Raw genomic sequence first — 131,172 nt, forward strand, 5'->3', positions numbered from 1 at the left:
GAGATTCCCACTTAGGAAAGCACCAGTGCTTCTTTTTGCTCCTCACCAGGATCCAGTCTCCTGGTTCTACCAATGTGATATCCTGCTGATGTCGATAAGTCGGGATGCTCTGTTGGAAAGAGTTCTACCCATTTTAAGAATTATGACCAAGCAATACTTTTTTTTTTCATATTGTGACAGGTAAATTCAATTTGAAGTAATAAGGAGAGAATACCTGTTTTCTATTACTTGAGCTCAAAGAGAATGAAGAAGAGTCAGGTACAATTCTTGAATGTTCTAAAGCAGTCTTCCTTGAAACCTCTCTTTTTATTAGATTTAGGATGTCCCGACCAACGGTGACAAATCTAAAGGGAGGGGGCGAGCAAAAACGTGTTTGTGTGATTATGTGTCTCCATGATGTTGTAAAGTTATGATATGTAAACTAACAAATATGTACAATAATGGCATATGTGCTGAGCAAAGCGTTCTTTGTAAGCAGAAGCATTCTCTTCATTGCAACATTGTGTGATAAACATACGTTTTGATTAATAAATCTCACTTTGGTTTAATTCAATAAAGTTCATGTGGACGATTTGGAGAATTTTTATTTTAATTTTTGTTTTTTTGTGAGTATAATATTAATGTTACCTGTCCTCCCATTTTTGTGAGTATAATATTAATGTTACCTGTCCTCCCATTATCCCTCCTGTTGAGACATGCGTTAGCTCATGACTCAATTTAGACAAGTTCATTTGGTGCAACTTGTTTATTGTTTGGTCATACAAAGATGTTGTTTTAGTTTTTTTTTCCATACATCCTGTTCCATTTTTGACTCTTTTGCTGAGTTTCTCATAATGTATTCAATTCTAGATTTGTAGTTGTATGAACGTCCTAACTTGAGGGTGTCATGATCCTGCCACTTCATCACGAGCTGTGCGGGTGTCCGCGCAGGTGCTCTGATTGGAAGGTGCACACCTGCGCCTCATGCAGCCTGATGATGCTGTGGATTTATATGACCGCGATGACAACTGGCCGGTGCCAGTTCGTATGATCTTCATGTCCCATTCGTGTGCTCCGGTATCCCTGATTGAACCTGTGTGTACCGACCTTCATCCGTTCTCCGACCAACCTTGTAAGCCTGACTCCTTTGATACTTCTGCCTGCGTTGATTGTTCTCCCGTGTACCGACTCCTGCCTGTCCGCTGCTGCACCGGACTGCCTGCTCGATCCCCGACCTCGGCATGTAATAAACGTGTCTCTTCTTGAACTACCTTGCGTCTTCCGAGTTCCTGCATTTGGGTCCTACTCTCATTTCCGATGGGACGTGACAGAACGAACTGGACAATACAGGACCCAGCAGGAAAGACCCGGCGTCCCCGGGACCGACGCAAGGTAGACCGTCTGCCGGAGGACCAAGCCTGTCCGATCCGGGTAGGCTCTCTGATGTCCTCCGCTCCCGTGTCTTACGCTCCGCCAGCGAGGTATGAATATGTCCCGAACACGACCCGTCCGGCTCCTCATATTTTTCTGGACTCTGACTTTTCGGAATATGAGGAGGACCGCGATTTGTATGACCGGCTGCCTGAGTACGACTCCGACGACTTTGATTTTGAATCACTTTGCCCGGCTTTTCATCCCAGTCAGTTTGCTCTGCCTCCCCGCGTTTCCAGCACCCAAGCGACTTCGCCCGGTAGATCCAAGTACACCAATCGATACGAGGGAACCCGCTTGGCCATCTACCCGGGACCTCCGCGTGGCGGCCAGAGGAGACGCCCCGGCCGGGCGCTCCCTGGTGTCTCTCGCTGCGCGGCAACGAAGACACCGTCCTCCCACTCCTCGCCGGCAACGGTGAGACCGGCAGACCCGCAGCTGGTGGCGAAGCTTCCAGCCCAGAGGGAGGAGGAGCCGCCAAACCACGAGGCGTTCTGTCACGAAATGCGGGCGCAGATAGAGAGGCAGAGCGCGGAATTGGCGGCTCTCACGGCCCAGGTCCGGCAAGGATTGGCGAACGAGCCGAGCTACTCTGACGTCGCAACGGCGACGGACTCGCTGCTGATGCAGGCTCACGTGGCAGTTGGAACTGACTCGCTTCCGAGACACGCCCACGTGTCAGTTTCGACTGACTCTCCGCCTGCTCAGGTTCATGTTGCCGTGGAAACCGACCCGCCACCTTGCCAAGTGCACGCCGCAGTGGGAACGGACTCGCCATCTCAAGTGAACGCTGCAGTGGGAACAGACTCACCACCTCAAGTGCACGTCGCAGTGTTGGCTGTTCCGAGCAGAGTTCACGCGGCAGTCGGAACTGACCCGCTCCCGAGACACGCCCACGTGTCAGTTTCGACTGACTCTCTGCCGACTCTCGTTCACGTTGCCCTGGAAACGGATTCGCCACCGCGCCACGCCCACGTTGCTGTTTCAACGGCTGCACTGCAAGCTCACGTGGCAGTGGGGACCAACCCGATGCCACCTCACGTTGCTGTGCAGGAGGTGGCGACGTCTCCACGGCCGCTTCTCGTCCGTGCTCTGGAGTACCAGTGGCGACCGGCCCGCGGACGCTCCACACTCCTGCTCTGTCGGCGACGAGCACGTCCATACGTTCCCGTCCAGGAGGTGGCGACGGTGACACTGACGCTGCCTTCTCACGTTCCTGTCCAGGAGGTGGCGACGGGGTCGCTGCCTTCTCACGTTCCTGTACAGGAGGCGACGACGGGGTCGCTGCCTTCTCATGTTGCTGTCCAGGAGGCAGCGGTACTGGTGCCGCTTTCTCACGTTGCTGTCCAGGAGGGGGCGGTACTGGCGCCGCCTTCTCACGTTGCTGTCCAGGAGGGGGCAGTCCTGGCGCCGCCTTCTCACGTTGCTGTCCGACAAGAGCTGGGGAGTTCTGATGAGCCACCCCGGAGCTGGAGAGACTTCGGGATGGTAATGGTGGCGGTCATGGCTCTGGTCCTTCTCTCCATCATCCTATTCACTCCAGATGGCTCCCAGCCGCTTCATGACTTGGCCTCATTGGTGACCAATCCACAGCTGCCTACTGACCAAGCCTCGGTGGCGACCAATCCCTGGTTGTTTGGCAACTACGGTGTGGGAGGTTCTCGTCCGGAGCAGTGGCCTGCCTCATTCTGGTGCCTGCTTCTTCGTTTGGTTCCTCACAGAGGTCGTCCGCCCGAATCGCCCCTTGTGGACCCTGGTGCTTGGCGTCCGGGTTGTCCTCCTGACCTGTCCACCCGGACGCCTTGTGTTTGGTGGCCTGGATGGCCACCAGACTGGGGTTCGGGGGGGAGGGGGGGCGTGCCCTCCTCCGGACACCCTTTCCGCCCACCCCTGCCTGTGTTAATCATTGTCTGGTTTTTTTCGTTTAGGCACGTCTGGGAGCCGTGCCTTTGGGGGGGGGGGTACTGTCATGATCCTGCCGCTTCATCACGAGCTGTGCGGGTGTCCGCGCAGGTGCTCTGATTGGAAGGTGCACACCTGCGCCTCATGCAGCCTGATGATGCTGTGGATTTATATGACCGCGATGACAACTGGCCGGCGCCAGTTCGTATGATCTTCATGTCCCATTCGTGTGCTCCGGTATCCCTGATTGAACCTGTGTGTACCGACCTTCATCCGTTCTCTGACCAACCTTGTAAGCCTGACTCCTTTGATACTTCTGCCTGCGTTGATTGTTCTCCCGTGTACCGACTCCTGCCTGTCCGCTGCTGCACCGGACTGCCTGCTCGATCCCCGACCTCGGCATATAATAAACGTGTCTCTTCTTGAACTACCTTGCGTCTTCCGAGTTCCTGCATTTGGGTCCTACTCTCGTTTCCGATGGGACGTGACAGAGGGTTTTTTTTCCCCATCCAGCTTCTTTGATTATTTTATCAGCAAAGCAACAGTATTTTGGAGTTTTTTCATTTAGTAATTGAACTAAATATTTTGCATACATTGCCTGTGAATGAAATTATCTGTGTTTTCTTTTTTTTTTTCAGTATTGCGCAAAAATATGAACCATTGCAAATGCATATTGGTTGTCTGTATAAATCGTTACTTTTTTCTTTCATTAGTTTACATGCCTCAGTTAGTGTTAGTTGTACTGTTTTTGCAGAAAAAACTACTGCATATTCTGATTTGGTTTTCCCAAATACAAACACAACATTCCCTTTTGGTAATGGCTGGTCTTTCATGTCACATCTGCTTTATTTTTTTTTTTTAATTCTTTCGTTCCCAATTTTTGCCAACCATGTTTTGTTCCATCTCCTGGAAATGGCAACATTTGCTGGATTAAGAGTTGTACATCTTTCTATTTTGATAGAAATGTCATGCATCGCAGAAACTGAAACAAAACAGTTAATGCACTTATTTCTATGAAGTCATAAAGTGACCTTTGAAAGTCATAATCTTATCACAATTTGGCAAAATGAAGACCGCGCTTGTCACCAATGCTTACTTTATGTTGCAAAATGCTTTTTTCGCTTCCGCCCTCCATTTCAACAATGATGTCATTTTTAAGTCTTCCTTATTGCATCATTTTGTCTAATGGAGTTGTTAATTTGGCTAATTTGGTACCCAAATTCAGCATTAATTTGTCAGTCCCAAAAAAGACAAATTGCTGAATTGTTTGTGGCTTTTGAGTTTGTAAAATGTTTAACCTGTTATTGGCAAATTTGGAGTTTCCTTTTGCTTTCTGCCCGTCCTCAGTCAGATGCTTTTAATGAGCCACTGTCTTTCACGTTTCCTTTTCACGGGACGTTAGCGCTACATATTTAAATAAACCATGGAGTTGAAATTTTGACTCCAAATGTGAATGCAAACCAAATTTGGCATTCTTTACCTACTGGGGTTGATAGAAATGCATTACTTATATCTATTACGATGAATATTATTGCATCTGGTCTGAGGGAATTAAAGTGTCAAAGTCAGCCACGCAAGGTAGTCTTATTTTGTACGTCCTGAGGTGCAGTTGGCACACTCCCCTTAAAAAGTTTTGTCCAAGTCCAGTCTGTCTCAGTTGGTCATTATTTTATGATGTCATGTCATATTGTGAAAAAGGCAGTTGGGGTTAGAGAGGCCCGTGCACTCACCTCTCTGTTCTTAACTTTCAACAATAAAGGATTATTGTCCTGATGTCAGTCCTTTTTCGTCATCATCTCTTCTATGAAACATCATTTAATTTTCTTTCTCTCAACATTCTCATCTCTCTCATGCTATTTTCTTCCGATATTCTATATATCGCTTTATTTCTACTTATTATTACTTATTTTATTATATACTCTTGCAAGGTCGGTATTTTCTGGCTATTTAACTGACCAGTTAAATTGTGTTGATATCGATTTGTATAAATATTAGTTTTGTGGTTAATTAATTTTTTGGGACATATTTCCAATCTTTACACTGCAGTGTGTCTCTAAGTTTTTCCTTACTATTATTTTTTTTTCCATTTTAGTCACTTTAAAAAGAATTATTGCCTTTATTTTCCACAGTGGTGTGTTAAGTTTACAACTGAGAGTATACCACTACTTTCACTCAATTTTCTCTTGCACACAGGAATAGGGGATTTTATGGAATTTATTGAGAAGCTATTTACACTCAGAATTTAAGTGTGCGACAGGGCTACATCACCCTCAGGATGTTTTGGGAATTTTAGGAGCAAAAGCTATTTACATATGGAATTTAAGTGCGCGACAGGGCTCCGTCACCCTCAAACTGCTTGACATTGACTAGTATAGGACAAGGCTTGATCATGTCTCCTTACACGCTTTAATGACTCCCCGTCATTAACTCTTTGAACCGGTTTCACTCTTTTTAAACCAAAATTGGACTCACCCTGTTGTCTTCCGTCCGTCTCTGGATCCCGTCAACCGTCAGATACCAGCCGGCGGCCTGCACACCAGTCCCGGAAAGGGTCTTTAGACTCAGAAAGAGTCTGCTGCGGCCACGGTCTTTCTGGTATTCAACACACCTGCTGGAATCCTCAGGCATCTTGGGATCTGGCTCGAAGGACCAATTTAATGTCAGGTTTAAACAGCCTAGTGCATTTAAATTGAAATTATCAAGGAAGGAAGACAAGAACAACTTCTGGCTCGCGAGGAGAACATGGGATGTGTCTCTTTTACAATCTCGAACCCGTTCTAATCACATCTCCACGTCTTCACTTTTTTATTCCTTAGCGTGGTCCGCATCACACAAAGAAAATTGTGACAAACAAAGCAACCGTAAAAAAAATAGTCCATGTGAATCTTTGCGATGTCTTCACCATCCTCTGGATATCGTCAGTCTTTGTTGTCTTCTGCATCACTGTCTGGTGTTTCCACGGCACCCAATGTAAATTGATTGCATCACATTTTTAAAGTACATCATAGCAAAGTTTCCATGGCACTTAATGTGCCTCTCGATTGCATTGCATCACATAAGCATTAATAACCCAAGAAAGCAAATATGAGATAACTTTATATCCAATTAATCCAACATTTCCCTCCTTTTTTATCGAAAATTTGCTTAAATTCTCACATCACCCCAAATAGACACTTTATATCCAATTAATCCAACACATTGCAGTTGGGAGCGGCGAGGCCCACCCTTCCTCAGTGTGAGTGGTACAGCAGCTTCTTTTACCAGTTGCTCAACATGCATGTGATATGGTGTTTCTCCACTAATAAGTTCCATAGACACGCTTTAGTCTTGAATCACCACGAACAACAACATGGGTTGTATTAAGATATAAACTCAAAATTGTTTGGAATTACGCATCGCAAAAAAACGCTTACTTTCATAATTGGTTTTAACCGAACACCTTTAGCAAACAAACGATTAACCGGTTTTAAAATCGGTACCATTGTGGTGTTTACATAATTCACCCGCGGGACCTCGAGTTGGGGTGCGGGGTTCCGGATGGACTGTTTTTGTTGTTGCTCTTCCGGAGTGACGAGTTCACAGAGTTCCCGCCATTATGCGAGTAGTGTTTTGATGTCTGCCAATAAAACAAGTTTTGTTCCTGTGTCCTACACTCCGCCTCCGACTCCTTTTCTCCGTCGCTACACCATCGATCGTTAATTTATTCCGCGGTAATGGGGTAGTTTGTATACAATATTGACAAACAAGCTTGTTGAATGTGGCTTTCAACAACGCACTCGTGCAAGTTAAATTTTTGTTTTTTATTTTGTAAAAATGTTTTGATTTTAACATTCTTGGAAAAAAGTGGAAATGATATTGAAAAAATAGCGCAATGTGGAATACCGGAACCGGAATAAATTACTGAAAATTTTAACCGATTTCGAAAGTCCGATTACGGTTTCGGTTTTAAACACTCAAAAACCGTTTATAACCGATTAATTGTAACCGTTTGCGATCCCTAGTTTGGAATATGAGAGTGGATGGTTTAAACAATATAATAACATTCCACTACACCACTCATCAGCAGCACTCTCTTGATCGTTCCGACATCCAGACCTACTATTACTAATCTGTCTTCTCCCCTTGCCCCCATCACATACTAGAAGCAATTTCACTTTGGAGAGTTGCTTTTAGTCAAATATCAAGTCTGTCTTTTGTTCTGCTCTGGTTCCCACCCCTATGCCACTTGTCCATTCTGTCCCTCTGTCCCTAAAACACTTTTCTCTCTGACTTCATTTTCAGCAACCATCAAAATAATGATCAAAAATAATAAATAAGTTAAAAAGAGGCGGCACGGTGGGTCATCTGGTAAAGCGGTGGACTCACAATTCTGAGGATCCTGGTTAAATCCCTGACCCGCCAACGTGGAGTTTGCATGTTCTCCCCGTGCCTGCATGGGTTTTCTCCAGGCACTGCGGTTTCCTCCCACTTCCAAAATAAATGCAACATTAATTGAACACTCTAAATTGCCCCGAGGTGTGATTGTGAGTGCGGATGTTTGTCTCGATGTGCCCTGCGTTTGGCTTTGTAACCCAGACTGAAATGATTGATTCCCCAGTTGAGGAAGAAACTGGTCGTGTCCAATGGATGGGACCAGGTCCTTTGCTCTTACCAGCAGAGGGTGCCACATGGGGAGTGTGCAAAGTAGATTGAAAACATCCAGTTGAGCAAGAAATTTTGATGATGGAGTCCTCAACAGCAGTCACCTTACCGACTGATGTGTTTGTTCCTCCAATGGTTGTGCCCAGTGGGGCATTGGAAATCAACAGTTTCCGAGTACTGGTCAAAATGAATGCATCTACTAGGGAGGTTTCCCTGCTGGTGGGAACAGTGATTGGAAGCATCTTTCATGTTGATTCAGTTGCAACCATTCCACCCAAAGAGACGACTTCCCCTGCCTTTGATGCCAATATGATCAACTTTGGCAATTCCTCAATATCTGCACAGTGGAAGAACCGATTACGGCAGAAACTAGCCGAAAAATATCATGTCTTTTCCTTGAATGAGTGGGATGTGAGATTGGCAAAGGGGATGGAGCACAGGATTCGTCTGTCAGATGTTAGGCCTTTCAGGCAACGGTCACGTCGGTTGCCTCCTGCAGACATTGAAGATGTAAGAAAGCACCTACAAGAACTGCTTCAAGCAGGCATAATCAAAGAGTCACGTAGCCCATATGCTTCCCCCATAGTCATTGTCAGAAAGAAGAATGGGGCTGTGAGGATGTGCATAGACTATCGATTATTGAACACCCGAACAATACCTGATCAGTATACAACCCCGTGCATTGACGATGCTCTGAATGCTTTGAGAGGGAGTCGGTGGTTCTCTGTGCTTGATCTGCGTTCAGGTGACTATCAGATTGCCATGTACAAAGTGGACAAGGAGAAAACAGCATTTATTTGCCCCTTGGGATTCTTCCGATTTGAGAGGATATCACAAGGCATTACAGGTGCTCCAGCCACCTTTCAGAGATTAATGGAAAAGGCTGTTGGAGACAAAATAGAAGGTGTCAACACCGTGCCAATGCCCACAAATTTGAAAACACTGCAGTCATTTTTCGGTTATTGTGTTTATTACAGAAGGTTCATCCAGAACTATTCAGCAATAGTAAGGCCATCGATAGACCTTACCAAGGGCTATGATCCCACTTCGAAGAAGAAAAAGCAAAGCTGAGATGCCAACAAAGTCTTCTGAAAGAGTCGGAGCCATACGGAGAAAGATGGGACAAGTCCTGCACCGATGAGTTCCACTAAATAAAATATTGCCTGACTCATGTGCCTGTATTGGTTTTTGCCAATCCACAAAAGCCATACATTCTGAATGTTGATGCAAGCTTGAAGAGGCTAGGGGCAGTACTGTACCAAGAACACCCTGAAGGTATGCGCCCAGTTGATTTTGCAAGCAGAAAGTTAAGTGCAGCTGAAAGAAACTATTCTATACATTAGTTGGAGTTTTTGTCCCTCACGTGGGCTGTGGTAGACAAATTCCATGAATATTTGTATGGAGCCACATACACAGTGCATACAGATAACAACCCTCTTAACTATGCGTTATCGACGGCCAAACTCAAAGCGGTGGGGCATCGCTGGCTCTCTGCCCTGTCCACGTACGAATTTGACATACAGTACAGACCAGGTCGACACAACATCGACGCTGACCTGTTGTCTAGACAGTTGACTGTTGAGGATGAAGGCTGGGTGACCATACCACAGTCTGGGGTCAAGACGACCTGCCAGCGGCTCTGCATTCCAAAATCTGCCGATACCACACCGATATATGTCACTCAATTAGGTGCTTCCTCACAGTGCATTCCAGACCTGTATGTGCACCCCACAAATGTTGAGTTCAAGTCACTCGAACGGATGTCCAAGCAGAGAATTGGAAGAGGTCAAGCGAACGACGAAGCAATCGGACCAGCTGTCAGGGCCTTAACGCATGGACACTGGCCCGAAGCACCAAATAATTCAGAATTAGTCAGATTAAAAAGAGATGTTGAAAAGTTAACCCTGAAAGATGGAATGTTATACCGTGTCAGTAAAAAGCCCTCCGGGGAGATCGTTCGTCAGCCTATCCTTCCCAAAGAGTTTCGTCAGATGGTCATCCAAGCTATGCATGATGATCTTGGACACCTTGGACAGGAAAGAACGGTTGACATGGATACTCCCCATACCATCTAATGTTCGGTAGGGAGGCAAGACTTCTTATTGATCTGTGTTTTGGAACATCACCTGGTGGGATAGAAGAGGCATGTCACTCCCGCTATGTGTCCAAGCTTAAAGAAGATTTGAAACAAGCATACAAATTGGCCTCTGATGCTGCTGACAGAAGGCACCAGAGAAACAAATTTTTGAGTCCCTAGAGGTGGGGACAGAGTTATTCTTCTGAACTTAGGCCTGAGAGGAAAACACAAGTTAGAAAGCAAGTGGGATCCTGAACCCTATGTTGTCATTGGGAGACTGCCAAACCTACCTGTGTTTAAACTCAAATGGGAAGATGGTAGACCAGGGACAAAGACAATCCACAGGGATCACCTGATGCCGATTGGACAGTTTGTCAGAATGCCACCAATTAAGCAGGGCCAAGATCCACCTGTCAAACCTAAGACCAGAGCAGACATCTGTAAGAAGCAGAAAAACTTAAATTCAGAGACTCCCGATCTCCAGGATTTCTCTGATTCATTCTCAGATGAGTATTTTATCGCTCAAAGAGCCACTCCGTCACCGTCTGCTCAAAGAGTGTTGAATGCTGCTAGGCCAATGGAAAACCTTGGGAATGGCCCTGAATTAGCCAGTGATCAGGTACCTCACCCAGAGAGTGTGCAAGTACTTGAGTCAGAGGATGTTAGCAACAATGAAGGAGATACTGACGCAGATCTACAAGATGATGAACACCCTGTCCTTAGATCAGTAGACGAGACTGAAGTGGAATGTGAAGAGGATACTGAAGTTTCCGATGAGGTAGAAGAATCTGGTTCTGAAGGCTGGGAAGACAGTATGAACACCAGACATACTTTGGTTTGTCATTTTATTGTTGTAACCATTGTTTAAGAAGGACAGGAAGTGATGTGTTGTGGAGACACGGGAGAGAGAGAGAGAGAAAAAAGGCTTGACGGTGTGCAAGGTATGAGTGGTTGTTGGAGGACAACGAACGGACAAAGAAAGTGAAAGGTGGATTTATCAAAGTTGATCAATGCGTTCGACAATGACTGTTGAAAGTTCAACTGGCATAGTGTGTCGTTTGAGTGGACTACTCAAATCACGCCGTAACATGTTGGAGTTAGCCGGTACCACAGGGGCTAAGTGCATGCATGGGACTTGGGTTGGGCGCTAGCAACCAGCTAATGCTAGCTAGCAAGGCCTGTGTGTTGGACCACGAAGAAGCGGACAAGGGCGCTAGCGTCGACCTAACGCGGCTAGCGAGGCTGTCTTTGGATTTCATTGAAGAAAAAAGGACGAGGACCGTGAGGACACTGGACAGAGGAAAAACCACCTTCACCTCTCTTCACTCCTACCTTGGGAAGCACCGCAGTGACATTGGGGTTTGAATTTCGTTTGCTTTCCAGCTATATTCATATTTGTTTGGGCCCTTAGCTTAGCATGTGTGCATTGTGTACCTGTTATTTTGACTTTGTTTATTTGACTGTTGTGTATACATGTTTGATTTTACATAACCTGGTTATTATTTGACTATCTGCAAGACAGTTAAAATAGTGGTGAGTTTATTTGGTAGCTTGATTATTTAAATTGGGATAATATTAACTCATAAGGGGAAAATATTATTTCAGAGACTTTTTGATAGAGAATTAAATGCACAAGTAAAGAGTAAAATTGTATTAGACATTTAGAGTAATTAACATTGAGTTAATTTATTAGTTTCGTAGTTTGGAGTAAGGAAAGAACTCAGGCAGCTACCTTGTCGAAGTATTTTATACTCGAGAGGCGCTTCAGCTGGCAACCAGTTCAGGGTGTACCCTGCCTCCTGCCTGTTGACAGCTGGGATAGGCTCCAGCACTCCCCGCGACCCTCGTGAGGATAAAATAAAAATAAATGGAGGGATGGAAGTTAAAAAGAGGAAGTATTTCAAACTCCCTGTTAAAACAGGAACCAGATCCACCATTCTGCCTCACCATGCAGCTGAACAGGTTTAAAAAACAAATATAAAAGAAAAGATATCAAGAGAGCCCTATTACATAATTTCTCATATTCTGTTATGTACATAAAAGGTAAGTTCAGATTTGTCCCTTCTTGTCATTTGTGTTTAATTTGTTTTGCTTCGTCCCTCTCAAGCATCTTTTTTGCATTTTATTATTATTTTTAGCGGCATGGTGCTCAGAAAATTTCTCTAACAGTTAGCGTCATATAACGAGATGCCGTATTTAGAAATGAAAAATATTATCTGAGATTAATTGACAATGATCTGATGATGGAAAAGCTGAATGGATGAGTGAAATAGAAATAATGAGTAATTTCACACAACTTTATATTTACTTAAAATTGTTGACATAAAAAAAACTCAGTATTAATGTGTATTTTTACATATTTCTGTTGAAAAATACATCTTGCTTTTAATCTATAAAGACGAGCAGGACACTTGTGATTCCATGTCAAAAAAAAGGGCACGTGGTGCACAGATATACCACTAGGTGGAGGACTCGCATTTGCAACGAAGCAAAATAAAGAAGCAAGTACCTTCACAACATACCTGAAACATGATCTCTATGGATAAAATGACATTTTGTTTTTAAGTATTTTAATATTTGACTTTACATTATAATTTTTAATACCTTTTATTAGCTGATAAAGGTATCTTAATATTAATTCATACCTCTTTCAGGAGCACAGTTATGTTTTTGTCATTTCTCTGATTAACCTTAGAAAAACCCAAGACATCCAAATCCTCTTTTCAAATTTTAGGTACTAACTAACTCCATGGGTTCTTTAGGGTAAAGCAGCATTTCACGCTGGGGACAATGGTAATAGAAAAATGAAAGTTAAATGCCATTCAGTGCATTTCTGAAAGCTGAAACATTCTGTATGCCATGATCAATTACACAGCCAAGCCATTAGGAAGGTTACTCACTTTTACTGAGAGGCTTTTCACGCTTTCCAGTTAGTCTCCTTGTCACGATTTGGCGTTCCGGGAGATGTGACGACTGAATGACTTCAATTTAACAAGGTGATCCTCAAGGGAATGTACAACCTCTAGTTCATGCCACGTGAACTACAATTGTGTTTGTGCATGTTTCATTGTCCATGTCCATTGTCCAAGCCGCTTATCCTCACACGGGTCACGGGAGTACTGGAGCCCATGCTAGCTCGCATGGGGCAAAAGGCGGACTACAGCCTGAAATATTCAGAGGGAACATAATGATACCATCATTGAATTGGAATTGAGTCAGACGGGTACACCACTACACCATCAGCAACCTCTGTTTCAATGTCCATGTTATTTTCGAGGTCAAAAGTTTAGATAGGTTTCCTTAGTATCGAGTAGTATATCCTTTAAACGGCATGACTTAGGTAACCTTCCACAAGCTTTTGTCAGTACTCTACTGGAATCCTGGCCAAATCCTCCTGGCAAAACCCGTGTAACTGAGTCAGGTTGGTCAGTGGCCTTGGTTGCACACGCCTTTTGAGATCTGCCCACAAATTTTTGATGGGATTCATAGGGGGGGGGGGTTGTGATGGCCCCTCCAACACACCTGAAATTGGAGAGCTAAGCTGAGCTAAACTTAGGTGGAACTTGGTGTAAAAAGTTTGACAACCGCTGCCTTGGACGAAAAATGTTTTTAAAAAATGTGCTCCAATTTTTCATGACCTGAACTTAATAATCAAAGACTTTATGTGCACAAAAGGATCATTTATTATTAGTACTATTCCTTTGCCAAGATACAGTAATTCAACCATCTCATAGATGGGGCATATTGAAATGCATGTTAGATGATTATTGGACAAGTGATTTTTTAGTGCAAATTTTCAGGATAATGGCAGGACACGCAGTCATAAGTGAATCCAAACTACCCGAGCAAGCTGATTGGGTGATACATCTTGACAGATCCTTGCAGCATGGGGTCTTGCATCAGCATATTGGAACATTATGTGAAGGTTGCCGATGACGAATGGCACAACTGATCAAATCCGTGTGGAGGAGATCTGTTGCGCTGTGTGAGGCAAATGGTGGTCACGCTATCTATTTCTCTCTTTCTCTTGCCGCGCATGGTTTCCCACCGTTGGTGAGCAGCACAATAACTGAGACATTTGAGGAAGAAAAGGCGGACACTCAGGCAGTGAGGAAATAATCTCTTTCTTTGGTATAAACATAAAACATTTGGACAATATACTTTGAGATAGAAACTTTTAAAATCTGAAAGAAGTTCAAGGCCACTGATGAACTCCAGTCACATTCGAAAGTATGTAGTTGGCCACTTTGTCCAAGTGATTTTAGCTATTTTAGTTAACAATGCTTTGACCTAAAAATAAAGTGAACTTACAAAATACAAGAGCAGTTTTTGCATATTTTGTGATCAAATCGGCTGGTATTATTAAAACTTTGAACACAGGTCAAAGCAACAGAGCTAATGACATTTTGCCATCAACTAGGGAAATCTTTTGTAATTCATTCATTATACTTCAGTAAGGTATGGATTAACGTCCGACATAGCTACCAGAAAAAAAAATTACAACATTTGTATCCTTTGCTAACATTTAACATGAATTATGTGCAGCGCTTTACAAATGACACCGAACAATATATAATTGCTAATTTTGTTTAAATGAAAGCGAAACATTACATTACGAGAAGAGGCTCAGTGGCAGTTAGGTGTTAAAAACTTAAACACTTAAGATAAGAGTGCTGGCTGTTGACATCAGAAGGGAAACATCTTCACACAGCTTTTTGAAGTACTTTTCCAAAAAATAAGAAATAAAAAAAGACTCAGCAGAACACTGTTGTACAACTTCAAGCAGTATACAAAACATCTCGGCAATAAGGTATTACTGCGATGTTGACAAACAATACAAAGTACACGTCACATTAAATTACAAAGGTTTTAAAATGATATTACATGTCAACAATAGCTGAGCGAATCCTTACAAAGCTTGCTGCCACTGGGCCCTGTTTAAGTATCCTTTGACTGAAAATGCAACCCTTTTCCAATCTATTAGAAACTCGCCTGGATTCAAATGTTATTTGAGTTTCATCAGGGATACCATTTGGTGTATTGCTCATGAATTTAATACACATCATATTTGTTCCTATGAAGCAAATTCTTAAACAAACAAAACAACAACAACAAAACACCAGTAACTTCATGTGGAGTACTTCCATCACCTGTTTGTATACAGTGGCTGCCACAGGAATTATACAGCTAACGACAAAAAGAAGCCTTTTTAAGTTTGGCTTTGGAGTTAAACCACAGCGATGATACAAGGAGTAACAGTGCAGACAGCAGTTCTGTACAATTGAAGCCTTTTGAATATTGCTTCTTACAAAGTGCATTTGTGAACCTTTACAGAAAAGATAATATAATAATAATAATAATGAGACTGGTTGTTCACAAAAGCATTAAAGTATATAGATTAAAATAAAGAGAATCTCATTTGAGAGAAATCTGATATTTTGGGAGATATGTTTATACATTTTCTTGATAGAACTAGGACAGGACATTTGATGAATAGGAGCGAACTGGAAAGTAAAGTGAACACATAGCAAAACGGACCATAACGGACCATAAAGTAGTAGTTAAAAGATGTTAAAGTGGGTAGTGTACTCAAAATGACCGCCCCAGCGCACTATGCACTTAATCATTCCCCAAAACAGACCGACAGGGTCATTAATCAAAGAGGCTTAACGTAAAACTATCCACAGGTCTATCATAGTATCGAAACCTGCAAAAAAAGCCAAGATTGCCCAGATAATGGGAAAAAAAAATTGCATGATATATACTCCGTGAGGTTGTTTCCATATCTGGTAACGAAATTGACGTTGAAAAAGCTCGTCCTTGCCATTTTTTATTTTGGTGAATGAGTCGTGAGACATATTATGCAAATATTTACCAAAACTACTTCTAAGACAGAATAAAGTGTTCTGGTGAGTGTTTCTGTACTGAATGGACACTAAGGGCAAAGGCAAGTGCGACAAGAAGTGACAGCAAACAGCAGCAGCGGCTATTGTATTTCATCCATCGGAATGTGCTTTATTTCTGAGCTAGATAAACTTTATTTGAAAAAAAAACCTGACCACCTACCTTTTTCTCTCTTTCTATCTCTCCTTTCTCTTCTGGCAGCTCTGTATGTACTGTGTACCCAGAACACTGTGTACATAGCTATGAATGTTCGGCAGAAATGAACCATTTTACAGCTATGCAAGACTACCCCCCAGTTCAGATCGTTTCCTAATTGACTATTATTTAAATACTGAACACATTTAACTATAGGAAGTGTGGGCACCCGGGTTTTATGAAAAGATTGGATGGTACCCCACAGGATAATCATTCTGTATAATCTTAGTAAGACATGCGATTATCTCACTTATGCTGACTCATCTGAAAAGGAACTGCAGTTCAAAATGAGCTGAAAAATCTAAATATTGTTTTCCATGTAAATGTACATAAATGTGAGAATGTGGAACTGGTAACCGTGAAAATACCACTTTGGACAATATGGACAATGTTCTATCTTCCAGACATTCCCATCATCCACCAAAAGTAATACACATAAATATATGTTTATTTTCAGTGATTGTCAATGCCTTAAATGCCACAAAGTACAGAATAGAAAATCTTTGTTGTAAAGGAGTGCACAAAAGTCACTTGCTCTTAAATTGGTCGGGAATCATAAAAAAGAACTATCCCATTTTTTTCCCCACATATATTTGTGTCTACTTTTCCTGACGGTTCCATAACTTCAAAATGTGCAGTTAAATCTTCATAAGGCTACATAATAAATAATAACAACATGAAAAATATAGTACTCTTTGCTTTGTATCCTTACAATGTTGAGCCGAATCCAAAATTTTTAGGGATTCCTATTAGTGCCTGAGTCATTATTCCCAGATTAATTCCAGTTGATGGTTTAAACTCTGTTCCCATTATTTAATATTTCTATCGTCAACACAAGAACGCGAACAAGCATGTGGAAATATTCCAAAAGCAATCCCAAATATTATGAAAGGGGAATTTCTATTTTTTGAAAGAAGCTGTTCTTTCTGTTCAAGGGACTATTTGTATCTCTGAATTGATGAAAATTGTCCCTGTTCCCGTAAATATAACTGAAATAGGGAAGCCATACTGAAAAACTGGAGGTTTTTTTCATACAACAATAACAGTGGAACCATTTACAACAATGTACAGTATATGGATGAAAATAAATGCTTCTAATATACATTAAGTGATTTTGCAAATAAAGTGCACTCATATGGTTGTAAAGATTTTTTTTCTTTTTTCTTCTCACGTGTGCTGCATTATGAGAATGCAATGTTCACTCAGTCATGAAGTTCTCGTTCCTCCCCATCGATTGCTATTCATGTCAAATGCTAAGACAACAGCCTGATGCGTTGTGCAATTTCAAATGTTATTTTCCACACCAGCCAAATGTTTCGAAGTGCAAAAGATGAGCTTGAGTAAACTTTTCATGGGTACACACAAACTTTGATTTAGGTATAATAAATCGCATGTGGGTAACATCAGACACCATGTACTGTACTTGTTATCTTAATGTGCATTTTTTTTACATGTTGTCACTAGTGTATAATTTGATTTGTCCTCAGTTTAAATGTAGCTTCCAATTAAATGTTATGTCTACTATACAATATGTACTACACAAAAAAAAATTCCTTCCAGAGCCAAGATTTGCTAAGGAGACAGTAATTTGGTGTTTCAATAAAACTGAACTGTATGCCTACTATACTGCGAAGCTAAGTCAACACATTATGTAAAACATCACTTGTACATTGGAACAACTCGAACTTCTCTGGAAAGAACTTTTCAGGATGGTAGAAAAGGAGGTGGGGACCTACAGGAAGGACATGCGCTTCAGTGAAGTGTAAACCAGCCTGGTGTAATCAAGACTCAGGAATAATGGTAAAAGCTCGGTGAAGTCAATGTAGATGATAGGCAGCATGTGAAAGGCAAAGTGATGGGCACAGAGGACAGGAAAGCGGACAAACTTTCCCAAATATAAATTATAAGCAGGTCACTCAGGCTGTCTGCCTCACATTTCATCCGGAGCTTCTTCTGGTGCTCGTGTGTCCTTCAGTGAGCCAGTAATTGTGTAAAGCCTGCAAGTACCAGAAACAGGTAACCATAAAAAAGTCAGAAAACCAAATTGTATCCAGTGGTACCTCTACTTCCAAACGTCTCTAGTAACAAAAATTTCAGGTTACGAAACGTCTCCTTGGAAAAAAAAATTGAAAAAATTTGAAAAAAAAAATGGGCGCTGTATTTGCAGCCCCCAAATTCCACCGAATGAACATCCTGTTTCTTGGTGTGTGTGGTGCAATAAAGCTGCTCTCCCATTGGCTATCACTGTACCATCTTCCTGGCATCGCATTGGCTAGGAGTGATGTCAATCTTTATCCATGATGCTTTGCGTTTCCCTTTGACACTCGACTGTCACCAAATCACGCTAGCACACATTGGAAAAGTCGAACTTTTTTGTAAGTTTTTTGTTTGCTTTTTTTTTGCAAGTTTATTCATCTTTCTTCACCATGGACCCCAAGAAACTTTAATGGAATTAAGTGGTGTGTGTGCGTACATTCGTATGTATGTTTTCTCTAGAGTGTCAAAGTTTGCCTCATCCTTCGTCCCCCTTGATGCCTTTTTCTTGTCCCTCACTGTTCTCTTTGCATAGTTACCCAATGACAAAGGTCAATGAACATATTTTTATTATTCTTCACACTATGTACTTTGGATCCTTTTTTTTTGGCAATATGTCTGTTGGTGTGCGTGCATGTGTGTGTGTGGTAAGGGGGGGGGTGTCTTGGAAAGGATGAGGCTATTTTCAGGTAAAATGCGGTTCTACTTGGGAAAAATTCACGTTACAATACAACTTCTGGAACGGATTAATTTCCTAAGTAAAGGTACCACTGTATTTAAATAAACCATCCAACACAATGTTTGAAGTACATCACATTCTCTTTCAGTATGCACCGTATATTAAAGGAAAATATTGCCAGAAGAGTGAAATCTATTTTTTATGCAACTGGCTGAACTAAAATGTAGATAGAACAAGTAATGGCGAACTTGAATGTGAAAATGGCATATTTTTCTCTTGTATTACAACTTGCTCATTTCATGCACTTCTGTCAAACAGGCATTGATTTAAGACTCTTCCTGCCAGCCATATGCTTAAAAGCTGGAGTTGTTTCAATTGTTGTGACAATAAATCCTTGTTTGTCAGAAAAGAGGCACTTTTTCATCAAAACAGACGTTTATTTGACCAGACACAGGGAAGATTAAATAAGGTTTTAATGAGGCTGCAAACATCCAAGGTCACATGTTTCTTTCCTGGAAAACAGCAAACAGTAGCAGTAGGAACAGGAAATGTAACATTTTATCCAATAATATTAATCTTATCTATTTTGCACAGCATTGTCTTTACAGAATCACGGGTGAGTTGGAAGAAGGGAGGGTCATTAGTGGACGGGACCCATGCAGTCAATTACAGGCCTGCCATGCTCCTGGCTTCCTCCCCAGGCTGGGCGTGGCTCGCCAATTAGTCAGTGTACACCTGCACCTTGTCCCAGCTGATGCCTCGCAGTATATATAGGACCCGGGGGACGACTTGTCCTCCGCCAGATCGTCGTCCTTGATGCCTCTTTCCCGCACTCCTCTTTGCCTGACTTCTGCTCTCCGTGTACCGACTCACGCCTGTCCACTGACCACCCTCGTAAGCCTGCTGTACTATTACTTCTGATTGTTTGGACTGTCTGCCTGATCCCAGACCTTTGACCGAATAAAGGTTTCCTCTGCACTGTCTGGTTGTCTCTTGAGTCGTGCATTTGGGTCCATCCTCGAGCCCCGTTTGTGACAAGGCCACATACAAGTATAGAAAAAATTTTTTCCATGAATGCACACCTAGGGACTGTTTAGAATTGGCAATTAATTGAAGGTGTCAGGAATGGGGGAAGCAAGATTACCTGTAAAAAAAAAAAAAAAAAAAAAAAAAAAACTTGGGCAAGCTTCCCACCCCCCTCCTCCCCTTTGCTCTGTAGCAGCCTGGCTCATTATCGAGCCTTGAAAAATGTCCTTTGGAGGGCCAGACATAATTTTAATAACAGTTATAATCCGCAGGACACTTATTGGAAACCTCTGGTCTAAAATGACATGTACAGTATGTGAGATAAAGTTGACGTGACATGACAGGCCAGATTTACTAAATGATAAGTCATGTTAAATGTTTGTATTGTGGAAATCAAGCTGGAATATGAACACCTTAGTGTCACACATCTCTTTTATGGTGTAATTTGAATTCAGGAGGAGATAATGTGGTTTTCGTCCATGCTGTGGACCAGCTCTCCACGCACAGAAGTAATCTGGAGCGTTGATGGGAGTCACTCAACCATATGCTTTGCTTATGCATGCTTTGTGGACTTAGAGAATATATTGGACCGTTTCCTTCAGGGAGTCTTGAGGTGGGTGCTCCAGGAGTTTGTGGTACTAGCCCCCTTGATACAAGGCTGTCCAACTGGTGGCCGGAGTTTGGTCTTCTTTGGAAGCAGTAAGTAAGATTTGTTCCAAGTGAAGGTTTGACTTCACCAAGCCTGGCATTTGTTATCAATTCCGTTCATAATTTTGTGGGACAGAATTTCAAGGTGTAGCCGAGGCATTTCAGGGGTCCGGTATGGTGGCCTCAGTATGGCGTCTTTGCCGTTTGTAGATGACATTCTGTTGGCTTCTTCAAGACCTGATCTTCAACTTTGACTGGAGCAGTTCACAACCGAATGTAAAACGGTTGGGATGAAAATCATCAAATTCAAATAGGAGGCATGGTACTCATTCAGAAAAGGGTGGAATCCTTTCTCCAGGTGAAGGATGAGACCCTGCCAGAAGTGGAAGAGTTCATATATCTTGAGGTCTTGTTCCAGAGCCCAGGAGCCATGGAGCACGACATCTACAGTTGGATTCATGCACCATCTGCAGTGATGCAGACTCTATATCGAGCCATCATGGTGGAGAGTGAGCTGAGCTGAAAGGCTAATGTCTCGATTTGCTGGTGGATCTACTTTCCTAACCTGCCTATGATCACAAGCTGTACATCACGACCCAATGAACAAAATCGCAGATGCAAGCAGACAAAATGAGTTTCCTCTGGAGGATGTTCTGGCTCTACCTTACAGATAGGCTGATAAGCTCTGTCATCCAGAAAGAGCGCACAGTAGAGCTGTTGGTCCTTTGCATTGAGAGGAACCAGATGAGGTGACTTGGGCATCTATTTAGGATGCCCCTAGATGTTTCCCTTGTAAGGTATTCCAAGGTCTTTCCATGGGAAGGAAGCCCCATGGATGACCCAGGACATGCTGGAGGGATATGGGATGAAGTGGCTGGGGACAGGAAAGTCTGTGCTCCTCTGTTTAGGCAACTGCCCTTGCAACCTGGTCACGGATAAGTGGAATAAAATGGATAGAAGGATGGATCATTTGAAACCTAAAAAGGCCAAAAGTCTATAAAATATTATTTTCTTCCCAAATGCTTTCTTCCTGGTGCAAACAATGCTTTCATTGCTTGCAAAAAAGAGGAAAAAAAACAATCCTGTCTTGATTTTTGTGTATGAAATGACAAGATAATTAACCATTCTCTCTTATGTTCGTAATATGTAATGTGCAAAAGTGCATTAGATGGGAAAAAATTGTGAAAGAATTTTGACATTAGTTGATCTTTTTCTACTTAGTCTGTACCATTTCAACAATTTTAATTTTTTGTGTACATTTTACCATGACATAAGCTTGACTCCTGGAATGGATCAATTCATGTGTCTTGTCATGGGCAAAATTAATTTGAAATCCAAATCCACTCCACCGCAATGCACGACTGTTCAAATAGCCTCCTGGAATGGTATCTATTCAACTAATGGACCAAATAGTCAGATATCCATGAGGAAAAAGGTAAAATTATACAGAAACTAATTACATTGTATTTGTTGTCAGAAATAAATATGTGACCGAAGGCACTCCCTTACCTAGACTTTCGAAAATGCCTGCGTTTACCCAGGACCTTCAAGCAGGAGGGTGAACAGGAGTTTTTCAGGTCCACTAACTGGTAGATGATTGGGTTGTACATTGCTGAGGACTTGGCAAGCAGAGTAGGAATAACAGACACGGGTATGGGCACTGAGTCTGGCTCTCCAAATGCCGAAATCACTGACACAACTGCGTATGGGATCCAGGCTATCAAAAATCCTGCGCAGATCAGCATGGCGACCTTGGTTTGAAAACATAACAAGTAAGTTAGACTGTAACTCATTCTTATACTGATGTGAAAAATGTGTTTCTTTCACATACCTTTGTGAGTTTTAGCTCAAGGTTTTGGCTGTTATTGACTCGGGCATCAAAATGTGAGATTTCTTTTGCAGAAGACTTGACTTTAAAGATAATCATCACATAGGAGAATACCATGATGCCAGTAGGTAAGACAAGACAGAAGAAGAGGATAGACATTACAAAGCTTTGGCCAGACACAGAAGATTGTGCCAGCCACCAATTCAGGGTGCACGATGTCCCAAATGGCTCTGGGGCATAGCTTCCCCAGCCTACAAGGGGCATGATGGCCCAAAATGCTGCATAAATCCACACAAAGACCAAGCAGAGAAAGGCGTGACGCCGTTTCAACCATGTCCCTTTAAAATGGAGAGAGTACATTGAGGTACAATTATGTTATTAGCGATAATGGTAAATGAATGGGATGGACAAAAAGTAAATACCATTTACCATAGCTGAGATGGCAGATCTTGAGGTATCTGTCCAGGCTGACCATCGTCATGGTGGTGAGGCTCCCACATCCGAAGAAAAAGCCTGCCCAGCCATAGAACTGACAGCCCTCCCAACCGAACAACCAACGGTGGGAGAAACTAGAAACAACAAAAAAGGGCTTTCCTGTCACTAAAGGACAGGGGTAGCGGAGTAAGGGATGTAACAGAAAAACAGAGGGTGACACAGAAATAATAAAAGGAGAAATGAGGAAAAGAATGGATAGATGTGTGATGGTGTTTGGAGAAGGATGGTGTGATGGTAATGTGCATAAGAGAAAAGGAGGAAGAAGGGCAAAGAGTAAAAGTAAGGAAAATAAGATTAGTATTTTTATTAGTTGTAATTACTCATATCCTCATTTATCTTTGGAGGTACATTGATGATACAGATGTGTTCTTGGCAATAATGACAAGGTATAATGGTTGAACATTTTCAATTAGGAGTACATTTTTGTTGTGCTCTTCCTGCAGTTGCAAAGTATAACTCACTTGTATTTTAACCTGGTGCCATTTAAAGACAATCATAAACATGAAATTGTTGACATATGGAAAATTGTTGAAGATAATAAAAATTGGAGAGACATTTGAATTGAACAGCTGCAGAAAAATGTGTCTTGTTAGTCCTGTAAAAACACTTTTATTAGCACGTCATAATTAGAATAAATTAAAATTGAAATATCTTCCTTTACATGTTACTCAGTCCACCAGAGTTCCAGTTGTTTTTTTTTTTTTTGGTTTGTTTGATGTTTCTTTCTTTCTTTCTTTCTTTCTTTCTTTCTTTCTTTGTTTCTTTCTTTCTTTCTTTCTTTCTTTCTTTCTTTCTTTTAATATAGCCTGTCCTGTTCTGTTCTTTTGGATGGCCTCGTAGATGGGTGTATCTGTATGCCTTTGCCTTTGCCTATCTTCCGTGTCCTCCTGCATTTGGGCCCTACCTCCGTTCCGATGGGTCGTGACAGTGTCGGCAAAGACAAACAAAACCGCTCCTAAGCCCAGCAAAAATTAATGACTACTCGCCCCAGCAGATCACCCTGAGCAAAACTATATCGAGCAAAGGAGGCGCCCACAATGTGCAGCGCCCAATAAGCCCCGAGCCCCACCCCACACCACATAGAGATCAGGCAAAGCCAACTCTTAACCAAACAGGCTAGTGAAACCACAGTAAACATCCATGCTCACACTCAGACAGCCTGGACCAGCCTCACATGCCCACTGATAGTCCTAGTCACTCACTCCAATCTACAAACCAATGCAAGTGCTGATAACAGGAAAAGAAAAACTCAACATGGATCCAAAAGCCGACCACTAGAACCCCACGCCAATGAACTGGGACAAAGTCCACACAAACAGCATTCCACAGCACCCCAAATTCTAACCCTGCACTCCAACGATTAAAATAAGGAAAGGAAGGCACTCCTCACACCACCTGGCTCCATCCAGCCAAAGAAAAATCTAACAAATTAAGACAAAATAAATAGTTTGGGCGGCACGGTGGATCGGATGGTAAAGCATTGGCCTCACAGTTCTGAGGTCCCGCATTCAATCCCAGACCTGCTTGTGTGGAGTTTGCATGTTCTCCCCGTGCCTGCGTGGGTTTCCTCCAGGCACTTCTGTTTCCTCCCACATCCCTAAAACATGCAACATTAATTGGACATTCTAAATTGCTCCTAGGTGTGATTGTGAGTGCAACTGTTTGTCTCTTTGTGCCCTGCGATTGGCTGGTAACCAGTTCAGGCTGTACACCACCTCCTGCCCTTTGACAGCTGGGATAGGCTCCAGCACTCCCCGCGACCCTTGTGAGGATAAGTGGTGAAGAAAATGGATGGATGGATAGATGGATGGATAAATAGAGTTTCCGTTCTCGACTACATGATATTTTGGCTTTTGGTAAATAGAATAGAGCATATGCTATCTATATTCGTTGACAATTTCACACAGATGGTTTGTATGCTCAGCTTTTTAGGTTGCTCCTTAGAACACTAAAGCGTGTGTGGCATTAAGTCAATTTTAACAAAAAGGAAAGAAATGACCTTCAGACCTTATTCGTTTTCCCACCCAATGCAGTTGGATCTACCCCTCACCCTTCGATTTCTTTTTGATGGCCACAATCATAACTGACCTAGTTCGAAACAAATTCCAAGATTCGCAATTTTACATCACGACAATGGACTACACAACACCATTGCAATCAATGAAAGTGGGGTGATTGGAGTTTAGTTGCAATCATTGCATTGAAAAACTGAATCTCAATACATTGGAACCTCTATGAATTTAATTCGTTTCGTGACCCCCTTCTAAAACAGAATATTTGTAAACTTAGGTAGTATTTCCTATTGAAATGAATATGCCCTCTGTAGCTTGTTGTAACATGTTAACTTTTTATGATGATGATGATGGAACCAGAAATGAATCTCATTTTCTCGTCAGATGACCTATCTACTGTAGTTTTTAAATCACTAGTCAAAGCACACGAGGGAGAAGGCACCTCCCGCCTATCTTAAAGGTACTGTTTTGCAATTATTAACAATATAATTCAAGAGAGGTTGAATTAAAAAGTGGAAGAACTTAATTCCGAATATATATAGTTGAAAAGATATGCATCACTACATTTGAATTAATCATGAAGGACTGTTTTGTACTTTTCCTATTCCAATTGCATAATCCACACAATTCAATTCTCCAAGCACAATTGCAATAGTATAATTTTCGTTCGTATAAAGTTTGGTACTAAAATCCAGTAAAAGGTATTCATCATTTTAAAAAAAAATGAGTGAAGGATGAAGACAGCCTACAATTTAACTCGTCGATAATTCAATCAAGTGAAGCCTTGAATATTATTACTGAGAAACTGAAGCGCAGTCATCTTTTAGTTTGTTTAGATGTGTGCCATCTGTTGTTTTGACTCTTAGATGTCACTATTGCCCAAGGCGTGGAGTTCAATGAGTGAGTGAAAAAAACGACAACCTGGAAATAAGTCTTACTTATGACTTTGGCGTGAAATGCGGCAAACAAAAAATATCCTATGTCCGAAAGGAAGCACTATTCATGCCTCCCTGACCCAATAACACATTCCACAAATATTGGAAAATTTCGTATAAAGGTTAAAAGAGCTGCTGAGAAGATGAGACTTTCCAAATGGCATGCGCTTCAAACCAAAAGGGCTGATTGGCTGAAGAGACTCGCGTATCTGCAGTTGATCGATATTTCGTAAAGTACCCAGATTTAAGTCAGAGCTAGTTTGAAATTGAAATGGTCAAACTGAACCTGAATTGATAAAAGTAAATGTGAAAATGTATATTATGTATATATATTTATTTGACATGTCATCGAGGGTCAAATAATCTTAAAGACACTTTTAAATTTACTGGACTTCAGTTCTAAACTATCCATCCATCCATTTTCTGAGGTGCTTATCCTCACAGGAGTCGAGGGAGTGCTGGAGCCTATCCCAGCTGCCATCAGCAGCTGGCAGCATACACCCTGAACTGGTTGCCAGCCAATCGCAGGGCACATGGAGACAGAAACTCACTCACAATCACACCTAGGGGCAATTTAGAGTGTCCAATGAATGCATGATTTTGGGATGTGGGAGGAAACCAGAATGTGCAGAGAAAACCCACACAGCCACGGGGAGAACATGCAAACTCCACACAGATGGGGCCGGGATTGAAAACGGGTCCTCAGAACTGTGAGGCCAACACTTTATAGCTCCCCCACCGTCCCACCTCATTCTAAACTAATACATCCATCCATCCATCCATCCATTCTCCATCTATTCATCCATCCAGCCATCCATCCATCCATCCATCCATCCATCCATCCATCCATCCATCCATCCATCCATCCATCCATTTTTTTTAGCTGTTTCTCCTGACAAGGGTCGTGGGGAGTGATGGAGCCTATCCCAGCTGTCACCGGGCAGGAGGCAGGGTACACCCTGAACTGGTTGGCAGCCAATCACAGGGCACATAGAGACAAACAGACACACTCACAATCACACCTAGGGGCAATTTAGTGTCCAATTAATACATGTTATTGGGATGTGGGAGGAAACCGCAGTGCCTAGAGAAAACCCATGCAGGGAGGTCCAGGATTTAACCCAGGACCTCAGAACTGTAAGGCCAATGCTTTCCAGCTGCTCCATCGTGCCACCCTAACACATTCAATTAAAAAAAAAAAAAATGATTTCTTTAAGTGCAAGCTTTTAATCATTCAAGTTTAACAATTGTAATATAATTGATTCAAATTCATTTCTGGTGGCACATACTTCAGTCATCTTGTCAGTCCCAATTCAGGCCCCGTAGCTCAGTGGTTAGAGCACTGCTTTGTTAAACCAGGGGTTGTAGGTTCATATCCCACTGGGGACTCCACTCCCTGAGAAGGGTTGCGTCAGGAAGGGCATCCAGCGTAAAAATTGTGCCAAACATATATATGAGTTCATCTGAGATGACATGCTGTGGTGATGCTGAAAGAAACTTAGTTTTTTGTCCTCCAGTTCAGGCTGTTACCTGCCTCCCGCGACCCTTGTGAGGATAAGCAGTTCAGAAACTGGTTGGATAGATGGGGAGATGATTTTAACAAATGGCTGCAATATGTCAAAGGGTGAAAAATTTAAGGCGGTCTGAAATTGGACTACCAACACCAACACCCCTGAGCAGGAAAGGACAGGCCTGCCTCAACTTCCTAATGCAACTGCCTTCTTTAAACATGCTCAAAAAGTTGCCACATACTGTACATTTTACCAGTCTGTGGTTGCGATCACCCTGAAGAAAAGGAACGCTTCTCGCCCGGAATTTTTATTGTGATGGCGCAGAATTGAATGGTTTGAAACCTGTGGTAGAGACCAGATCGTGAAAAGCAATTTTCAAAAGACTGACTCACTTCTTTATTATTCTTAAGCTCGTTTTCAAACATTTATCGAAGTATGTGTGACAAACAGCATTATCACATTCAGTTTTATAATGTATTACCTCTTAATCCTTAGGGTGAGTGTTCTGCATAATACAATGCAGATACACACCATGTTCAAATGAAACACGCTAAGAAATGCACCAGTCACTCCATAATTGATTAGTATGGATGGTACGGCCATGTAAAAGAATCCAGAAGAAGCAGACATTTGTAAACTCACCAAAAGGGAAACGTTCAAAAAAGCAGATAAACAACAGGCAGGTCCGTAGAGGGAAAATGCAAACTTGACAGTGGCAGATAAAATAATAATAAATAAAATTTGTTTTGACACTCTCTTGTAACAAGTTTAGAATGGTACAATATTACAGAAAGGCAAACAACATCATTGAGCAAGGTTTAGAATAGATATGATTTTTGCTTTTCCATTAAGCATGATTTTAATTGTTATGGATGTGTCTGTTCCTGATGCGGTGCGCACCTGTTCCGCTGAGCAGATACGCTCACCTGCGTCTTGTTTTAGTGATTACGGTCCTTATATATATTGCCACGCGTGCGGTCTGGTCCTTGCCAGATCGTTGTATTACTATGTCATGTTCCCGTAACCCTTTGCTGATGACCTTGCTACTCTGTGTACTGAACTCTGCCTCGTAACAACCCTGCCTTCACACCTGCTAGTTTTGGTGCTGCTCCTTCTTTGGACTGCCTGCCTGTGTTTCCACCTTGGACTGACTAAAGACGCTTCCCAAAGAGTACCTGGTCTTGTGAGTCATGCATTTTGGGTTCAGCCTCGCGTTCTGGCCATGACAGAACAATCTGGGGAACACATGGACAGAGCCGACCCTGATCCAGTGCACAACGCCCTCCAGTTTCAAAGTTGGCGTCAAGCTGAACACGAATAAGTCCTACAGATGATTGCTCACCTGCTGCAGGAGGTAATGGCCCAGCTTGAATCTTTGCCCGCATCCTCTTACAGCGGAGCTGACGCAGGTCCGGATCCAGCAGCTGCCGCAGCAGTCTCCTGTACTCCCGAGCCAGCGCCCTTGCCGGTTCCTGACACTCACAGGGTCGTCTGCTCACCGCTGTCCCATCCGGAGCAGTTTTCAGGGGACAATATCAAACCTTTCATCACTCAACGTGAGCTGCATTTCAAATTACAGGCTACCCCCTTCCCCACTGACTGGGCCAAGATTGCATGTGATCTCCCACCTGACGGGAAGGGCGGAAGCATGGGCAACCACGGAATGGAGCCGCAACACAGACTTGTGCCGGACGTGGGTGTCATTCCTTATGGCAATGATGCAGGTTTTCCAATATGCGACCCCTAAACACGAGGTAGCAAATTTGTTAATCACGCTACAGCAGGGCCGGCGCAGAGCCTCTGACTACCAGATCGAGTTCCGCATTCTGACAGCTAAGAGGCAGTGGAACAACAGGGCGCTCCTTTTTCCAGGGGCTGTCACCCACCATCAATGATCAGTTAATTCCAATAGACTTGCCAACAGACCTGGACTTCCTCATGGCACTTGCTCTGAAAACTAAGAGGAACACCTTGTCATGCCTGTCGATGCGGAGGAGCCCATGCAACTGGACCATCTCCACCTGTCACCCGAAGAAAGTCAACGATGCCTGCGGGAGGGACGTTGTTTCTACTGTGGGCGGTCGGGTCACACCGTGGCTTGCTGCCCGGTCAAGCCAGCGGGACCCGCACTCACATTGTCCACGACGGTGAGTCTTAACCACATCTCAGACTGTCCTGCCCAAATGCTCCTTTGTGTAAACCTTAAGTTTAGGCGGACACCCTCGAACAGCGACTGCTTTCATCAATTCAGGTTCATATGTGGAAAATGCCGCATTCCTCTGCAAAATAACCCACTGCTTTCAGACGCTCACCTTGACGTTTATGGATTCGCATTCATAACGTATAAGCTTTCATGTTTTCAATACTTTGTTCGATATCTTGGGGGTCCATGGCTGTGGCTGCATGAACCCCACATGACAAGTCTTGGAGTGCAAAATGCACCTTCACTTCCCTCTCACCCCGGAGGAAGGAGGGCATGGATTCTGCTCCGGGCAATTTGCGAACCCTGCAGAAGGAGACTGTCATGCTCCTGGCTTCCAGCCTGGGCTGGGTGTGGCTAGCCAATCAGTAGACACACACCTGCGCCTCAACAATGTTAATGACACTCAGTACATATAAGACCAGGGGAATGACTAGTCCTCTGCCAGATCGTTGCCTTTGATGCCTCGTTCCCGCACTCCCGTTTACCTGACGTCTACCTTCCATGTACCGACCCACGCCTGTCCGCTGACCACCCTCGTAATCCTGCCGTTACTATTACCTCTGCTTGTTTGGACTATCTGCCTGATCCCGACCTTGGACCGAATAAAGGTTTCCTCTGTACTGCCTGCTTGTCTCTGGAGTCATGCATTTGGGTCCGCCCTCGAGCCCCGTTCGTGACAGAGACAGACCTATTCCTCTATAAGGAAGTTTAATATATGAAGAGTTTGTTTTCAAAACGAGACATGGGCATTTTTTTCAGATTTACGAAACTTGCGCCAAAATTATCAATTCGGAGCTGGATAATTTTGGCGCGAGTTTCGTAAATCTGAAAAAAATGCCTATGTCTCGTTTTGAAAACAAACTCTTCATATGTAATATAAGGAAGTGTTTTCCAAGTGTAAGGTCAACTCACTTCTTCCTCACAGGCCATATGACTGCACCATTGACCTGCTGCCCGGCTCCTCACCCCCTCGCGGGAGACTATATTCTCTTTCAGGTTCAGAGTATCAAGCCATGAAAGCATACATGGAGGAGTCGCTGGCTGCAGGACTCATCTGGTCCTTGTCGTCATGGGCTGGTGCAGGCTTCTAGTTTGTAGAAAAGAAGGAAAGGACCACGCGGCCCTGCATTGATTACCAAGGACTAAACGACAACACGATAAAGAACAGGTACCCTCCCCCCCTCATTGCTACAGCCTTCCATCCTCTGAAGGGGGGACATGGTTTTCACCGAGCTCGATTTGAGAAGTGCATAGCACTTAGTGCGGATAAGAGATGGGGATGAGTGGAAAACGGCTTCAAACACCCCCATGGGGCATGATGAACATTTGGTGATGCCGTTTGGACTTACAAACGCACCAGCTGTATCATGTTTTACGCGAAATGCTTAACATATATGTTTTTGTGTACCTGGATGACATCCTGATTTTTTCCCCGGATAAAAAAAACATGTCAGACATGTTCGCACAGTGCCACAACAGTTATTGCACCATGACCTGTATGTCAAGCTGAAAAGTGGGAATTCCACCAACCCTACGTATCATTCTAGGGCTTTGTCTTGGTGGAGGGAGAGATACGCATGAATCTCAGCAAGGTCGAGGCCGTTCTTCATTGGCCCTCTCCGACTATCTGTAAAGTGGTGCAGAGGTTTATTGGGTTCGCCAACTCTACCACAAATTCATCCGAAACTAGTACAGTTGCGACCCCAGTGCATGCACTCACCTCACTCCACAGTTCCTTTGTTTGAAACCCGGCCTGCCGGGTGGGCTTCCGTAAGCTCAAGGCCAGCTTGATCTCAGATCCGGTCCTCATCTTGCCCGATGCAGATAGGCAGTTTGTCATCGAGGGTGATGCGCTAGATTCAGGGATAGGAGCAGTTCTCTCACAGAGAAGTCCCAAGGACGGAAAGTTACCCCCCTGCGTGTTCTAAAACAACTAGATCCAGCAGAACGAAATTACGACATCAGAGACTGCAAACTTCTAGTAGTCAAGACAGCAATGTCGGAATGGAGACAATGGTTAGAGGGGGCGCAGATCCCATTCTTGGTATTAACAGACCACAAAAATTTAGAACATAGCCAAAAGGCTTAACACCAGGCAAGCTAGATGGCCACTCTTCTTTATGCGGTTTCACTTTGTGATGACCCTTCGGCTGGGGACAAAGAATGGGAAACCCGATGCACTGTTGCATGTGCATGATGGGGAATAAAATGAGTCCGACCCCATGCCTATCCTCCCCAAAGCATGTTTCATCTCATTCTTCACCTGGAAAATTTAACCTCTAAGACGCACTAAAGGACTCTAGCAGCCCTGAAGGCTGCCCCGAGGACAGGCTGTCATTCCCCGGCTAAGAGAAAGAGTAATTGACTGGGCCCACAGCCAAGAGGGGCGTGACCACTGCCCTGGACGGTGACATCTGTCACCCTTTTAAGTTGTTTAACATTGGACTGTAATTAGATGATGTATTTAAGTTTGAGTTTGTGTCACTGGCATTTGTCAGATAACTGCTTAATGCCTCGTTCCCGCAGTCTCGCAATCCTGTTCCTGATGTCCCATATAGTGATCCCTGCCTGCCCGCTGACCTGCCTTCTACACCTGACGTCCTGGTTACCACTACTGTTGACTGCCTGCCTGATCCCGACCTTCGACCGAATAAACACTTTTCCCGAACTGCCTCTGCGCCTCCGGAGTCCTGTATTTGGGTCCTTCCCCACACTGATGGGTCGTGACACCCACAACAATCGCACAGTGTGTCACCCGGGCATTGCCAAAACACAGTCTGTAATGGAGCAACGTTTCTGGTGGCCAAACATGAAAAAAGTACGTCAACACATGTCCTGTTTGCGCAGCAAATAAACCCTCCCGGGAAGACCGCTCAGGGGAGTTACGCCCCCTGTCCATTCCACGATGACTGTGGTCACACCTTTCTCTAGACTTTGTGACCAGGCTGCCTGGCTTCGTAGAATAACACCACTTTTCTCTCAGGGGTGGATGGCTTCTCCAAAATGTTTCATTTAATTCCACTACTTAAACTCCCCTCTGCAAAACAAATGGCAGAGGTTATGATCAATAACGTATTCAGGTTGCACGACCTTCCCACTGACGTGGTTTCCGACAGGGTCCCCCAGTTCATTTCCCGGTTCTGGAAGGAGATTTGTTCTCTTACAGGGGCCACTGTTAGTCTTTCCTCATGCCATCACCCGGAAACCAATGGCCAGACCGAGCGCGTTAATCAGGACTGGGAAGTGGGCCTCCGGTGTCTCGCCTCTCACAAATTGCTCTTGTGGAGCCAACAGTTGATCAGGGTCGAATACATGCATAACTCCCTTCCCTCACCGTCCACTGGCATAGTGCACGGTTACCACTCTCTCTCTTCCCGTCTGTAGATTCAAACTCATCAGTGCCATCTGCATTGGCCATTGTAAGGCATTGCAAGGGAACCTGGGAGCGAGTCCGACAGATGCTACAGCGCAAGGGGCTCTCCTATAAGGCAGCAGTAAGAGGGTGCCAACTGCAGTCTATAGGATGGGTCAGCGAGTCTGGCTGTCTGCTAAGGGCCTCCCACTCAAAGTGGAATCGCGGAAGCTCGCTCCCAGGTTCCTCGGTCCTTCCAAATTACAAAGGTAATCAATCCAGTCACGATGGAATTAAAACTCCCGAAGTCGATGCGGGTCCACCCAGCTTTTCACATTACCCAGCTTAAGCCTGCCCAAGTGTCCTTGTTGATCCCGCCTGCCAGGCAGTTTTGTCCATTAAAACAAAACAAGAAATGGTCAAAAAATACGAAAAAGGAATGCAGCTGAGTGACACCGTCAGCGAATATGGACGAAACATTTCTAGTATCGGCACGATACTGAAGCAGAATGAGGTCCTAAAAGCTACGACTCCTGCCAAAGCACTCTCCGTCATTTCGAAGTGGTCGGTTACTGATTTAGATAAAAAAAGAAAGTAGATACCCAGAGACACAGTGACAGAGGTCATGATTTGTGGGAAAACAACCACCATATTTAATGACCTTCTTAAGAAGGATGACGGGGAGGGAACTCCGGGACAGGAGCCACACCCGGAGTTTAGGGCATCACATTGGTGGGTTGAAAATTTTAAGAGCAGGATTGGAATTCACTCCATTGTTCGGCATGGCGAGGCATCGAGTGCAGACTGTCATGATCCTGCCGCTCCAGCCCGGGCTGTGCGGGTGTCCACGCGGTTGCGCTGATTGGGAGGTGCACACCTGCGCCTCATGCAGCCTGATTATGCTGTGTATTTATATGACCCCGATGACGACTGGCCGGGCCAGTTCGTTGAGCTTCATGTCCCGTTCGAGTGCTCCGGTATCCCTGATCGACAACCCGTGTGTACCGACCTTCGCCTGTTCTCCGACCAACCTTGTAAGCCTGACTCCTTTGATACTTCTGCCTGCTTTGATCGTTCTCCTGTGTCCCGACTCCTGCCTGCCCGCTCACCTGCTCTCTTCGCCCGACGTCCCAACTACCGCTGCTGCACCTGACTGCCTGCCCGATCCCCGATCACGATATAATAAACGTTTCTCCCTGAACTACATTGCATTGTCCGAGTCCTGGATTTGGGTCCTACTCCCGTTCCGATGGGGAGTGAGAGAATGAACTGGCCAAAACAGGACCCAGCAGGAAAGACCCGGCGTCGCCGGGACCGACGCAAGGAAGACCGTCTGCCGGAGGACCAAGCACGTCCGATCCGGGTAGGCTCCATGACGTCCTCCGCTTCCGTGTCTTACGCTCCGCCAGCGAGGTATGACTACGTCCCGAACACGACCCGTCCGGCTCCTCATATTCTTCTAGACTCTGACTTTTCGGAATATGAGGAGGACCTTGATTTGTATGACCGGCTGCCTGAGTACGACTCCGATGACTTTGAATATGAATCTCTTTGCCCGGCCTTTCATCCCAGTCAGTTTGTTTCACTTCCCCGCGTTTCCAGCACCCGAGCGTCTTCGCCCGATAGGTCCAAGTACACCAATCCGCATGAGGGAACCCACTTGGCCATCTACCCGGGGCCTCCGCGTGGCGGCCAGAGGAGACGCCCCGGCCGGGCGCTCCCTTGTGCCTCCCACTGCGCGGCAACTAAAACACCGTCCTCCCACTCCTCGCCGGCAACGGCGAAACCAGCAGACCTGCTGCTGGTGGCGAAGCTTCCAGCCCAGAGGGTGGAGGAGCCGTCAAATCATGAGGCGTTCTGCCACGAAATGCGGGCGTAGATAGAGCGGCAGAGCGGCGAATTGGCGGCTCTCACGGCCCAGGTCCGGCAAGGATTGGCGAACCATCCGAGCTACGCTGACGTCTCAACCGGGACGGACTCGCTGCTGACGCAGGTTCACGTGGCAGTTGGAACTGGCCCGCTCCCGAGACACACCCACGTATCAGTTTCGACTGACTCTCTGCCTACTCTCGTTCACGTCGCCGTGGAAACAGACCCGCCACCCCTCGCCAAGCGCACGCTGCAGTGGGAACGGACTCGCCACCTCGCCAAGCGCACGAAGCTGTGGAAACTGACCCGCCTCCTCGCCATTCCCACGTCGAGGTTTTGGCTGTTCCGAGCAGAGCTCACGCGGCAGTTGGAACTGACCCGCTCCCGAGACATGCCCATGTGTCAGTTTCGACTGACTCTCTGCCGACTCTCATTCACGTCGCCCTGGAAACGGATTCGCCACTGCGCCACGCTCACGTTGCTGTTTCAACGAATGCACTGCAAGCTCAGCAGTGGGGACCGACCCGATGACGCCTCACGTTGCTGTCCAGGAGGTGGCGACGTCCCCACAGCCGCTTCCCGTCCGTGCCCTGGAGTACCAGTGGCGACCGGTCGACGGTCGCTCCGCGTTTCTGCTTCGTCGGCGACCGGCCCGCGGTTGTCCCCTGTTCATGTTCCGACGGCAACGGGCACATCCATATGTTCCCGTCCAGGAGGTGGCACTGGCGCCGCCTTCTCACGTTGCTGTCCAGGAGGTGGTGATGGCGATGGTGTCGCCGCCTTCTCACGTTGCTGTCCAGGAGGTGGTGATGGCAATGGTGTCGCCGCCTTCTCACGTTGCTGTCCAGGAGGAGGTGGCGATGGTGTCACCGCCTTCCCACATTGGTGTCCAGGAGGAGGTGGCGATGGTGTCGCTGCCTTCCCACGTTCCTGTCCAGGAGGTGGTGGCGATGGTGTCGCCGCCTTCTCACGTTCCTGTCCAGGAGGTGGTGGCGATGGTGTTGCCGCCTTCTCACGTTCCTGTCCAGGAGGAGGTGGAGAGGCTGGTGTCACAACCTTCTCACGTTACTGTCCAGGAGGAGGTGGTGAGGCTGCTGCTGCTGGGGAGTTCTGTGGAGCCACCCCGGAGCTGGAGAGACTTCAGGATGGCTGTGATGGTGGCGGTCATGGCTCTGATCCTTCTCTCAATCATCCTCTTCTCTCCTGAGGGCTCCCAGCCGCTTCAGGACCTGGCCTCGTTGGTGACCAATCCACGGCTGCCTCCTGACCAAGCCTCGGTGGCGACAACCCGTGTGTACCGACCTTCGCCTGTTCTCCGACCAAACTTGGAAGCCTGACTCCTTTGATACTTCTGCCTGCTTTGATCGTTCTCCTGTGTACCGACTCCTGCCTGCCCGCTCACCTGCTCTCTTCGCCCGATGTCCCAACTACCGCTGCTGTACCTGACTGCCTGCCCGATCCCCGACCACGATATAATAAACGTTTCTCCCTGAACTATCTTGCATCGTCCGAGTCCTGTATTTTGGTCCTTCTCACGTTCCGATGGGGCGTGACATAGACCAGAAGGTGGTGAAAGAATTTGTTTACAAATTCAAACAAATGGCAGTGGAAGAAGGCTATGTCCCACAGCATGTTTTCAAAAGTGACGAGACTGGCCTATTTTTGAAAACTATGCCTCATCGTACATTCATAACAGCAGAAGAGTAGAAATTACCAGGCCACAAGCCAATGAAGGACAACCTTATGCTTGCTCTTGTTGCCAATGTCAGTGGGGATTGTAAAATTAAGCCCTTGCTGATGTACTACTCCAAAAATCCCAGAGCATTCAAAGGTCATAAAATCCTGAAAGACAAACTTCTGGTGATGTGGAGGGCCAATGCCAAGGCCTGGATCACCCAGCATTTTTTTTTTTTTTTTTTTTTGTGTATGAACCTGGTGTTTGGCCCTGCTATGAAGACGTTTCTGGAAGAGAACAATGTCCCCCTCAAGTGCGTCCTCAATCTCGACAATGCATCTGCCCATCCGCCCAGCCTCGAAGATGATATCCTGGAGGAGTTCTTTATCATTAGGGTGCTGTACCTCCGACCCAACACAATTCCTCACCTCCAGCCCACGGTCCAACAAGTAATTTCAAATTTAAAGAAGCTGTATATGACAAGGCTGTTCAAGTGGTATTTCAACATCACCAATAAAACACACCTTACCATTCGTGAGATTTTGTAAGCAGCACTTTGACATTGTAGTTTTCGTCAATTTAATTGACATGACTTAGCGGGAGGTGACCAGATGAACCGCTAATGCATCTTGGAGCAAGCTGTGGCCTCATGCTGTTACTCCATGGGATTTTGAGAGGATTGACGTGGAGCCGATCCTGAAGTTGAGGAAATTCTTTTGCTGGGAAAGGCCATGGTGCTTAAGGTCGATGAGGAGGACGTCGACGAGTAGGTTCAGCAGCACCATGAGGATCTTTGGACAGAGGAGCTGAAGGAGCGGGAGGTGATATAGCACTTGGCAATGCAGGAGCAGTTTTGTGAGGATGATGTGGAGGAGGAGGCAGCCACTATTCCGTCAGCCAGAATCAAAGAAATGTTGACAAAGTTCCATGACATTTCAGACTTCATTCAAAAGAATCATCCGTAGAATGTGCATACCAGTTGGGCTATCGCACACTTCGATGACGTTTGCCTTGCACATTTTCGCAAGATTATTAAAAGCCGTCAAAGGCAAACATCCTTGGATTGGTACTTCACGAAACATTGAAACTTGAAAAAAGTTAATGCTGTTATTATGGTTTGTTTCAAATTCATAGTTTGCGGAATTTATTAATTTTGGTTGAATTAAGTTGTGTGTCTGCCTCCTCCTCTTGTCCCCCACAATGCCTTTTTGCTCGCCACACACCTTTCTCTTTGCATTGCTGTCAATGCCAAAGGTAAATGAACATAATTTTGTATTATTCTTTACATTATGTACACTGAATGCTTGTTTTTAAGGTAAATTCACATCATTTTGTATTATTCTTTACATTATGTACACTTTGAATGCTCATTGTTGGTGGGGGGTCAAAGACTTGGAAGGGATTAGGCTATTTATATCTAAAATGCATTTCTAATCACGAAAGTTTCACATGATGAAATGACTTCTGAAGCGGATTAATTTCGTAAGTAGAGGTGCTACTGTATTTGAGTAAATATAATGGAGTAAGTGTGTGTTACAACCAACCTCTGCTTGAGAGTAACGTTGTGTTTCTATTCAGTTTTGATAGTAAAGTTACAACAGCTATGTTTGTGTGGATGGTCATTTTATCATAGTCTATGTTTTGGTTTGGTTGCTTTTGTTTCATATTTTCCTTTGTGCCATATGTTTTATGTCATGTGCTCATTTTATCAATTGTGTTCACCTGTTCCTGATAACCTTCACCCTTGTGTTGACCAATCATCTGCCTCCAGTCATTCGCGTCTTGTCCATGTTTTCCTCATTGTCGCGTAAATCTATGTATTAACTCCTCGGTTCAGTTCTAGTCAGTCCTTTGGTTGTTGATGTCATGTTTGTCTGTTACTATGCCCTTGTCGCTCTGTTGTGTTTCCAGTTTGGGTTTTCTTTATTACTTTGATTATTGGTTGTCGGACTCTTTAGCTTGCTGTTTTTTCAACTACATTTTTTTAGATTCCTGTACTTCTCCCTTCTCTCCCCGCTTCCATGCACTTGGGTCATCCACGTCTTTGCCTTGCTTTCCTCATCTTCAAAACCTAAACCATGACAGAATGGACTGAACAAAACAGTACCAATCAGGAAGAGCGCGGCAGCACCTGTCAAGACCCCAATCTGCCTCCCAATGCCATCAGCATGTCAACAATACCGATCTTCCTCGAGTCAGCCCTGTTGTTTGTTCTCTCCGTCTTTTTCACCTGTGCCCCCACTTTGCCCGACTATTTTACCTCCATGTTTTTTTTAATCAGATTTTTCCAATTATGAACTTGACCCCGACTTGGTTAACCAATTCTGACTTCGACACGGTTTTTCTGGCTCCTTCCCTAATTTTTCAAGTCCAAGTCAGTTTTTGTCACACCTCCCCTTCTCTAGCCCCTGAGAATCCAAGGCTGAGTCCTTTCCCTATGACCTTTACTTGGGCACCCGTTTGGCCATCTGTCCGGGACCACTGCACAGTGGGCAAAAGAGGCACCCAAGTAAAAGTCAAATTTTGTTCTCATGTTTTATTCCCCCTGTTCTTCTTTTCCTTTTGGCTAGTCCCATTAGGGGTCGCCTCAGCGTGTCATCTCAGATGAATGCATAATTGTTTGGCACTGTTTTTTTGGGGGGGGTTTATTAGCCAGGGAGAGAAACTTATAGCCCATCCAAGCACTAACCAGGGCCAAACCCATGTAGCTTCTGAGATCTGATGAGATCGACCATTCTTAGGGTAGCATGGCCATAAACTATTCCCCCTTTTTTTAAGTTCCTTATTTTTTATCCAGTTTCACCACCTTGTCCACGCCCAAGTCACATCAATCCAAACCGTCCCTGAGTCACCTGATTCTGTGCCATTTTCGTCACCTCATTCGGTACCTTTGGTGTTTCCTAGTGCACCTTCCCGAGTACCTGCGCAGTCTGCCCTTCTTGTATCCGCTTCTCCCAAACCTCATCACCGGCAGGCTGAGAAAGCGACTGCAGCCTCCCGTTCCAGCTCGCCGCCAGCTGCGGTAGGCTTTTGTTTCAGCTTCAGCAGTACACAATGGTGCTCAACCAGCATCCACCACGACTCCTGGCTCTGGTTGCGCTTTTCCTGCACCCGACACCTCTCACAGCTCCGGTGAACCTTGTCCTGCAGCTGACATCTACCACTATTGCCTAGCTCCTGCTGTGCCATTGAGTTAGTCCTCATGGACATCTGCCAGAATGGCCCTTAAAAACCCTGGAGCTTGGTGTCCTGGCCTACTTCCTGAACTACCCAGCCAAGCACCACACTTTGGATGGCCACCAGACTGACCCTGATGGGTGACTCTGAGCTATTCATATAGTCCCTCGGGGTAACCTGGTGAACACAGCCACCATGTTGTGCACTTGTGGTTTCAGAGGGGCCGCAACAGGATCACCAATGCAGGCAATTGCTTTGGAACCTGACAGATGGCTGACATTTACCCATATCAATAAAAAAAGCACTCCTTTAATAATGCACTGACGACATGTGGCTGTCAGCAACACAGGCAAAGGGACCTGGCCTGGCCGGTCAGCCCTACCTCTGATATATTGATATATTCTATATCAACAACATACGTAACTCTAAACAGCCATTGGAATAAGACGTTTGGCGACAGAGAGTAGTAGGCTTGTTGGAAATGCACGTACAGCACAGCACAATGAATGTTACATTAAAGTGCGGGTGTCATCCCTATAAACATTCTAAAATAGATATTGTAATGAAAAATGCATATAACAGTATTCACTTCAATGTCTATACGGAAAAAAAAGTGAGGGGAGAGCACGTCATCCATACACAAAGTTGCGCAATTGAGTGTCCCTCGACATCAAAGTGGTCGCCATATTAGTCGCGTCATCTCTCCTTGACATCATCGTCACTTCCGCCGTTGAAAATGCGCAGTGCCTGCTACTACAGAAGCAGAACAACAGAGATATTCGCTTTTTACAACGTCCCTTCTGACACTGGAGTTCTTTTCGAAAAGGACAACACCACACAACCGAGTGAAGTTACCGGGGCAATATTACACTATTTTTTCGAGCCCTCAGGGCAATATTACACTATTGTTTCGAGCCATATTCAGATGATATGCGATCACGGCCAAACCGCATTCCCGTCCGATTCAGTTCCGCGTCGGAGATGAGCCACCGCAGCTCATCGCAGCTGGCAGGTGTGGTTTATGACAGAGCCAAGGGGGGTGCTCACAGACGCCACAGTACTGAGCAACACAGTCGAGCCGGGGCGCTTTATGCACGCACGCGACTGAGTAACGCATTCTCGGCTGGGTTCTTCAGAGCCACCCCCATCACAAAGCCCGACGCAGAGCCGTGCAGAAGCTGTGACTGCTGAACGCGGCGCCTCAGCCGGTGTGGCTGATTTTCGGTGGCGTGGTATATAAGGAGGAGGTGGAGCCGAGCCATGCTGCTTTTAGGGGTGTGTTCAAAGCCACCGCAGTACGCGATGAACACTATCGAGACGAAGCTGAGTGAGACGTTGTTGGCTGGGCGCCGCGCACATCGACACAACACGTTAACGTTATGAGAGAGACCGATCACGTGGTCGCCCCAATCTATTATTTTTTTGAGTAGCTGTATACGCACATCAACACATTTCAAACGCGGATCTTTTGCTATGTTATGAGACAGACCGATTACGTGGTCCCCCCCAAACTAATTTTTTTTTTTTGTAGCTGTATACACACCAACCTGTTGTTTGGAACCCACAAAGCTCTCGTCCTCTGCACACGTGCAATCCATTTTTCACAACGAACAGAGTCTCTTTCAGACTTATGAAGGGTAATTCCATTCTCCCGAGTGTTCAAGCAATGTCCAGCAATGCAATGAGCCAGCATTTTGTCATGCACCTGGCTTCCTGCCCAGGCTGGGCATGGCCAGTCAATTAGTCAGCGCACACCTGCACCTTGTTCCGGCTGATGCCTCCCAGTATATATAGGACCCGGGGGACGACTTGTCCTCCGCCAGATCGTCGTCCTTGATGCCTCGTTCCCGCACTCCCGTTTGCCTGTCTTCTGCTCTCTGTGTACCGACCCACGCCTGTCCACTGACCACCCTCGTATGCCTGCCGCACTGTTACTTCTGCTTGTTTGGACTGTCTGCCTGATTCCCTACCTTGGACCAAATAAAGGTTTCCTCTGTACTGTCTGCTTGTCTCTGGAGTCGTGCATTTGGGTCCACCCTCGAGCCCCGTTCATGACACATTTTGGTTAACACGAAGGAACAACGAGCTACCTTCCCGGAGGTAAAACACATGGAAACACGAGGTCCACAAGGGGGCGCCGCTGTCCTTTACGTCACTTCCTTCTACTTCTCAAAAACAAATCCCTGACAGGATTTTCATTGCGGGAGTTACAAAAAGCTGTATACGTCAAAATCATGTTTTGTGGTGAAAAAACACATGGGACCATATTGGCTGTGGGTTTTTCATTAATAATATACCAAAAATTATCAGTTTGATGACACTTGAGCTTTAAAATAAATGTTAACATGAAGCATTACAGTGATTACTGCAAGGGCTTTTCATGAATTATTCTATACAGATCTCAGTGTTATAATTGGTACACACAATTGTTCATGAGAATGAACCTAATAACCAACCTTTATTCTTTTAAGATGGTTTGTGGTGAGAGTTATTTTAAATTCATTTTATGAGTCAATTAGCTTGGGGGCTCACGGGTCTAGAAACGTCCCTGTCTAGACTTTTACTATCAGGGAAATCATTTCTGATTGACTGGGTTAATGGATTTGGGGTCTGGTTATTATAAAACGCATGAAAGTGTGATTTATGGACTGTGACTTGGATGTGATTAAAAATGTGGAATCAAGTATTGATTTTTGTGTTGCACAAAGTCGTATTTACTTGCTTTCTAAATTGTTTTGTGCAAATTTGGGGGGCGGGGGGGGTGGACAATTGGTATTTGCATGCTTAATATGAAAATAGAAAAAAATGGTATGTCAAAGCATATTGGTAAATTGTTTGCATCTTACATTGTTTATTAAGCCTGCGGTGACTATTACCATTTTATCTCACTTTTATATGATCTGAACAAAAGTAGGGATATTCAAAGTTAAACATGAAAAACTGCCAACTGGCTTAATACTGTCAAGAACATCATTACCCCCAATGACGAACCCTTGTTACTAATATGGTCTAGACTGGCAAACTGCTTTGATGTCTTTCCATCTTTAACCTTGTGGTTAGTTCGCAATGAGCAGAGCCCTTGAGCTGAATTTCAAGATGCAATAAAGCTCCCAGGCGAGGCTCTGTGAGTTGTTCAGTAAGAATCTCTAGGGCTAATTTCATTTTGATTTATAAGACACATCCACAGGAAGGGATCTTCACTTTTCCCATAAGTAATTGAGAACCAAGACAAATGTAGTAGCAGAAAGATTTTCCCGTATGAGGGAGCCTTTGGCAATGCTGGCTGCTCGTAGTCATACGATAAATGCGCACATTTGAAATGGCTGCAGTCATTAAAGAGTCAAGATTCAAAGGGTATGCATCATATATTAAAAGTTTTGATGGGTCTCGATGAAAATATATATATTCCTTACAGAGTTTGCAAATAAATGATCTGGATTGATCACAATTTTAAATGCATAACCATATTTTTCCTAAAAAGCAACGTGTTTTCATTTAAAAGAATTTTAGTGGACGATTGAATCTAATAATTATATAAGAAAAACAGCATTGCCTTTAAATGGTAGCTATTAAAAAGTTGGATTACATGTCATTTGAAATGCTTCGGTAGTACGAAAAGGTTTTGTACAAGTTGCACAAAGTCACAGTTGGCAAGCCCTACATCAGGTAGTTGTTTTGTTCAAAAATGAAATTTGTCTCCCATTTCCTCCATATCACAACCTGAGCTCTGATTGGTGTGCCAGGAAATCATGCACAAGCAAAGCTTTCACATTGTTTGGAATACAAAGATTCAAATTCCTTCATTTTTTTATGAAAATAAAAAATAATATTTATTTCTAATTCATTAATCATGATTCATGTATTCAATTTCAACCCTAATGGTCTTTTCCCCTGTTTTATTATATTATTTGAAAAAAATCCACGATACTTACATTTTCGTGGATTTGTAACGAGCATGGCCTATATTTGAATACAACTGAGATATTGTACATAAAATACAATTGACAATATAAATTATACAGTTTCTGCCATCAAACAGAAGAGCATTTATTTGTTCTGTCGGTCTTTACTTGCCACTGCCAAAGAGAGATGAACAAAGATACATTATTTATTGTAGATGAATAATATTTTTACCAATTAAGTGAAATTGGATCATTTCTCATGGCACACTGGTTGGGAACTACTGGTCTAAACATCTTTAGCAACGGCAGGAGCTCTGTTATTTCTTAGCATGCTTTGCAGCACACGTTGTAAATAGCTGCAGTTATTTCAGCTAAAATTTGCCTTTGTGATTTCCCACATTGTTGTGTGTTTCAGAGCTAATTGTCGGGCTGTGGGCTTTTTTTTTTTTTTTTTTTTTGCTTTTAGGAAACCCTGGCTGTGTGTTGTATGACGAGAATAACCTTCCAGTCATATTAAAGGTAATGTCAAGATATCGAGCGATTTATCATTTGAGTGAGATGCAAACATATTCTCCCATCAGACTGCTTGAAAAGGCTTCGTCTGCAAGCCAAAAGAGCCTTCATTTGTGGCTCACTAGGTAGAGTGGGTTATCCATTGACCAAAGGGTCACTGGTAAAATCTCTACTTCGACGGTCTGCATGTCGACGTGTCCTTGGACAACAGACAAAGCCTAAATTGCCCCCTGTGGCCCTGGCAGGGGCTTGCATGGCAGCAATCCCCCATTAGTGTATGAATGTGTGTGTTAATGGTTCAATGTGAGGCTTTGTAAATCATTTTGGGCACTGTGACGGTTTTGATAAGTGCAATCCGTTCCGTAAAATCTTACTAAATGTGAGAAAGGACATATTTCACTTTTCTATTGTTTTTGCTTTTACCAAACCCACAAGATATACTAAAAAAATCTCTGTGCCTTTCAGCCTATTATTACCAGTCGTTGTGCGAATGGCCTTTACAAAAATAGCTAATGATCTCAATGGTCAGATTTTTATTTTTTAACCAAAAAATACCACTCACAAATATAGAGTACGAAAACCCCACTTTCACCTCACTTTTTAAAACGTGTGTATGTCTGGAAACATGTGATTTATCTGCTAAAATAATAATAATAAAGAATGAGGGAATTAATTAATTGATAATAATGATATCATACTTGGCAAAGCACTTTCCTAGATATTCTCAAATACATTTTACAATTTAACACAATATTGATTCACAACCTAGTGGTGTCAAGCTGCTTGTGGAACCACAGCTGTCCCTGGGGCAGTTTGGCAGTCTGCAAAGACCACCAAACACGTTCATTTGGAGGTAATGTGGGTTAACTTTGTTGCTGAAGAACGCAAGGATGACATTTGGTCAGGTGGGGATATGAACTAGTAATCCTCCGGGATCAGGGTGTACAATTCATCCAGGCGCCACACCACCTGCGGGTTGAAACTGAAAACCTTAAATAGGACTTAAAATCTTTCTTCAATATTGTTTTCTGGGCCAAGGACAACCTCTGTTTTGTTTTGAATCATGTTTCCTGAAAATAATACTTCAATCATGTTGCGCTTTTCAAAATTGATTAAACTGAAAAAACAAAAGCATACATACATACACTTGAATAGACATTCAATGTTTAACTTTTGCTTTTCAATCCAGTCAAAACTGTATGTACATAGCAAACATTAAAACCAACATATATGTATTTTATACAGCAGGCATTGAGTGTTGAGACATTGTGATGTCTATCAGGGTTCGTGTTGTGGTCAAAAAGGAATGAATTCAATTAGATTGTTAAAATGCTGTCATCAGTCACAAGGCAAAGTCTCTGACAAACATTTACTGTGAGCAGGATCGACTGAGAAAGTTGCTGTGAGGCAAACACATGGGCAAATTCGTTTGAGGCACTTTAGCCCCCAACACACACTGTCTTTGTTTCAATGATTATACGCTAGCCTTTTGCATAAAATGGTCAGCATCCCGCCAACCAACAGCTGATGCAAATACGGGGAAGGGACCTCCTCACCATATCAGACAGGCTTCATTTTTCACCTGTTTCTTAATCACTGTTAAAACTATTGTCTTCTCTGTGGCCTCTGATGCCCATTGAGATGTTGACTTATGATTATTCATATTGATCTTTTTTTTTTTTTTTTTTTTTTCGCTGTTGGTTTGATCGGGGCGGCACGCTGCTCGAGTGGTTAACAGGTTTGCTTCCCAGTTGTGAACACCACGGTTCAAATCGCCTTTGTCGAGTTTGCATGTTTATTCCGTGCCTGCGAGAATTTTTTCCACATACTCTGATTTCCTCCCACATCCCAAAAAGCATGCAAGATAGATTAATTAAAAATATGAATGTGAGTGTACTGGATCTTTGTTTCAACATATACCACGCCGCTAGCCCCAAAGATAGCTGGGGTAAGCGCCAGTAACTCCTCGACCCAAGTGAGGAATCATTATGGAAATTAAATGAATGAAGCAATTGGACAAACAAAATCCAATAAAAAGACAACAAATATTAAGTACTTACATTGACAAACTTGCCCTATACTTTCAGCAGACAGAAATAAAAATGTTTTCCAAGTCCAGTATGCACTTTACCAATCACAGCACATAATTCAGTCAATTTAAAGAATACGAGCCAGGGAAAACAATTGTGCCATAAGTTTTAATTTCAAACAGCTGAACCTGCATGCTCAGGTTTGGAAATCTGCAAATATATATCGTCAAGCTATAAACTGAATGAATGTGGCCTGAATCGGGCAAGTCATTTTTGTATATGTCCTTAGTACCACATATTAATATGGGGGGGAAAGGGTTTAGTTAAAAACAACAACTCCTAAGAGGCATTGCAATTGACAAACCAGGAATGCAATTTTTTTTATAGTTAAAACTAAAAAATAAACAAATATAATGTATTTGCCAGGTACTAGAGTATTCTTTGTTACTGTGTTCCACATGACATCACAACCAAGCCTTCTCACTGCCACTGAGATGGAAATGAGCCCATGCTGTGTGCACCAAAGTAAGGCGAGAGAAACACAACATCGTCGCTGAATCAATGTAGAAAATGACCAGGATGTGCAGATTAAATGTAATAGCTTCAACTGATGACTAGCTTCGGCACCGTGACTCTTGTTGAAAGTCAACAGGAATTGGCTCTTGTTAAGAATTGCCCCGATTATATCTGCACATGAAAAAAAACTTTCCTTGAGTTGTTGTGCAGTTCACGCATATAGCGGAGTGTTTTGTCGGCGCGCCACAGCAGAACATGTTCCATAAGTGGATTGGTTGAGAGTGCACAAGTGTAGTGGGAAAGACCTGAAGAAAAATAAATCAATGTTGTGGTTGGTCTGGTGAAGATTACTTTGGAAATGTGCAATACTGAACGCCCTCCTCGAGCCGTCACCTTATCGTGGTGGAGGCGTTTGTGCGTCCCGATGATCCTAGGAGCTAACTTGATAATCCTAGTAGCTAACTTAATGCTACTGGTAGGGTCACCCCTGGCAAAAAAAGGTCCTAAATGAAGGACCGGACAAAGTACGACTCCAAAACCCCTATGATGAGTACAAATATTGGATCTCGGTTTCCCTTGCCCGGACGGAGGTCACCAAGGCCCCCCTCTGGACCCAGGCAAGGAGGCAGGGCTCAAAGGTGGGCGCCTGGTGGCTGGGCCTGCACCCATGGGGCTTGGCCGGGCTCAGCCCAAAAGGGTAACATGAGTCCCCCTTCCCATGGGCTTACCACCTGTGAGAGGGGCCATAGGGGTCGGGTGCGATGTTCTGTTCCTTTATTGCTGAGGCGGCGGACCAGAGCTGTGGCCGTAACGTGGTCGGTGCCTGTTGTGGTGGCAACCCCCAGAAATGTTGGTGGACACCAACAGTGACAAGCGGAATCCAGCTTCAGTGGTCACTGAGGCAAAAACCAGGGCGTGGGAGGAGTTCAGTTAGGTCACTGAGGCAAAAACCCGGGCGTGGGAGGAGTTCAGTGAGGTCATGGAGAACGACTTCAAGAAGGCTTTGAGGAAATTCTGATCCCGCATTTGGTGACTCAGGAGGGGGAAGTAGTGCTCCGTCAACACTGTGAATAGTGGGGATGGGGCACTGCTGACTCAAATGTCAGGGATGTTGGGAGATGGTGGGGAGAATACTTCGACGACCTCCTCAATTCCACCAACACCCTTTCCCATGAGGAAGATGAGTCTGGGTTCTCTGATGCGGGCTCTTCTATCTCTGGGGTTGCGGTCACCGAGGTGGTTAAAAAGCTCCTTGGTGGCAGGTCCCCCGAGGTGGATGAGATTTGCTCGGATTTCCTAAAGGCTATGGATGTTGTGGGGCTGTCCTGGTTGGCACACCTCTGCAACATTGCAGGGACATTAGGGACAGTGCCTCTGGATTGGCAGACTGGGGTGGTGGTCCCCCTTTTTAACAAGTGGGACCGGAGAGTGTGTTCCAACAATAGGGGGATCACACTCCTCAACCTGGTAAGGTCTATTCAAGGGTCCTGGAGAGGAAGGTCCATCGGGAAGTCGAATCTCAGATTCAGCAGGAGCAATGTGGTTTTTGTCCTGGCTGTGGAAACCAAAATAGTTCCCATTTTCAGAGTGTGATTGATCAGCATCAGAATTAAAAAAAAACGTGATTTTAAGAAATAGTAACTTTCAATGTGTCAATGTGTAATGTCAACCATTGTTTCTTAGATATGGACCCTGATATCTACCTCTGAGTGGTTGGCCAGGAATGGAAAGTAAGACTAACACTTTTTCACCAGAAATGAAAGTTCTTTCTTTTGACTTTTTGTCATAATTTTGTTTTATTTTGGCTTAAGAAGTTTTTAGGTTTTGTCAGGCCAACTCACAAGCGTTCGAAAGCCTTTTCCAAAAGGTGGAAACATAGTCCAAAACGTTTATCTTGGGAATGCGACTGACCATTGCTCTTTCAGATGCTTTAGTGGTCCCCGTACATTGTGACCAAACACAAGCTCAAAGGGACGGAACTCTAAACTTTCCTGAACTGATTCCCTGACATTAAACAACAACAAATGCACACCCTCATCCCAATTTTCCGGTCTCAAAACAATAAGTTTTGATCATATTCTTAAACATTTTGATGAAATCTCTCTCATGCTCCCTGCGACTCTGGATGAATAAGCACTGAACTTAACCTGTTCTTTGCACAAATGGTACATTGCTTGTTGAAACAGCTTGGACATAAAATTTGAGCCTTGATCAAACTGGACAACTTTTGGCAACCCAACTAAGGTGAAAATTTTGATCAGAGCCTTGATGATCACAGGAACAACAATCTGACGGATAGGAATAGCCTCCGGAAATCTGGTAGAAGTGAGAAGATACTGATTACCGGATCTGGTTTTTGGCAGTGGATCAACACAATCAGTAATAACGCGACTGAGAGGTTCCTCAAAAGGTCTTAAAGGAACAGGAGGAATTTTCTGATTATGTTTACCAAAAACCTGGCATGCATGACTGGCCTTACAAAATTCAGCAACATCTTTCCTTACGCTGTGCCAAAAGAAAGGTGCTAAAATTTTCTCATAAGTTTTGTTTACCCCCAGATGAGCTGCCAAGGGACTTTCATGTTCTCATGCTCTTGAAAAACTTTTGGGACCACAATTTGATGATGTAATTTCCTTTCATCCTCCGCAAGAATTTCCGGTGACCTGTACTTCCTCATCAAAACACCATTCTGGAAGTAAAAACAAACTGGAAGAGTGGACCAGCTCTACACACTCAGCAGGATCTGCGAATGTGCATGTGCGTTCGTCCAACCAACATGTGTTTTGTGGACTTGCAGAAGGCGTTCGACCATGTCCCTCGGGGAGTTTTGTGGGGGGTTCGGTCCCCTACGACCGGTGTCAAGAGTTTGGTCCGCATTACTGGCAATAAGTCGGACGTGTTTCCAGTGAGAGTTGGACTCCACCAAGGCTGCCCTTTGTCATCGATTGTGTGCTGTCAGATAGGTTGCCATACCACATATAGCAATGGAGCGAATTGATAACAATTGGGGTGTATGGCTTAAGGTTCATGTTTTGAGCTGAGCCACCAACTCTCAAATTGGACACCAGATGTCGCCAAACAAATTTATACCCGATTGGGTCACCAGCACGGCAAAGATCCCTCTGATAATTGTAGCCTACCCGCCTAGCTTCTCATTGTATTGCATACGTATACCAACGTCAGTAACCTTATATAAACCTGATTATTTTTCATATCTTTGTATTACATACATATATCGAGGTTAACAACCTTGAGAACCCAATTATTGTTATATCTTTGTATTCACATCTTATTTCTGATATAAAGACAGTGACAGGATGCAGCTGTCAAGCCACACCTAACATTTTTCAAGATGGTTGCAGCATCAAGTTACTGAACAGGAAGCCTGTCACACTCGAATGACCACGCGGGAAGTTGGCAAGCAGAAATAGATTTCAACTATTTTTCCGCTGGACTTTTAGCAAAAAATAAGATGCTTTGAAACAGCTTTGTGAAAAGAATATAACCTGTGTATGGCTGTCTCTCTCAGACAAGGCAACACATGATGAGCAACCAACTAAAACAAGCCTGAGAATGCATGAGAGAATTGTATTCACAAGAATGTTGATACATTTATGCTATTGTTCAAAACTAGGGTGAAACCGAACGCGAACTGTGGTTATATTTTTAAAAGATGCATTTATTAATTAAAGGGAGAATGACAAAATTGAGTGAAGCCAAAGAAGGGCGAGACAAGTCAAGCCAGGAATGGCAAATGGAGCCCAATAGGATGAACCAAAGGAGGCCCTTCCCACGAGATGTAGATTCAGCCGACATTTTCCAGAATGTTCCACCAAAAAGCTATAAAAACCTTGGATACGGAAGTTCGGGGCTCTTTGTTCAGTTTTCGCTGACAAAGAGACAAGGTCTTTCTGTAGGTGTAATAGTCGTGTGGCAAGCTAGCGGGGAGAAGGAATTGGCAACTTGGAGTGCCTAAATTGACGACTCTTTTTGAGATTGGGTGCAAGTAAAACTACTATAATAAGGTAATGATAGGATAACACCAGCGATATTACGTGGTTACCTATGAAGGGCAAGTTGGCTTGACAATTTATCCGTAATCCCGAAAACCCTTATTATTAAATTAGGCTTCGAGCTATATGGGACTTGATCAACCCTAACAGGCTCACTCAAAAATGTCTATTATCCCTAATTTCTGATGCTTTTAGACGCTTTAAATCTCACTTCACTTATATTGCTTTTTGCTATTTTTATCATTTATCTTATCCTTCTTACCATCAATTTTTATCATTTTAACTATTTTTACTTTTATTGATTTATGTTCTATTAACATTGTATTTTGCCTTAACATCGCAACCTTACCTCGTGTCTGGCGGTGATAACTGTAGGATGAATGTTATGTGAACAATTTTTATCATTTTAACCGTTTTTACTTGTATTGATTTATGTTCTATTAACATTGAATTTTGCCTTAACATCGCAACCTTACATCGCGTCTGGCGGGGATAACTGTAGGATGAATGTTATCTGAACAATTTTTATCATTGTATTAAATTTGTCGTTTGTCATTCTTATATTGAGTTATCTCATTACCATTCTACCTCATTTAAGATCGAATGTCATCGACATTAACATCATTTAGTCGTAAAAATTTTATTTTAATCAGTCACTCATTGATACTCTCCGTCTTAAGATAGAACAAATCCGTACGATCCTAATAAGGATTGTTACATTTGCTAGGTCAATAACAAGGGCAATCGATTCATAAGAGATGGAGTTGCTGTAAAAGTAGAGCGAACACTTTGTCACCTTGGTACTCAGAAAGGTTACTCGACAAGGCGGACGAGTGGAGGCAGACTGGATTGGCTCTGCAAAACTAAAGGGAGTTAGTACACCTCGGCGAATTCATCTCGACGCCGACTTAAGAAGCTCCCGTCCTCCTACACGCACGGCGTTAAAGTCATCTGGAGTAAAGGGGTAGCTTAACCCTTGAACTGGAGATTAGTCCTGGGGATAAGCGGAATCTGACAGTGCATAACCTTTATGGACAGAATCACAAGGCACAGCGGCGGCATGGTGTGTGTCCGGTTTGGCGGCCTCAGCATCGCATCTTTTCTCTTTGCAGATGATGTGGTTCAGTTGGCTTCATCAAGCCATGATCTCCAATTCTCACTGGAGCGGTTCACAGCTGGGGGTGAAGCGGCTGGGATGAGAATCAGCATCACCAAATCTGAGACCTGGTCCTCAGTTGGAAAAGGGGGTGTGCCCTCTCTGGGTCAGGGATGAGTGGAGAAGTTCAAGTATCTTGGGGTCTTGTTCACAAGTGAGGAAAGAATGGAACAGGAGATCGACAGACAGATTGGTGTAGCCTCTGCAGTTATGCAGACTTTGTATCAGTCCATTGTGGTAAAGAGGGAGCTAAGGCGAAAGGCGAAAATCACATTTACTTATTCACCAGAGGTAGGGATGGATGACTAATTATTTGTGTATTCCACTGTGGTATACAGCTATTTGTATGTTAATTGTGACACCACTACTTCCCCAGACGTTATTTGCTCTTTTCTAATTTCAGAGGAACACGAAAATATAAAGCTTGACTAAGAAAGGAAAGAATTCAAGAAAGTGTTAACAGGTTGGGCCTTGCTTTAAGTGAAGAATTCTTCCTTTACAAATATTGTTTTGATCAATATTAATCTAATAGTCTCTAATGGATTTGCATGATATTCGTCAATAATTTCACAGCACTGCATCATATTGACAGGTGTTTATTGTATTTTGTTCAGCTTGTTACATTAGAGAGGACTCTTATTGGTGTTGTTCTCTGTCTTTTGTTGCTGTTTTCAATTTCATTATTTTATATTTTGGACCGAAAATTCTTTTTAATAAAAAAAAGTCTAGTGAGGATGCCTGGTACCCTGTGGTAGATTCGAAGGAAGTGTATACTGATGTGATTTTGTTGCTACCAACATGTTTTTTTATTCATCCATCTTCACTGATCCGTTGCTGCAGAGTATGCATGAGGTTATTATACAATATATGACAATAATGAGGCAATTCAACTCAAAGTCTCAATAGAACGTGAGAATAGCAGTAAACGTCAACTTCACTCAGGGGGATGTAACCCGAAATACTGATTTTTGTTTGTTTTGTTTTGTTTTGTTTTTTTGAAGACAGCAAATACATTTTTTACCCCTCTCAAGATCAATACAGTATTTGCTGTTCTTACACGACCCAACCGGAAACAAGATGGTGTTGATCACAATCATACACCATCTGGGTCAAAACCACAGACTTTCCTGTGCTGGTGATGAAAGCGTATACAAAACAGCCATACTAACGGACAAGGTGTTAAGGATACACTACATTTATAGTGTGTATGAAAAAATATGGCCGACGTGATATTTTATACTGTCTATGAAGAAAACACAGAAACCACTTTGAAACCATATTGCACATGAATCTGGTTTAGCTAATCTTATCAGAAATATACCATGTACGATACAGGGTGCCGTGAGAAAGATTGGTCCCCCTCATATTCTTTGTATGTCCCCACTTTAATGTTTGAGATAATTAAAACTAACGATTAAAAACATCAATCCATCCGTCCATCGATTTTCTTATGTTTACTGGAGTCAAGTTGCGAGGACAGCAGCCTTAGCAAGGCAGCTCCGACTTCCCTCTCCCCTTCAGGCTCATCCAACTCTTCAGGGGGACCCTAAGACATTCAGAGGCCCCTGGGACACATGGTCGCTCTCATTACAGAGCTCTTTGTCGACTTAGAGAGGGCATGCGCTCATTAATGATTGAGATCTCAGATATGGTGCTGATTCTCATCTCATTCCCAGTATCTTTACACACAGCTGAAAACCTGTTCTGTGAGAGTCAATTATCTTACTGTGATGAATCCAACAGAACCACAATGTTTTGTTGAATCACTGCGCTTCTTAATTGGCTACAGATGCAGAGTCTTCTCGCATTCAGAGCAGTTTCGAGTCTGTAATCACCCCACTTAATGTTAAGCTTATACAGAATACCCTTACCCATTTGCGGTTCACTGTTATAGAGCCACACACGTGAAAACCTTTGCTCCTAATTGTTGAGCACGCTTATTACTTAAAACTGTCGTCTCCGACCTGTTTCGGACTCTAAAATCAGGACATAGCCACTCTTAACACATTTCAAACCTAACAACAGTTGTATAGGATAATCTTATAAAACGTAATATTTTTTCTTGGTGCATGCTCGGTGAGGAAGAACTAGAAATGGACCAGAAAAAGTGGTAATTTTAAGTGTGTATTGGGTCAAAGGGTGAGCAGGCCTTTATAGCTCAAGCCTTTCAATAATGAAACTCCATGCCTGGAGATCTTGGGGAAGCAAACTTAATATCCTCTTTTAATTCTCAAGTAGTGACATTTTCAACTCTTTTCTTTCTTGTATTATTGCCTTTGTATTTTATCTTGCTAAGAAAAAAAAAAACTGAGAAAAATTGAAAAGTGCAACTTAAATAAAGTTTATCATTACATGTTATGAAGTATCTGATATTTATATTTCTTTGATGATTTTAAACATTAAAGTGGTGAAACTATGCAAAAAAGAATTTGAGGAGAGCGTATATACATTGTCGTAGCACTCTACAACAACATCTGCATTTGTAGACATATTACTGGGCATCCTCCAATTGTTTAAAACTGATGTTTAATAAAGGAAGGAAATATTTTCGAGGGCCTGAATTAAAGCACGCACACACACAAACACATACACACACTTACACAATTGCAGGCACATCCCTGTGCACTTCAAGCCCAATAACTAGGTCAAACAAAAGCATATACTACTAAGACCATAATTTAGTGTATGCATTAGATTATAAAAATAACAAATGCATGAACACATTTTGCATTCTGGTATCAATCGTCTTACTTCAGAAAAAAGATAAAGAATAACATCACATGTCTTGGAATTTAGGCCATTGGGAGTGGAGAAGACAGAGATATGGAAAGTGGGATCTTGGGCAGGAAGGAAAGAGGAAAGCATAGAGTCTAGAACTGAATGTAGGGACATTGAATGTTGGGATTATGACAGAAAACTCTTCAGGGTTGGTTGACATGATGATGAGGAGAAAGATTGATATATTGTGTGTCCAAGACAGCAGATGGAAAGGCAGTTAAGGTTAGAATTTTAAGGGCAGGGTTTTATTTTACCATGGAGTAGATAGGAAGAGAAATGGAGTCGGGGTTATTTTGAAGGAAGTGCTAGCTAAGAATGTCTTGGAGGTGAAAAGAGTATCAGGTCGACTGATGAGGCTGAAACTTGAAATTGAGGGTCTTATGTATAATGTGATTAGTGGCTATGCACCACATGTTGAAGGTGTCCTAGAGGTGAAAGAGAATTTGCAATGACATTGTGATCTGCAGTGAAAGCAGGGAGTTGGTGGATGAACCATTAGAAAGGTGTAGGCATGCACTGGAAAGGAGAGGAACCAAAATTAGCAGAATTAAGACGCAGTATCTGTGCATGAATGAGCGTAGCGGAGGAAAGAGAGGCGTGGAGGGGATGGTGTAGCTGACTATTGGACACCTCATGTGGGATCAATTTACACACAATTGAATGAATATAATTTGAGAAAAAAAATAACAAAATATCCTATTAGCTTGTCACTAGTACAGATGATAGCCCACCTGAAATATGAAAGGCTCTATCTTCCCTGTAACACTCCACAGGACAAGTGGTATTGAAAAAGGATTTTCGTGCAGTATGTATTGATGGATGACTTTATCAGACATTACTAAAATCACAAACATACTCATGCGTTTGCAAATTACTTACAGCGTATAGCTGAAAGTGTAATCATTTTAAAATATTTTCCCTGGCATATGACTATTTCAACAAGGTACTGTAATTGTGACAAAAAACACATGTCAGAAATATCTCTTGCAAGAAAAAATTAAAAAGCCTGACTGATAATACAGTGCAGAAACCACAGATTTAATAACAAACATGTGTAGGATGTGGAGCTACATCATCTCAACGATGGTGCATAAAAGCACTTCAGTAATAGATGTAGATGCAGGTTGCAAGACTAATTAATTAAGATTAATTAAGATTAATACTATTTTTCTGTTTTTACAAGATAAGGCTCCTAGATTATTCTATTATTCTGTTGTCAGAATTTCGTCATACAAAATGAAAGATTAGAAGACAGATTTCCCTGACAAAAACAACTGCAGAGCAAACTCATAAATTTCTGATTCCAATTTGGAGGCACTCATGTTCTTTTTTTATTGATCTTATGAAACAATCAGCATATGAATACAGACTAGAATGATATGTATGCGCAAAGGCTCTTTACTCCAAATGAAAAAATGACATGACCTACATTCCCACCAGATTTCAACAAATATTAAAAAATTTGAATCGTAACTGGAATGAAAGGAGAATGGAGCACTTGTAAAGGCATTTAGTCGGGGTTGAAGCTCCAAACTGATTCGCTTCAGTTTCTAATGTGCAAGTGAACTGTGAAAATAGTTCCGACCTGCTGATTCTTGTTAAGACGAACGTGAAAGTAGACCAGTAAGGCATAAATCAGGCTAAAAACACTGCCCCAATTTAAATGGCCGACCATTACTTTTTATTGATTTTGAGATAATCCCACACAAATCCTGCTCTCCAGAATCAGAAGTGAAAGAACAACAGTTGACAATGTTTCAGATTCATTCATTCATTTTGAAACTCAAATCCATCACTGTGATTTTATATCTTCGTGCTTGATATGCCTATGGTAGTTGTGAGAAAACCTACAATACAATTTCATTTATGAATTTTATCTTTACCATGTACATTTGAGACATACCATTTTATTGATAGTCCTCGAAAGCCCCTCATACTACACTGAAGTTATTTCCATCTCTCCAGATGTAGCTACTGAAAGCGGGTGCAGTTTCTGTTGCCATCTACCATAAGCATAACTATTACCACCGTCAAACCCAATGCCAAAAGCGTGTCTGGGCCCATAGATGAGAATTATCTTTAATATATTTATTATATTTAATATATTTAATAATATATATATGAAGATATACTGGAAGCAACACCTCAGTAGAGTGTTCCAGGAGTATGGCTGGCTGCTACACTTGATAATCAGAATCAGCTTTATTGTAAGTATGTAAACAACAAACAAGGAATTTGTCTCCGGTAGTTGGATCCACCTTAGTACAGCATTTATATTGAATACAACAGCAGAAGGATAGTCAATTGAAAGAGAACTTTTTTTAGTTGTGCAAAAGGATGCAGAGTCTTCTAGCAGTTAGAAAGCGCCTTAGAGCGAATGGATTGACAATTGTGCAAAGGGTGTCAAGACTTCAAGTAGTGTATGTCGTGTACAGTGACAAATCGGGTGATAGTCTGGGACAATGTCTATTGTGCAGTTGTTGCAAATAGTCCTCAGTCGATTGTACAATTGGTGCTGATTCTACTAATGTATGAGAGGCTAGTATAGGACAACAACAGATGTGCAAATGGTGCAGGGAGGTCAGAGTACTACAGTGAGAGCACGGATAATCTGTAATATATAATACTAATTGGACCATCAGAATGAGCCAAAAACCCGGGGTAGAAAATTGGCAGCATACTGAGAGATGAGGTTGGACTGGAATCCCCTTGGACTATGATGTTCGCAGATGATATTGTGATCTGGAGTGAAAGCAGGGAGCAAGCGGAGGAAAAATTGGAAAGATGGAGGCACACACTGGAAAGAAGAGGAATGAAGATTAGCCGAAGTACAACAGAATATATGTGCATGAATGTAAGAGGTGGAGGAGGAGTGAAGATCCAGGGGGAAGAGATAGCGAGAGTGGATGACTTCAAACACTTGGGGTCAACAATACAGAGCAATGGAGAGTGTGGTAAAGAAATGAAGACACGGCTCCAAGCGGGGTTGAACAGTTGGCGGAAGGTGTCTGGTGTTCTATGCGACAGAAGAGTCTCCAGTTTATAAAACAGTGGTGAGGCCGGCCATAATGTATGGATTAGAGACGGTGACACTGAAGAGACAACAGGAAGCAGAACTGGAGGTGGCAGAAATGGAGATGTTGAGGTTCTCGCTCGGAATGAGCACCGAGCGAGAACCTCAACATCTCCATTTGGATAGGATTAGAAATGAGCTCATTAGAGGGGCAGCCAAAGTTGGATGTTTTGGTGACAAGGTTAGAGAGACCAGACTTCGATGGTTTGGACATGTGCAGAGGCGAGAGCGTGGGTATATTGGTAGAAGGGTGCTGAGGATGGAGCTGCCAGGCAAAAGACCAAGAGGAAGACTAAAGAAAAGGTTGATGGATGTTGTTCGCGGGGACATGAGGACAGTGGGTGTTAGAGAAGAAGATGCATGAGATGGGCTTAGATGAAAAAGATGACACGCTGTGGCAACCCATAACGGGACAAGCCGAAAGGAAAAGAAGAAGATTGCAGTTGAATTATACATTAGCTGTTCAAGAATTTTATTGCAAGTGGGAAAAAGCTGTTGGAGTGAATGGTAGTTTTGGTTTGCATTTTTGGGTAGTTCGTACCTGAGGGAAGGAGCTTGCATAACTGGTGAACAAGGTGTGGAGGACCCGAGATGACCGTTGCAGTCGGAGTTTATCTTATTTTACGGCAACAGACTGTGATGGAGGTACACAGTACTGATTCGATGACCGCTGTATATAACTATTTTAGCAGCTCTCATGGCAGGCCGTGCTCTCCCAGAAGCCGCAGGAAATACAGCGTTTGCAGGGAATTAATGAGGATAAAGCTGATTTTTGTATACCACTTCAGGTCCTCTGACACTGGAATTCCCAGAAATTTGACCCGACAGTTGTCACAAGACAGTTGGACACCTTGAGGGGCAGCAATGGTGAAGTATGCCTGCCTAGTCCATAATCATCTCTACAGTCTTTAGTGCGTTCAGCTCCAGTTTTTGTCGACCACACCAAAGCACCAATCTCTCCATTTCCTGTCAAAATCCAGACTTGTCTCCATCTTTGATGAGCCTGATGACCGTGGTTTCATTTGCTAACTTCAGGATTTTGAAAGCCGGGTGCATAGAGATGAAGTAGTTTAATTGTTGTGTTTTATTTCTAAATACCACATAAAATGTTTCAAGGTAAGTGCTAAAAATCTGCAATGACTGAGGACAATATATTATTAAATTGTGAGATATAACTTAAGGCTTTTTCTTCAGCTGTTTTGGGCATATTTTTTGGCGTGAGGCTAAAAATGAGCCCCATGACTTTAGCAGGCTAGGGGCTTTCTAGCAAAGCAAAGCAAAGCAAAGCAAATGTATTTATATAGCACATTGCCTACATGAGGTAACTCAATGTGCTTTGCATTGTTAAAAGCATTGGAAAACAAAGCGATAAAACATTTCAAATTGAATAAAAATGGGAAAAAAATTACCAAAAGAAGACTAATAAAACCGCCTACAGTGCAAGTAATATGATTAAAAAGTGGAAATACTCTAAAAAGCACAAAAAAACACAAGTGTTTTTAAGATGGATTTAAAAACATTCACACTTGGGGCTGATCTCACCTCTGTTGGTAACTTATTCCATTTGTGTTCAGCATAAGAACTAAATGTTGCTTCACCATGTTTGCTTTGGACTCCACTATTTGACCTGAGTCAGTCGGTCTCGGAGGTCTACTGGGTTTGTATTTTGTATTTGCTTCATGTATTCAGGACCAAAATCATTTTGTGATATATAGACCTGTAACAGAACTTTAAAATCTATTCTATAGCTGACTGGAAGCCAGTGCAAGGACTTTATGATTGGAGTTGTATGCTCTGACCGCGTTGTTCTCGTCAGAATGCAAGCTGCAGCATTCTGAATGAGGTGCAGCTGTTCAATACTCTTTTTGGGGAGTCCAGTCAGAAGACCATTACAGTAGTTAAGGCTACTTGAGATAAACGCATGGATGAGCTTTTCCTGATCTGCTTGACACATACAAGTCTTAACTCTATATATGTTCTTCAGATGGTAGAAGGTAGTTTTTCTGATTGATTTGATATGATTGTTGAAAGTCAGGCCGGAATCAATCAGAACACCAACGTTTCAGACTTGGTCTTTGTTTTTTAAAGATAGAGAGTCCAGGTGTTTACTAACAGCAGTTCTCTTTTTCTTTATTGCCAAAAACAATTGTCTCAGTTTTGTTGTGATTTAGTTGAAGAAAATTTTGGCTCATCCAGTTATTTATTTGCTTTAGACAGTGGCACAATACCTTAACTGAACTGTAGTCATATCTGGAGACACTGCTAAATATAACTGTGTGTCATCTGCATAGCTATGACAGTCAAAATTAAAGGTTTGAAGAATTTGACCCAAGGGTAGCATATACAGGCTGAACAGGAGAGGTCCAATAACTGACCCTCGAGGGACCCCATAAGTCATTGCAATTTGTTGAGATTGAGCACTTCCAATGGTTACCAAGTAGCTCCTTTCCTCCAGGTAGGACCTAAACCATTCAAGGACCATTCCATTTAGTCCTACCCACGTTTCCAACCTGTTAAGCACTGTATTATGATCTACCGTATCAAAAGCCGCGCTGAGATCCAACAAGACCAAAATTGACACGTTTCCTGAGTCAGTATTCGACCTTATATCATTTAGTACTTTGATAAGAGCAGATTCTACCTGACTGAAATTTGTCAATAACCCCATTTAAATTCAAGAAATTGCTGAGTTGATTAAAAATAACTTTCTCATGAATCTTGGTTCTGAATGGGACATTTGAGACGGGTCTGTAGCTTGCTAACATGGAATCGTCCAGTGCTCTGTTTTTTAGAAGAGGCTTAACAGCAGCTACTTTAAGAGCTTTGGGAAACTCGTGAGACTGATGTGAGCACGAGGCTCTCCCCCATTATAAAAACACCAAGCACTCTTGTTCTGTGCAGTAGCTATTCAAAGGACTTGCCACTTCCTCGTGGATTTAAACCTGACCCACTACTTGTAAAATAGCATGCAGTTGGTCATGTTTTTGAAACTCATGTTTAATTTGGGCTTGTTGATGATGTCACTATTAGAAATTGATGTAAGTTGGTGCCAAGGGGTTGCTTTGGCTTAGTGCGTATTGCAAAATGCTGCTCACCAATCTCCCAGTAAAATGTGCCGGTGGCTACAAATCCCATTGAGAACAGGAGCTGGATGTGCACTCAGATGGCTTTTGTGACCCTCTTGGTGTGTTCTATTTGTAGTTTCAGGATTCTACTTCAAGGTTTTGTGTGTTTGCACGATCAGAGGTGTGTGAAGGTCTACGCACGTCTCCACGCATAACTCCATCTTGATAAATCCCATACAATGTGTGGGAATGTTTGTACGGATGCTTTAAAAACATTTTTGGGCATATGCATGCTTGATAAATGAAGGCCTTGGAGTTTCATCTCATCACTGAGACAAAGCTATTTATTTGAAAATTCAACTAATTAAAAAAACTATGGATGGATGGATGGATGATAAATTATGGGTTGTTACCTGACTGAATCCATGTCTCAATACCGCCACAATTGCATTGCAGTTATAAAAACCTGGCATGGGGTTCCAGCTGTGTCTTGATAAAAATGGTGGCATTTCAGCATAAAAGAACTCCACTTAGAGTTGACTAACATCCAGGTCGGTCCGTGTTTCTGATCTGCTTTTACTAAATAGAATGTTCTGAACAATTAAATCCTCAGATGAACGGAAATATGCACAACATGTGAATGCAAATACAAGTTGTGTGCATTGAAGGGGGCATGGAGAAACAACAATCCATTTGCAGCGCTGAAGATAAAGTTAGAACTCAAATTGCTTTTGTGTAATGAAACACATCTGCGTTGCTAATTTATTTGACTCAATCCAGCTGTCTAAAAACTCAATTTAATTAATTTAAATGTAATCAAATTATTTATCATCTGTTTGTTGAGCCTATTGTGTTATTTTACTTGTGTAAACATCTATCCATCATCCATTTACTGTACCACTTATCCTCACTGTCGCCGATGAGCTGCAGCCTAGAAAGATCATTTGTGACCATACATTGTGGCTGAATTTGCCATGGTTTTAAAATACTGTTCTAAATTCATGGGCAATATTTTCATTCGCATATTCCTGGATTATATCAGTGTCAATTTTGTCCATACGCTACTCAATAAATATATATTTTTAAAAAAAGTTACCAGTTAATCACTGTATTTTTTTCCCCCATCTTTGTTCTTCGTCATATCTCACCAGAGAAGATCCCGAGGCTGAGCTCCGAGCTGGCCTGTGAACATCTCAGGATCTCTTCAGGTGTGGGCAGTCTATCTATCTATCTATCTATCTATCTATCTATCTATCTATCTATCTATCTATCTATCTATCTATCTATCTATCTATCTATCTATCTATCTATCTATCTATCTATCTATCTATCTATCTATCTCTATCTATCTATCTATCTATCTATCTATCTATCTACCTACCTACGGTGGGTATGGAAAGCTTTCAGACTCCCTTCAATTTTTCAGTCTTTGTTATGAATAAATAAATTGATTTATTTTCAATTCATTTTGACTGATTCCCTTTTAAATCAAAATTATTTAACAATGCTAATACTTTGGGGGTAGTATTTGTGGTGTTGCTTTGCAGACACCCCAACAATGACGTAAACGTACCTGATATGCCAAAGTCGAAGATGGCTAAATTCAAAGTCATGAGCTCTGGAGGCTTCAACTTAGTCTTGCGTTTGATCGTTGTATACAAGACATATCCATTCCCTGTTGCCGACATAATACCTGGAAGAGATAGCAAAGTGTTAAATGCATTATTAACATTGCCATTGTTCTCCCTGTTGGATTTACTCTCTGTTGTACATGATTTTGGGCATTATTCATCTAACCATTTAAATTTCATGTCTTTGGCTGTCTGCGCTGGCATTAGTCCAAAATCTTCTATTAGTGAAGTTATGTGTGGGTTTCCTCCCATTTCCCCTCCCCCACACATTCTAAATCCATTTGAGGTCACCAGAAGACAGTGAATTCCCCCTGGTTGGAATCTGAGTACAAATGGTTGTTTGTCAGGGACCAGGAGTGGGAGTGACTCCAATTAATCCCAGAAGAGAAGAAGAGGGCCCAAATGGATGGATGACATCAGAAGTTGATTCATCCGAATTTACAGTGGTAATCACCGAATGCCTGATGCTGCATGCTAAACTCAATGGACCCACAGAGAACTTTAAGTCCAAATTATTTTTGTTGTTCTTTCAGTCCTATATTTAGCTGTTGTAAATATCAATTTGATTTTGCTATTGTAACTGATAACAACAACAGGATTGTTTATTCTATTTTATTTTTTGTCTGTTCTTTATGATGGGGGGGTGAGAACCACGTAAGTGATGATTGATAGGTAGGATTAAATTTCATTGCAAGCCAACAAATCTAGTGTTGGGCAGTAAAGCACCTTGAGGATATGATAACCAATAGGATTGGGGAGCCCACTAAAATCTACAGGTGAAGCAGGTTTCTTTTAACTCAAAGTATAGACATTACTTTTCCATAGAGGAATTTATAGTAAAGAAAACAATATATATGCCAAATGCGCATTTAGACAAAAGTGCTTCCTCACATCAGAGTCAATCCAGCCTGACGAAACAACTTTTGCTGGCACATGGTTCTACCAAATGAATGACAATTAACACTAACTGAGACAACGATAGTGTCACACCACCAAAAAGAAATTCTGATTGATTTTTCAGCCCTTCAGTTGCCAAAACACAGGTAAGAGTAGGGATAAACATGGTATGTAAACAGAGAAACTCAAAATAAGTACATGCTCAGAAAGATGTAGTTAATATAAAGGAGTTAAAAAAAAAACATTCAAGGTATATGCAGGATCACCTAATGAGTTCTGGCCCAGACAATGTGCAAAGGCAGCTCATGTGTGCACAACTTCCCGAGAGTTGTGACTCTTAAAACCTGAGGTCGGCTCTAATTTCTGGCACGTGGACTTTTCCTGAGGGATGGGAATGCCATAGAAATCCATTTGGAAAACAAACCACCATTTAAATGTGGAATTAGCTTCCGTAGCGGAGAGGAAAGTTAATTTTTGGCCAGTGAGAGATGTGCACACCACTTGTCCAACATATTACATTTTCAAGCAGATCCAATGCAATTTTGTTTTGAGCAATTGCGATAAAAGTAAGACGAATTACATGACCCTGGATAGCAAAAAAAAAAAAAGGGGGGGGGATTTCAAAATAAGGATAATTTTGATCCAGAGAACATCTTTTAAATAACTGGGTCCTGATCTATGGCTTTCTCCTCTGCTTTGTGTAAATAGCCCATGAAACCCCAGTCAGTTGAATTTTTATACTCTATGCTGTTCCCACAACAAGTGAGGCAAGTGTGAAGGACTAGGAAGTGGCAATGATTAGTAAGGGGGAAGTTAGAAAGGCATACAATGGATGAAAAATGGAAAGGCAGTTGATCCTGATGACATGCCTGTGGAGGTATGGAGGCCATTTGGAGAGGTGGCTGTGCAGTTTTTGACCAACTTATTCTACAGAATACTAGCGGCCGAGAAAATGCCTGAGGAATGGAGGAAAAGTGTGCTGGTTCCCATTTTTAAGAACAAAGGCGATGTTCAGAGCTGTTGATGAGCCACACATTGAAGTTATGGGAAAGTGTAGTAGAGGCTAGACTCCGGACAGAAGTAAGTATCTGTGAGCAACAGTATGGTTTCATGTCTAGAAATACTACCACAGATGTATTATTTGCCTTGAGGATGCTAGTGGAAAAGTACAGAGAAGGGCAGAAGGAGCTACATTTGTGTCTTTGGGGATCTAGAGAAAGCCTATGACAGAGTACCAAGAGAGGAACTGTGGTACAGCATATGTAAGTTTGGTGTGGCAGAGAAATATGTTAGAATAGTACATGACATGTACCAGGGCAGCAGAACAATGGTGAGATGTTCCGTAGGTGTGACAAAAAAATTTAAAGTGGAGGTGGGACTGCATCAGGGAGCAGCTCTGAGCCCCTTCCTGTTTGCTGTGGTAATGGATAGGCTGACAGATGAGGTTAGACTGGAATCCCCTTGGACCATGATGTTCGCTGATGATGTTGTGATATACAGTGAAAGTAGGGTGCAAGTAGAGGAACAATTAATAAGATGGAGGCATGTACTGGAAAGGAGACAAATGAAGATTAGCCGAAGTAAAACAGAATATATGTGCGTGAATGAGAGGGGTGAAGGGGGAAGAGTGAGGTTCCAGGGAGAAGAGATATCGACGGTGGACGACCCCAAATACTTGGGGTCAACAATACAGAGCAATGGTGAGTGTGGTGAAGAAGTGAAGAAACGGGTCCAAGCAGGTTGGAACAACTGGCGGAAAGTGTTTGGTGTGTTATGTGACAGAAGAGTCTCTGCTCGGATGAAGGGCAAAGTTTATAAAACAGTGGCGAAGCAAGCCAGCATGTACAGATTAGAGACAGTAGCACTGAAGAGACAACAGGAACCAGAACTGGAGGTGGCAGAAATGAAGATGTTGAGGCTCTCTCTAGGAGTGAGAAGGATGGATAGGATTACAAATGAGCTCATTCAAGGGACAGCCAAAATTGGATGTTTTGGAGACAAGGTTTGAGAGAGCAGATTTCGATTATTTGGACATGTCCAGAGGCGAGAGAGTGAGTATATTGGTAGAAGAGTGCTGAGGATGAAGCTGCCAGGCAAAAGAGCGAGAGGAAGACCAAAGAGAAGGTTGATAGCTGTTGTGAGGGAAGACAAAAGGGCAGTTGAGGTTAGAGAGGAAGATGGAGGAGATAGGCTTTGATGGAATAAGATGACACGCCGTGGCGACCCCTAACGGGAAAAGCCGAAAGGAAGAGAAGAAGACTCTTCCCACAACACTTGACATTTGGCAGGCACAATAATTGATTGGTAGATCAGCATTCACATCTGTTTGTATGCACATTCATGTGTGCAACCATTTTTGTGAATGCAAACTTACTAAAAAGATGAATCTAATGTATTCATAGTCTTATAAAGACTTTCAAGGATTTGTCCGACTGCTTACACATTCACTGATGAGAAATTCTATTCAATCTTATTTTAGCCAGCTCTTCCTTTAAAATAACCCCTCCTCCATTTCTCTTCCCATCTACTCTATGGTAAAATAATTTAAACCCTGCTCCTAAACTTCTAGCCTTACTATCTTTCTGCTTGCTCTCTTGGATGGACAATATACAAACCTTTCTCCTAATAATCATGTCAACCAACTCCTGAGCTTTTCCTGTCATAGTCCCTACATTCAAAGTCCCTTCACTCAGTTGTAGGCTATGTGCATTCCTCTTCTTTTTTTTTTATCTACGAATACCCTTTCCTCCTCTTTGTCTTCGACCCACAGTAGCTAAATTTCCACTGACACCCTGCAGGTTAACAGTGCCGGGGGTGGGTGAGTTAACCCGGGCCACGACCGATCCGGTATGGGATTCTTTAGATGAACGCTCATATTTTTTTGGCACAGTTTTTACGCCGGATGCCCTTCCTGACGCAACACTCTGCATTTATCCGGGCTTGGGACTGGCCTACAGATTGCCCTGGCTTGTGCCCCCATAGGGTTGCATTGAGAACTTCTATCAAATACAGGAGGAAAGTCACAAGTCACTATGAGATGTGTATTTTTATTGTACTACAGGCATGATTGCAGGGGAACCACCATACAAGGGCTGTTGTTTAAGATTTGTGAGTTCATTTTTTCTTTTAGCTAGGATGGGAGAGTTGGAGAATGCTAAGTGATGAGTAGCAAGTAGTGCTACGGTGTTTGACATTCCTGTAATTTCTACGGTTATTTACCACATACCATACAGTTAAACACTTTAAAGTCATTCTACAGTAATTAGCCACACATTCCACTGAATCATGAGCCTTTCGTTGAGGTCACACAGAATTATTGTATTTGGTAACAGAAGCCACATGGTTCCCAGTATCTATTGCACCGTGAAACGTGGAACTGTTGCAGTAATAAATATGCTAAGCCATCATGTTAATGAAAGATCATAATTAACGTAGGATAATCAAATGTTATTTCATGTTACTCTGAGTTTGATGCATGTTTGTCTAATTTACCTCTTGCAGTATCAGTATCCACTGTATTAGATGCAAATATGAGCTTTATTGTCATAAATCAATTTGACCTATTGCCTCTGCAAGCCAAAATAGTTCCCATTTTCAGAGTGTGATTGATCAGGATCAGAATAAAAAAAACGTGATTTTAAGAAATAGTAACTTTCAATGTGTCAATGTGTAATGTCAACCATTGTTTCTTAGATATGGACCCTGATATCTACCTCTGAGTGGTTGGCCAGGAATGGAAAGTAAGACTAACACTTTTTCACCAGAAATGAAAGTTCTTTCTTTTGACTTTTTGTCATAATTTTGTTTTATTTTGGCTTGAGAAGTTTTTAGGTTTTGTCACAAGCGTTCGAAAGCCTTTTCCGAAAGGTGGAAACATAGTCCAAAACGTTTATCTTGGGAATGCGACTGAGCCATTGCTCTTTCAGATGCTTTAGTGGTCTGTGTACATTGTGACCAAAAACAAGCTCAAAGGGACAGAACTCTAAACTTTCCTGAACTGATTCCCTGACAGTAAACAACAACAAATGCACACAATCATCCCAATTTTCCGGTCTCAAAACAATAAGTTTTGATCATATTCTTAAACGTTCTGATGAAATCTCTCTCATGCTCCCTGCGACTCTGGATGAATAAGCACTGGACTTAACCTGTTCTTTGCACAATTGGTACGTTGCTTGTTGAAACAGCTTGGACATAAAATTTGAGCCCTGATCAAACTGGAGAACTTTTGGCAACCCAACTAAGGTGAAAATTTTGATCAGAGCCTTGATGATCACAGGAACAACAAACTGACGGATAGGAATAGCCTCCGGAAATCTGGTAGAAGCACACATTATAGTGAGAAGATACTGATTACCGGATCTGGTTTTTGGCAGTGGATCAACACAATCAATGATAACGCGACTGAGAGGTTCCTCGAAAGCCGGTATAGGTCTTAAAGGATCAGGAGGAATTTTCTGATTTGGTTTACCAAAAACCTGGCATGCATGACTGGCCTTACAAAATTCAGCAACATCTTTCCTTACGCTGGGCCAAAAGAATGGTGCTAAAATTTTCTCATAAGTTTTGTTTACCCCCAGATGACCTGCCAAGGGACTTTCATGTTCTCATGCTCTTGAAAAACATTTGGGACCACAATTTGATGAGGTAAATTTCCTTTCATCGTCCGTAAGAATTTCCGGTGACCTGTACTTCCTCATCAAAACATCATTCTGGAAGTAAAAACAAACTGGAACCTTACGAGCCTCTTCAAAAGAAACAGCATTGGTTGCTAACGTCTGCAGCTCGACATCATCACTCTGTGCACTAATAAGTTGCTTTCTTGTCAAAATGTGATCGCCACTCAACAAATTTTCAGACATATCAGAAAGACCTAAAGAGTTACTCCCCTTCGAAGATAAGTCATCAATCTCTGAGGCTAAAGAATGAACCATAAATGTATCTGATAAATCACAAATGGAATTATTTGCCAAAGAAGTCTTGGAGAAATGTCTTTTGATATTGAACGAGTCACCGCACAAGATGGAAAAATACCCGGAAAGTCACACTCCAACTTTTCTGTACTGGGCGAACACTCCAGAGAAACAGTGACAATAGGATTGCCGCCAACTCGAGCCTCAATAAGACCATTGCCAATCAACAAATCAACACACGGAACTGGAAGAGTCAAGAACACCAACCTCGATGGTGTCAGAAACCAGATTTGAAGTCAAATTCATGAAATGTAAAGGAGCAACAGAACTGCCACTTATACAAGAATGACATCTGAGTTAGCTGAAGACTTTGCAGAAAAGGGAAAAACATCCTTCAAAATCAGAGATTGAAGAGCTCGAGTCTCCCTCAGAATTGAAACGGGCCTTGGTAGAATTATCTGCCATAAGTGAAACTGAGCCAGTGTGAATAAAAGGCAAATACTTCTCCGGAACTTCAGAATCCGAAAGTTTATTGTCAGAAACAAAAGTCTCCTCAGAACCACCTGGCAAGGAAGGCTGAGGTGTGATAGATAAGCATTTGAGGAACTAGTGAACTAATTTTTGTACTAGAGCTTTTTGCAAGCAGAAATAAAGTGACCAGGCTTCTTACAATAAGCACAGACCAGAGTCACAAGAGTCACTCAAAGACTTAGGTTTGGAAGAAGAATGTGACTGCTTGTCAGAAGAATTTGAAACCGCCTTATCACCACATGACCCTGTATGATAAGCAGTCTTTTGGCGAAAAAATTTGGAATTGCCAGGAGACTGAAAAGAACTCTTGTGAGTCAAAAAATAATAAAATAATAAAAAATGAAACACAGCTGCATCATGTAAGGCTTTAACATTCTGTTCATCCAAATAAATCCTGAGATTAGAATGACCACACTGCTTTAATTCGTCCATCAAAACTAACTGCCTCAACCCCTGCCAATCTGAAACCCCCTTTGAACTACACCACCTATCAAACAAAGTTTCCTTTTCACTAGCAAACTCTGCAAAAGTCTAATTGTCCCTGTTTTGATTATTTCTACATTTCTGACGGTATGCCTTGGGGACTAACTCATAAGCTTCCAGTAGGGTCTTTTTGACAAAGTCATAATAAGAACTTTGCTCGTCACAAAGGGCCGAATATGCATCCTGAGCTTTTCCCTTTAAAACGATTTGCAATAGCATAGTCCATGACTCTTTCGCCCATTTGAGGTTTTCAGCAACTTTTTCAAAGTAGAGGAAGTACTTATCAACTTTTTTCTCATCGAAAGGAAGGACCACTTTGGCATGCCGTGTAATATCAAAATATGAACAACTGAATCAGAGGACCTTTCAAGTTTCTTAAATTCAATCTCTTCTTTCCTTCGTCTCTCTTTTTCAAAATTTGGAATTTTCTCGTAGCAGGTTTGGCATCAAGTAGGAAATGACGAGCAAGTTGTAAAAGATCAGACTTGTGCAAATGACAGACTGATTCAGGTGTAGGGGAACTTGTTTTACATGCCACACATGGGCGAATTTTATTAAAAGTAAGCCCTGAGATCTGGGAAATGGACTTTCGGTTCCGTGTTTTCTCAGGCTGGGTAACGACACGGTAACGGAACGATCGTTTCCGTGAAATGCTCATGCCTGTTATTTGTGATGATGCTCTTTATTTTCCTTTATACGTTTGTGATGCGGACCCTGATGAATAGTAGGGGAATGCTGTAAGTCCTCTGTATCTTTGCAATTCTGATCTGCTACAGCCATTTTCTGTCACTCATTTGTGCCCAGAATATTTTGTAAGTAAAAGTTTCGAAGAAACTGTTCATCATCTCCAGCCTGTATTTGGATAATCAACATTCTCACTACCCGAAATTAAACGAACACCCGGCGAGGAAAAAAAGTGTCCTCCAATAGTTGCAAATGTGCCAAAAAAATTAACAATTGCTTTTGAACAGGTGTCTCCAATGTCAAATGAATTAGATCCCGGACGAGCACCCACTTTTGTTACGTGTAAATTTAAAATAACATCCCTTGTGCTCAAACCAGCAAAATGTGACAAAGAAGTTGTATTGCATTTAAGACAATTCAGTCACACACAGGACAATAGAACGCAGATACGATAAAACAACCAACACAAAATAGAAGTTCATAAACCGAGTAGTGGAGCCAAATGGAGAATAATCATCAACGTTGAATGAATGTTCCCAAACAGGCAAACATTCTTTCCAGTGAATATTCCAGAAATGTTCAAAGACTAAAGGCAGAAGGCATCCATGTATTTGTCCCAAGTAGCGGTGCGGTCATAAGAAGCCCTATTGACGGTCTTCCTCGCCCTTAAATAAGCACTCCTCGGAACATTCCAGAATTCCGCATCACAAAAGACCTACATCATAATATAAAAGGATAAATATAAATATATATAGGATATATATAGAAGGATGAAAGGAAAGAGAAAGTTTCTGTTGTAAGAAAACTAAGCTACACTTAAACCATGTTAAAACATACAAAATACATAAATGAAAACACAGAAAAATATAACAGAAGTACCAAGTATGAAAGGAAACTGCATCACAAAAGACCCGCATGTCATGATCCTGCCGCTCCAGCACGAGCTGTGCAGGTGCCCGCTTGGGTGCCCGTGCGGGTGCGCTGATTGAGGTGCACACCTGCGTCTCATGCGGGCTGATTAGTCTGTGTATTTATATCACCCCGATGACAACTGGTGCCGGCCAGTTCATTGAGCTTCATATCCCGTTCCAGCACTCTCGTATCCCTGACCGACAACCCGTGTGTACCGACCTTCGCCCGTTCTCCGACCACCCTTGTAAGCCTGACTCCTTTGATACTTCTGCCGGCCTTGATCGTTCTCCTGTGTACCGACTCCTGCCTGCCCGCTCACCTGCTCTCTTCGCCCAAGGTCCCAACTACCGCTGCTGCACCGGACTGCCTGCTCGATCCCCGACCTCGGCATATAATAAACGTTTCTCCTTGAACTACCTTGCATCGTCCGAGTCCTGTATTTGGGTCCTACTCTCGTTCCGATGGGGCGTGACAGAACGAACTGGCCAACACAGGACCCAGCAGGAAAGACCCAGCATCGCCGGAACCGACGCAAGGTAGACCGTCTGCCGGAGGACCAAGCCTGTCCAATCCGGGTAGGCTCCCTGACGTCCTCCGCTTCCGTGTCATACGCCCCGCCAGCGAGCTATGAATACGTCCCGACCAGGACCCGTCCGGCTCCTCATATTCTTCTGGACTCTGACTTTTCGGAATATGAGAAGGACCGTGATTTGTATGACCGGCTGCCTGAGTACGACTCCGATGACTTTGATTTTGAATCTCTTGGCCCGGCTTTTCATCCCAGTCAGTTTGCTCCACTTCCCCGCGTTCCAAGCACCCAAACATCTTCCCCAGCTGGATACAAATACATCCGTTTGAGGGAACCCGCTTAGCCATCTACCCGGGACCTCCGCGTGGCGGCCACAGGAGACGCCCCGGCCGGGCGCTCCCTGGTGTCTCCCGCTGCGCGGCAACGAAGACACCGTCCTCCCACTCCTCGCTGGCAATGGTGAGACCGGCAGACCCGCAGCTGGTGGCGAAGCTTCCAGCCCAGAGGGAGGAGGAGCCGCCAAATTGCGATGCGTTCTACCGTGAAATGCGGGCGGAGATAGAGCCGTAGAGTGCCGAATTGGCGGTTCTCACAGCCCAGGTCCGGCAAGGATTGGCGAACCAGATACGCTGACATCACAACTGCGACGGACTCGCTGCTGGTGCAGGTTCACGTGTCAGTTTCGACTGACTCTCTGCCTACTCTCGTTCACGTTGCTGTGGAAACCGACCCGCCTCCTCGCCAAGCGCACTCTGCAGTGGGAACGGACTCGCCACCTTGCCAAGTGCACGTCGCAGTGGGAACGGACTCGCCACCTCGCCAAGCGCACGTAGCTGTGGAAACTGACCCGCCTCCTCGCCATTCCCACGTCGAAGTTTTGGCTGTTCCGAGCAGAGCTCACGCGGCAGTTGGAACTGACCCGCTCCCGAGACATGCCCACGTGTCAGTTTCGACTGACTCTCTGCCGACTCTCGTTCACGTTGCCCTCGAAACGGATTCGCCACCGCGCCACCCCCACGTTGCTGTCTCAACGAATGCACCGCAAGCTCAGCAGTGGGGACCGACCCGATGCCGTCTCACTTGGCTGTCCAGGAGGTGGCAACGTCTCCTCAGCCGCTTCCTGTCCGTGCTCTGGAGTACCAGTGGCGACCGGCCCGCGGTCGCTCCATGTTCCTGCTTCGTCGGCGACCGGCCCGCGGTCGCTCCACGTTCCTGCTTCGTCGCCGACCGGCCCGCGGTCGCTCCACGTTCCTGCTTCGTCGGCGACCGGCCCGCGGTCACTCCCCCTTCCTGCTCCGTCGGCGACCGGCCCGCAGCCGTCCCACGCCCTTGTCTCGACGGCAACAAGAGCTGGGGAGTTCTGATGAGCCACCCCGGAGCTGGAGAGACTTCGGGATGGCTGTGATGGTAATAGTGGTGGTCATGGCTCTGGTCCTTCTCTCCATCATCCTATTTGCTCCGGATGGCTCCCAGCCGTTCATGACCTGGCCTCGTTGGTGACCAATCCACGGCTGCCTACTGACCAAGCCTTGGTGGCGACCAATCCCTGGTCGTCTTGCAACCACGGTGTGGGAGGTTCTCGTCCGGAGCAGTGGTCTGCCTCGTTCTGGTTCCTGCTTCGCCGTTTGGTTCCTCACAGAGGTCGTCCGCCCGAACCGCCCCGTGGGGACCCTGGTGCTTGGCGTCCGGGTCGTCCTCCTGACCTGTCCACCCGGATGCCTCGCGTTTGGTGGCCTGGATGGCCACCAGACTGGGGTCTGGGGGGGCGGGGGGGGTGCCCTCCTCCGGACCCCCTTCTGCCCACCCCTGCCTGTGTTAATTATTGTCTGTGTTTTTTTCGTTTAGGCACATCTGGGAGCCGTGCCTTTCAGGGGGGGTACTGTCATGATCCTGCCGCTCCAGCACGAGCTGTGCGGGTGCCCGCGTGGGTGCGCACGCGGGTGCGCTGAATGAGGCGCACACCTGCGTCTCATGCGGACTGATTAGTCTGTGTATTTATATCACCCCGATGACGACTGAGCTTCATGTCCCGTTCCAGCACTCTCGTATCCCTGATCTACAACCTGTGTGTACCGACCTTCGCCCGTTCTCCGACCACCCTTGTAAGCCTGACTCCTTTGATACTTCTGCCTGCCTTGATCGTTCTCCTGTGTACCGACTCCTGCCTGCCCGCTCACCTGCTCTCTTCGCCCGACGTCCCAACTACCGCTGCTGCCCCGGACTGCCTGATCAATCCTCGACCTCGGCATATAATAAAGGTTTCTCCTTGAACTACCTTGCATCATCCGAGTCCTGCATTTGGGTCCTACTCTCGTTCTGATGGGGCGTGACACCGCATCATAATAAAAGAATGAAAGGAAAATAAAGAGAATAAAGAATAAAAATACACACAAGCATAACACCAGCAAAAACAAGACATGTATACAAGGAGACATGCGAGAAAATATGATGATACAAGATTATTCACACTCCCATGTAGCATGCAAATATTGAACACCAGCAATGGTGCGCTGGGATGGAAAAGAATTGTGCTACCTGCTTCTATTATACTGCATACTCCACATGTGGGTTTGGTTTTAGCATTGTGTTTCCATTTGAGGAGGTGAAAAGACAGGAGGCAATTGTTGCTATCACAGAGTGTCACCTGATCCAGGTTAACGTATCAAATATGGACTACTGAACCAATAATGATTTTCAGTTGGCGTATGAGTACAATGTACCAAAGTGTGCATGATTCAATGTTTTGCAGTAAAATACTCACAACATAAATACTGTTGTGAGTATTTTACTGCAACATTTAAACCCTATGCAATGTCTAATAGAGTATCGTCATCAAAAGTTAACTTTTCTGACGCTCCTCATATACTGCTTCCTGATAACAAAAGGGAGGTAGAGTTGTCAAATATTGTACTCAAGTAAGAGTCCTGTTACCGGTTATTTAGAATAATATGACACAGGTAAAAGTAAAAAGTTGGCTTCCAGATAATTACTGAGTAACACTATAAGGCAGACATGTCCAAAGTCCGGCCCCCGGGCCAATTGCGGCCCGTGGACAAATTTTTACCGGCCCGCGGCCTCTATCATGAAATCAATAATATGCGGCCCGCCAGCACTGTTGACCACAGTATAAAATACATGTGTACAAAAAGCTATTTTTCATATTTTTCATTTCACCAGAAGATGGCAGTAGCCCTGTGGCCGCACGCTGGCCGCCGTGACCCTTGACCTTGCGTGATCGTTTCAGCCCAGCCCATTTCTAACATGGCGTCTGTAAACAAAAAAAGGAAAGTTGACCGCGAGGGCCGCCGCTTCCAGGACAAGTGGAAATTTGAGTATTTTTTCACTGAAATACGAAACAACTGTGTCTGCCTAATTTGCCAAGAGACTGTGGCTGTTTTCAAGGAATTCAACATCAAGAGGCACTACCAGACGAAACATGCTAGCTACGACAAGCTAACTGGGAACAAACGCAGTGAAAAAGTGAAGCAACTGGAAGCTGTTTTAACGGCACAGCAAAGCTTTTTCACAAGAGTCCGTGAGTCAAATGAAAATGCCACAAAGGCAAGCTACGAAGTGGCAACGCTGATTGCAAAGCACTGCAAACCTTTCACTGAGGGTGAATTTATTAAAGACTGTGTAATGAAAATGGTTGAGAAAATTTGTCCCGCGAAGAAGCAAGAGTTTGCCAATATTTGCCTGGCTCGTAATACTGTGGTACGGAGAATTGAAGACGTTTCATTAGATATTAAGAGACAGTTAGAGGCAAAAGGAACTGAGTTTGACTTTTTCTCGTTAGCGTGCGATGAAAGCACGGATGCGTCCGACACCGCTCAGTTACTGATCTTTTTAAGAGGAGTGGACAATAACATGAACGTGAGTGAAGAGCTTCTGGACCTCCAGAGTCTGAAGTGCCAAACAAGAGGAACGGATTTATTTGTTTCTGTTTGTTCCACCGTAGATGACATGAAACTACAGTGGAATAAAGTCACCGGGATTATTACGGACGGCGCACCTGCCATGGCTGGCGAGCGGAGTGGATTATCAAGCCTTGTCTGTAACAAAGTCAGCGAAGAAGGAGGCAGCGCTATTAAACTCCATTGTATTATTCATCAAGAAGTTCTCTGTGCCAAATATATGAAATATGATAATGTTATGAAACCGGTGATAAAGACTATTAATTATATTCGCTCCAAAGCGCTGTGCCACCGCCAGTTTCAACAGTTTCTTCTCGACATCCAGGCTGAATACGGAGATGTTTTGTATCACACCGACGTAAGGTGACTCAGTCGGGGGTCTGCGCTGCAGCGCTTCTTCTCTCTCAGGGAGGAAATTGGACAATTCTTGACTAAAAAGGGACAACCCATGCCACAATGAAATGATCCTGTTTGGCTGGCTGATTTGGGATTTTTAGTTGACATAACGCGACATCTGAATGCGCTGAACACAAGCCTTCAAGGGCAAAATGCAGTGGTAAGCCAACTGTATTCACACATCAAAGCCTTTCGGACCAAGCTGCTACTTTTCCAAAGACACCTGTCACAGTCGCAGCCCAATACCGCACATTTCCCGTCGCTGCAGGAAATTGTGACCAGTTTCCCACAGATCAATATCAGTGCGCAAATGACAAAGTATGCAGCAGACATCTCATCTCTGGTCGAGGAGTTTCAGCAGCGCTTTCGGGACTTTGCAGCTATTGAAAAGGAGATCACGCTTTTTTCCTCTCCTTTCTCCGTGGACCCTGATGACGCTCCAGACCACCTGCAACTGGAGCTCATTGAGCTGCAGTGTGACGCCGAGCATCGCAGTCGGCACCAACAGCTCCCTCTTGTCAACTTCTACCGCCAGCTGGATGAAGGCAGGTTCCAAGCAATTCGGACATTTGCTAAGAAAATGCTGAGCTTGTTTGGCTCCACATACATGTGCGAGAAGACATTCTCCGTTATGAACATAAACATGAGCCGCATGAGGACGAGACTGAGTGACTCTCACCTGCGTGACGTCTTGCGCATCAAAACCACTGCTCTTGAGCCAGACATGGACTACATACTGCAGTCAAGATCCCAGTATCACCCTTCACATTTGTGCAGGCAAGACCTTTGTTAAGTCCTCTGAGTTGAATAAATTCTTAAATCTCAGTTAATTATTTTTTTTGTGATGGTCAAAATCACAGTTTGAATATGCAGTGATCATTGTTTTGTTTTCAGCACTTTTCCTACAGTGAGCATATAATAGTGAATAATATGTAATGTTTCACATGAACTTAGATATCCTTTATAGTTTTCTTAATTTTTTTGTGGTTTGTGATTTCGGTAAAAACCTAAATGTAAAAAAAAATGTAAAAGTAAAAGTATGCCATTTGTAATTAAATAAAAAAAAATCCCAAAAAGTTAATTTGTATTTAATGTTAATGGTTCAAAGAATGTCAGGCTAAATAGTCGGCCCCCACACATTTTCACCTTACCAAATCTGGCCCTCTTTGCAAAAAGTTTGGACACCCCTGCTATAAGGTATTCAAGTACCGAGTAACTTTTGAGAAATTTCTGGCTTATTTTGTTCACAGCATGAACGTCAAAATAAAATAACAAAAAAAGTCTGAATGATCAAATTCAGATATTGCAGAACAGTGTCACTTCACAGCATTATAAATAAATTTGATTAAATAAAATCTTTGTAAAATCACAAACTGAGGCAAATTCAACTCCAAGAAATTATCATATACTATGTTTCCACTTGTTAAACAGTCCAATATTGCAGTCTCCCCTGCCAAATTACAAACACAAGAACATGGCTGCATTGGATATAAACACATCCCTGTTAAAAATACCAAGTTTTTGTGTTGGTTGTGTTGTCATAAAAATTGGACCATTATGAATCATTTTAAAACCTTTTCTGCCAATACTGTGACCTAGAATGTGTACAACGCAACTGATTTATTTTTGTAGCATTTTGAAATGGGACTTGAAAATAAACAATGACGTTTAACTTGCTTCTTTCTTGGCCAGGTCAACATTGGAAAAGAGATGTTCTCTTTTAATCGATCTTTCAGCTGGTCAAATAACATTTAAATTACATAAAGTAAAATGTATCTTGCTGCATAAGGATACGGTCCCTCTTATAACTGCCATGTGGTTGTGTTGATAGGTTAGGCCACAGTCACACTTCTCTTCAGCACGAGTCCACATAAACCACCATTTAATTTTCTAAGTGGAAAACAACAACACACGCATAGGGGCTTAGAGAATCATTATTAGCTTTAGCCACTAAAAAGACTGAATGAAGAAGCTATTTGCTCACCAGATTTATTGATCAGGTGTGTGTGGATGGCTGGGGGGAGGGGAGTTGTATGTGTGCATGTCAGAAATGAGAGAGAGAGAGAGAGAGAGAGAGAGAGGAGAGAGAGAGAGAGAGAGAGAAGAGAGAGAGAGAGAGAGAGAGAGAGAGGAGAGAGAGAGAGAGAGAGAGAGCACAGAAGGTACCAGAGAACATCTATTTTTCACAGTTAGTTGTGACCAGGCACAGTGAAAAAGCTGTAAAGCGTTCGCCACACAGTGGTTCAATCCCTGCCCCACCTGTGTGGAGTTTGCTTGTTCTCCCTGTGCCTGCGTGGTTTTCTCTGGGTACTCTGGTTTCCTCCCACATCCCAAAAACATGCATTAATTGGAGACTCTAAATTTCCCCTGGGTGTGATTGTGAGTGTGACTGTTGTCTGTCTCCATGTGCCCTGTCATTGGCTGACAACCAGTTCTCACCTCCTGCCCGGAGATAGCTGGGATAGGCTCCAGCACTCCCGAGACCCTTGTGAGCAGAAGCAGCTAAGGAAATGGATGGATGAATAGTTGTGACCATAAAAACAGTGTTAAATCGGCTGCATGCACAGCCAAATCAACAGCCCCCCCAAGAAACACTGCAAATTACTGTATTTGTTTAGCTCACAGTCACCCAAAACTGTCGGATTTTTGCGTATAGAACATCAAGCGATGAAATGAGCAAATGAGGAGAAACACATTTCCACAATAAGAAACTGACCAATAATGCAGATGTAAAATGCTGCAACGATGTCTGCCTCTTTCGAGAGTCTTGAAGCAAAAGGATCACCACGGAGGAGATAATGGGGCACATATGATGGATGTGGCCACGTCTCATTCGTCATCACTGCCATCAGTCAGGCAATTTCTGTGAAGAGGAAGGAAAGGCAGAAGTTATTTGACTGCTTATCTAAATTAAAAAAAAAAAAAATCATAAAAATAATAGGGATCAGGTAAATGTTCCATGTCCTTGCTTTAAATTACCTGAGAAATGATTTAAAGATTTATTATGTATAAATATATATATTTATCACATTGAAAAAATCTCAAGCGAATTCCAAAAAAGATAAGCTGCCTTGACGCTGTTTGTTTTATATTCAATTACAGAATCTTCCTTGCAGATATATCAAGAGCAAATATCAAGATGGATGTTCTAAACATTTACTGCATGATGTCGGATCACATATCCATATTTCTCACAGCACTTCATTTTCTCCTCTTTGTTTTTTGTGACAGCCTTATTCCAAGATGTGATTCATTGCTTTCCTCAAAATTCTACACTTCATACTGCATAACAACAACTGGAAAAAAAATTGGGGGATATATTTTCTTATGCTTCATCACTTCATTGATATTTTGCCTGTGTGCTGTTGTCTTGTGAATGTGCCGCTCCAGGATGTTTGTTCTTTTTTATTTACAGATGATGGCAGCCATTGTGTGTATTGGGAACTTCAAAGGACCAGACTTTTTTCTGTACACTTGCCCAGAACTGTGCCTTGAGACGATCCTGAGACCTAGAGATAATTCATTTGACTTCATGCTGGGTTTGTGCTGTGCCATCATCATTATCATCTGTGGGAACTTGCAGTATATAGAAGCGTGTGCCTTTTCAAATCATGTCCAAGCAACTACATTTACCAGAACTACATTTGACGGATACAAGACTGCTTAATCTGATCACATCTGTGCTTTTTTTCTTTTTGGTGTTAAAAGATCAGTAACTAAGTTGGTCTAGCATATATTGGAGTTCCGATAATACGTAATTCATGGAGGAAATATATTTTAAAGTTGAACATCAGCATTCGCTTCCAGGTTATTCCGATTTAGATTTGTTACCATTGACATCCAACTAATCATGTCTAGTAAAAGACACCAAGTCACTTTTTATCTGTATAAAATGTAGGAAAAGTGTACCAGCTCCCTTTTTTCCCAGCTTTTTACAAACAAAGGTGATTTGCAGAGCTGTGGGAACTATAGAGGAATAAAGTTGATGAGCCACACAATGAAGTTATGGGAAAGAGTAGTGGAGGATAGACTCTGGACAGAATTAAATATCTGGGAGCAATACTATGGTTTCATGCCTAGAAAGATTATGGAAACATACACAGAAGGTCATAAGGAGCCACATTGTTTCTGGACAGAAGTAACAGTCTGGTTTCATGCCTAGAAAAGTACCGCAGATGCTTTATTTGCCTCAAGCAAACATGGTGAAGCAGCATTCCGCTATTATAAAGCACACAAATGGAATAATTTGCCAACAGAGATGAGGTCAGCCCCAGTGAATGTTTTTAAATCCAGGTTGAAAACTCTTCTTTTTCCTCATGCTTTTTAAATATATTTTGTTGTAGGGTACAGTGGATCAGTTGGAAAATATTGGCCTCACAGTTCTGAGGTCTTGGGTTCAATCCCGAACCCGCCTGTGTGGAGTTTGCATGTTCTCCCTGTGGTTTTCTCCGGGCACTCTGGTTTCCTCCCACATCCCAAAACCATGCAACATTAACTGGATACAAATTGCCCCTAGTTGTCATTGTGAGTGCATCTGTTTGTCTTTATGTGCCCTGCGATTGGCTGGCAACCAGTTCAGGGTGTACCCTGCCTCCTGGCTGTTGACAGCTGGGATAGCCTCCAGCACTCCCGTGATGCTCGTGAGGATAAGCAGCTAAGAAAATGGATACATATTTTGTTGTTATTTTTTTTTATTCCGTTTTGAATGTTTTATCTTTGTTTTCAAATACTATTAATCATGTAAAGCACATTGAGTTACCTTGTATATAAAATGCGCTATACACATAAATTTGCTTGCTTGCTTGCTTGAGGATTTTCATGGAAAAGTACAGAGAAGGTCAGAAGGAGGTACAATGTGTCTTTGTGGACCTAGAGAAAGCCCATGACAGAATCCCAAAAGAGGAACTGTGGTACTGAATGAGTAAGTCTGGTGTGTGTGTGAAATATGTCAGAATAGTATAGGACATGTATGAGGGCAGTAGAACAGTGGTGAGGTGTGCCATATATGTGTCAGAAGAATTTAAGATGGAGTTTGGAGTGGATCAGGGATCAGGTCTGAGCCCCTTCCTGTTTGCTGTAGTAATGGATAGGCTGACAGATGAGGTTAGACTGGAATCTCCTTGGATCATGATGTTCGCAGATGACATTGTGATCTGCAATGAAAGTATGAAGCAGATGGAGGAAGAATTAGAAAGATGTAGGCATGCACTGGAAAGAAGAGGAATGAAGATTAGCTGAAATAAAACTGAATATATGAGCATGAATGATAGGGATGGAGGTGGTAGAGTGAGGTTCCAGGGAGAAGAGATAACAGGGTGGATGACTTCAAATACTCGGGGTCAACAATCCAGAGTAATGGTGAGTGTGGTCAGTAAGTGAAGACATGGGTCCAAGCCGGTTGGAACAGCTCGCGGAAGGTGTCGAGTGTGCTATGTGACAGAAGAGTAAAACGGTGTTGAGACCAACCAAGATGGATGGATTAGAGACAGTGGCACTGAAGAGACAACAGGAAGCAGAACTTGAGGTGACAGAAATGAAGATGTTGAGGTTCGATAGGATTAGAAATGAGCTCCTTAGCGGGACAGCCAAAGATTGATGTTTTGGAGACAAGGGTCAAGAGGGCAGACTTCGATGGTTTGGACATGTCCAGAGGTCAGAGCATGACTATAGAGCTCGTGTTCGTGACGTCACCATTTTCACGGCGTCTTATTGCCGGTCAAACAGAGCTGCTCGACGTTGTGGGAGATTCCAATTCCTGAGACCAGTTGAGCTGTTGGTTGTTACAATAGATGTGATAGTTTTTCAAATAGATCATTCTATAGAATAGCATCTGAAAAGACCAGAAAAGAGCGATGGATTTCGGCAATGACACGTGATGGCTAGTGCCCAACCAAATACACACGCCTCAGGCGATCACTTAATTTCAGATAGGAATTATTCTTAATCTCAAATTCCGAAGTATTTATAATGCCAAATTGACTCATTTGAGAACAATGCATATTTAAAAAAAAAAAGTCTTAATGAATGCAGTTTGTGTAAAACCAGGGGTCATTTATTCAAATATTGCTATTTGTATTGAACACTATCTGAAAAGATCAATGGATTCCCGGCAAAGGTTAACGTGTAGCTGAATACGGTTCCGCGTTCACGAGCCGTCAACCCTCACTATGTCGGATTTATTCCAATGAAGTGTTTGTATGCGTCCAGAATTTTATACGCTTTCAAACTTTTTTGTGTAAATCTCGACAACTTACTCACCAGATCCATGTATATATCCAGTTGTCCAAGACGTGTGTGAATTAACAGTTCAATTTCTTATCGGCGAAAACATTGACTTCGGCATTATATATGGGTCCAGCCTGCCAAGTGTCTCTCATTTTTCCACGTACCTTCTTTTATTATCAACTTCTAAGTGTTTAATGGTATTGGACAAAACTCTGGACATTTTTGTTTCCTCTCAACGGAATTAGCATTGAACAATGCTTTGTTTGACCAGCAATATGGCCAATAAGGTGATTTCGGTGATGTTGGTGCACGAGCTCTATATTGGTAGGATGCTGAGGATGGAGCTACCAGGCAATAGAGTGAGACGAAAATCAAAGAAAAATTTGATGGATGTTGTGAGGGAAGAAATTAGAGGTGGACATTAGAGGACATTGGTTCTCATGGAAAAAGATGACTCACTGTGGCGACCCCTAGCGGGACAAGCTGAAAGGAAAAGAAGAAGACTGCAGTATTATTTCATCACAGTAAATCACACAGAAAACACGACCATACTCATTACAGTATGTAAAGGGCGATTTCAGAATGATGTGGTGTCCAAACATTAACTGTGCCCCTGAACTTCGATTCACAACGCCTTAAGCCTACCTCAACAATAGAGTAATTCCAAGCCAAACTCAAGGAAGCGTGTGTTTATAAACCATGCTTTATAGACTTGGGCAGACTCATGCTGAAGAATTAAAAAATGGAGGAAGCAATGAGAAATCTGTAAAAATAATAATATTTTTTCTGCTATGACTTCAATTTTTAAACGAAAAATGCTGTTGGGTAGGTTACAATAAGGCCTGTGAAAGAAAATCATCTAACTGAGCTAAGTCGACTACAAAAATTGGCCGATTAGAACATTTCTGTCTTGAAGCTGCAACAAATATTAACAAAAGCATACTTGCACCGCCCAAAACCATTCCGCGACTGTCCATGTTTACCACACAAACATTTGTTGCAGACAGATGCACTGTTGGACAAGTGAAAAACAGCCAAAAATGACAAAGGAGTGTCTGTAAGTGATTTTTAGGACACCATTAGATGTGTAATATACTTATAAGATTATATATGAGTGAGCTGAATGGTAGTTAGCGGTTGCTTTTTTTATTCGTTTGTTTTGTTGAGTGGTTGTTTTTTGTTTTTTTTTTTAACAAAATGGTAATTGCCAGTGCACTAATAGTAACCATTTATCAAAGGCTGGTTCAAATTCTGCAGTTTATATTGTACACTTAGTATCCCTATATGGAGTTTAAGTACATGTGTCCAGACCTCATAGATTAAATGAGAATTAATTTCATGTTAGTAGCATAAATAAATGAATGAATGGGTTGACGATAAAAATACTAAAGTGACAGGCCTACTCACATTAACTGATAGTAGTACTGGTTCATATAGGGTATTGGTACAAAATGGTACTGGTTCATATAGGGTATTGGTACAAAATCATAAGTCAAATGGAATGGTTTTATCAAATCAGCATTCTTTCATCTCGCGCTTGATTGTTCCTTTAGTCATTTAAAGTCTCCTTTCAGAGATAAAACATTCATTCATTCATTCTTCATCAATCAGAATCATGCCATTTGTATAAACATCACTGACATTCATTGTATAAATTCTTGTTCTTTGCTTCTCAGTGACGTAAGAAAAGTCAACGAAAGACTTTGTCAGGAATATTTTATTCTCACTTTGGGTAGGAAACGAGAAAATCTTCCATCTGTGCCTGTGCATGCATTTCAATAAAATGACAGATTTCGTACACTTCAAGGGATCAAGTCAGTCTAAATGAATTTGCATATAGATGTCATCTTATCAGTGTCATTGGCTAAACGCCAATGACAAAGAGACTGCAGGGGTTTCTCAGTTTACGTTAAGGGATACATTGGGTACTGAAAGTACTCAGACACCCTAAAAAAATGTCATTCTTTATTCCAGTGAAGCCATTTTCTGAAATTATTTTAGATAATTGTTTTACTCATGAATGTAAACACAGCACTCCATATTGACAGAAAAAAATTAATTGTTGAAATTTTGGCAGATTTATTAAAAAGAAAATCTGAAATATCAGGCAACAATAAGTATTCAGAACCTTTGCTGTACGCTCATATATTTAACTCGAGTGCTGTCAATTTATGCTGATCTTCATTGAGATAGTTGCCTTCATTGGAGTCCAGTTGGGTTTGAATATATTGATTGGAGCTGATTCGGAAAGGCACACACCTGTCTATATAAGACCTTACAGATCACAGTGCATGTCAGAGCAAATGAGAATCATGAGAACAAAGGAATTGTCTGACGAGCTCAGATCCCAAACTATGACAAGGCACAGATCTGGCCAAGGTTATAAAAATCTTTCTGGCGCACTTAAGGTTACTAAGAGCGCAGTGGCCTCCATTATCCTTAAATTGAAGACAATTGAGAAGACAGAAACCTATCCTAGAGTTGGCCATTGGGACAAACTGAGCAATCGGGGGTGAAGACCCTTGGTGAACGAGGTAAAGAGGAACCCAAAGATCACTCTGAGCTCCAGAGGTGTAATCAGGACGCCTGAAGAACTCCAAGGTGGTGAGAAATATGGTCTGATGAGATGAGACCAAGATTACCTGAAAAAGGTGCTTTTAATAAATACTGAGCAATGGGTGTCAATATTTGTGTATGAGATTTTTCTTTTTCAATAATTATCCCAAAATTTAAACATTTTTTTAATCAATATGGGGTGGTGTGTACACATTTACGAGGAAAAAATTAATTTAACTATTTTAGAAAATAGCTGCAATATAACAAAGTGTAAAAAATATAAAGGGGTCTCAATCCTTTCCATACCCACTGTATGTCAGCCCATGCAAATGTCAAACGTAATACATATTTACGTGTGTATACATATCCGTCCATCCATTCTCTTAGCCCCTTATCCTCACAAGGGTCATGGGAGTGCCCGAGCCTATCCCAGCTGTCATCGGGCAGGGGATGGGCTACACCCTAGACTGGTTGCCAGTCAAGCGCAGGCCACCTGGAGACAGACAACAGTTGTACTCACAATCACACCTAGAGGCAATTTAGTTTGACAAATTAATGTTGCATGTTTTTTGGATGTTGGAGGAAACTGGAGTGCCCGGAGAAAAACCATTCAGGCATGGGGAGAACATGCAAACCCCTTTTGGGGTGGGGGGGTTTGAATCCCAGTCCAGAACTGTGAGGCCAACGCAAATAACACAAAGGTGGGGTCTAAAACACTACTGTTGAAACTCAAAACTGTTCCAGTATGACATTACAGACAGATACAGCATACTACATGACAAACCAGCCAAAAAAAAGACAGCTTACAAAATTTAAAAAAAAAAAAAAAAAAATTTTAAACATTTTAAGAAGCTGGAAATGGGCTCTGAGTCGACCAACTAAATGAGGACAAGCACTTCAGGAAATGAATAGCAAAGACCTGGATGAAAACTTGTTCATGTGTTAACTACATCAGCTCAGGTAAAGGACTTTAATATAGGAACTTAAATCCTCCTATCCAATGTCACAATCTGTTAGCACAGTGTTTTTAATTTATTGCGTTCCAAAAAAAAAAAAAAAAAAAAAAAACCACTTTTAAATCAAAACCATTGTGTGCTTGGCTACATTAGCTTTTCATGATAATTCTATACTAGTGGGTTGCAAAGGGAGGTCAATGGGGCTTTGTTCCTGGGCATATAACTCGGGAGGGGCATTCAAACGTGTTTAGGTGGGCATTAATCCTCCTAACACCCGACCCCTTGAGACAAATGTAGTTTTGAGGTTGGGGTCAGCGCACAGTTCCCGCTATACACTGTGTTGTCTGCTTCTTCCTTCTGAAACGTCAGCTCATGGATCAGCATTTCCTCTCAGCAGTCTGGAAGTTGTTCTCCATGGCCTCACAAAACTCTTTCCATTCCCGGGTTTTTGCCTCAGTGATCACCAAAGCTGGATTCCACTCAGCCAGCCAGTATTAATCACCTTGCTCCGGAGTCCAACAAGGCAAAAAGCCCCAGTCGGACTCCTCAGCTTCACTGTGTCCCTTACGCTGATGTCCACCAACAGGTTTGGGGATTGCCGCCAAAACAGGCAACCTTACACCCACAGTTCTAATTAGCCATTTCAATCATGGAAGCACAGAACATGGTCCACTCAGACTTAATTTCTCCCACTTCCCCCAACATATGGGCAGAGCTCTCTCTGCAATGGGAGTTGAAGCTCTTTCTGACAGGGGATTCTGTCAGACCTTCCCAACTGAACACATATATTTGGGTCTGCCAGATCATACCAGCAAGTTTTTCATCCAAGTGTCCAAGATAGGCAGCCACATATCCCTAGACATGGCCACAAAGTCGATCATCTAACTGCGGCCAAGGGTGCCCTTATGTCTGAACATAGTGTTTCTATACGGACAAGTTACAATGAGTACAGAAGTCCAATAACAGAAATTCAATTGGAGACAGGTTGGGGGCATTCCTCCTAATCACGCCCCTCCACGTCTCTCTGTTATTGTCCATTTAGGAGGACATGGGAGTTCGCAGAGGGAGTGCTCTGTTGCACCTTGTCCAATGTCTCCAAAGAGGGTGGATACTCTGAACAATTGTTTGGTGCATGGGCGAAAACAGCACACAAGACCCTTTCCCCCCACCCTAAAACAGAGGAAGACTACTCTCTCGTCCACTGGGGTAAACTCTCATGTACAGGTAGAGAGTTCGGGCGGAATAAGTATACCCACAGCTGTTTGGCGCCTCTCCCTGTGAGCAACTGGATAGTGGAAAAGAGTCCAATTCCTCACACAAGTACTGGTACAATAACCCAAGCTGTGTGTGGAGGTGAGCACACTAGCTCGGGCTCTTTTCTTGCCAGAGAAGTGAAATTGAACTTCTCCAGAGCTAGCATTTGTAGCCAGGGATTCAGCCATCACCTAGCTCACTGCGTACACAAGCTCTTTGGCCCCTCCCACAGGTGGTGAGCCCATGGAAAGAGGAACCCATGTTACGTCTTGGGCTGTGCCCAAGCGGGCCCCCTGTGTGTAGACCTAGCCATCAAGTGCTTGCCTTCAAGACCCTATTCCGGGCCTTGCTCAAGAGCAGGGCCCTGGTGACCTGTGTCTGGGCAAGGGAAACATAGGTCCATTTATTTACATCATCATAAGGGTCATTCGATGTGTGCTTTGTCTGATCCCTCACCTAGTACCTCTTTGCATGGGTACCCCTACCAGGGATGTAAAGCCCCAGACAACTTAGTTCCTTGGTTAATCGGGACATAGAGATCTTCCACCACGGCAAGGTGACAAATCAGGGAGGAGCAAATAAGAATTTTAATTGATTAATAATGGCCTGACAAACGTTTGCTTGAATAATAATACTGTTACATAGCCACTCAAGAAGCTCTGCATTTGATCAATCAAATCTACTCAAAGTTTGTCACAGCTCATGCATGGATGAAGCTCAGGTTACAGGTTAAAATTTTCTGGAGTTAAACTTTTGATAGTTCAGGTGAGTGGCAAATAAAGAGTAAAATACTACAACAAAATCATTAGAATAAGTGGAAAGAAAAAAAAGCGGCATGGAAAGCGTTGGCCTCACAGTTGAGTTTGAGGCACTCCCTGTTTGGACTTGCCTTCGTGGGTTTTCTCCGGTTTCCTGCCACATCCCAAAAACATGCAACATTAATTGGACACTCTAAATTGCCCCTTAGTGTGATTGTGAGTGCAACTGTTGTCTGTCTCTATGTGCCCTGGGATCAGCTGGCGTCCAATAAAGCGTGAACCCTGCCTCCTGCTCGATGACAGCTGGGATAGGCTCCAGCACTCCCGTGGCATTTGTGCGGATAAGCGGCTAAGACAATCGATGGCTGGATGGATGTATGCATGGAAAAAAAAGAATGAGGAATGAGGGCCAAGACAGTGATTCATAGCTATAGGCGTAGTTAACTGTGAGATATTTCCACTTGACTTCCTTCATCTGTCGCCTCTGTCCCCACCAAATTTTACAGTCATTAAAGCAAATGAATTCCTTTTTAACATGTCGCAACAAGTTAATCCAATCTGCCCTTCGCCATCGTAATCATAAACAGTCAGCAACAACAGTGCAGTGTGCCGAAGCTGAACGAATTTTCATCAAACCATCCTAAAAGAGGCCACCACTTGCATGCATTCTTTCAACAAAACCGTGTCAATTGAATAAAAATGTTATACGGTGGGCAGCATAGTAAACGACTGGTTAGCAAACCCCATTACAGTTGTGAGGAGCTAGGTTTAAATCCAGCCTTGTCTGTGTCGAGGTTGCGTATTCTCCCGTGCCCTGGTGGGTTTTTGTTCTGGTACTCCGGTTTCCCCCTATATTCCAAAAAGATGCACGGAAGTTTTAATGAAGACATTGTACGTCGGTATGAATGTGAGTGTGAATATGTGCCCCGCAATTGGCTGGACATCAGTTCAGGGTGTACCCTCCCTCCTGCCCACAGTGAGCAGGGATAGGCTCTGCAATACCCGCGACCCTAGAGAGGTTACACGGTGTAAAAACTGCAAAGCTGGTGATAATGTAGCCCATTTAAGAAATGAATAGCCATTGTTAGTGTATAATGGCGGTGAAGTGATTATCGGGAAAAGATCTCTAATAGGGAAATGTCATACTTAGAGGTCCAGTAACACTCAAAAGCATCTTAGTTGTTAAATTTAAAAAGTTATACTTGTATGTTAGATAGATTAATAAGACACAGAATGGATTTTTTTAATGATTATATATATATAATTATATATTGTATTTTTAAAGATTTTTTATGCTTGTAGTTTACCCAAGCACTCTCTAAATATAAATCAAATCACCCTTAAAAAACTTTTAAAAAATGATTTCTTTTTAAACAAGCTTGAATAATGTACAACTATAGACTAACTTGGTTGAACAAAACAGACCATTCACTTTGCCTCCGAAAAACTTGTTCCACCCAATCTTCTCCACTTCTTCCCAACTGGACTCACAGCATTCTATCTACCAAACACCTCCTTATAGTGATATACAGTCATGAGTCAGTGCCTGGCTTAAATCAGGTCATTTTTTTCATTTGTGCTGCATTGAATCACAGCTCACTAACAACATGAAGCAACATGCATTTGGATAGGACCTAGCTAAATTTTCTAGCTAGGAAACATTTCAGGTGGTCAGAGAAAGTAAAGCTAGATGTTGTGTCATGTGCATTGATAAATAAATAAAAGCTAAGGTGGCCAAGAAATTACATTCAGATGTCCAAAACAGTGCCATTTATCTTGCCTGACTGGGGGATCAGCACCCCTAAAACACTGATCCTAGAATTGCCCTTCCAGCTTACAAATAAAATTCCAACACATTATTGCAGGGGTGGCACGGTGGATCAGCTGGTGAAGCGTTGGCCTCACAATTCTGAGGTCCCGCGTTCAATCCCACCTGCCTGTGTGAAGTTTGCAGGTTCTCCCCGTGCCTGCATGGATTTCCTCCAGGCACTCTGGTTTCCACATCCCAAAAACATGCAACATTAATTGGACACTCTAAATTGCCCCTAGGTGTAATTGTGAGTGTGGTTGTTTGTCTGGATGTGCCCTTTGATTGCCTGGCAACCCGTTCAGGGTGTACCCCGCCTCCTGCCCGTTGACAGCTGAGATAGGCTCCAGCACTCCCCGCAACCATTGTGAGGATAAGCGGCAAGAAAAATGGATGGATTATTGAAGTATTGTTGTTTTCCCAGGTAAGACACTCCTGAAAATGTCCAGTTCAAGGAGTGCCTTGACGCCAGCACACTACAATTATGTGTGTTGATGTAAAGTGGAGGCGGCACAATGGCTCAGCTGGAAAGCGTTGGCCTCACCATTCTGAGGTCCCAGGTTCAATCCCGGACTTGCCTGTGCGGTGTTTGGAAGTTCTCACCATGCCTGCGTGGGTTTTCTCTGGGCACTCCAGTTCCCTCCCACATCCCAAAAACATGCAACATTAATTGGACATTCTAAATTGCCCCCAGCAATTCCAAAGTCCACAACATAACTGACTTCTGCTCTCCATGCACCGACCCACGCCTGTCCACTGACCACCATCGTAAGCTTGCCGTACTATTACTTCTGATTGTTTGGACTGTCTGCCTGATCTCAGACCTTGGACCGAATAAAGGTTTCCTCTGTACTGTCTGCTGTCTCTGGAGTCGTGCATTTGGGTCCACCCTCGAGCCCCGTTTCGTGACATTCACTTTAAATACCAGGGAGGTTTGCACTACACTTACTGTACTTGCTAACTCTTAGATTGGTAAACGTATTTTTCCATGAAGCAACAGTGAAGCATTTAGCAAAAAAAAAAAAAAAAAATTGCCACAATAGTTTCAGTGATTTTGAGAATATCAACAATAACAATTTCAATTGACTGAATATTCCAGTTATCCATCAAATGCAAGTCTTTTTTGTTTTTGTTTGTTTCTCGCTAATGCATTCGATCCACACCCGGATATTGTCATATCAGAAAGACCATCAGCAATTTTTTTTGCAGCTGGCGTCTCTTAATATTGTGGGAAGCATCAGTTTGCGTGGTTCCTGAAACAACAACAAATCAACAGCAATGAAGTTATGCTGTCATTATATTATTCATGCATTCAATGTATCGAATAACTTCAAATTTCCGCAAACCTTTCAGGCAAAACAATGCTAACCTGGATTTCAACATCAAGTCGAACAGCTCACTCGACACTTGCACTTGCCATAAAATACTGTGATTAAAATTCACGTTATTCATTGGAAAATGCAATATGAGGAAAAGAAATGGGGGGATGAACGTGGACTGAATAATCACACTGCACAGGCGTCTCACTTCATTCTAACTGTGATTGTTACACAGATCCTACAAGATGATGGAAACTTCCTGCATGTGCAGTTCAAAAGTCCCAATGATTTCAAATTTCTATCTGGTGTTGACACAACAAAAGTACCGTTTCAGCAACAAGAACTGTAATGTATTCCATCCATCCATACATTTTCTTTGCCACTTATCCTCACTCGGGTCGTGGGGACTGCTGGAGCCTATCCTAGCTGTCAGTGGGCAGGAGGCAGGGTACCCCCTGAACTGGTTGCCAGCCAATCGCAGGGCACATTGAGACAAACACCCGCACTCACAATCACGCCTAGGGGCAATTTAGAGTGTCCAATTAACGTTGCATGTTTTTGGGAAGTGGAAGGAAACCGGAGTGTCTGGAGAAAACCCACGCAGGCACAGGAAGAACATGCAAACTCCACACAAGGGCGGCCGGGATCGAATCTTGGACCTCAGAACTGTGAGGCCACCACTTTACAGCTGATCCACCTTGCCGCCGGATAGAATTCAATCATTACAATTTATAGAATAATTATAGAATAACAACAGAAATATGTCCTGCCCTTCTTCTGTTCAAAGTACAACTCTAGAAAGTGATGTTGGCATGATAACTTTAAAAAAAAAAAGAATACAGGACAGCATGGTGGGGCAGCTGGTAAATCGTTGGCCTCACAGTTCTGAGGAACCGGGTTTGATCCCGACCTTGTCTGTGTAGAGTTTGCATGTTCTCCTCGTGTCTGCGTGGGTTTTCTCCGGGTACTCCGGTTTCCTCCCACATCCCAAAAAGAGAGAGAGGGAGGAAACCCTGGGAACGACCCAAGACACACTGGAGAGACTACTTCTCTCTCGGCTCGCCTGGGAACGCCTCGGGATCCCCGCAGAAGTGCTGGAGGAAGTGACTAAGGAGGGGGAAATCTGTGCTTCCCTGCTGAAGCTCACTGTCTCTGTGACCCAACCTCAGATATGCAGAAGAAAAGGGATGGATGGATGGATGGATGGATGGATGGATGGATGGATGGATGGATGGATGGATGGATGGATGGATGGATGGATGGATGGATGGATGGATGGATGGATGGATGGATGGATGGACGGATGGATGGATGTCCTGTCCAGATCTTGGAGACACTCCACGCACTTAATCAGGGAATGAGAATACAAACATCAAAAGGGGCTGAACTGTGCTTATGATTCAATGCACGTTTGGAGGTCCATCAATAAAAAACAGTTCATGAATGGCTTCTATAGCTCACTGATGACCAACATTCCGTGCACCACTGACCAGTCACTTTCGCATGTACTGGTACTTGCCGAAATATTTTGACAAGCACAGAAGCAGATAAAACCAAATGATTAAATATTAAATTTACCATTTTTATCACTTTGACTGCCATTTTTTTGTCACAATGGGAGCCCCATAACTTAAAAAAAAAGAAGAAAAAAAAACAACCTCCCAAGGCATATCTTTTAATGCCGTTTGAAGCACATTCGCTTCAAACGGATCTGGATGAATAAAAAAAGAAGTAATCTTCCACAGATATATTTCAGCAATAAATATAACTAAAATGTGGTAACAGCAGACTCACAACGACTCTTTGATCGGCGCAATGAAATATTTCCTTTGCTCGGTCTCTACATATATTTGATCGCCGTCTGGAGGTGTTTTACGTCAATGGGAGAATACGTAGATGACCACATTTCACAACGAATGCGCACATTTTAGGATTTGGCTGGTGTTTCAGTGTTTCATCCATGGACCCCTAATTGCCAGGGATCAGTGTTATTAAAAGATCTTAAAAAGATCATGTGACATTCATAGAAAAATAATTGTATTTTTTTTTACTAGATTGTCAGACCTTTATCTACTTAAACTAGACAGCATAGCTATTTTTTTCCCCATTAGTTTGATCCATTTCACAAGCGTATTTTGGGGTATTTTAATAAGAGATCTTGCTCTCTTTCACAATAAGTCTTAAAATGATCCGGATAATTTTGAAATAATGAGTCCCTGAACATCTCAGTGGGCATACACCATTTATTGTGAAACATCTGGAAGAAAGTGTTGTAGAGAAAGTCGTTATTAGCAAGGTTCAGGTTAAAGAAAATAGATGTAAATTCTGTTCTTTCTTTTTTTTTCCGTAAGTCCATTTCCTACTCATTCTTATTTGTAACATTTCAGAAAGTTACTTCATAATATGATGTGTGTTGCAAATTTGTCACAAAACATCCATAAATTTGCAATTGTGTGCAGTCAAAAAGCTACTGCATAAGTCTGATGTAATGATGTGGAAGTTCCAAATAAAAGGTAGTATTTGCCTCAAAGAGACAAAAGGCCATTATGCAATTGAAGTGTAGTTTATGCTGTTTTTTTGTTTTTGTTTTTTTTTTTTTGCCCTTATGTCCGCAGGGTTAACAATAAGCGGTACAGAAAATGGATTCCTTCCCCAGTATCTCAAAAGAAATACAGAACAATTTTGACATCTTTCTAGAAATGCTAAGTAAAGCAGGTTAATAATACAAATGGATTGGATGAAATGTGATATAGTGTTATGCGCTTTGGCATGGTTTTATGGCTTATTCGAGATTTTTTGGTGTCAAATGTTTTTCTTAAAAATGTTTTTAATGCGGCAGCGCAGTAGAGCAGCTGGAAAGTGTTGGCCACACAGTTCTGAGAACCCGGGTTCAATCCCAGCCCTCCCTGTGTAGAGTTTGCATGTTCTCCCCATGCTTGTGTGGGTTTTTCCAGGCACTCGGGTTTACTCCCACATCCCAAAAACATGCAATGTTAATTGCACAGTCTAAAATTGCCCCTCGCTGTGATTGTGAGTGCAGCTGTTTGTCTCTATGTGCCCTGCGATTGGGTGGCAACCAGTTCAGGGTGTGCCCCGCCTCCTGCTTGATGGCAGCTGGGGTAGGCTCCAGCATTCCTGTGATCCTTGTGGGGATACGCGACTAAGAAAATGGATGGATGGATGTTTTTAATGCAATTGGGATTGATGTCAGTTCCGCGTCACATGACCAACGCGGAACACGGGATAGCTGGTGTCCTGTGTATGTTATGCTCACAAGTAAACTTGGACTCGAGACATGGTTGTTTCAATCCAAATGTGTATTTCTTTGTGGATGGTGTCTTTGGACATATCATACAAATATGATATGAGACATAATCCCCAACGATGCCAAAATGTCGTCTATTGTCATCTTTGGTGGCTTTGTGGCAACATCTCATGTTTTAAAAGAAGACGCTGTAGATGTTTAAAGTTTCTTATGGGTGCTTCGAATCGGGCGCCCTCCCAGGTCATCCAATCGAGGAGGAAATATTTTCACGTTTTTTTTTTTTTTCCTGAACACAGAACTACTTTCCGCATATACTGAATTTTCACTATGCCTGGTTTGGGCCAGTCACTAACCCCACGTGGATAACAAGGCTCCACTGAACTCCACTCTAAAGATTATGCTATATAAAGTAATGTATGTATTCCTGGATTTTGCTGTGACTACATCAAGTTGCTTGACCTTCTTGGCTGTGGTTGCCAAGGTAACAATTTTGCAAATGTCATTCTTCGCACCAATAGCTGAAATCATAAAATAAATTTAACCTGTCGTCAATCATCGTTACCGAGTGACAAACGTAGTATTAGTGATTAAAGTTCATGTTCAGGAGTGACTATAGTGGTAAAATAGGCAGAAGAAAAAGATTTCAGTGCCACTAATCAATGTGGGAGAGACGCTAGTCTGCTTTGGCTACTGTCGAGTGCCCTTGAGCAAGTCGTTGTTCTCACCACACCGGTTCAAGCACTCTTTTGTGCACCTCTTTTGCCACAACATGAAGCGAAATTACATTTTTGTTTCACTGGAACTGCCACATCTACGACATCAATGCTCCCCCAACAGAAGGCGAGCGACTGCAGGCAAGGAGACAGATGCAGGTACAAATGCTGGCCGGTGGTAAAGTGAGCGGTATGTTGGATTAAAAAATACAAGAGTTTATTTTGTATTACATCGCAGCGTTTTAGATATTAAGGTTCAAGGTGTGTTGATTGGCTGCATAATAATTTGAATAAGTAATAACCCTTGTTTTTTAAAGATTTTACACAAGTCAAAATAATGATAAGTTAAGCTTTCTAATCTTAAGTAAAACTAAATTATAAATGAATTGCTAGTAAACATGTTGACATTTAATTACAAAAGTAAAATAAATGCTTTTAGGACATGCATGAGGATGAGCAGCCTTGTTTATATCATTAATTAGATGCATATTGTAGATTTTTTAATGAGCCGTTTGACCTGAAGAATTAAAACTGAGCCACTTAATCAGGGGAATTAAGAAAATCTATATTTTAGATCATTTCAATTAAACGTATCAAGGCTCATACTTTTGCTATTTAAAATGTTGACAATAACTAAGGAGGAACATACATGAGTATTATTTTTCCTTTACATTGGTTATTGAGCAGACTTCTAAAGTTATAATCAACTCTAAAATTCCAAAATAAAGGCAAAAATTAATAGATTTTTTTAATTTTTGTTTTTTTTATCTTGGTCGAGGTCTTGCATGACCATGAGCTGTTTCCGATTATTAAAAAAGAAAAAAGTAAACGTTACCTTAGGATACTGAATAGATCAACTGAATAGATAAAATCCAAAGAAGACGGGACTGCAAGCACGGGATAGTCCTCTCTTGTTTGACAATGGCTTGTATTGTACTTTTTCCCAGGACAGTTAAAGATCTTCATTTTTTTAATGTAGTTTTTAATTGATGTTTTCAATTTGCCACTTTACTGAAATAATCTCTCCATCTCCTTTTGTTGAATTAAGACAGGCTCCTGATGTGGAGAGACAGTACTCGACACATGCGTCACACGACAATAAAAAGAATTGTTTTGGAACACCAGAAAATCATATTCATTTGGAGAACGCGTACATACAGTAAATAACAAATAATCTGGGTTGTCCTCCGATTGTTTTGTCCCAGTCCAGAAGCCCGGGGAATTAAGATGATAAGTATTTACATGATCTGACATTTTGTATCCAAGCAAGAGGCCAAATGTGTATACATGAAATATACATGATGTTGACAAGGATGTATACATTGTTGACGTATACCTGAGCTACAAAGCACTTAATTGAGGCCATACTCACCTTTTGAAGATCGGTCATCAGACAGGGCGCGAGTTAAGTCGCTATTAGAAACAATAAATGTTTGAAAAGAAAAACTAAGAGGTTCAATTTGGGGAAAGTGCTCGAAAAGAAAATCGAGCTTGTACTTGAATTACAAAACAAAAGTCAAATAGTCCCGTGATACAGCCGCTATTCCTCGCTGAACTGTACTGTGAATCTCGTGTGTGCCTCCGCTGCCGCTCCGCAGCATCAACTATTCGCAGACTCTGCACACCAAGCTGCTGTGTGCAAACTGAGCCGTTTCCGGTCTTTGCTCCTAATATAATACCTATTTCGGCGTGTGAAAAAAAATATGCACTCAACCTCCGCTCGATGGCGTTTTAACGGTGTGACAGCTCCCACTGCTATATCAAGGGCAACCCCGTAACACCCAAATAGATTTTCGAGAATAAAGATTCTGCATAAATGTATGTACATATATGTAACCTATTCATTCCTTAAACTGGCATATACTGTAGGATAGATAGATAGATAGATAGATAGATAGATAGATAGAGATAGATAGATAGATAGATAGATAGATAGATAGATAGATAGATAGATAGATAGATAGATAGATAGATAGATAGATAGATAGATAGATAGATAGATAGATAGATAGATAGATAGATAGATAGATAGATAGATAGATAGATAGATAGATAGATAGATAGATAGATAGATAGATAGATAGATAGATAGACTGCCCACACCTGAAGAGATCCCGAGATGTTCACAGGCCAGCTCGGAGCTCAGCCTCGGGATCTTCTCTGGTGAGATATGACGAAGAACAAAGATGGGGGGAAAAAATACAGTGATTAACTGGTAACTTTTTTAAAAATATATATTTATTGAGTAGCGTATGGACAAAATTGACACTGATATAATCCAGGAATATGCGAATGAAAATATTGCCCATGAATTTAGAACAGTATTTTAAAACCATGGCAAATTCAGCCACAATGTATGGTCACAAATGATCTTTCTAGCCTGCAGCTCATCGGCGACAGTGAGGATAAGTGGTACAGTAAATGGATGATGGATAGATGTTTACACAAGTAAAATAACCCAATAGGCTCAACAAACAGATGATAAATAATTTGATTACATTTAAATTCATTAAATTGAGTTTTTAGACAGCTGGATTGAGTCAAATAAATTAGCAACGCAGACATGTTTCATTACACAAAAGCAATTTGAGTTCTAACTTTATCTTCAGCGCTGCAAATGGATTGTTGTTTCTCCATGCCCCCTTCAATGCACACAACTTGTATTTGCATTCACATGTTGTGCATATTTCCGTTCACCTGAGGATTTAATTGTTCAGAGCATTCTATTTTGTAAAAGCAGATCAGAAACACGGACCGACCTGGATGTTAGTCAACTCTAAGTGGAGTTCTTTTATGCTGAAATGCCACCATTTTTATCAAGACACAGCTGGAACCCCATGCCAGGTTTTTATAACTGCAACGCAATTGTGGCGGTATTGAGACATGGATTCAGTCAGGTAACAACCCATAATTTATCATCCATCCATCCATTTTCTTAGCCGCTTATCCTCACAAGGGTCACAGGGGCAGAAGGCAGGGTACACAATGAACTGGTTGCCAGCCAATCACAGGGCACATTGAGACAAACAGCCCCACTCACAATCATACCAATTAATGTTGCATGTTTTTGGAATGTGGGAGGAAACTGGAGTGCCCGGAGGAAACCCACGCAGGCACGGGGAGGACATGCAAACTCCACACAGCCAGGTCTGAGATTGAACCAGGGACCTCAGAATTGTGAGGCTAACGCTTTACCAGCTGTACCACCGTGCCATCATAAATCATCATTCAATAACTAAATTCCCACTGTATGGAAACAAATAATACATGGGAAAACTAATATTGGGGATCCTGGTGCAATGAAGAGAAATATATTTCTAACAATTACAATACAGTAAATGCACTCCAGTGAGCACACACATGGACATACTGTATATTCATCCATTTTCTGTACCACTTATCCTCACAAGGGTCACTGGCATGCTGGAGACTATCTGAGCTAATTTCGGGCGAGAGATGGTATATACCCTGGACTAATCCCCAGCCCATAACAGGGCACAAAGAAATAGACACTATTCGCACCACACCTAAGGACAATTTAGAGTCTCCAATTCATGCATGTTTTTTAATATGGGAGGAAAACCCACTCAGGCATGGGGAGGCACAGGGAGAATATACAAACTCAATACGGGAGGGCATCTGAACCCGCAAGCTCAGAATTGTGAGGCAGATGTCTGGTACCACAGTCATGGCTGTGTGTGTGTGTGGTGTGTGTGTGTGTTGTGTGTGTGTGTGTGTGTGTGTGTGTGTGTGTGTTGTGTGTGTGTGTGTGCGTGTGCATGTGTGTGTGTGTGCGTGTGCATGTGTGTGTGTATATAGGCAGCATGGTGGGGCAGCCAGGCAGCACGGTGGCCACAGCTGGTAAAGTGTTGGCCTTACAGTTCTGAGGTCCTGGGTTCAATCCCAGACCTACCTGTGCGGAGATTGCATGTTCTCCCTGTGCCTGGGTGGGTTTTCTCTGGGCACTCCAGTTTCCTCCCATATCACAAAAACATGCAACATTAATTGGCCACTCTAAAATTGTAGCAAAGTGTGATTCTTATTTGATTGCTTTTTTGACCATCTGCAACCATTGGAGAACACAATATTGTGTGACTTGTAGGCCGGTCCCAAGCCCAGATAAATGTAGAGGGTTGCATCAGGAAAGGAATCCGGCGTAAAACTGTGCCAAACATATCTGAGTGTTCTTCAAACAAATTCCATAACGGATAGCAAAATATGCCCGCCCCCGGCACTGTAAATCTGTAAGGTGTAGGTAGAAATTCAGATAATGTAGGTTGGAGGCAAAAAAGAGGAGGAAAGCAGCTTAGTCAGCAGAAGAACAAGAGGAATGCACAGACCCAAAGGAAGAGCTGGCTAAAAATGTATTGGAGGTGAAAAGAGTTTTCAGATCTAGTAATGATGATGAAATTTGAATTTGAGGGTATTATGTCTGCCAGTGGCATTTCCGGTCCGGTGGGAAAAAGCAACAGAGACAAGTGCTGAATTCTGAGGCTGAATCTTTCCGGCCTCCGTTGGGTTCCCCATCTCCAGAAGAGGATGTGCAACTACATTGCAAAGAGGATTTCCCATTACATTGCAAAGATGATGTTCCACTACAATGTGAAGAGGATGTGCCACGACAAAGCAAAGGGGTCGCTGATGTGTGAGCTGACCAACATGAACCAGGCCCAGCAAGATCTGCGGCACCTGAATGCAGTAAGTCAGGAGAGCAAATGCCTCAGTTGGTACGAGCACACCCGCACAGACACAGGCAGCCACCTGTAGTGTTGAGCTATGAGACTCTAGGGAAGCCATCACTGATCTCAAGACAATGCCAAGTAAGTATAATTAGCAGATGTTTATGGCGACCTTAGTGAATTAATGATTATAATGTCGGGAGACATTAAAACTTGTGGGCGAGAGTGTGGCACATGGTGTTTGGAGTGGAATGGCTAAGACATTAATGACATGTACAGTTATAAACATTATTTTTGGCCCAAACACACAATAGACAACATACACAACATTTTTTTAAAATACTTTGCCCCTCAAATTCAACTCTTGTGTGACTCTGGACATGTATAACATATTTGCTTCAAGTCTGTTCGTTCTTATAGCAAAAGCAATTCGCCAGCAGTGGGCACTGTGTTGCAGTCGTCGGCCAAGGCTGCCCAGCTCATTCGCAGAATAAGATGCAACACAAGGAGATGTATAGCATGTGAGAGCTGTTAGCGGATGCTATTTATGTGCTGTGAGCTAAATGTGTATTCTGTGCTGTTTACAGAAATAAAACAAAGACAATTTTAATATGTTGCACAAAGAAATGGGTGAAACCATTCTTCAAATTGTAACACAAACTCCACACAGGCTGGGCCAGGATTGAACCCGGGTCCTCAGAACTGTGAGGCCAATGCTTTACAGCTGCGCCACCATCCCACCCCAAAAATAACAAAAAATCAGCGTAAAAAAATATCTCGTGTTCGACACGATTCTTGGAGTCCAAACACCGAGTAAAGCTGAACCCATGTTGAACGCATAACCAAGTCAAGCCAAGCAATGTCGAAGCCCACTTCGAGTCATAGCATGAGCATGCATATTTGCAAGTGCTTCTCAATATTTTTTTCTAGTATTTTCTTCAGCATGGGCTTAAAAACAGAGAGAGATATTACCACCGGCAAAGGAAACTTTTGAGAACCACAGTGGATTTAAGGAAGGAGATCATCACTAAGTATGAAAATGGGGGGCGGGGGTGGGGGTGAAGTGGGGGTGTGACAGTTCTTGTAAAATAGTATCGTATGGTCGACTATTTCAACTATCTAAAGAATAAAAATCTAATAAATGGGGGCTAGTGTTGCCAAAGGAGTGATTAGCATTACAAAGCAAAGGTCACATATTAAAGAAATGGCTACTGGAGAATTGTGCAGTCAAATCATGGAGGGTGACTTCCTCCCAAAAATGTAAATGATACACATTTTAGCTGTTCTGTGTTTATGCAATTTTTATTGTTTAAATACAGGGTGTATATGTTTTTATATTAATAGGGGTAAAAATAGAAATGTATTATTTGGAGGTTGGGAATGGATTAAATTCATTTACATTATTTCCTATTGAAAAAAATGTTTTGAAGGTTGAACAAATCAAACTTTGAACATTTCACAAGAATGAGTTATGTTGTAACTCTGAGGTTTCACTGTATTTCTGTTCATCTTTCTCTGGATCACTAAGCACAACAGGTGCTATAGAAAATTCATCTTTGATGAGAAGTGCTTGGACAGAGCGAAATCTAAGATAAATCTAATGACGTCAAACACTGGACATGGTCTGTGGCTGTAAATAGATATTTTTATTTATGTCATTATGAAAAGGTGCAGGATTGTGATTTGCTCTGGATGCTGCAGAATTCTATTCCACAGTAGACTTTGCTGCAGCTATATGTTTTTCTAACTGTCCTCAATCTCTTGAATCAAATTTGTCTCTGTGCCCAAAAGTTGGCCCCTATGTATAAAGAGTGCCAATGTGCGTAGTTAATTTAAATGTGGATATTTCACACTAGCACATCAATACCTATCCCAAAACAAAGGTACAATACATTACCATAATCATATTTGACTGAGCCCAATGCACAATGAACTGTCACAAAATATGTATTTATGGTAGAATTATAATTTACAACATAGATTCAGTAATTTAGCTTCATTAATTTCCTTTGTAAAATCATGGAGTGGACAAAACATTTGGAAAAAAATGTTTTTACATTCAGTAGATACATTTATATAATAAACTGCACCCCAAATCAAGTTTTCAAAAAAGCCATTCAAGTCAGTAGTGCTGATCCAATGAAAATGAATACAATAATCCTCATGAACAGATTAAAGGATTTAGTTTGGGGCTGTTGGAGACTACCTCAAACTGTGCCACTGGTCTTAATGATAAAAGACCCATCAACTGATGGCTCTACGACGAGACAGTGCTGGTACCACATCACACTAGTGCAAGGTAGATGTCATGAGAGCAAAGTGTTACATCACTGAGCTATTTCTTTAAAACCACACTTGGCATTGATTGCAGTCATTTCAGCTCTGGCACTTCACACGTGAAGGCGTTTGACTCTATTCACTGTCCTGGTCCCTTTTGCGCTCCAGTTGCCTTTCACACCTTAAATGGAGATTTGCAAAGGTTCAGTCAAGGGTCAGTGAGGACCCTATCCATCTTCTTGAACAGCACGTGCAAATTTGACTGAAACACCAAACCACAGCCAGATGATCTGATAGCACATGCTTTCAGTTCAACTCTATCCATTCATGTGATGGAACCAAATGATAACACAGCACAATTGTTCCTCTGCATTTTCTGAAAGGAAAAAAAGACTTCAATAACACAGTCTGTATTATGCAAGTTCCAAAGATTTTTAATCATTTAAATACATTGTGGGATTTTTGTCTTTTTATACTATTACAAAGGATTTAAAATGATAAAAAGTTAACACATTCAATTTCACCTTGAGGAGGAGGTTTTATGAAAGTGACAATTAATTTTCAGGAGCTCCACAGCAACTCAGCAGTCTTGCCAAGTCATAATTTGAATTTTCTACAACTTAGAAGGCACTGATTTTATTTATATTGAATTAATGCATGTATATTTTTTTCCTACTTGCCACTTAACAATAATTTAATTTTGGTTAAAAATTCCATTCATGGTGGCACAGTGGCCACTGCTTGTAAAGCGTTGGCCTCACAGGTTTAAGGTCGCCAGTGTGGAGTTTGCATGTACTCCCCGTGCGTGCGTGGGTTTTCTCCGGGTACTCCGAATTCCATTCCATCCATCCATTTTCTCCCACTTATTCAGCGTTAGGACTTCAGGGCAGCAACTTAAACAGGGAAGACTAAAACATACGGTGGTGAATGGGTCAGGCATGGAGGATAATCATAATACGTGCCAGGCACAGGTGAAAAACAAGGAGAGGACAAAAAGACAGAGCTCACTTGGAGAAGGGACGTTTGGTTGGCAGGCTGAGTGCACTCGGAAGCAGACCGGCGGCGTGACCGGTTCCGCCACGTTTTCCCACTGGGTCCTGTTGGGGTCTGATAGCAACAAATCCATTAACATTTTCAGTTCAACGTAAACATGAGTTGCAATAAATTCAAACCTCTGTGAAGGTACCTGTTTTTTTGCTGTCCTGCTCTATGCATGTGTGTGTGTGTGTGTGTGGTGTGTGTGTGTGTGTGTGTGTGTGTGTGTGTGGTGTGTGTGTGTGTGCGTGTGCATGTGCGTGAGCAAGTGTCTGTGGAGGGGGGGAGTGTAAGTGTAAGTGTAAGTATAAGTGTAAGTGTAAGTATAGTTACTTTTGCTGGTAACAAGTAACTCAATTAGTAACTCAGTTACTTTTGGGAGAAGTAACTAGTAATTATAACAAATTACTTTTTCAAAGTAACGCGCCCAACACTGGTAATACAACACACAAAGCTTAAACACATGGCATAATTAGACCCAATGGGGCACAGGTGAGGAGCCATTGCCAGAGCTGCTTTCCTCAGCAAGGGCTCTACCTTCATCTATGCCAGACCTCATGCTTTGCTTGAAGGTTGCATAAGAGCTTTTGATGATGCCAGATCTACCCAAAGGATTGCAAGGCAAGCACTTCAGCAGAGGTTAAAATGTTAAAATTTCCCATGTGTCAAAAACAAGAGCCCATCCCCCATTCCTTCGTGATATTTCCTGAGCCACTCATGCCTCAATGGACAGAAGCCGATCAACAAAGTGACAGCACTTTCATCCCTTATACTGTGTATCACATGCCAGCTTTCCCCAGACCGACCAAATCAAGCAGGCAATATGTTATGAACCCTACCCAAAGACAAATCCTTGTGCTTCTGTGTACAGGTAGTTGAGGTTTTGAAAACTGCTCTGGGTCTTTTTTGACTGTTATTACCCTGTTACGAATGCGTGTGCATTTTTGTCCATATATGCTTGAGTATATCCTGTGAATCTAAATTTGTCTATAAACAGACCAAATGATTTTCATCTTTTCTAACTGTGTAAATCATAGCGCAGTGATGACATCTGCTCTATATCATTCCAGGACTTTTCAGGTCTTTTCTCAGTTGTATTGTTTCAAGGTTTCAGCCAAATGATGGTCATTGCAAGCTTGTTGGACATCATTTTGGTAGCTCCAGTCAAACAACTACCAATTTCCACTTGGTATAACATCTTTATTATCAACTCCTGAATTTCATCTACTTCATTTATGTTTTATGTTTATAGTTACATGAGATAAGATTTTACGTGGCCAATAAATTACTGTGAGCTAATTGTCCAAATATTTTTGAGGCTTTGAAAACAATATTAATTATACAATGAAATGATGTGAAATATCATATGAATGAATGAATATGAAACATGAAATTCATATACATCAATGTAAAGTTCAGGTTATAAGGTCACCCCTAATGACGACAAGCAAATGCCAACAAGTGGTATGGAAAATTTATAGCCTGCATGTCATATGGGAGCAAAATCATAAAACCCCACAGTAAACAACATACAGCGATGCTTCAATTACCGTTTTATTTATTTATTTTGTATTCGGGATTGAAGTGGCTGAGCTTGATTTTTTCAGTGTCTGTTATGTCGCAATAAATAATGTCAGTTATGAAGTTCTGGAAGGATTTACCCATCATTATTTTGTATTGTAACTTGGCCCATTTCCACTAGAAAAGAAATTTGAATTAAAAAAAAGACCATAGTCCTCTTGTTCCTTTTATGTGGTCTAATTAATTGATTTCCCCAACATAATTTTTTTAACAGAAAAACAGCAGTGGAATAGAAAACCTCCGCAACATATTTTCACAAGCACCGTGATTCCAGACACCTGAAATAGAAGCACAGATGTTTGTTCATGCTGCTTTCACCCACTCTGTCTAATCTCTCAGTGTTTCACTTTATTGCACATGGCCTGGCACAATGCAAAAATGTATTTTGAGTTGTGTGCAAAGATGCTTCGTATGTACTGTGAATACTGCCGTGTTTCTGCAGTAGCTGAAGTCAAAATTTAAATGAACAAGAAAAGAGCTACAAATCCTATAACTTTTTGTGGTGTGTCTGGAAATGCTGAAATTCCTCAAGTTTTACTTGGACTGCAAGTGATTACCGCTTGCAGAAAGCCACCACTTGGTAATACAATCATATACACCCACAAAGGTCTCCACACAGACTCCATTGCATTTTGGCCCATGGTAGCGACAGTTCATCACCAAGCTGCCATATTGGTGCAAGTTAGTTGAATGTTTCTGTACAGTGTATGCCAATTATTAGATATTAACAGTGGTTACCCCATTAGCTAATGCAAATGAGGTGCTCTCCCTACTGCTCAGCTTAGCCTTTAAACCCCCACTGACACGAAATGCATGATTTTTAATAAGGACCCAGGACCCAAACATTTTTTCACCACACAACATGATTTTGACGTATATGGCGTTTTGTAACTCCCGCCATGAAAATCCTCTCGAGGGATTTGTTTTGGAGAAGAAGCAGGTAGTGACGTTATTAGCAGACGCCCACTCAGGCGGTCTCGTGTTGATTTGAGATTTAATGACATATCTTTACCTTTAATTGACAGTTTTCTAGGCTTACCTGTTAAATTATAAAATGTTCTTTGAGGAAAGGGAATGAGCATCTGTGAAGTGGACTTGTGTTTATCCTTCATAAAGCAGCTGCCTTTAATGTGTGTGAGGGGAAACGCCAACCCATTGATGCGAGGGATGACTTTTCAACTTCATCACTGAAGAACCTTTGATAAAGCGGCCAGTCACGATAAAGGCTCAGTCATAAGATGAAGTCCATCCTGTCATCAAGCAACCAGATGAAGCAAATGCCAAAAAAAAAGCTGTACTGCACTCAAGTTTAAATGGTTAAACATAAAAAAAAAAATCACATCTCCAATGCACAAGACAAAGATATAATGTTAGCTGTCACTGCTGTAAGCTCCCTTTTTAATTCTGAGCAGATGTGATTGCTAATATTGCAGAATCCTCTGAAGTTCAGCAATTGATTTTTTTTTTCTTGTTTAACACAGTTGTGTGACAATTCCAGCCTAACTCTATCTAGTCCTCCACCTTGCACACCAGCTCATGCTTCTTCCCGGACAGAATTTTGGTCCAGGTTACAGCAAGAATCATGGAAGTCCATGCACATGATTTGTTTTCATGGGCCACAAAAATAAATCAATAAATACCAGACTAGTATTGAAAAAAAAACACGATACAAATTCAATTATTATAGTTAATATTTCAATAGTGCAGATGGTTGATTTAACCAAATCAAGGTACCCAGCAAGAGCACCAAACACCATTCTCGTTTTTAGCTATTATATACTTCTTTTTTTTTCCCAACACCAATCCAATTAGATTTTCTAACAGCACTACTGCTAGTAGTTATCAGTTGTGAAGAAACTACACTGAGGATTCAATTAGATTCAGAGAAATCAAAGACACTCTGTTGAAGCAAATGGAGATGTTTTATTCAGAAAAAAGTAATGCTTTGCCTCCATCCTGGTACATATGTAGGGAATTTTAAACCTTTTGTGGTCGGTGTCCTTTATTTGTGGCATGGCCCCTCCCCGCGTGCACAGTGAGGTGGGCACTATATTACAAAAGTAATCAATAATATGAATTCTATAATCTGTGACGTTATTACACGTGTTGCTTCTGTTTACCGACATTAGCGGTATACCATATAAATGTATTCAGTAGACTCTCCAAAGGTCATAACAACTGGAATTTGACCAACATTTTGAGAAACGTGTGCTCTTAAACTGCACAAAACCTCAAACCACCGTCATGCATGATTTCCCCAATGTACTTCATGAAACCTTACTTTCAAGAGTTTCAAAGAATTTACTCTGCATCACCTAGTCCACAAGAAGTATTATTCTGAACAGAGCGTTCTCAGAAAGAAGGACTTGCAATAAGACGTAAAATGAAACAGTAGATGTTCTTATCTTATCCAGAGCAGTAGGATGCTGTGTCCTGATATTTGACCCAAAGATCTAGGTTGTGACCATTTAACAGCGGAACAGATGATGTTGCATTCCCATTTTAAGGGAACAATCCAGTTGACTTTTCTCTTTGATTCGTTCAAAGACGACCAGACTCCATTTGTATTGACTTTTAAGTGTGTTGAGCTGCAGTCAACAATCTGGATTTGCGGCATATGGGCCTTACTCACTCCTCCAGCCTTCATTTCCTCTCTCGTCAAACCTCCTGTTGACCATTTTAGCCTTCCACTAGCATGATAGGAGATAAATAATCTTTTGAGAGGAAAATAATAGAAAAATGCAAATCTTCTTCAAACGTATTTCCAATTCCACATTTATGACTTCTACAGAAGTACGTTTTTCAAAGAATGGTGAATTCTGTCTTGCGTTGTATGCTTTTGTTCTGTTTTGGAGAAGTGTAGCTCTTCATCTTGTGGCGGCATCCACATTGTGACTGGCTGATTGAAAAGAAAACAAATCAATCCAAAACAAATTTTCGAGGAAGCGGAATGATTTGGAAGCACGTTTGATCACAACCTTTTTCTGTGTTTCAGCTACTACTGTCTGTTTTTTGTTTGCAATTCGTCGAGCCGGCTTTATTTTCTTTTGTTGCCCATGTTGTAACACATTGTAAACATATTTGAAAATTTTTTGAAAGTATAAAACATACAGAAAATGTCCGCATTGTAGTATTTATCTGTGTGTGACATTGTGTGCTGGAGGGGAAAAGGTCATTTCCCTCAAGCTATTGCATGGAGAGTTTGCATGTCAGTGTCTGGGTGTGAGCTGTGGCCAACAGCAGCTTCTGTGTGAGTGTGATGGTCGTTTTTGGGTGTTACACTGTTCTTATAGCGATCAATAAATGGCTTGAAAAAAATAGATTTTACCCTAATGAGGGCAGGCGAAATGAAAAATGGATGGATAGACTTTAGATACAGTACGTTGTTACTGTATGTGCAAGTACTGATAATAGAAATGTTAATTGATAAACAATGTTGTTTATAATTAGGCACCTAGTTATGTAAAGAATAATTCTGCATCACAGTCTTTTGAGGCCTGCAGGTGTTATGGCAGTCAGCTGCAAGCAACACTTTTGAGGTGTCTGCTCAAGTTGCTTGCACTTCTGTTATCGCTTCAGAGGCTCAAGATGTCAGGAATACCACGTATAGGTATTTTGGTTATTATTTTCAATATTAACAAAAAAATGAAAATATAGATAATTGTCATCTTTTATGAAAAAAAATGTGCATAGTACACATGATTCAGGTGAGTAACTTACACATCTTAAAGGTGCAAACATCAGTGTCAGTTTTTATTTTTTTTTTTCATAAATGAACTTCACACATTCATGTTTTCATTTCCATTGTGTGGCCAGTAAATACATTAATAGCTGACTGTAAGGTTTATTGTATTTAAGATGCATCCAGCTCACTTTTTCATCCCCAAGCAGCTCTTCTTTGATTTCTTAGTTTTTGTATAAAATTGCACCATGTACCTTTTTTCATTTCACATCTCCATTTTACGCTCCACTACAATTTTATGGTCACTAACTAACAGGAGAATTACCCGGAAGCCAATAAAATACTGTCTGTGTCTAACAAAAGCCAGGTTTCATCTTCAAATGTCCCTTTGGCCAAGATAAAAAGTACGCCTGGACAAAGAGCTGGTTAGGAGAATTTACTCCCCTGCAAGGTTCCCTATGTGCAGTACATGTGATGCCCATTGCTCCAGTATGTGTTACTAATTGGGAATTCAAGGCTCCACTGTAATTCCATTTCAAATTGACAATGCCCTGGAGGTACTGTACATAGTCAGTGTTGCTTGTGTTTTTGGGACAGCGGTGGAAGGGGGTGTCCTATTGATGGCGATTTTCTCGACCAGATCATCTACAAAAGTTGAAACAAGTCAACTAGATTCTTCATTAAACCTTTAATCCAATTTAAAATTTTAGGTGTGGAGTCCACATTTCAGGTGGCACGGTGAACAACAACTTAGCACATCTGCCAACCAGTTCTGAGGACCGGGGTTCAAATTCCCGGTTCTCCCCGTGCCCTGGTGGGGTTTTTCTATGCAATATGTCGCATGACTAAGAAAGCATAACTGGATTGGTTGGGTGTTGGGTTGTTACATCCTTTGCTAATGTCTATGACCTGAAGAAACCCTGCCTGTTTTACATTGAATTTCAGACAGTGAATTTTAGCCAGTTGAATCTCAGGAGACTGAAAATATTGCGTTTGAATTTTGAAAGGTCGATTTTTTTTTTTATATTCCGAATTTGTTCACATTGAAAAGTTAAACTGAAATACAGCTATTGAAAATGTGATCACTTTGAAATAACAATGTGAATATTAAAATGTAGTCAAAATATGTATTCAAAAACATAATTTAATTCAAATCCTTGTGACACATATTTACTTCCATACATGAACATGGTCAGGAAGAACTGAAGACAACCCCAAATAACTCTACTTGAAAATGTCATCAAAGAGATTTCAAGGTTGTGACCCATAGCTCAGGTAGCACATGACAATTAGTAGATCATGAAATATCTTCTGAACCTAGCAAATGAGCAAGCAATCAACCACTGTATGTACTACTACTTGTTTTCAGGGGAAGCCAGACTTCTTATTTACAGTTTGGCCTGCCCAAAATGCACAAATAAAGGAGCTCCACTCAGGCTTATCTTGAAGATCATTAATTTCCCAACCTACAACACCATTCGTTTTAGCACCATTGATTGGAATTGCTACTACTCTGCACACTTCACACTCACAGTCTTGAACTTGAGACTTGCTAGAGAAGACAGACAGAACTACACCAAAAAATCACCTCCCTGTGTATGTATGTGCATATATTCCCAACACTGTGATTTTTGATGTGGTCAGAGAACAACTACAGTATTACTCCAGTCTACAGGACAAAACCAAATCAGGTATACAGTCTACTTTAGCCTTGCCTTATTTCCATTTATTATTTATTTTTTATTTATTATATGGTTTGTAGTGTTTACTTTCTCATGTCTGTGGGCTCAACTAGTACACGCTATTTATCTTTTTTAGCTTCGGAGCTCTTTTCCTCAGCCATCACAGCGCTGCCCCTCTTTCTGAGAGAATTAAAAGATGGTGTGTAAAATGTGCTGCAATTCCTGATCGCTGGATTATTTTGACAAAATTATAATAGAGATATGTTATGAGCATTAAACATAAATGCATTACTGTCCTTGAAGTGGTTTTATCAGAATGTTGTGAAAAGGTTGACGGAGGACAAAGAAAAGAATTCTGTCATCATTCCATCATGAGGTTGCACAATTTCATGCATGCTACTCCAAGTAGGTTGTGCCATTTAACTTTCATACAATAATGGCCTTTAACAAGAAAACTATGCCAAAACCATGGATGGCAAATTAGAATGACCTTAAAAGGACTTCAACATTTTTACTGAATCAAACAATTAAATGCATATTCAAGTGAAATTATAAAGTTAGTTGATAAAAATATTTCATTTGCAGTCTACCTGGTATATTTCACTTCCAGAAGATAGCTTTATTAATTGCTGCTTCAGGTAACAAATTAGTGATAGAGTGGCCTGTAATCAGCTCGAATATGCAGTTTCATAGACAGAAATATGCATTTTATATTGTAGAATTGGAACCCACTCAAAATTCACAGGCCTTTGATCATAGTTCTTTGGAACTGACCCCTGCTACAGGGGTCACAGTTAATATATGCTGATGCCACATTTAAAATAAAAATGTATTACAGAGGCAGATCATAAAAATAAAATCATCCTACAGTATCGCTAAGCAGAGGAAAGGAAACTAAGGATTCTTATGCCTTTCAGAGTGCTCCTGCGTGTATGAGTTGACTTGAATTTTTGGACTCAAGTAAAAAAGTCAGTTACTATGCAGTATCTAATTTCTAATATTGTTTTGAAAATAATATTTATATGACAAAACAGTTAATATAGTTAAATTATTGAACTGACCATTTCTCAATGTTGTGTTATTGCGAGCAAACTCTATTGGAGGTAGAATATACAAATGTGAAGGTTGGATGGACCGGCATAGAAGTACAGTACATGTTAATATATGATTCAAAGCTGTCTTTAAAAAAAACACTGTTGGAAAATGAGTAAAACTGCAAGAGTTAAAGAGAAGAGCAAAAAATGAGGTTTCTCAGGTGTGCTGCTTTGGCCTTTTTGCCCCACCTGTCCTCTAATATCAACTTCATGCAATCAAATGAATCTTTTTGCAGTACCGTGAGCTTTCCTATGCGTTTACAATAAGTATTGTACCATATGATCATACCGGGATAAAACTAAACCGATCACCTTAGAATACATTAATCGAGTGGAACCTGGGGGCGAGTAGGCTAACTTGAGTGGATATTCTGAGAAGTTGTACAGTGAAGGTTGCAAAGACTGCCTGGTGACGTGGCAGCCACTTATAAAGTGACAGATTCGCTATCAATAGAGTATGTCTAGGGCATTAATCAGAGCAACTTAAAAGGTCAGGTGCCTCAACCACTGTATGTCTGCATTTCCAACATCTTTTTTTCCAATTCCAAGCTGAAACACCAAAGAAAAAATAACTGAAACGCTTTACAACATCATTTTGTGTATTTTCTAAATAACTTGAACCTTAAAATTGCTCCAAGATGTCAACTTGTGGCATGATTTCAGCATCCAGAATGATGCTAGGTGACGGTTTTTGTACCTAGTTTGGCAGGGCTCCAAGTCATATAGGTAGTGTGAACCCCTGCCGGTTGCTAATTCCAGCAGATTTTGTCATTGCCATGTCTTAGTATTTCAATTAGTCATTGACAGTATGTGGCTCAAGATGACAAAAATGAAGAAATGATTTGATTACCCTGTTGCTGAACTTGAGCGCTGTGCACTGGATTTACCTTACATCTATTTTTGAGCTTTCGTTATTTTCTTGCTTCCTTCAATCTTCTCTCAAATTACGTTTGTCTCTGTACCGTGGTCAACAACCACATGCAGAGAAGTAAATACAGAAGACCCTTATTCTCCTCAATAGTTTGTTAGCATGTCTTGTTTTTACTGATGACACAGATTTCACAGTGCCCTGCTGTGTCTTTTTGAAGTCAAGCACTAACTGCCTCAAACTGAGCCCATTAGAGGTGAGCCAAGCGCATATCGAACAGTCCAAAAGCAGCAAAATAGTCAAATGATAAGACTGTAGGTGTCAGTTGGGTCTCATGGTGCCTCAATAGAACCTCTTAAAGTGTCATTTAAAATGTGCAGCATATTCTCATGTATTCTTCATTTGAAAATATCACATCAGGCAAAATAGATGGGTATCGGTTTGCCTCACACTGCACTGGATTTCCCCTTTAAGTGCCCTGCAATTGACAATGACCCAGTCCAGGGTGTGCCTTGCCTCTCACTCAAAGTCAACTGGAATTTGATGCAGTTCACCCGTAGCCTTATGAAGGACATCTGCGATACAAAATGGGTGGCTAGAAAATGTCTCACCGTTCATCCTTTTATTTCGTTTCATGCAATGACAGATGTGCGTAGAACTAATGCGGCAATGGAGACGTTAGTGGCATGGCATCTTTCAAAGTTGACTCAGAAAAGATGAAATGATTGGATGAAGATGAAGATGAATGGTACGTTTCTATTCTTCTGGAAGCCATCTCGTTTGTTGAGAGACTGAGAGACTGTGACTTTGATTGAAAGTCTTAATGTTAAGTATGATGGGAATATTTTGAGCACCACTTATCCATAACTTGCAAAACAACCAATGTGAGAACCCAGAACACCAGAGGCTGTGTGACTCAACGCAAAAAAAAAGCAAATGAATGTTTTCTCAGGACAGCATGGATTTGAGGCAATGTAAAAGACCAATTAGCATTATTTCAATCGTAAAGAAAGGTGGACCTGTTCTGATTCTCTTCATTTGCCTTTTCAGTGTACATTGTAAGTTGGGCCTGAGGTGCTTTACTTCAAATTGCTAAAATTTTTTTCCCAATTGTGTTCATCCCACCCATTTTCTACACCACTGATCTTCTATCTATCCAACTTAAATAAAAGCTGAAGACCAAGTCTAAAACTTCATTGTTCTGATAGATTCCGACCTGACTTTCAACAGTCATATCAAATCACTAACTAAAACTGCCTACTGCCATCTGAAGAATATATCCGGAGTGGAGGCTAGCACGTGTCAAACAGACCAGGAAATGCTCATCCATTAATTAATCTCAGGTAGCATTACCTTAATAGTCTTCCAATTGGACTACCCCAAAAGAGTATGAAACAGTTGCAGCTCATTCAGAATTCTGCAGCCCAAGTTCTGAACAGAACAAAGAGGTCAAGGCATATTATGCCAACTAAAGTATTTACACTGACTTCTAGTCATCGTAAGAATAGATTTTAATAGAACAGAAATTTAGAATAGATTTTAATGTTCTGCTACTGTTGCGATCGGCAACCAGTTCAGGGTTGCCTGCCAGATGACAGCTGGGAAAGATTCCAGCACTCTCGTGACCCTCTTGAGGATAACCAGCTCAGAAATTGGATATATGTCTGGATGGATGGATGTTCTGCTACTGGTCTATAAATCATTAAATGGTTGAGAACCTGACTACATGAAAAAAAATGCTCATGGAATATAAACCCAGGAGGGTTCTGAGAACGTAGAGCACAGATTACAAAGCAAACCTGGCAAAGCAGCATTTAACTCAAAGTTGCAAACAGAGGCGACATCAGCGCCAAGTGTGAATGTTTTTAAATCCATGTTTAAAACTTCTTTTTTTCTTCAGGTTTATAGAGTATATCCATATTTAAATATTTCTTGCACTGTATACAGTTTTTACTGTACTTTCATTTTTTTCTGTCTTTTATAAGATGTTTGTTTTCTTGTTTTTAAATGCTTTTAATCTTGTAAAGCACATTGCATTTACCTTGTGTATTAAAGGCTTTATAAGTACATTTGGTTTGTTTAGTTTCCCTCACACCTGACAAATATCCCAAAATACAAAAAAAATACAAAAATACCAAAGTTAATATAAACTCAAGTAATACATATAATTATTATAAGAAGAAGAAGAAAGTAATACATATAATTTTAAAAAATACTCACAATCCTACTCCAAAAACCTTTGAATTTGAATTTTGAATTTGAAAAAGACAACCAAAAAAGAGACCAATTATAATGGAAAATCCCCAAACTGTTCTAACCCCATCTCTAATAGACCATCATTTTACAATGGTGGCTTCAGAACGTGGAACCAAGACTGATTGTGCGACTTCCCGAGCATTCTGATTGGAAGATTGAAAGTGGCACGTAAGAGTTCTTTTTTTTAAACGGACTGTGTGTGGTTATAGATCTATTTTACCCTGGATTGAGGAAAATGTACATGCACAACAGGATATTGACTCTTGTGTTACTGCATCTCAGTTGGATTAGTCTATTTATACCAGTTACTACATTATAGCCATGTGAATCAAGAATTCCCTGTGACTAACGTGACATAAATCTCATTTGTATTCAAACATGCAAAAAAATATTAATAATAAATAAATAAGTCCACTATCATAAGGGAACTCATTTATCTATTTTTTTGTGGGTAGTCTTTCTGCTGCCTGAGCAACCCTCCCACCCACCTCAAAAAAAAAATCACTTTTGGAAACCCAAACATTATTCCTAATTTTATCAACAAGTTTATACAACAAAGGGTTTTCTGTTTTCTCACAATTTTTGTCATTCATCCAAAAGGACATCTGTTATGTTTCAGAGTTTAATGGCGATGTGGTCAAGACTCTTATCTTTCTTGCGATCTCAACACTAATATTGACTTCTTCATGTAGTCTAAACTGGCAGGTGTCTTTGTCTTGGCTGCTGACAGAACGTATCAGATCAACTTGTTTCTAGAAGACAGAACTTGTCATTGCTGAAAGGCAGGAAAGAATGCTGGACAAATAGGTTGAAATCCTTCATGTTGAAATCTACATGCTGTGACAGAAGTACGTAACATCAAAGTGCACCATTTACTGGAGGTGACAGTCATCTCAATCAAAGCGCTACATACTCAAGAAACTGAAAGCCACTCACACTCCATCCCTTGAGCCTTGGCTAAAGTGGAACATAATGGATACCGCAAGGAATGTGTGATGAAATCCAAGGGTTGTCAAAAAATGTCCCACTTAAGTATCTCACAGCCAAGTGACTCGATCTCATATCCGGAGGCAAGTTTAGAAACCTTGACCGGTTGACTGAGGCACAGTGCTTACACAATGCTGTCATTTGCCAAAAACACTATTGCTTTTTGTTTATTTCATATGGACGTCATTAAAAAAATGGGAAAACTAGACATTGTTTTGAGTGTTGTAGCACAAGTGCTAGTACTCAACACTTGTCCACAGGGGGGTCTCAGAAAGACACATACAGGTATAATACAAAGCATACACGATACATGTGAGCAGATCTCCCCAGACCAGCCATTTTTTTTTGGGACCCTGTCAAAAATGTTTGGATCATGCTCCAGCCTCCACATGCAGGGGTAGTGAATTCCAGAGTTGGCTCCATTAAAGGACAAACTGGACTGTCCAAAAGATGCCTTAAACCCTGGAGGGATGCTATCCCACGTGACAGTGCCTACAGTGACCAGTCTGTCAAAAGTTTGACATCTGGTGATCAGAGCTAAAAACAACAGAATTATTCAGACATTATCAATCCTCAATATGTACTACCATTTCCTAAGTATTGAAAGGTAAAGCGTTTTCTTTCATGATTTCAGTGTTACAATCCTATTGGCTCCTTGTCCTTTACCTTTTTTGTCTGTTTTTAAAGCAGCATGTGCAGAAATAGTTCAGCTTTGTTTTGAGCCCTTTGCAGGTATTTTTAATGTGATTGTTAGGTTCTAAATTATTGTCCAAAGTGATACCCAAGTACCTGTACTTTCCTTCATTTACGTCTTTGATTACTTGATTTTTGGTATGCACCTTAAATATACATAGTACAAACATTTTTATGATTGAGATGCAGATGAAAACTCTTTTGGTGTTTTAACAAAGACATGGAATACAGTACTGTTTGATACCGTTCTTAATTTACACACTGACAGCACTTTGGGAGATCATTCATGTAAATTCAGAACAATAGTGGACCAAAAACATTTTCTGTGGCACTCCCAAGTCATTGTGACAGATTAGATTTGCCCCTGTTTGCCTTCACACACCGTTGTCTTCCCTCCAGGAATGATTCACTGTATATTACAATGGCGCAGCAGGTGACATTTTAAAATTCTGTTTTCTCAATTAAAATACTGGATCAAAATGCTTTTTTAAAATCAAATCTAGAAACACAGCACCATCTATATGTCCATTGTCCTGTGGTGATTTTATTCATTCTAAAAGATAGCAGTTCAATATCTCTGTAGAATAGTTTTGCTCAAAATGTTGAGGATGCAGCAATTGGTTGGATTCAAGATACGTGATTGGTTGCTCAGTAATAATATTCCGAAATACTTGGGAGATGAATTTAAGAAGGGCAATAGGCCTTGTAGATCCTGGCTTTGTTCTTATCTCCAGATTTTAGGTGGGTTTGACAACTGCAATCTTCCAGATTTCGGGGAATTATTTTTTACATTGAATTAATCAATGTGTTATTGGTTCCATTTTATTTTAACTTTTTTTTTTTTAACTTAAATTAAAAGCGGCAGCACAGTGGAACAGCAGGAAAGTGTTGGCCTCACAGTTTTGAGTTCCCAGGTTCAATCGAAGCCTTCTCTGTGTAGAGTTTGGATGTTGTCCCCGTGCCTGTGTGGTTCTCTCCGGGCAATTCAGTTCCCCAATTCCAAAAACATGCAACATTAATTGAACACTAAATTTGTCATGCTCCTGCCGCTCCAGCCCCGGGTTGTGCGGGTGCCCACGCGGTAGTGCTAATTGGGAGGCACACACCTTCGCCTCATGCAGGCTGATTGGCCCCGGTGTATATAGGTCCAGGGGGACGACTGGTCTGGTGCCTGATCGTTGAGGTTCATGCCCCGTTCCAGCACCCCAGTATCTCTGATCGTATTCCTGTGTGTACCGACCTCCGCCTGTTCTCCGACCGACCCCGTAAGCCTGACTCCTTTGACACTTCTGCCTTCCTTGATCGATCTCACGTGTACAGACTCCTGCCTGCCCGCTGATCTACTCTCTATGCCCGATGTTCTGATTACCGCTGCTATACCTGACTGCCTGCCCGATCCCCGACCTTGGACAAATATCATAAAACCTAGAAAGCAAATTCAGTTCTACTCGCCAGGAAAGTGAGTCTCAAAATCTACAGAAAAGCTCTATGTAATGGGAATGTAGTCTAGTATTCATATTTAATAAACCACCATAAATTTATCTGGAAAACTGGCTATGTATTAAATTGTCAGGCTTAGCAGTTAAATTATTCACTAGCAGCATTACTTTTCAGATTGTTTATCCCATTCCAACAGGTCTACTTCAGCACTACACAAAGAATTTATCTGAGTGCCACTTAAAGTGATGTAGCTGATGTATTCTAACCAAGCTACTCTTGATCCAGCCAATTATAGACAAATAACCAGTCTTACTTTCACGTTTACTTAAGAAAGCAGTGGCCAAACAATTGTCAGTCTTCTAAAAAAAAAAAAAAAATAAAACAATTCCTTTGAGGACTTTGACTTGGCATTTATACCGCATTATAGTACTCCCACAGCACTAGTGAACATGACTAATGACTTCCTTGTTGCTTCAGACAAACATACCATCTTCATACTTGCCTTGTTAGATTTTCGTGCAGCCTTTGACACAACAGAAATGTTTTTGGCATTAAAGGAATTGCCTTACATTGGTTTAAGTACTACTTGCCAGCAATTCTAAGCAATAAGGTTTTGTTTATAAATTGCAATTCTAAGAGATTATGTATCGTTTGTAAATTGTAGTTATTTCAAAAAACTGCTAGACTGTTAAAGGTGATAGGGCAAATTACGGGGTGGCCTGCAGCCCTGCAACCCACCAGAATAGCATGGAGCTGATTTCCATATCCAGTACTAAAACAAGTGCAATATGTGGGAAGCTGACATTTTTTTAGGATCAATAATATAACATGTTCATACATGGGATCGTACCATAGAGCAGAAAGAGTAGGCAATACAGTTTTGCTAATTATCTTTATCCACAGTAATGAAGATAAATTTAATTACTATTTTAGTTATAAGTAGTAAATATTTTCTTTGAGTCTGCCTATGATGAACCTGACACAAAAATGGTCTTAGTTGTTTTTTGCTTGTCTTACTATTGCAATATCAATAAAGATACTCATGTGCTTGCTTAAAATTGTTATTTTTTTTCCCCTATGTCTTTGTAGATTCTCAGTGATCAAAGGTCACAGTAATGTGCAAATGTTGACTGGAGGCAACTGGACTGTAGTTGTTTGTTGAATTTCTTGTTTTTTGTTTTCCAAAAACAAATTGACCCTAGAAAATTATGAAATTAGGCTAAAATATCTGGAAATGCTTTATATGAAATCAATTTACCAGTAGCACTTGTAGTAATTGTCAAGGGTGTCACACCTATTGGGGATGAGGGTGGAGTGAGGCAACATTTTTTCGAGATCCAAATTTTCCACGCTGTAGGCTTCTAACAAAGTGGTGTAACACGGGTCCCGAATGGCCCTCGGGCCATGTTTTGGACGCTGCTGCTTTAGTTGATGCTGAAAAGCTAGTTCACGCTTTTGTGACTTTGAGGCTGGAATATTGTAACTACCACTAAGCAGGCCACATCAAAAGTCTCTAAAAATGATTAATTTGATCCAAATTGCTGTTGCCCCGGTACTGACTATTTCTTTTTCTGCTTCCAAGAATCTGTTAAGTAGACTGGTATGCACAACTTTCTGTTACATTAACTTGCTTTTCTGCTGGAAACATTTTTCAGATATGGTTCGGGACCAGGTACTACCACTATTTAAGAAGGCTCTTAAAATCTATTGTGAGGCAGGCTATGCAGTAGTTACTAACCTCGATGTTTCATTTCCTTTCCCTCTGCAGTACAGCCTCCAGTTTTCAGAAGTGGAGCCTACAACCATAATGACTTCTCGTTTTCTGTTCTAATTATTCCAGAGTTGTAATACAGAGTACCATATTTTCCACACTACAAGGCGGACCGACGAGCCTTTAATTTTCTCAAAAGCCAACAGTGAGCCTTATAATCCGATGTGCCTTATATACGGATCAGTCATGAACCACAGAAGGTCTAACAACTAGGCTAAGCAGCCGGTGACGCCATTTTCCCCTGTAGAAGAAGTAGCGCGCGGTGCATGTTGGGATATGTGACTTCGCGAAGTGTGCCGTTTCATTTCCATTTGTGTGTTTGTGTAAAGACCCCAAAATGGCTCCTATTAAGAGACACGCTTACGACGCAAAGTTTAAAATTAGGGCAATCAGTCACACAGCAGAAAATGAGAATAGAGCAGCAGCGAGAATTTAATATTAACGAATCAACTGTGAGGAAGTGGAGGAAGGAACAAGATGATCTGCGCCAAGTAAAGAAGACTAAACAGAGTTTCCGAGGGAATAAAGCGAGATGGCTAAACCAGCCTCTACTGTCGCATCTAGTCTATGCACCTTATAATGCAGTGCGCCTTATATACGAAAATTTTTTTAAGACAGGGTTAGTATGTGGGTGTGTGTGCATGTTGGGGTGCATTTGGGAATGAGAGCGGAGTATCAATGTTACCTTCATAAATTGTGTCGGAGCTAATGACGAATCATACAAATGTACTCTGGTTTAGATTCAGGAAATGTGTTATCGTTTTTTGAAGAAAAATGCTTACTTTGTATTAGGTATTGAGTTTGCACACCCACACACGCAAACACACAAGCACACACAGAGACATCTACATCAGCGTTATTATTTTGTACTTTATTGTATTTTTGTTTTGCTAAAGAATATTTTGGGATGATTTTGAGTTAAATGATTACTATATTTTTGAGCCATCTGAAATAAAAGTCTATTGGACTGTGTTATATTGTTTGGGTGATATGTTGGCTATGTATATGAATATTCTTGATAACGTGCAGTTAAAACGCTGCTAGCAAAGCAAGACACACCAGCTAACGTGTTTGTTCCTCATCATTCACACATCCACAGTGCCTACCGTCTGTGTATCACTTGTGCTGACTCAGATTTGGCTAGGTCTGAGAACTGGAACACAGGCACGGGAAGAACATGCAAAGTCCACACAGGTGGGGCAGGGATTTGAACCCTGGTCCTCAGAACTGTGAGGCCAACAATCCACAGGTGTTCCACTGTGCCGCCCCACTAAAAAACACAGATACTCAAAAGAGCTAAAATCACCCAGTATAATTTCTACACTGAAATGATGACTTACAAATTAAAGCAATACTTGTCACGTCCCATCGGAACGGGAGTAGGACCCAAATGCAGGAACTCGGAAGACGCAAGGTAGTTCAAGAAGAGACACGTATATTGTATGCAGGGGTCGGGGATCGAGCAGGCAGTCCGGTGCAGCAGCGGTAGTTGTGACGTCGGGCGAAGAGAACAGATGAGCGGACAGGCAGGAGTCGGTACACGGGGAAACAATCAACGCAGGCAGAAGTGTCAAGGAGTCAGGCTTACAAGGTTGGTCAGAGAACGGACGGAGGTCGGTACACACAGGTTCAGTCAGGAATACGAGAGTGCTGGAACGGGACATAAAGCTCAACAAACTGGCGGAGGACCAGTCGTCATCGGGTCCTATATATACGGGGATGATCAGGCCGCAAGAGGCACAGGTGTGTGCCTCCCAATTAGCGCAGCCGCACGGGCACCCGCACAGCTCGTGCTGAAGGGGCAGGATCATGACAGTACCCCCCCCCCTCAAAGGCACGGCTCCCAGACGTGCCTAAATGAAAAAAAACAGACACTAATTAACACAGGCAGGGGTGGGCGGAAGGGGGTCCGGAGGAGGGCACGCCCCCCCCGAACCCCAGACTGGTGGCCATCCAGGCCACCAAACACGAGGCGTCCGGGTGGACAGGTCAGGAGGACGACCCGGACGCCAAGCACCAGGGTCCCCATGGGGCGATTCGGGCGGACGACCTCTGTGAGGAACAAAACTGCGAAGCAGGAACCAGAACGAGGCAGGCCACTGCTCCGGACGAGAACCTCCCACGCCGTCGTTGCAAGACGACCAGGGATTGGTCGCCAACGAGGCCAGGTCATGAAGCGGCTGGGAGCCATCTGGAGCGAATAGGATGATGGAGACAAGGACCAGAGCAATGACCACCACCATCCCGTAGTCTCTCCAGCTCCAGGGTGGCTCCACCGAACTCCCCAGCTCCTCCTGGACAGGAACGTGAGAAGGCGGCGGCGCCAGTACCGCCCCCTCCTGGACAGGGACGTGAGAAGGCGGCGCCAGTACCATCCCCTCCTGGACAGCAACGTGAGAAGGCGGCGCCAGTACCGCCCCCTCCTGGACAGCAACGTGAGAAGGCGGCGCCAGTACCGCCCCCTCCTGGACAGCAACTTGAGAAGGCGGCGCCAGTACCGCCCCCTCCTGGACAGCAACTTGAGAAGGCAGCGACCCCGTCGCCGCCTCCTGGACAGGAACGTGAGGACGCGCCGGTCGCCGACAGAGCAGGAAGGGGGAGCGACCGCGGGCCGGTCGCCGACAGAGCAGGAACGGGGAGCGACCGCGGGCCGGTCGCCACTGCCACTCCAGAGCACGGACGAGAAGCGGCTGTGGAGACGTCGCCACCTCCTGGACAGCAACGTGAGGCGGCATCGGGTCGGTCCCCACTGCCACGTGAGCTTGCACTGCATCCGTTGAAACAGCAACGTGGGCGTGGCGCGGTGGCGAATCCGTTTCCAGGGCAACGTGAACCTGAGTAGGCGGAGAGTCAGTCGAAACTGACACGTGGGCGTGTCTTGGGAGCGGGTCAGTTCCAACTGCCGCGTGAGCTCTGCTCGGAACCGCCAAAACCTCGACGTGGGACTGGCGAGGAGGCGGGTCAGTCTCCACAGCTACGTGCACTTGGCGAGGTGGCAAGTCTGTTCCCACTGTGGCGTGCACTTGGCAAGGGGGCGGGTCGGTTTCCACAGCAACGTGAACCTGAGTCAGCAGCGAGTCCGTCACCGTTGCGACGTCAGCGTAGCTCGGCTGGTTCGCCAATCTTTGCCGGACCTGGGCCTTGAGAGCCGCCATTTCCGCGCTCTGCCGCTCAATCTCCGCCCGCAGTTCACGGCGGAACGCCTCGTGATTTGGCGGCACCTCCTCCCTCTGGGCTGGAAGCCTCGCCACCAGCTGCGGGTCTGCCAGTCTCACCGTTACCGGCGAGGAGTGGGAGGACTGTGTCTTCGTTGCCGCGCAGCGAGAGACACCAGGAAGCGCCCGGCCGGAGAGTCTCCTCTGGCCGCCCCGCAGAGGTCCCGGGTAGATGGCCAATCGGGTTCCCTCGTACCGATTGGTGTACTTTGATCTACCGGGTGAAGACGTTCGGGTGCCGGAAACGCCGGAAGGTGAAACAAACTGACTGGGATGAAAGATCGGACGAGCAGATTCATAGTCAGAATAATCGGAGTCGTACTCAGGCAGCCGGTCAAACAAATCGTGGTCCTCCTCATATTCCGAAAAGTCAGAGTCCAGAAGAATATGAGGAGCCGGACGGGTCGTGTTCGGGACGTATTCATCCCTCGCTGGCGGAGCGTAAGACACGGAAGTGGAGGACGTTAGGGAGCCTACCCAGATTGGACAGGCTTGGTCCTCCGACAGACGGTCTACTTTGCGTCGGTCCCGGCGACGCCGGGTCTTTCCTGCGGGGTCCTGTATTGGCCAGTTCGTTCTGTCACGTCCCATCGGAATGGGAGTAGGACCCAAATGCAGGAACTCGGAAGACGCAAGGTAGTTCAAGAAGAGACACGTTTATCGTATGCAGGGGTCGGGGATCGAGCAGGCAGTCCGGTGCAGCAGCGGTAGTTGTGACGTCGGGCGAAGAGAACAGATGAGCGGACAGGCAGGAGTCGGTACACGGGGAAACAATCAACACAGGCAGAAGTGTCAAGGAGTCAGGCTTACAAGGTTGGTCAGAGAACGGACGGAGGTCGGTACACACAGGTTCAGTCAGGAATACGAGAGTGCTGGAACGGGACATAAAGCTCAACGAACTGGCGGAGGACCAGTCGTCATCGGGTCCTATATATACGGGGGATGATCAGGCCGCCTGAGGCACAGGTGTGTGCCTCCCAATTAGCGCAGCCGCACGGGCACCCGCACAGCTCGTGCTGAAGGGGCAGGATCATGACAATACCTTTTTTCCGTTTGACACTTTTTCATAAAATTAAATATTTGCTGGTGTTACCTCATTTAAAATACTACTACAGTTAGTTTCTGTTAACCACTTTACATGTAATAAAAAAAATCCAGACCCTAGGTTCTATTGATGTCACTAGTCAACATTGATTTGTTACCCAGTGACCTGATAATAAAAGTCTCGCAGCAATAACTGGAGACAATGGTTTAATAAATTCACATTTTGTCCTTACTAACTTAGTAGTTCTACTTTTTGTGCCATATCTCTTTGACAAAATTTCTGTCTCTTGTAATTACAGGGATGAAAAATAACATCTCCATAGGGGTTATTCTGGAAAACCCAACAAATATCAGTCATATTTACAGATAATATTCTTCATGGATGGAGTTGGGGCCTTCCACATTTAGTGGATAGTGGTTTCAGGCGAGAGGGGATGGGAGAAGGAGCTTGGAGTTGTGTGCCCTGGAGTCCAACATTGACAAAAGTCTTCACTCTATCCATCAGATCTAACATTGCATTCAGGTTAGGAGTGGGGGAGCCAAAATTTATTACAGATTGTCTTAGTCGTATAGAGCTCGTGCACACGACGTCACCATTTTCCCGGTGCCATATTGCCAGACAAAAAGAGCTGCTTGACGGTGTGGGGTACATTGAACCAGAGCAGAATATACACAATGCCCGAGACTTGTTGTGCTGTTGGTTGTTGCAACAGATGAGACAGATATTCAAAAAGATGATTCTATGGGTTACCAGCTGAAAAGACAAGAAAAGATCAATGGATTTCGGCAATTAAACGTGATGGATGGTGCCCACCCAAATACACACGACTGTGTAGTGATCACTTCATTTCAGGTTGGAATTATTCTTCTCAATCTCAAATTCCCAAAAAGTATTTATAATGCCAAGTTGGCTCATTTGAGAACAATGCGTAAAAAAAAAAAATAGACGGAGTTGGCTCCAACGTACAAGGAAGCGTGTTGCGGCCGCACATTAAACTTCGGTAAACCTCTCCCCAACAGACGTTTTTTTTTTTTTTTTAATATGCATTGTTCTCAAATTAGTCCAATGTGTATTTAAAAAAATAAAATAAACCATCGGTCACAGTGATGTTTACGTAGGTTAACCTTTGGCTGCAACACACTTCCGTGTATTGGGGCGAAAGCCTATCCCAGCGATTTATTTCCTTTTTTAAAATACGCATTGGACTCATTTGAGAACAATGCATAAACATATAAAAAAAAAAAAAAAACGTCTGTCATGGAGAGGTTTAATAAAGTTTAACGTGTGGCCGGAACACGCTTTGTGTACAGAGAAGCCAACTCGCTGTCTTTTTTTCCAATCATATTTAATAAATGCGAGATTGTGTAAAACCAGGGGTCATTTATTTAAATATTGGTATTTGTATTGAAAAAAATCTGAGTGGGTCCTTCACTATGTGAGATTTATTCTTGATTGAGAACAGATCCAGCAACGAAGTATTTGTATGTGTCCAGACTTTTCTACACTTTCAAACTCTTCCATGTAAATCTCGATGACTTAGTCACCAGATACATGTGTAGATCCAGTTGTCCAAGACAAGCGGAAGCTGGTTAACACTCCACTTTCTTATTGGAAAAACATCGACTTTGGCATTAAATATGGGTACTCTATGCCAAGTGTCTCTCATTTTTCCGTATACCTTCATTTATTATCACCTTCTAAATGTTTAACGGTATGGAACAAAATTCTCGGCATCGTGCTATAAGATATATTTTTGTTCCATCTCCAACCAACTTAGGATTGAAGAATGATTTGCAAGACAGTCAATATGGCCAGTCACGTGACTTCTGTGACATAGGTGCACGAGCTCTATAGGGGAAATTGTGCCCCATTGGATGGCTCCAATGGAGCAGCAAGAGGTGTGGGAGATTTAAAATGCTGGCTCATCCCATTTGCCATCTTCTCCTCCGGTTGTTTGGCTGACCTAAATGAGTCTGTCTGCACCTTGTTTTGTAACAAGCATAGGACATGGGACATGGGATCGGACCCAAATGTATGAGTCTAAGGCATTGACATAATTTTGAGGGTGGTTTTAATCCAGACAGAGGTCAACCAGAAGTAGTCGGTCCAACAAAGGCAAAGCACAAAAACACGTGGCAAAACGCAAGGTCCAAAAAAATGAAAATGAGGTCGGAGAACTACTAGGCAAAAAACAAGACTTAACTAGACTTGGCTGTGATGGCAGAGGAACGATGGCTGTGGCAACGAGGCAACAAGAACAAGAAGTTCATATACTAACGTGGACTAATGCAGTCTCAAACAACAAATTGGCAACTAACAATACAACACTTAAATTAAATACATGGCATAGTGAGCAACAATGAGGCGCAGGTGAGGAGCTGCTGCCGGAGGTAGCTTCACACAGAGCTGTGGCCTTGTCTTGCCCCTGACATGTTTCGCCTTATCTCTTGTTCCTCCGATTGTTTGCATCTTTTCATCCATGATTTTTGTAACCAATTTATTTTCGGGGCGGTGAATGATGTGTTTCTTTCGGCTTGTCCCTTTCGGGGTCGCCACAGCGTGTCATCTCAGATGAACGCATATATATGTTTGGCACAATTTTTACGTTGGATTCCCTTCCTGACGTAACCCTTCTCAGGGAGTGGAGGCCCCAGTGGGATACAAACTCACAACCACTGGTTTACCAAACCAGTGCTCTAACCACTGAGCTACGGGGCCTCGGGGCGGTGAATGATGTACACAAGTAAAAATTGTTGGCAGCCAATAAATTAACTCCTTGTCTATTTGACAGAGACCATCTGCTTTGTAAAGATGTCGATGTTACCCCCCAAAAAACGCAAAAATTGTCAATGAAACTCACTGTGTCATTAGTACAACACAGTACTTTGGTGTTTTTCTCACTGCAAGAGCATTTCACATCCTTGACGGCTACATAGCCAACTATTAATGTTTGGGGTCCCAATGTTTCCTTGAATGATTTCATTTCATGCCTTTCAGTGGTGGTGGGGGATGAGCACTCTTGGCCAGGGTCTTGTAAAAGTGGCTCAAATCTATATGTAATCTGATGTCAATGTTTTGCATTGACTCACGGTCTTTCTTTTCTTGCTCTTTGGTGGATTCCTCGGCTCCCTGACTGTCCATTGACAGCCACATACACTTCATCAGTGGCTTTTCGATTCCAGAATTGACATCCTCTGTACTAGTCTGTGATAGTCCTCAGTGGAGAAAGGAGGCTTGCGTTGTTGCTAACACCAGGCTTGTGCTAATTAGCAGGCCATTCCCACTAAACAATGACACAACTGATGATTCACAAAAAACAAAAATACAGACTCGCAAGTTTAAAAGTATCCAAGAGTCACTGCTTCTGTTTTTTTATTTTTTTTAGAAGACATTTATCAGCAAGAAAAAATGTCAACAGACGCAAACAGACATACCTTTGAATTTTAATGCCTCTGTAATTCATTTAACTAGAACAATTTGTTTTAGAAGAAAACAACATAAATCATAATGGAAAAAAGGCCCCTTGTTTAAAAAACTCACATTTCAATTGTATGGAATAAAAATGGCCTTTGGCAAAGAACCAGACTCTAAGAGAGAAAAATGCCGTACTGATCGATAACCGCTTGGAAGAGAAAGGAGTCTTAGGACAGGGTGTTAGTTTGATCAAAACTGGATATTCCTTTATTGAAAAGAAAACAGTACACATACACACTTGTAAACATGCTCTATGTTCAATATAATGTCGAGTATCAAAATCTGTGGTGCTGTTAAGTTGCTAGACTTGAAATTACTACATTTCTTTCCCATTCCAAATATTTACATGTTTACTGTGAACTGAACATACTCCAAATCACTTATTGCATCTCCCAAGTTTCATTTGGGTGGCTTACAAATTTGTGGCAAATTGCTCCTGGACACAGCGATGTTATCAGACGCTAACAAATTCTCTCTTTGCTTCTCCTGGCTGACCAAAAACAAGTTTAACAATAAAATGGGATAGAATAATATCTGTAAATCTTTTTATCGGAGGGGCTATGTCATGAAGTTGATTTAGAACTCTTCTTGGAGGGCATTTCAGACCTTAAAAGGATCTTGCAACAGATGCTTGGCTTAGTTTACAAATCAATGAATGGTACACGCTACCGTAGTACAAAATCTGTATGACGGTATTGCTTCAAATTCTGTAGCTGACTTTAAATAAGATAGCACAACTGAATCCCCAGTAAATGTGCTAATTAACATATTGCTTAAACGGCCTTCACTTTCCCTGTTACCCTGAATATATTTAATACAGACTTTACTCATCCAACCATATCTGAGGTGCATTTTGGATGCTGGTAGTGGGTGGCCAAAGGACTTTATGCGTGACAACCATTGCCATGCAAAGGGGGGACCAAGGGTGCGGTGGCCCCAGGCATCCATGGGTTTTTGCTGCCACTGAAATACGCCTTGTCACTTTAACAAAATTAATAGTAGAATAGTTAACCCAGTTTTAAACTGCCTGCATAATTCTAATTTGTAAAAACACACACTTTAAACATTGAAGGTTAATTTGTTATCAAACCCTTGTTTTGAACACGACATTAGAAAGTACATTTGCAATGGTTCTTTGGAGAGACAGGTCCTAACAATACCTGTATACACACAGCACAGCTTTAAAAATTGAAATCTTCATGTAGTGGAGATACCGAGATTTGGGTGGATGACTCATCATTTATTCATCAGTAGAAGCCCGTTTTTTCTTTACTGAGTAAAAATACTCTAAATATCTCTCAGCATGATTCCAAACAGTTCTCCATCACTAACAAAAACAACATTGTTAAATTAATGTGTCAACCAAACTTTGGTATTGTCATTTTTGGAAAGGCAGAAATCACGATACATCTCAATCTTTATTTTTCCGGCAGATGGCCTTATTAATTAATTTTTTTTTTCAACATGGTGAATTAGGCAATACGTGGAATTCACATTTTTTAAAAAAAAACATTTATACAGTACCCGTCATTGCTGATGGAAATGTGTATATTCAACAATACTTCAGCCTAATAAATTTTGAACAAAAGCATTTTTTAACCATCAATTTTAACCTGTACTCTGCGTGATGCATTTACAAAATATTCATATGAACAAACATTTCCTGCACATTATTGCTATACTAAGATAAAAAAAAGTAATATGCTGTTTATTTCAAAATATCGGTATGTAAATGAAATATATATGAATCCATAAATCTAACATACTATGAAGAGATTCAGCAATTTGGATTGTACCGTGTAATATTTCAGAGCTACTGAAAAGACGACAAGTGTCTTCACCTTTATACAACCGTTTTTTATTACCATATTATGATTCATAATTTTCAGAAATGTGTGCAATATAGTATGAAGACAGTGGAAAAGGTGGTGAATGTGGCAAATAATTAGTGGAGGGCATATTTATTTATTCCAGAACAGACAAGTCCCCTTATAAGGGCTTCACAAACAAAATATGTTCCCCTTTACTCTAGCAAAACAACAACAACAATCAAGCAGCACTCAGCAGGCCGTGATGAGACGCTTCAGATGTCAGTGAAGATGAAGATGAGTTTGCCGTGGCCTGAAACATTCCCTAGGTTTCGCTAGCAACGGTTGCTTGGATTCTCATCTGTGAGGTCCTGCTCTTTGTTTTCAGCACCTGAGACTTATTATTGCAGGTCCTGCTGGGTTTTTATGACTTGTGAAATATGGAAGACCAACAAGTCGTGTGCATGGACGTATTTGTGACGGTGACATGAGCTGGAAAAGGATGTGCACGTATACAGTAAGTGGATACAAAGCAAGAGATGATTCTGAAACTGGTTTTGAATGGAAAATCTCACGGTTTGTTGCGTTACACAAGAAACATGCCAGTCATTTCATATAAAGACAAGCCGCCAACTCGGTCAACGTTAGATTTGACACAACGTTAGACTTGTTCGACTCCGCTGCCATCCATTTCCACCTCGTCCTGACCTCCCTCCCCGCCTGGGCTACTTTTGGGTCACTGGACTGTCAGTATTGGAGCACCTCCCTGGAATGGGTCACCATAAACTCTTTACTCAAGCTGCTGCCAGGGAATGTCAGCTTCTTCTTACGACCACGTAGTAGTGGCAGCCAACTTCAAAGGAATATGCTGATACTTTATGAAGTACTACATGAAGTGGATGCTTGAAAATGGCTGGAAACAACATCTTACTCTGACCCATTAAATCGGAATGAAAGATGGTGGATTGACTCAGACTAATTCTTCTTCTTTTCCTTTCGGCTTGTCCCGTTAGGGGTCGCCACAGCGTGTCATCTTTTGCCATCTTAGCCTATCTCCTGCATCTTCCTCTCTAACCCCAACTGCCCTCATGTCTTCCCTCACCACATCCATAAACCTTCTCTTTGGTCTTCCTCTCGCTCTTTTGCCTGGGAGCTCCATCCTCAGCATCCTTCTACCAATATACTCACTCTCTCGCCTCTGAACATGTCCAAACCATCGAAGTCTGCTCTCTCGAATCTTGGCTCCAAAACATCCAGCTTTGGCTGTCCCTCTAATGAGCTCATTTCTAATCCTATCCACCTGGTCACTCCGAGCGAGAACCTCAACATCTTCATTTCTGCCACCTCCAGTTCAGATTCCTGTTGTTTCTTCAGTGCCACTGTCTCTAATCCGTACATCATGGCCGGCCTCACCACTGTTTTGTAAACTTTGCCCTTCATCCTAGCAGACACTCTTCTGTCACATAACACACCAGACACCTTTCGCCAGCTGTTCCAACCTGCTTGGACCCGTTTCTTCACTTCCTGACCACACTCTCCATTGCTCTGTATTGTTGACCCCAAGTATTTGAAGTCATCCGCCCTCGCTATCTCTTCTCCCTGTAGCCTCACTCTTCCCCCTCTACTTTTCTCATTCACGCACATATATTCTGTTTTACTTCGGCTAATCTTCATTCCTCCCCTTTCCAGTGCATGTCTCCATCTTTCCAATTGTTCCTCTGCATGCTCCCTGCTTTCACTGCATATGACAATATCATCTGCGAACATCATGGTCCAAGGGGATTCCAGTCTAACCTCATCTGTCAGCCTATCCATTACCACTGCAAACAGGAAGGGGCTCAGAGCTGATGCCTGATGCAGTCCCACCTCCACCTTAAATTCCTCTGTCACACCTAAGGCACACCTCATCATTGTTCTGCTGCCATCATACATGTCTTGTACTATTTTAACATACTTCTCTGCCACACCAGACTTACGCATGCAGTACCACAGTTCCTCTCTTGGTACTCTGTCATAGGCTTTCTCTAGATCCACAAAGACACAATGTAGGTCCTTCTGACCTTCTCTGTACTTTTCCACGAGCATCCTCAAGGCAAATAATGCATCTGTGGTACTCTTTCTAGGCATGAAACCATACTGTTGCTCGCAGATACTTACTTCTGTCCTGAGTCTAGCCTCCACTACTCTTTCCCATAACTTCATTGTGTGGCTCATCAACTTTATTCCTCTATAGTTCCCATAGCTCTGAACATCCCCTTTGTTCTTAAAAATGGGAACTAGAACACTTTTCCTCCATTCTTCAGGCATCTTTTCGCCCGCTAGTATTCTGTTGAATAAGTTGGTCAAAAACTCCACAGCCATCTCTCCAAATTGCTTCCATACCTCTACCGGTATGTCATCAGGACCAACTGCCTTCCCATTTTTCATCCTTTGTAATGCCTTTCTGACTTCCCCCTTAGTAATCATTTCCACTTCCTGGTCCTTCACTCTTGCCTCTCCAACTCTTCCTTCTCTCTCATTTTCTTCATTCATCAACTTCTCACAGTATTCTTTCCATCTATTTAGCACACTACCGGCACCAGTCAACACATTTCCATCTCTATCCTTAATCACCCTAACCTTCTGCACATCCTTCCCATCTCTATCCCTCTGTCTGGCCAACCTGTAGAGATCCTTTTCTCCTTCTTTCGTGTCCAACCTGGTGTACATGTCTTCATATGCCTCTTGTTTAGCCTTTGCCACCTCTACCTTTGCCCTACGTCGCATCTCGATGTACTCCTTTCGCCTCTCCTCAGTCCTCTCAGTATCCCACTTCTTCTTCGCTAATCTCTTTCCTTGTATGACTCCCTGTATTATGGGGTTCCACCACCAAGTCTCCTTCTCCCCTTTCCTACCAGATGACACACCAAGTACTCTCCTGCCTGTCTCTCTGATCACCTTGGCTGTCGTCGTCCAGTCTTCCGGGAGCTTCGGTTGTCCATCGAGAGCCTGTCTCACCTCTTTCCGGAAGGCCGCACAACATTCTTCCTTTCTCAGCTTCCACCACATGGTTCTCTGCTCTACCTTTGTCTTCTTAATCTTCCTACCCACCACCAGAATCATCCTACATACTACCATCCTATGCTGTCGAGCTACACTCTCCCCTACCACTACTTTACAGTCAGTAACCTCCTTCAGATTACATCGTCTGCACAAAATATAATCTACCTGCGTGGTTCTACCG

The 131,172-nt window shown here is 42.5% G+C and overlaps 1 protein-coding gene across 2 annotated transcripts; it reads right to left on the minus strand.

Annotated features, from left to right (window-relative positions):
• Positions 1–13,706: 13,706 nt before the first annotated feature.
• opn5 (opsin 5) lies at positions 13,707–95,989 on the minus strand. 2 transcript variants are annotated; one of them, XM_061813052.1, is made up of 7 exons: positions 95,735–95,989; positions 78,226–78,372; positions 62,193–62,312; positions 22,774–22,944; positions 22,348–22,682; positions 22,026–22,267; positions 13,707–18,126 (listed from the first exon to the last, which is right to left on the minus strand). In XM_061813052.1, exons 2-7 carry the CDS (start codon positions 78,356–78,358, stop codon positions 18,060–18,062), a joined length of 1,068 nt encoding a protein of 355 aa, XP_061669036.1. In that variant the 5' UTR covers positions 78,359–78,372; positions 95,735–95,989; the 3' UTR covers positions 13,707–18,059. The 2 variants fall into 2 exon arrangements, with proteins under 2 accessions (XP_061669036.1, XP_061669037.1); XM_061813053.1 differs by lacking the exon at positions 95,735–95,989 and adding an exon at positions 84,644–84,871.
• Between the last annotated feature and the right edge of the window lie 35,183 nt (positions 95,990–131,172).

This window comes from Syngnathoides biaculeatus, chromosome 23, assembly GCF_019802595.1.
Source record: "Syngnathoides biaculeatus isolate LvHL_M chromosome 23, ASM1980259v1, whole genome shotgun sequence".
In the NCBI taxonomy this organism is placed as follows: Eukaryota; Metazoa; Chordata; class Actinopteri; order Syngnathiformes; family Syngnathidae; genus Syngnathoides; species Syngnathoides biaculeatus.

What these genes read in the sequence shown, in the direction of transcription:
- opn5 (XM_061813052.1), bottom strand. Translation starts at nt 78,358, where the DNA reads ATGGCAGTGATGACGAATGAGACGTGGCCACATCCATCATATGTGCCC. An exon ending in ATTTTACATCTGCATTATTG is followed by an intron (nt 62,313 to 78,225) that starts GTCAGTTTCTTA and finishes TATCTCTTCCAG; the next exon opens with GTATTATGTCGGCAACAGGG. An exon ending in TTGAGCTAAAACTCACAAAG is followed by an intron (nt 22,268 to 22,347) that starts GTATGTGAAAGA and finishes TTTCAAACCAAG; the next exon opens with GTCGCCATGCTGATCTGCGC.